The sequence below is a fragment of the Nycticebus coucang genome, chromosome 3, assembly GCF_027406575.1.
Source record: "Nycticebus coucang isolate mNycCou1 chromosome 3, mNycCou1.pri, whole genome shotgun sequence".
Taxonomy (NCBI): domain Eukaryota; kingdom Metazoa; phylum Chordata; class Mammalia; order Primates; family Lorisidae; genus Nycticebus; species Nycticebus coucang.
In genome coordinates this window covers 87,648,443-87,792,621 of record NC_069782.1, presented here as the reverse complement: position 1 = coordinate 87,792,621, position 144,179 = coordinate 87,648,443, and the positions used below count along the sequence as shown (strand labels likewise).

Below are 144,179 nucleotides of genomic sequence, written 5' to 3'. Positions count from 1 at the left end.
TGGGTATAAACCTAGTAAAGGAATTATAGGATCGAATGGAAGGTTCTTATTTTTTAGTTTGTTTATGTGTTGATTTACATTCATAAATTTACGTATACCTAATCAGCCTTGAGAGCCTGGGATAAATCCCACTTTGTCACGGAGTATAATTTTTTTGATGTGTTGTTGGATTCTGTTTGTTAGGATCTTATTGAGTATTTTAGCATCAATATTCATTAGTGGTATTGGTCTATAATTTTCTTTTCTTGTTGGGTCTTTCCCTGGTTTGGGGATCAAGGTGATGTTTGCTTCATAGAATGTGTTGGGTAATATTCCTTCTTTTTCTATATTTAGGATGAGGTTTTGTAATACAGGTAGTAGTTGTTCTTTAAAGGTTTGGTAGAATTCTGATGTAAAGCCGTCTGGTCCTGGGCTTTTCTTTTTTAGGGAGATTTTGTATAGTTGATGCTATTTCAGAACTTGATATAGGCCTGTGCAACATTTCCACTTCATTCTGGCTAAGTCTTGGTAGGTGGCGTACTTCCAGGTATTGGTCAATTTCTTTCAAATTTTCATATTTCTGAGAGTCAAGTTTCTTGTAGTATTCGTTAAGGATTTTTTGAATTTCTGAGGGGTCTGTTGTTATTTCATTGTTATCATTTCTGATTGATGAAATGAGAGATTTTACTCTTTTTTTCCTGGTTAGATTGGCCAAAGGTTTATCTATTTTATTGATCTTTTCAAAAAACCAACTTTTGTATTTATTGATCTGTTGTATAATTCTTTTGTTATCAATTTCGTTTACTTCTGCTCTGATTTTGGTTATTTGTTTTCTTCTGCTGGGTTTGGGGTTGGTGTGTTCTTTCTTCTCCAGTTGCTTGATGTGTCACATTAAGTTATCAACTTCCTCTCTTTCTCTTTTCTTGAGGAAGGCTTGCAGTGCTATAAATTTCCCTCTTAGGACTGCCTTTGCAGTATCCCAGAGGTTCTGGTAATTTGCGTCTTGATTGTTGTTTTGTTTCAAGAATTTGGTGATTTCCTTCTTAATGTCATCTATAATCTGTTGCGTGACCGGAGACGTGAACAAACAGCAGCTTTGCTGTGGGTGTAAACTTGCTCCTTAATTATGAAGTCAAGAAATGGACTACACAAAATGAGATGGCGTGTAGCAAAGATCTTTATTTATGGGTTTGATTTTATACCTTTCTAGTCACGTAAACACTCAATCTATTATCTATTAGTTTTACGATTACCTCGATTTACCTATCTGAAATCAACTAAAAAGGAAATATCCTGTTACCACATCAACACAATCACTATTGTAGTAAACATTTTCTTTTAAACACTGACTAATCTCCAGGCAGGTGTGTAAACAAAATCATAAAGAAGAAAGTACTGACAGGGGAACTGAGTTAATGGAAAAATATCTTCAAGCATTCACTCAGTTTACTCAGTATGAAGTAATGACTGTGTCTTCTCCTCAGGGCAGAGCACCTATATACCTCTGACAATATGTTAACATAAGTCAATCCTCTGGCCCGTATCTCTGAGGAAGGGTGGCATGCCCTTTGACCTCCAGCTTCATGGGGTGTACAGCTTCAGACAAATGGCTTATGGAATAACTCCAGGGAAGCCAACTCTGCGTGTAGCCCAGGGGGGTCCAGGTCCCTTAAGCCTCTGGAAGAAAAGCAAGTCATTTTAAACTCACACTGAATTTACTTTGTGTTCTTGATGTAGGTTATGTTTATTTCTAAATATTATCCTACAATAACCCGTCTATCTTTCAGCATAAGGTTGTTTAGTTTCCATGTTTTTGTATGGGTATGCAGGTTCCTGTTATTGAGTTCAACTTTTATTCCATAATGGTCTGAGAAGATGCAAGGAATAATTTCTATTTTTAAAAATTTGCTGAGGTTAGATTTGTGGCCTAGGATGTGGCCAATTTTGGAGTATGTTATGTGGGATGATGAGAAGAATGTGTATTCAGTTTTGTTGGGATGAAATGTTCTGTAGATGTCTGTTAAGTTCAGATGTTCAATGGTTAAGTTTAAATCTAAAATTTCTTTGCTTAGCTTCTTTTTGGAGGATCTATCCAGCACTGCTAAAGGGGTGTTAAAATCTCCAACTACTATGCAACTGGAGCAAATCAAGTTGCTCAAGTCTGTTACAGTTTCTCTTATAAATTGAGGGGCGTTCTGGTTGCTTGCATAAATATTAATAATTGAGATCTCATCACACTGAGTATGACCTTTAACAAATATGAAGTGTCCGTCCTTATCCTTCCTTATATCGGTTGGTTTAAAGCTTATTGCATCTGCGAATAGGATAGCAATGCCTGCTTTTTTCTGCTTTCCATTTGCCTGGAGTATAGATGACCATCCCTTCACCTTGAGTCTATATTTGTCTTTTAATGTAAGATGCGATTCTTGTATGCAGCAGATATCTGGCTTGAGTTTTTGTATCCGGTCAGCCAACCTGTGCCTCTTTAGAGGACAGTTTAAACCATTCACATTAATTGAGAATATTGATAAGCCTTTCAAGAGTCTGGTGGACATTTTAATCCTTTTGGAACTGTGGAAGTTGGAATTTGATCAAAATTTTCTGGGTGGGTTTACTTTTGTGATAGAGGATTATGCTGGTCTTTACGGAGGATAGGTCTGAGAATATCCTGGAGAGCTGGTTTAGTTATGGCAAATTTCTTCAGCATGTGAATGTCATTGAAGTATTTAATTTCTCTGTCATAAATGAAAGTCAGTTTAGCTGGGTACAGGATCCTGGGTTGAAAGTTATTTTGTTTTCAGAGATTAAAAGTTGATGACCATTCTCTTCTAACGTGAAAGGTTTCAGCAGAGAGATCTGCAGTTATTCTAAAATTCTTGCCCTTGTAGGTGATGGTTTTCTTCTGTCTGGTTGCTTTCAGAATTTTCTCCTTCATATTAACTTTAGTGAAATTGATTATGATGTGTCTGGGGGATGTCTTATTTTGGTTGAGTCGTGCTGGAGTTCTTAAACTGTCTGCTATCTGAGTTTCAGAATCTCTTGGCATGTCTGGAAAGTTCCCCTTCATAATCTCATGGGAAAGAGACTCTGTGCCTTGTGAAGCCACTTTGTCTCTTTCAGGGATCCCTATAAGACAAATATCGATTTTCTTTGAATTATCCCAGAGTTCTCTGAGAGAGTGATCTGTTTTTAACCTCCATTTCACTTCCTCTTTGAGAGTTTGGGAGCATTCAAAAGCTTTGTCTTCAATGTCAGAAATCCTTTCTTCTACTTGTTCCATTCTGTTACTGAGAGAATCGACTGTGTTTCTCTGATCTTTGAGGCAGCAACTTCTTGTCTCAATGTGTGAAAATCTTTGATTATTTGGTCTTTGAATTCATTGCATTTTTGTGATATCTTCTGCGTTTCAGTTTGGAATTCTAGTTCAATCTTATTTGCTATCCAGATTCTGAATTCAATTTCTGACATCTCAAGTATTTGTTTGTGCATGGGGTCTTGTGTTGTGTCTGCCCCATTGATGCTGGGGGGAGTTGATCTACTCTGATTATTCATATCGCCAGATTTTTTCCATTGATTTTGCCTCATGATTTTTTTTTTTACCATTGCCTCTGGCTGTCCTCAAAGTTGGGGAAGTGCCTCTCCAAGATTAGACCCCAGTGAGATCACTCTATTGTTGCTACTCTTTGTAGGAAGTGACCCTGTGTAGCTCCTGTGGGGCTGGCCCAGCCAGGGAGTTCTTGTTGTGGGAGCAGTTCCAGAGTGTGACACACCTGGTGCCAGCAACAGGGTGGGGGATGGTGCACACAATCCTGGGAGTGCCTTGCACCCAGTTACTTTGGCACAGAGAGCCCAAGGCTCGAGTAGTCTCTGGCCAGGTGTAGGGTTCTGTGCAGAGGCAAGGAGGGCTCCAGAGGACATGCATCTACCAGAGTCCCTGGCCAGATGAGCAGGCTTGTGTGGAGGCAGGGAAGGTACAGAAGGAAGGACACAGGATTGTTTAGCTCCTGTAGTTCCTGGTCAGGGCATGCAGAGGCTCAGCGGGCGCAGCTCTTACTGGGTCCAGGCGGGCATGGATTGCTGATCATGGCACAGCTTTTATGGAGGTGGGGTGGCGCTGATCACTGATCTCGGTGCAGTTCTGACACAGGACCAGGGGCTGATCACTGATCGCAGCACAGCTCTTACGTCCACTGTCATACTTTAAAGATTTTGAAAAATAATACTTTGTTTCATATGGAATCAGAAAAAAACCTCAAATAGCCAAGACATTACTCAGAAATAAAAATGAAGTAGGAGGAATCACGCTACCAGACCTCAGACTATATTATAAATTGATAGTGATCAAAACAGCATGGTACTGGCACAAAAACAGAGAGGTAGATGTCTGGAACAGAATAGAGAACCAAGAGATGAACCCAGCTATTTACCATTATTTGATCTTTGGCAAGCCAATTAAAAACTTTCAGTTGGAAAAATATTCCCTATTTAAAAAATAGTGCTGGGTGAACTGGCTGGCAACCTGTAGAAGACTGAAACTGGACCCACACCTTTCACCATTAACTAAGATGGACTCTCACTGGATTAAAGATTTAAAGTTAAGACATGAAACTATAAAAATACTAGAAGAGAGTACAGGGAAAACCCTTGAAGAAATCAGTCTGGGTGAGTATTTTATGAGGAGGACCCCCCGGGCAAGTGAAGCAGCTTCAAAAATACACTACTGGGACCTGATCAAACTAAAAAGCTTCTGCACAGCCAAGAACACAGTAAGTAAAGCAAGGAAACAGCCCTCAGAATGGGAGAAGATATTTGCAGGTTATGTCTCTGACAAAGGTTTAATAACCAGAATCCACAGAGAACTCAAACATGTAAGCAAGAAACGAACACGTGATTCCATTGTAGGCTGGGTAAGGGACTTGAAGTGAACCTTCTCTGAAGAAGACAGGTGCACAACCTACAGACATATGAAAAAATGCTCATCATCCTTAATCATCAGAGAAATGCAAATCAAAACTACTTTGAGATATCATCTAACTCCAGTAAGATTAATCCATATCACAAAATCCAAGACCAGAGATGTTGGCATGGATATGGAGGAAAGGGAACACTTGTACACTGCTGGTGGCAATGCGGATTAATACATTCCTTGTGGAAAGATGTTTGGAGAACACTTAGAGATCTAAAAATAGATCTGCCATTCAATCCTATAATCCCTCTACTAGGTATATATCCAGAAGACCAAAAATCACATTCTAACATAGATATTTGTACCAGAATATTTATTGTAACCCATTTCATAATGCTAAGTCATGAAAAAAGCCCAAGTGCCCATCGATCCACGAATGGATTAAGTTGTGGTATATGTACACCATGGAATATTATGCAGCCTTAAAGAAAGACGGAGACTACCTCTTTCATGTTTACATGGATGGAGTTGGAACATATTCTTCTTAGCAAAGTATCTCAAGAATGGAAGAAGAAGTATCCAATGTACACAGCAGGACTCTGAAACTAATTTATTGCTTTCCCATGAAAGCTATATCCCAGTTATAACCTAAGAATAGGGGGAGGTGGGTGGAGGGAGGGTGATTTGTGGGATTACACCTGTGGTGCATCTTACAAGGGTAAAATGTGAAACTTAGTAAATGTAGAATTTAAATGTCTGAACACAATAACTAAGAAAATGCCAGGAAGGCTACGTTAACCAGTGTGATGAAAATGTGTCAAACAGTCTATAAAACCAGTGTATGGTGCCCCGTGATCACATTAATGTACACAGCTATGATTTAATAATAAATAAATAAATAAATAAAATTAAAAACAAAGAAAGATGGAGACTTTACCTCTTTCATGTTTACATGGATGGAACTGGAATATATTCATCTTAGTAAAGTATCTGAAGAATGGAAGAAAAAGTATCCAATGTACTCAGCCCTACTATGAAACTAATTTATGGCTTTCATATGAAAGCTATAACCCAGTTATAACCTAAGAATATGGGGAAAGGGGAGAGAGAGGGTATGAATGGGGGAGGATGGGCAGAGGGTGGGTGATTGGTGGGATTACACCTGGGGTGCATCTAACAAGGGTATATGTGAAACTTAGTAAATTATAATATAAATATCTTAACACAGTAACTAGGAAAATTCAGGAAGGCTATGTTAACCAGTGTGATGACAATGTGTCAAATGGTCTATAATACCAGTGTATGGTGCCCCATGATTGCATTAATGTACACAGCTATGATATAATTAAAAAAAGAGAGAGCGAGAGACACAGATTGGCTGACTGGATACAACAACTCAGGCCAGACATCTGCTGCATTCAAGAATCTCACCTTACCTTAAAAGATAAACATAGACTCAGGGTGAAGGGATGGTCATCTATAATTCAGGCAAATGGAAATCAGAAAAAAGCAGGTGTTGCAATTTTATTCGCAGTTACAATAGGCTTTAAACCAATCAAAGTAAGAAAAGACAATGATGGTCACTTCTTATTTGTTAAGGCCAACACTCAACATGATGAAATTTCAATTATCAACATTTATGCACCCAACCAGAATGTACCTCAATTTATAAGAGAAACTGTAACTTACATAAGCAACTTGATTTCCCCCAGCACGATAATTGTTGGAGACTTTAACACTCCTCTGGCAGTGTTGGATAGATCCTCAAAATAAGCTAAGCAAAGAAATTTTAGAATTAAAATTAACCTTTCAACATTTGTATCTAATAGACATCTATAGAACATTTCATCCTAACAAAATCGAATATACATTATTCTCATCAGCCCATGGATCATCCTCCAAAATTGATCACATCTTAGGTCACAAGTCCAACTTCAGCAAATTTAAAAGAATAGAAACCGTTCCTTATATTTTCTCGGAACACCACAGAATAAAAGTTGAACTCAGTAACAACAGGAATCTCCAACTCATACAAAAACAACGAAACTGAATAATCTCAAGGTGAACAATAGCTGGGTCATAGATGTGATTAAGAAGGAAATTACCAATTTTTTGGAACAAAACAATAATGAGGAATTGAACTATCAGAACCTCTGAGATACAGCAAAGGCAGTCCTAAGAGGACAATTATAGCATTACAAGCCTTCCTCAAGAGAATGGAAAGAGAGGAAGTCAATGACTTAATGGGACATCTCAAGCAACTGGAAAAGGAAGAACTTTCCAACCCTAAACCTAGCAGAAGAAAAGAAATAACTAACATTAGAGCAGAACTAAATGAAATTGAAAACAAAAGAATCATACAACAGATCAACCAATCTAAGAGTTGGTTTTTTGAAAAGGTCAATAAAATAGATAAACCGTTGACTAACCTAACCAGAAGTAGAAGAGTAAAATCCCTAATTTCATCAATCAGAAATGATAAAGGCCAAATAACAACAGACTCCTCAGAAATTCAAAAAATCCTTAATGAATACTACACAAAACTCTACTCTCAGAAGTATGAAAATCTAAAGGAAATAGATCAATACTTGGAAACATGCCACCCTCCTAGACTTAGCCAGAAAGAAGTGGAAATGTTGAACATTTCTGAAATAGCATCAACTATAAGAAATCTCCAAAAAAAGAAAAGCCCGGGACCAGATGGCTTCACATCAGAATTCTACCAAACCTGTAAAGAGGAACTAGTACCTGTATTACTTAATCTTTTCCAAAACATAGAAAAAGAAGGAATACTTCTCAACTCATTCTATGAAGCAAATATCACCCTGATATCCAAACCAGGAAAAGACCCAACAAGAAAAGAAAATTATAGACCAATATCTCTAATGAATATTGATGCAAAAATATTCAATAAGATCCTAGCAAACAGAATCCAACAACACATCAAACAAATTATACAACACGACCAGGTGGGTTTCATCTCAGGGTCCCAAGGATGGTTCAATCTACGTAAATCCATAAATATAATGCATCACATAAACGAATTAAAAAACAAAGACCATATGATTCTCTCAATTGATGCAGAAGAAGCTTTTGACAATATCCAGCATCCTTTTGATCAGAACACTTAAGAAAATAGGTACAGAAGGATCATTTCTTAAACTGATAGAGGCCATCTACAGCAAACCCACAGGCAATATCATAGTGAATGGAGTAAAATTGAAATCATTTCCACTTAGATCAGGAACCAGCAAGGATGCCTACTGTCTTCCCTGCTTTTTAACATGGTAATGGAAGTCTTAGCCACCGCAATCAGGCAAGAGAAGGCAATCAAGGGGATCCAAGAAGGACCTGAGGGGATCAAACTGTCACTCTTCGCAGATGATATGATTATATATCTGGAAAACCCCTGGAAATCAACTACAAAACTTCTAGAAGTGATCAAGGAATACAGTAACTTCTCAGGATACAAAATTAACATTCATAAATCTGTAGCCTTTATACACACCAACAATAGTCAAGAGGAAAAGACAATCAAGGATTCTATTCCCTTTACAATAGTGCCAAAGAAGATGAAATATCTGGGAGCACATCTAACTAAGGACATGAAAGATCTCTATAAAGAGAACTATAAAACTCTGAGAAAAGAAATAGCTGAAGATGTTAACAAATGGAAAAATATACCATGCTCATGGCTGGGAAGAACCAACATTGTTAAAATGTCTATACTACCTTAAGCAATTTATAGATTTAATGCGATCACTATTAAAGCAACTCTCTCATATTTTAAAGACCTGGAAAAATTAGTACTTAGTTTTAATGGAAACAGAAAAAACCTCGAATAGGCTAGACATTACTTAGAAATAAATTGGGAGGAATCACGCTTCCAGACTTCAGACTATATCATAGATCGATAGTGATCAAAACAGTATAGTACTGGCACAAAAATAGAGAGGTAGATGTATGGAACAGAATTGAAGACCAGGAAGTGAGCCCAGACACTTATCATCATTCAATTTTCAATAAGCCTATTAAAAATATAAATTTGGGAAAGATTTCCTATTCAATAAATGGTGTTGGATGAATTGGCTGGCAACTTGTAGAAGACTGAAACTAGACCCACACCTTTCTCCTCTAACAAAAATTGACTCTCACTGGTTAAAGGACTTAAACTTAAGACATAAAACTATAAATATTCTTAGAGAGAGTGCAGGGGAAACGCTTGAAAAAATTGGCCTGGGAGAATACTTCTTGAGGAAAATACCCCAGGCAATTGAACGAACATCAAAAATACATTACTGTGATTTGATCAAATTAAAAAGCTTCTGCACTGCCAAGAACACACTAAGTAAAACAAATAGACAGCCCTCAGAATGGGAGAGGATTTTTGCCAGTTATACTACCAACAAAGGTCTAATAACCAGAATCCACAAAGAACTCAAACTTATTACTAAGTAAAAAACAAGTGATCCCATTTCATTGTGGGCAAGAGACCTGAACAGAAGCTTCTCTGAAGAAGACAGGAGCATGGCCTACAGACACATGAAAAAATGCTCATCATCTTTAATCATCAGAGAAATGCAAACCAAAACTACTCTGAGATACCCTGTAACTCCAGTAAGAGTAGCCCACATCACAAAATCCCAAAACAACAGATGTTGGCATGAATGTTGAGAAAAGGGAACACTTCTGCACTGCTAGTGGGAATGCAAACTAGTACGTTCCTTTTGGAAGGTAGTTTGGAGAACTGTCAGGGATCTAAATGTAGACCTGCCATTTGATCCTGCAATTTCTTTTCTAGGTGTATATCCAAAGGACCAAAAATCATTTGGCAATAAAGATATCTGCACCAGATTGTTCACTGCAGCTCAATTCATAATTGCCAAGTCATGGAAGAAGTCCAAGTGCCCATCGACCCATGAATGGATTAATAAATTGTGGTATATGTATACCAGGGAATACTATGCAGCAGCATAAAAAAAATGGAGACTTTACCTTTTTTATGTTTACATGGATAGAGCTGGAAAATATTCTTCTTAGTGAAGTATCTCAGGAATGGAAAAAACAATCCAATATAGCCAGTACTACTGTGAAACCAATTTATAATCACTCACACTTGAATATGAAAAATGAAACACAATTTTAGCCTACGATGAATGAGGGAAGAGGAGGAAGAGGGATGGGGAGGGTGTGGAAGAGGTAGTAGGTGGACCACAACTATGGAGCACATTGCAAGTACAAGCTGGATCTATCATGTGTAGAGCACAAATGTCCTAATGTTATAATTGGGTAAAAGAGGTGAAAGCTATATTGATTAGTATGATGTAAACACTCCAATTTGTACAAATAATCAACACACTGAAATTGGCATAATTATGCAAAAGACTTAAAAAAAATTACCATGCATGTATCTTATATAAAGGTGAAGACCTTTCCAAAAAAAAAAAGAAAAGAAAAGAAATACAAACTTCAAACTTACAGAAAAGTATCAAGGATAGTTCTAGAAACTCTCGTGTACCTTTAACCCAGATTTACCAATTTAAACCAAGATTTACTTGTATTATAAACTTTTTTTTTTTGAAGTTTTTGGTTGGGGCTGGGTCTGAGCCCACCACCTTTGGCATATGGGGTTGGCACCCTACTCCTTTAAGCCACAGGCACTGCCCTGTAGGATAAACTTTTAAGTTTATCTTAATGGACTTTTTTCCCAGGATGTTTACATTATCTCATTCAGTTAAATACTCTAGAAATTTTGTATTTTATAGTATCTATTTATTTCTAGTTGAGTTTTAAAGAGTTAGAATTGGCATGGTTTTACTTATAAGGTGTCCCATAAGTTAACATACATAGGGAAAATTGGAGATTGTAGTTAAATGTACCTTTATTTACAAAATATTCTCTATGCATTGTTACCTCTTTCTATACATGTGAAGTCTTCTCTCCTGCTCATGGAGAAACCATTCCAAGGCATCTGTTGGTTTGCAGTTTTCCCTGTAGTTAAAAAATTTCAAATGTTCTCTTCCCCACCATTCTCCCAGAACATGAATTTTACAGAGGGAGTAGTGAAACTGAATTTGTATCAACTCAACTCAAAATTTATTTGAAAAGTCTACTTCTTGTTGTTGTTACTTTTGGTACATACTGACTTCAGATGTAGCAGTATTTTTTTTTCTTTTTAAATAACAGACTATGGGAGGGTGTCTAATTTTAGGTTTATGGAAAAACTGAGCAAAAAGTACAGAATTCCCAGATATTCCTCCATTCCCAGTTCCCTTATTATTAACATCCTGTGTTAATGTGGCACATTAGTTATACTTTATGAGCCAATATTGACAGTTATTATCAACAAACCCTGTGGTCTGCATCAGAGCTCACCCTTGGTGAAGCACATGCCATGGGTCTTGACAATGTGCAGGAAAAGTGACCTGCATCCAGCACTGAAGTCACTCAGAGTGTTTACACACAGCCATTGATATGCCCCGCCTTGCTGCCCTGAGCGTCAGCCCTCCTGCACAGTCCAGTCCTAGGGGAGCTCCTGTTGAGTGGGGAGGGAAGGACTAGCCCCAGGGACAGCCAGGAAATGTTCTTGATACTTACTGTGTGTTGACTCCCTGATCCCCCCCTAGCCTTTTTGGGTGGGCACAGGTTGAGAGGCCATGCTTCCTGGGGTGAGAGGAGCTTTCTTCAGAGGGAAAAAGGTTAATCAAGAATTGACTTTATTAAGAAAAAAATCAAGGTTTGATATAAGATCATCTACATTTGGGCGGCGCCTGTGGCTCAGTCCGTAAGGCACCGGCCCCATATACTGAGGGTGACGGGTTCAAACCCAGCCCCGGCCAAACTGCAACCAAAAAATAGCTGGGCGTTGTGGTGGGCGCCTGTAGTCCCAGCTACTCGGGAGGCTGAGGCAAGAGAATCGCTTAAGCCCAGGAGTTGGAGGTTGCTGTGAGCTGTGTGAGGCCACGGCACTCTACCGAGGGCCATAAAGTGAGACTCTGTCTCTACAAAAAAAAAAAAAAACAGATCATCTACATTTACCAAAAATTGTGTTTTTACAAAAGTATGAGCAGGTATTATTTTTTATAATGAAAAAATTGTCATGTTAAGAAAAGAAAACCACAACAATGGGAAAGATTTAGAAGATGAATTTGAGTTGGACACTTAGAAAAGTTACTTACCCTGCAGATAACAGAGTTTTGTGAGCATACATGAGTGTATGTGTATACCACCTCTGACTTATCCGTTCATCCATTGCTGATTACTGAGGTTCTCTATCCTGACTACCATGAACAGTGCTGCAGTAAACATGGTGTGCAGCTGTCTCTTTGATATGCTTTCTTTTCTTTTGGATATATACCCAGGGGTTTGAAGAACTCTCTAGTGGCTTCCATAGTGGCTGCACTAATTTACATTCTCACCAGAAGTTGTACTAGCTTTCATTTCCTCTGTATCCTTGCCAGCATCTGTTTTTGTTTTTTTTGTTTGTTTTGTGGGAGTTTTTATTTTTGAGGGGATTCTTTTTGATAAGAAACATTCTAACTATGAGATCTCACCATGGTTTTGATTCAAATTTCTCTGATGGTTAGTGATGTTGAGCATTTTTTTCATATGCTTTTTGGCCACATGTATGTATTCTTTTCAGAAATGCCTATTGAGATCCTTCGCCTGTTTAAATCTGGAGTATTTGTTAATTTGCTACTGAGTTGTTTTAACTTCCTATATATTTTATTAATCCTTTGTCAGGAGGATAGTTTGCATGTATTTTCTCCTATTTTGTATGTTGTTTCTTCACTCTGTGATTGTTTCCTTTTCTGTATAGAAGTTTTTTCTTGATGTAAAGCCATTTATCTATTTCTGTTTTTGTTGCCTGTATTTTTGATACCTTACCCCCTAACAAACTTTGCCCAGATCAATGCCTGGAAGCATTTCCCTGATGTTTTCTTCTAATAGTTTCATTGTTTCAGGGTTCCATTTGGAGTTGATCCTTGTATAGGGAAAGATGTGGGAATTTAGTTTATTTCCTACCATATCCAGTTTTCCCAGCACTGGACTTTATTGAGAAGTTTATTCATTTGCAAAGGATGTTCTTGGCTCTTTTGTCAAAAATCAGTTGCCTATAAATACCTGGATTTATTTCTGGGTTTTCTATTCTGTTCCCTTGGTGTATGTGTCTGTTTTTATGCCAGTACCGTGTTGTCTTAAGTACTACAGGCTTATATCATATTTTGAATTCAGGTAATGAGATGTTTCCAGCTTGGTTCATTTTGCTTGGAATTGCTTTGGCTATTTGAGGTCTTCGGTGGTTTCACATGAATTTTAGAGTTGTTTTTCCAATTTCTGTGAAGTGTGTCATTAGTATTCTCACAGGGATTGCACGGCATCTGAGGGTTGCTTTTGACAGCATGGTCGCTTTCATAGTATCAATTCTTCCCATCCATGTACATGGGATGCATTTCCATTTTTGTGACTATTCATTAATGTTCTATGATTTTTCTTGTAGAGATCCTTTACCTCCCTGATTAATTTATTTTGAGGATTTTTTTCCTTGTAACTACAGTATAAGGGATTACTTTCTCAATTTGTTTTTCTGCCAGTTTGTTGCTGGTATATAGAAAAACTACTGAGTTTTATACATTACTTTTGTATTCTAAAACATTACTAAATTTGTTCACTTCGAAGATTTTCTTGGTGGAGCTTGTAGGATTTTCTGTATGTAAGATCATGTCATCTGCAAACAGGGAGAATTTAACTTCCTAAAGAATGAAATGTGTTATTCAAAGCAGCATGGATGGAGCTGGAGGTCACTATGTTAAGTGAAATAAGCCAGCCGGGAAGACAAACATCACATGTTCTCTGTCTCACTGGTATGTGGGAGCTCATAAAGATGATCTCAGGGTGGTAGAGAGAAGGATGATAGTTTCCAGAGGCTGAAAGAGGTAGAGGGAGTCAGGAATAAACAGAGGTTGGATAATGGGCACAAATATACAGTTAACATAGAAGGATTAAGTTCTAGTGTTCAAGATCACAGTAAGATGACTACAGTTAACACTAATTTATTAAATATTTCAAAATAGCAAGGAGAGAAGATTTGAAATATTCCCAACACAACTAAAGAAATGATAGATGTTTGAGGTGATGAATACCCTAATTACCCTGATTTGATCATGGCACATTACATGGATGTATCAAAGTATCCTATGTGCCCTATAAGTATATATAGGTTTTAATGTATTAGTAAAAATTACTTTATATCTCTACCTCATTTTCTTCATCTGCAAAATGGTCATACTATTAGCATCCAACCCACAGAGCTGCCTTCAGAATTAAGGGAAGGGCTGTGCAAAGGCAATGTCTGGTATATTGAGAGTTTCCAAAATGTATTTCCTTAAAAAATGCAGGTCTTACTTTTAGAAAAGTTTTACATGTACAGAAAAATTGAGAAGACAGTGTGGACAGTTCTCATATACCTGTACACAATTTCCTCTATAAAAAACTTTACATTAGTATGGTACAGTTGTGAAAATTATTATTTTTTCTTTTTTAGCAGGCCATTTTTTCACACATTTGTTAAATGCTATTCATATATTGTTATGAACTATGTTCCAAACTTTATTCAGATTTCCATAGTTTTTAACTGACTTCCCCTATCTTGTTCTACAATTGTGTCTTCACTTTGATTCTTTTTATTATTTATCCTCTCACTTCTACCCAAACAGACATTCAGCCAATGCCTCTCCCCACCCCACCCTGCCTTTTCTAGGCAGGTGCCAGCCAGACAGTGAGATGTGAACTCTCAGCCCTTTATTAGGGAGCAGAGGGTGAAGCTAAACCTGGAGCTTCACCAGCTAAACCTGGAGTCAGGACCCTGGATCAGGGCTGAGAAATGTGCAGGCCACTAAAGTGTGTGTGTGTGTGTGTGTGTGTGTGTGTGCACGTGTCTGAGTGAATACATGTGTGCACATACATGTATGTGTGTGCACGTGTAAGCGTGTGGGCGTGTGTACACACAGACGCACACGTGTGTATATGTATGTGCATGTGCGTGCATGTGTGTGTGGCATGTCAGGGGCTTTTGCTTCAGTTTGAACAGGAAGGTGTGTGGGTGAGGCCAAGGCTTTTGTTTTCAGGAGATCAGGAAGGTGAGACTAGGGGTGGGTGCAACCTCAACTGCTCCTATTATCATCAAGGCCACAGGTTTGAAGCTTCTCTTGAGCAACAGGCCATTCACTGTCTAACAATTGCCTCATGATGATTCAGAGATTTCTTCACCCAGTATCAACTGTGGAGCCTGCACTGACTTATAAAACCTCCTAGGCTGGGCGGCGCCTGTGGTTCAGTGATAGGGTGCCGGCCCCATATGCCGAGGGTGGTGGGTTCAAACCCAGCCCCTGCCAAACTGCAACAACAAAAAAAATAGCCGGGCATTGTGGCGGGCGCCTGTAGTCCCAGCTGCTCAGGAGGCTGAGGCAAGAGAATCGCGTAAGCCTAAGAGTTAGAGGTTGCTGTGAGCCGTGTGACGCCACGCACTCTACCTGAGGGCGGTACAGTGAGACTCTGTCACTACCAAAAAAAAAAAAAAACCTCCTAGGCTTGGTGCACTTCACTGGCGCCGGCTCCTTGCTGTAGCTCCACATTCCTCTGCACTGAGAGGTAAGTGTCCTTTCCTTGGCTGGACCTCAGTGCTCTACAGGGTGGTGTTTGCAAGTGGTCTCATTGTAACCCCAGTCCTCCCCTGCCTGGGCACCTCAGGGCTGATATTGCATTTTGGACCCAGGTAGACCAGTCCTTGCTGTGCTTGGTAGACGCAGCCCTAGGACTTGGGGATGGCTAAGCAGAGGTGAGGTGGGGACCACTTGTAAGGGATGTGTGGCCAAAGTACTGTTGTCTGACAGAGCTAACAGCTTGGCCTATCACAGAACCCTCCAGGTGAGCTTGAATGAGTGTGGATGAGGTGGTGTGGGCAAATGAGGATGACTCTTTCAGACTTCAGTTGGTACTGTATGTTTTTCTCTTTCCCCTCTTATCCACAAATTAAAAATGCATCATAGATCAAACCCAGCAGAGACCACCACACAGATGTGGAAGATGTTGTGCTTTCTCTAAACCAGGGATGCAGGTTGCCGGGGGTTGGAGTGGGGCGGCGTGGTGGTGTGAAGAACCACTGCCAGGCCTCCTTGTCTCTTTGAAGGTTGACATGAGGCTGGGACAATGTCTATGCTTGAAGAGCACCTGGAAGGGATTGTCGACATCTTCCACCAGTACTCAGTGCAGATGGGGCACCCTGGCACCCTCTCCAAGGGTGAGATGAAGCAGCTGCTGATGAAGGAACTCCCAAACACCATCCAGGTAGAGAATGCCCCCTGCCCCAGTGCTGCACTGAGGGGAGTAGCAGACTCTGCACTAAGGGCAGTAGCAGGATGTTGAGACAATGCTTGGTGGGGCAGCCCATCTGAGCTCCGGGGATGTTCTGCCCCTGCTGTTTGGGAAATCCTATGCCCCCCTCTTTCAGTAACTTGCTCTGTTACTCAAGGCTCTGTTCAGTCCCTCTGTCCAGAGCCTACTTCCTCACTCTTCCTAGAGTGGAGAGAGGTGCAGGGTGGGAGGCTAGGGTAGGTGAGATGAAGGGCACTTTCCAGGTCAGCCCTTGCTGGTTCCAGGATGGTTCATGACAGGTGCATCTCTGTGTTTTCACGCAGGATTATCCAACAGTGTTGGCTAATGAGTGAATATTCTGTCCCTGCCACCAAGCTCGGATCTGATGGATGAAGGGCCTGAGAAAGATTCTTGTTGGAGGCTCTGAGCTCATGGTCTCTGCCATTTCTTTCTTTTAGAATTACAGAGACGAAGGTGGTATTGACAAGATATTGGAAGATATGGATGAAAACAGAAATGTATTGTTCTACTTGGATGAATTTTTGAAACAGATGGTCATTGTGCTACAGCGTAGGTACAGAGATAGCCTGTCTCCCAGCAGTGCCCTTAATTCCCTCCCCCAAGCTCAGACATAACGGGAGGGAGTCAATAAAACATGCTCAGGAAAAGCTCTCATGGTGTCATGTCCTTTTTCCATGTGGCGACCCCCAACTCCATCACACCTCTCCTGCTATCTGCCAGCCTCATTTATACCATTTATACCCCACCCCATGCTCATGGTTGGAAAGAATCAACATTGCTAAAATGTCTATACTACCCAAAGCAATATATAATTTTATTTATTTTTCTTTTTTTTTATTAAATCATAACTGTATACATTGATATGATCATGGGGCATCATACATTCGCTTCATAAACCATTTGACACATTTTTATCACAGTGGTTAACATAGCCTTTCTGGCGTTATCTCAGTTACTGTGCCAAAACATTTACATTCTACATTTACCAAGTTTCGCAAATACCCCTGTAATATACACCACAGGTGTGATCCCACCGATTCCCCTCCCTCTACCCACCCCTCCCCCTTTTCCACTTCCCCCTATTGTTAAGTTGTAGCTGGGTTATAGCTTTCATGTGAGAGTCCCAAATTAGTTTCATAGTAGGGCTGTGTACATTGGGTACTTTTTCTTCCATTCTTGGGATACTTTACTAAGAAGAATATGTTCCAGCTCCATCCATGTAAACATGAAAGAGGTAAAGTCTCCATCTTTCTTTAAGGCTGCATAGTATTCCATGGTATACATATACCACAATTTATTAATCCATTCGTGGATCGATGGACACTTGGGCTTTTTCCGTGACTTAGCTATTATGAATTGGGCTGCAATAAACATTCTGGTACAAATATCTTTGTTATGTTGTGATTTTTGGTCTTCTGGGTATATGCCCAGCAGAGGAATTACAGGATTGAATGGCAGATCTATTTTTAGATCTCTGAGTGTTCTCCATATATCTTTCCAAAAGGAGTGTATTAATTTGCATTCCCACCAGCAGTGCAGAAGTGTTCCCTTTTCTCCGCATCCACGCCAACATCTCTGGTCTTGAGATTTTGTGATATAGGCTAGTCTCATTGGAGTTAGATGATATCTCAAGGTAGTTTTGATTTGCATTTCTCTGATGATTAAAGATGATGAGCATTTTTTCATATGTCTGAAGGCTGTGCACCTGTCTTCTTCAGAGAAGTTTCTCTTCAAATCCCTTGCCCAGCCTGTGATGGGATCCCTTGTTTTTTTCTTGCTGATGCGTTTGAGTTCTCTGTGGATTCTGGTTATTAAACCTTTGTCAGAGATATACCCTGCAAATATCTTCGCCCATTCTGAGGGCTGTCTGCTTGCTCTGCTTACTGTGTTCTTAGCTGTGCAGAAGCTTTTTAGTTTGATCAAGTCCCAGTAGTGTATTTTTGAAGCTGCTTCAATTGCCCGGGGGGTTCTCCTCATGAAATACTCACCCAGACCAATTTCTTCGAGGGTTTTCCCTGCATTCTCCTCTAGTATTTTTATAGTTTCATGTCTTAAGTTTAAATCTTTAATCCAATGAGAGTCTATCTTAGTTAATGGTGAAAGGTGTGGGTCCAATTTAAGTCTTCTGCAGGTTGCCAGCCAGTTCACCCAGCACCATTTGTTAAATAGGGAATCTTTTCCCCCACTGAATGTTTTTAATTGGCTTATCAAAAATAAAATAGCGGTAAGTAGCTGGATTCATCTCTTGGTTCTCTATTCTGTTCCAGACATCTACTTCTCTGTTTTTGTGCCAATACCATGCTGTTTTGATCACTATCGATTTGTAGTAAAGTCTGAGGTCTGGTAGTGTGATTCCTCCTGTTTTGTTTTTATTTCTGAGTAATGTCTTGGCTATTCGAGGTTTTTTCTGATTCCATATAAAACGAAGAAAAGTTTTTTCAAGATCTTTAAAATATGACAGTGGAGCTTTAATAGGGAGTGCGTTGAAATTATATATTGCTTTGGGTAGTATGGACATTTTGATAATGTTGATTCTTCCCAGCCATGAGCATGGTATGTTTTTCCATTTGTTAACATTTTCAGCTATTTCTTTTCTTAGAGTTTCATAGTTCTCTTTATAGAGATCTTTCACGTCTTTTGTTAGGTAAATTCCCAAATATTTCATCTTCTTTGGCACTACTGTGAATGGGATAGAGTCCTTAACTGCTTTTTCAATTTGACTGTTGTTTGTGTATATAAAGGCTACCGATTTATGAATGTTGATTTTGTAACCTGAGACGCTCCTGTATTCCTTGATCACTTCTAGGAGTTTTGTAGTAGAGTCCCTGGTGTTTTCCAGATACACAATCATATCATCTGCGAAGAGCGAGAGTTTGATCTCTTTTGACCCTATATGGATACCCTTGATCGCCTTTTCTTCCCTAATTGCGGTGGCTAAAACTTCCATTACAATGTTGAAAAGCAATGGAGACAATGGGCAGCCTTGTCTGGTTCCTGATCTGAGTGGAAATGATTCCAATTTAACTCCATTCAATATGATATTGGCTGTGGGTTTGCTGTAGATAGCCTCTATCAGTTTAAGAAAAGTCCCTTCTAGACCAATTTTCTTGAGTGTTCTGATCATGAAGGGATGCTGGATATTATCAAAAACTTTTTCTGCATCAATTGAGAGAATCATATGGTCTTTGTTTTTTAATTTGTTTATGTGCTGAATTACATTTATAGATTTACGTATATTGAACCAGCCTTGAGACCCTGGGATAAAACCAACTTGGTCATGATGTATAATTTGTTTGATGTGTTGCTGGATTCTGTTTGTTAGGATCTTGTTGAATATTTTTGCATCTATATTCATTAGTGATATTGGTCTATAATTTTCTTTTCTTGTTGGGTCTTTTCCTTGTTTGGGGATCAGGGTGATGTTTGCTTCATAGAACGTGTTGGGTAGTCTTCCTTCTTTTTCTACATTTTGGAACAGGTTGAGTAATATAGGTACTAATTCCTCTTTAAAGTTTTGGTAGAATTCTGACGTGAAACCATCTGGTCCTGGGCTTTTCTTTTTAGGGAGGTTTTGTATAGTTGATGCTATTTCTGAACTTGATATGGGTCTGTTCAACATTTCCACTTGATTCTGGTTAAGTCTTGGAAGGTGGCGTGCTTCCAAATATCGGTCTATTTCCTTCAGATTTTCATATTTCTGAGAATAAAGTTTCTTGTAATATTCATTAAGGATTTTTTTGATTTCTGATGAGTCTGTGGTTATTTCATCTTTGTTGTTTCTGATTGATGATATTAGAGATTTTACTCTTTTTTTCCTGATTAGGTTGGCCAGAGGTTTATCTATTTTATTGACCTTTTCAAAAAACCAGCTTTTTGATTTATTGATCTGTTGTATTATTCTTTTGTTTTCAATTTCATTTAATTCTTCTCTAATTTTGGTTATTTCTTTTCTTCTACTGAGTTTGGGGTTGGAATGTTCTTCCTTTTCCAGTTGCGTGAGATGTCCCATTAAGTTGTTAACTTCCTCTCTTTCCGTTCTCTTGAGGAAGGCTTGCAGTGCTATAAATTTCCCTCTTAGAACTGCCTTTGCAGTGTCCCAGAGGTTCTGATAGTTTGTGTCTTCATTGTCGTTTTGTTCCAAAAAATTGGCGATTTCTTTCTTAATCTCATCTCTGACCCAGCTATCATTCAGCATAAGGTTATTTAACTTCCATGTTTTTGTATGGGTATGCAGATTCCTGTTGTTACTCAATTCAAGTTTTATTCCATGATGGTCTGAAAAGATGAATGGAATAATTTCTATTCCTTTAAATTTACTGAGGTTAGACTTGTGACCTAAAATGTGGTCAATTTTGGAGTAAGTTCCATGGGCTGATGAGAAGTATGTGTATTCAGTTTTGTTGGGATGAAATGTTCCGTAGATGTCTGCTAAATCTAAATATTGGATGGTTAGGTTTAAATCTAAGATTTCTTTGCTCAGCTTTTTTCTGGAGGATCGATCCAACACTGCCAAGGGAGTGTTGAAATCTCCGACGATTATGGAGCTGGAGGAAATCAAGTTACTCATGTCTGTTAGAGTTTCTCTTATAAATTGAGGTGCATTCTAGTTGGGTGCATAGATATTAATAATTGAGATCTCATCCTATTGAGTATTACCCTTAACAAATATGAAGTGACCATTCTTGTCCTTCCTTACTTTTGATGGTTTAAAACCTACTGTATCTGCAAAAAAAAATTGCAACACCTGCTTTTTTCTGATTACCATTTGCCTGAAATATGGATGACCATCCTTTCACCCTGAGTCTGTATTTGTCTTTTAAGTTGAGATGTGACTCTTGTATGCAACAGATATCTGGCTTGAGTTTTTGTATCCAGTCAGCTAACCTATGCCTCTTTAGAGGACAGTTTAAGCCATTCACATTGATGGAGAGTATTGATAAGTCTGGTGGAATTGGGTATCGAGTTTTTCAAAGGTCCAGTGGACATTTTTAATCCTTTCGCCAGTGTGGAAGTTGGAGTTTGATCCGAAGTTTCTGAGTGAGTTTACATTTGTTGTATAGGATTGGGTTGGTCATTGTGGAGGATAGGTCTGAGAACATCCTGAAGAGCTGGTTTACTTATGGCAAATTTTTTCAACATATGAATGTCATTGAAGTATTTAATTTCTCCATCATAGATGAAACTCAGTTTAGCTGGATACAAGATCCTGGGTTGAAAGTTTTTTTGCTTTAGGAGATTAAAAGTTGATGACCAGCCTCTTCTTGCTTGAAAAGTTTCAGCAGAGAGATCTGCAGTTATTCTAATATTCTTACCTTTGTACATTATAGTTTTCTTTCGCCGGACTGCTTTGAGAATCTTCTCTTTCATGTTAACTTTAGTGAAGCTAATTATGATATGTCTGGGGGATGACTTATTGGGGTTGAATCGTGCTGGGGTTCTGAAGCTGTCTGCTATCTGAATTTCAGATTCTCTAGGCATGTCTGGAAGATTTTATTTCATAATTTCATGCAGAAGGGCCTCTGTGCCCTTGGAGGCCACTTCATCGTTCTCAGAAATTCCTATAATCCTTATGTTGCTTTTTTTCGAATTATCTGAGAGTTCTCTGAGTGAGTGATCCGTTTTTGCTCTCCATTTCTCTTCCTCTTTGAGAGATTGGGAGCGTTCGAAGACTTTATCTTCAATGTCAGAAATCCTTTCTTCTGCTTGCTCCATTCTGTTACTGAGGGATTCTACTGTATTTTTCTTATCTTTGAGGGCTATAAGTTCTTGTTTCAGTGTGTCTAAGTCTTTGGTGGTTTTGTCTTTAAATTCGTTAAATTCTTGAGACAATTTTTGAATTTCTCCTCGAATTCCTAATTCCATTTTATTAATCTTGTCTACAATCCAAATTCTGAATTCGATTTCTGACATCTCAGCCAGTTGTTTATGAATGGGATCTTCAATCATATCTGCCGTATCTTTTCTTGGGGGTTTGATCTATTCTGGTTATTCATGTTACCAGAGTTTTTCCGCTGATTCCGCCCCATGTTTATTTTACTCCCTTTGGTTTTTCCCCTGGGGTTTTATTGAGGGCCCGTACAGTGTTGTGGCCTGAGAAATTGGGGCCCTGTCTGGTGTGGTGGAGCAAAGTGGTTCTGTCTTGTTTTCAGCTGGTTTCTGTTCGATCCTATTGCAACTTCTACTCTGGCTTGAAGTCTCAGCTTTTGTTTGCGTCCTTGTGATCACAACTTGCCTCAGCGGTGTTGATGTGCGTTCTTCAACCTTCTCTCTTGGTGAGGTTCAAGTCCACCAGGATACTTACTAAATTCCTGTCCCTTAACTCTCCTTCTGGATGGGAGCCTCAGTTGAAAGCTGGCTTCAGTCCGCCATCTTGTCTCCCTCTGTTGCAATATATAATTTTAATGCAATTTCTATTAAAGCACCATTGTCATATTTTAAAGATCTTAAAAAAATAATACTTCATTTTATATGGAATCGGAAAAAAACCTCAAATCGCCAAACATTACTTAGAAATAAAAACAAAGCAGGAGGAATCATGCTACCAGACCTGAGACTGTCCTATAAATCGATAGTGATCAAAACAGCATGGTACTGGCACAAAAACAGAGAAGTAGATGTCTGGAACAGAATAGAGAATCAAGAGATGAATCCAGTCACTTATTGTTATTTGATCTTTGACAAGCCAATTAAAAACATTCAGAAGGGAAAAAACTTCCTATTTAATAATTGGCGCTGGGTAAACTGGCTGGAGATCTGTAAAAGACTAAAACTGGACCCACACCTTTCACCATTAACCAAGATAGACTCTCACTGGATAAAAGATTTGAACTTAAGACATGAAACTATAAAAATACTTGAAGAAAATGCAGGGAAAACTCTTGAAGGAATTGGCCTGGGTGAATATTTTATGAGGAGGACTCCCCAGGCAATTGAAGCAGTAGCAAAAATACATTACTGGGACCTGATCAAACTAAAAAGCTTCTAAAAAACTATAGCCAAGAACATAGTAGGTAAAGCAAGTAGACATCCCTCAGAATGGGAGAAAATATTTGCAGGTTATACCTCCGATAAAGGTTTAATAACCAGAATCCACAGAGAACTCAAACATATTAGCAAGAAAAGAACAAGTGATCCCATCTCAGGGTGGGCAAAGGACTTGGAGAGAAACTTCTCTAAAGGAGACAGACACATGATCTATAAACACATGAAAAAAGATCATCATCCTTAATCATCTGAGAAATGCAAATCAAAACTACTTTGAGATATCACCTAACCCCAGTAAGAGTAGCCCACATAACAAAATCCCAAAACAATAGATGTTGGCGTGGATGTGGAGAAAAGGGCACACTTCTACACTGCTGGTGGGAATGGACACTAATAGATTCCTTTTGGAAGGATGTTTGGAGAATACTTAGAGATCTAAAAATAGACCTGTCATTCGATCCTATAATTCCTTTACTAGGTATATACCCAGAAGACCCAAAAGTCACAATATAACAAAGACATCTGTACCAGAATGTTTATTGCAGCCCAATTCATAATTGCTAAGTCATGAAAGAAGCCCAAGTGCCCATCGACCTATGAATAGACTAGCAAATTGTGGTACATGTATACCATGGAATATTATGCAGCCTTAAAAAAAGATGGAGACTTTACCTCCTTCATGTTTACATGGATAGAGCTGGAACATATTCTTCTTAGCAAAGTATCTCAAGGATGGAAGAAAAAGTATCCAATGCACTCAGCCCTACTATGAAGCTAATTTATAGCTTCCATATGAGGGCTATAACCCTCTATAGCACAAGAACATGGGGAAAGGGCCAATGGAGGGGAAGGGAGGGGAGAGTTTAGGATGAAGGGAGGATAATTTATGGGGCCACAGCTACAGTGCATCTTAGAATGGGTAAAGGCGAAACTTACTAAATGCTAAAGGCTAAAGATATTGATGAGAATATCTCAGACTGTATATGAAACCAGCACATTGTACCCCTTGATTGCACTAATGTACACAGCTATGATTTAACAATACAAATATAAATAAATAAATACCCCACCCCACTCCATTTGTTCACCCAATATTTTTTGAATGCTCACTATTTATTCATTCATGCCTTCACTCAACAAATGTTCCCTGACTATGAAATACAAACATTCCAAGTCCTTGTTCTATCAGAGCTCATTTACTATTGGGGAGGGAATAGGACATAGAAGAATAAACAAACAAATAAAAATATCATGCAGCTGGGGCAGTGATGAACTCCTGTAGTCCCAGTTACTGGGGAGGCTGAAGTGGGACGATCACTTGAGATGAGGAGTTTGAGTCTGCTGTGCACTGTGTTTACACCTGTGAATAGCTGCTGAGCTCCAGCCGGGGAATACAGTGATATATATCATGACAGGCTGATAGGTGAGATAAATGTTATACAGAAAACTGAAGTCGAGAAGTAGAGTTGGACTAAAAGGGAAAGAAGGGGAACATTGTTTAGATGAAATGGTCAGGGCATATATTTGAGCAGAATTCTGAAAGAAATGAAGGAGAGTGGCTTGCAGATATCTGAAAAACCAGAGTTCCCATCACAGAGAAACCATGCCTCTGACATGAGCACATTCCCGACCTGCCCCAAACTGCACAGAAGCCATGTCCCTCTGGCACAGTACCTGAGATGGGATGGGAGGGGAGGAGTTGGGCCTACAGGTAACAGGAAGCAGATAAGGGGGCTTATGGACCATTGGGAGGACTTTGGACTTTGTCCTGAAGGTGCAACGGCGACATGGGGGAGTTATACCAGCAGGAAAGAATGACTCCATTTACACCTTGAAGGATCACTGTGGCAGCTTTGTGGAGAACAAACTGCAGGTTCATCAAGAGTGGATGCTGGGAAACTTGCTCAAGAGAGATCCCTAGGACAGTGCTGTCCAGCACAGATGTGATATGGGCCATATGTGTCATTTAAAAATGTAAACATGAGGAGAAATTAATTTTAACAATATATTTTATTAACCCGATAGTCCAAAACTGTTACCATATCAACGATATAAAAATTATTGTTGAGGTAGTTTATGTTCTTTTCTTTTGCTTTAAGCTTTTGAAATCAAATGTGTATTTTACCCTCCAGTGGCCACATTTCAAGGGCTCAAGGCTCACTTGTAGCTCATTCTCGGCCTCACAGCCCTAGATCATTTGAGAGATGACTAGGACTGGGTAGGTGATGGTGGTAAGGGGTGGTCAAATTCTGTGCACATTTTGAAGGTGGAAATTGAAAAATCAAGGATTGTGGGGGGGAAAGCAGAAAGAGGGACGGAGGGAGGGGGGTGGGGCCTTGGTGTGTGTCACACTTTATGGGGGCAAGACATGATTGCAAGAGGGACTTTACCTCACAATTGCAATCAGTGTAACCTGGCTTATTGTACCCTCAATGAATCCCCAACAATAAAAAAAAAAAATGGGAAAAAAAAAAATCAAGGATTGCTCCTAGCTTTTTCTCTAAGACACAGGGCATGATGCTGGGCACCCTGGACATAAGTAGCCAAGTCCTTCCCTTAAGACACTCAACTTTGGTGGGTGGGAACCTGACTGAGCAGAAATCCCCACACTGTCATCTGAGTTTCGGCTGGAGGAAGCACAGGGTGTGGTCCTGGGGAGGGTGGTGTCGTGTATTGGAAAGAATGATAGATAGGAGGGCATAGGAATTAGGGACTACAAGGTGAATAGGCTCAACAAGTTCATTGATGGCCTGTAAGTCTTGCACTAATTGATATGAACCATCACCTTTTTTTTGCAGGAAGGATGGAAGTATTCTAGGGGAAGTGAGTAGGTTTGAGAATACCTGCCACCTGGAGTTTGAGCATGAGTGGTTTAACACCCCTGAGGGCCATTATGGAGACTGGGTGTTATTTAAGGCAAGGATGTGAATGTTGGGGTTGGTGGGCAATGAGAATTGGTGAATGATGGGAGGCTATAAAAGGAAGAGACATATCCCACACGATGGAGTCTACAGGGAGGTCAGATTGAAAGAATGAAAGGGTTGTAGGGAAGGGGTTATAGAGCACTAGGATGAGTAGTGAGAGGTGGGAGCTGGCAGGAATCATCAGGGTTGCTTTTAACTTTGTGAGGCTATCTCTGCCTAGTAGGAGATTGCTGCATGAAGGAATGATAAGGAATGAATGTGAAAAAGAGTGTTCAGAAAGTGAGCACCACAAGGGTAGGGCAGCTTGAGGGTGTAGCAAATTGCTGTCAATACCCACCACTCAGGTCTGTTTGTTGTAAAGGACCTTTGTAGGAGAATAGGGTGGAGTAAGTGGCCCCAGTATCAATGTACTTTGCACAATTAGATTTACCCAGAGCTCAGCCTTGGTGATTGTCCAAGGGGCCTCCTGCACCTCTGAAAACTGTCAATCTTCAGTGGCCAAGCCCAAGAGGTGGAGGAATTCAGCCAAGTCCTGGGAGTGACTATGAACCATATCCTCAGAAGGACCTGAGCAGTCAGATTCGACTGAGGACCTCTGTGGGCTGGATGTGATTTGGGAGGAGTTTGGATTTGTTCAATCCCTGACCCAGTGGCCAGTTTTGTCACACATAAAGCATGGTCCTGGGGGAGGTTTTCCCTTCCTTGACTGCCCAGAGGAGTTTCGAGAAATAGCTTGGGGTTTGTCTAATAGCAGAAGCAAATAACTGGAGCTCTAAGAGGCCTCTTCTAGGTTATTGAAGACCTTGAGGAACATGTTGCCAAGATCTCCGTGGAAGCTCTGAGGGCTCTGGAAGTATATTTGGAGACTTTCTGTATATTGGGTGCAGACTGGGGGATAAAATGCATGTTGTTACTGAGCCTGCCCTCCGTGTTCTCTGGTAATAGGGCAGTATAGTGATGGAGGGCTTCGTTAAGACAATCTAAAAACTGGGCAGGATTTTCATCCTGTTTCTGAGTTATTTCTTTTAGTTTTTCATACTTGATGGCCTTATGGGCTAATTTTTTAAGTCCCTCTGAGTGACACTGGACCATATGGTTATGGAGGTGTACTCCAGGAGTGCCAATTTGGTAATTCCAATTGGTGTCTTTGCATGGGGGCCCTAGTTGTGGTGGTCTGCAAGTGGAAAGTCCAAAGGTGGCCAGATCTAGTATGAGGTGGGGAAGTTGGGTCCACCATCTTTACTTTCCAACCCATAGGTGGAGGAAGGCAAGTGGGGGGTGGTGGAGAGAGGGAGGATGGGGTGGAATTCTGTAAGTAGTGAGGAAGCCGAGGTGGGGAGACTATGGGAGGGCAGAAAGGGGACAGTTGTCTGCTGGGTTAAAGGAACATAATGGAGAGTTGGAGGGCTCAGAGGGTTTGGGAAGGGCTGCTTTGGCTTGTGCAAGGAAAATTTGAGAAGGTTCAGAAGATGAGCACAAAGAAGAAATGTTTCAGAGGAGGAGGAAGGCCTAGATGTAAGGGACTTCTGACTATTTGCCCAATATCGAACAGGGGCAGGTCTGTGGTCTGTGAGGATTGAAAGCTCAAAGGGGTATTTTCAGGCCATGTGAGCCATGGTCTGGTAGGTACATGAGCCAAGAGGAATTACAGAAAAAGATGACATGTTTAGCTTTAAGATCTGGATAAAGCTGCAGAGGCTTGAAGTGATTTAAGAGGCAGCTGAGGCAGGGCAAAGTTGCTCATGCCTGCAATCCTAGCACCCTGGGAGGCTGAGGCAGGTAGATTTCTTGAGCTCATGAGTTTGAGGCCAGCCTGAGCAAAAGTGAGACCCCATATCTACTAAAAATAGAAAAACTGAGGCAAGAGGATCTCTTGAGCATGAGTTGGAGGTTGCTGTGAGCTATTACATCATAGCACACTACCCACGGTGAGCTTGAGATTCTGCCTCAAAAAAAGAACAAAACAAAACAAAATAAACAAAACAAACAAAGAAGAGGCACCTTAAAGACGAGGAAGGGCGAATCCATGCCTGAGAGATTCCCATACCCAAAACTGGAAGTAGAAACAAATGAAGTTAAAACAAGGATGAAAAGAGAAGTTACGAGGAGGAGGTGGCCGAGGCTGGGGTCAGGGAGGTTAACAGGCATTCCTGAGGACATTTTGCCAGCCCCAAAACAGAGGTCCAGGCCTGGAGTGGGGCATCCTCATGCACTAAGCACTGGATGGGTGAGTCTCACCAGCCGGGGTTAGTCCATGACTGGAACCAGATTTAGGAAGCACAGACTACTGGAGTTTTCAAACCAGAAATGGAGGAAAAGAGAGCAAGGACTTGGAGTGGAGAAAGGAAAGAGAAGTTGAAAGGCTCAGAGAGGGGCTCTAAGAATTGGAGAAGAAAATAAGGGGAGGAGATTATAAGGCTCGGAGAGGGGCTTTAGACCAATGCTCCCCTCACTAATAACTGGATGGATTCTGCGCAGGAGTCAGAGGGGTCCTCTTGTTTCCCTTTCACTCATCAGAACTAGAGTGTACCTACTTGAGAATGGTCCTACCGGGTGCATCCTGGCCCCTGAGGGTGCAAGTGGGCTGAGTTTGAAAAGGAAGTCATTTCGTGAGTTAGGGCCCGGTGAGAATATAAAGATGGGGGGGGCTTGCGCACTCCTTTCCGTGTCCTTGTGCTCAGTTCTTTTTGAGGCAAGTTCCAGTGATGGACCCTAACAGTAGAGGGCCATAGCATCATAGCTCACAGCAACCTCAAACTCTTGGGCTCAAGCAATCCTCTTGACTCAATTACTCATTTTTTTTAAGTAGAGACAGGGTCTCACTCTTGTTCAGGCTGGTCTGGACCTCGTGAGCTCAAGAGACTCACCTGCCTTGGCTTCTCAGTATTCTAGGACTACAGACATGAACCATCTTGCCCAGCCACTCAGAGCTCTTTGACCGTTGGTTGGAAGATTATCTTTCCTTTGCTGGGAGACTCAGGCTCTTCGCTGGGAAGCAGAAGCAATGGGCAGGCTGAAGCAGCCTAAGACTTTGGTGTTGGATAAAAGCAAATGCCCTTGCTTACAAATCCACTAGTGGGAACCACCTCCACAGCAGACATCCACCACAACCCCTCCAGCCACCAAACTGGTACCCGCCATGACCAGATCCTAAGCTGTCCTGTACTCAATTTTGTGGTTCTTTTTATAGAGATCTTTCACATGCTTTGTTAGATAAACTCCCACATATTTCAGCTTCTTTGGCACTATTGTAAAGGGAATACAGTCCTTGATTGTTTTTTCACCTTGACTGTTCATATATATAGAGGCTACAGATTTGTGGGTATTGATTTTATATCCTGAGACATGGCTATATTCCTTGATCATTTCTAGAGTTTTGCAGTTGAGTCCTTGGGGTTTTCAGATATACAATCATATCATCTGCTAAGAGTGACAGTTTGATCTCCTCTGATCCTATTTGGATAACCTGGATTGCCTTCTCATGCCTGATTGTGATGGCTGAGACTTCCATTACAAGTCTTATTAAAAAGTAGTGGAGACAATGGGCAACCTTGCCTGGTTCCTGATTTGAGTGGAAATGATTTCAATTTTACTCCATTCAACATGATATTGGCTGTGGGTTTGCTGTAGATGACCTCTATAAGTTTAAGAAATGTTCCTTCCATACCTATTTTCTTAGTGTTCTTATCAAGAAAGGATGCTGGAGGGCAGTGCTTATGGCTCAAAGCAGTAGGGTGCTGGCCCCATATGTCGGAGGTGGTGGGTTCAAACCCAGCCCCAGCAAAAAAACAAAACAAAATAAAAACTGCAAAACAAACAAAAAAGATGCTGGATATTATTAAAAGCTTTTTCCACATCAATTGAGAGAATCATATGGTCTTTATTTTTTATTTTGTTTATGTGATGTATTATATCTATAGTTTTGTGTATGTTAAACCATCCTTGGGACCCTGGGATGAAACCCACCTGGTCATGATGTATAATTTGTTTGATGTGTTGCTGGATTTTGTTTGCTAGGACCTTATTGAATATTTTTGCATCAATATTCATTAGAGATATTTGTCTATAATTGTATTTTCTTGTTGGGTCTTTTCCTGGTTTGGGGATCACAGTGATATTTGCTTTGTAGAATGTGTTGGGAGTAGTCCTTCTTTTTTGGTGTTTTGGAAAAGTTTAAGTAATATAGGTACTAGTTCCTCTTTAAAGGTTTAGTAGAGTTCTGATGTGAAGCCTGGTCCTGGACTTTTCTTTTGGGGGAGATTTCTTTTCTTTTTCTTTCTTTCTTGTTTTTTTACACTTTTTCTGTTTTTAGTCAGGGATGTGTTTGAACCCACCACATCCAGCATATGGGGCTGGCGCCCTACTCCTTTGAGCCACAGGCACCACCGTGGGAAAGATTTCTTATAATTGATGCTATTTCAGAACCTGATATAGGCTTGTTCAACATTTCCACTTCTTTTTGACTGAGTCTAGGAAGGTGGCGTGTTTCCAAGTATTGGTCTATTTCCTTCAGATTTTCATACTTCTGAGAATAGTGTTTTTTATAATATTCATTAAGGATTTTTTGAATTTCTGAGCAGTCTGCCATTATTTGGCCTTTATCATTTCTGATTGATGAAATTGGGAATTTTACTCTTTTATTTCTGGTTAGGTTGGCCAAAGGTTTATCTATTTTAATGGTCTTTTGAAAAAACCAACCTTTTGGTTTATTGATCTGTTGTATAATCCTTTTGTTTTCAATTTCATTTAATTCTGATCTAATTTTAGTTATTGCTTTTCTTCTGTGAGTTTGGAATTGAAATGTTCTTCCTTTTCCAGTTATTCAAGATAAGTTGTTAACTTCCTCTCTTTCTGTTCTTTTGAGGTAGGCTTGCAACACTATAAATTTCCTCTTAAGACTGCCTTTGCAGTATCCCAGAGGTTCTGGTAATTCGTGTCTTCATTGTTGTTTTGGTCCAAAAATTCAGTAATTTCCTTCCTAATCTCATCTATGACCCAGCTATCATTCAGCATGACGTTATTTATTTTCCATGATTTCGTATGAGTATGCAGATTCCTCTTGTTACTGAGTTCAACTGTTATTCCATGATGGTCCAAAAAAATACAAGGAATTATTTCTATTCTTTTAAATTTCCTGAGGTTAGACTTGTGACCTAAGATGTGATTAATTTTGGAGGATGTTCCATGGGCTGATGAGAAGAGTGTGTTTTCAGTTTTGTTGGGATGAAATGTTCTATAGACGTCTGTTAAATCTAAATGTTGAATGGTTACGTTTAAGTCTAAAATTTCTTTGCTTAGTTTCTTATTGGATGATCTATCCAACACTGCCAAAGGGGTGTTAAAATCTCTAACTATTATGGAGCTGGAGGAAATCAAGTTGCTCATGTCCCTTAGAGTCTCTCTTATATGTTGAGGGGCATTCTGGTTGGGTGCATAAATGTTAATAATTGAAATCTCATCATGCTTAGTGTTGCCCTTAACAAATATGAAGTGACCATCCTTATTTTTTCTTACTTTTGTTGATTTAAAGCCTATTGTATCTGTGAATAAAATTACAATACCTGCTTTTTTCTGATTGCCATTTGCCTGAATTATAGATGACCATCCCTTCACCCTTAGTCTATATTTATATTTTAAGGTAAGAAAATATTCTTGAATACAGCAGATATCTGGCCTGAGTTTTTGTATCAAGCCAGCCAACCTGTGCCTCTTCAGAGGACAATTTAAGCCATTCACATTAACAGAGAATATTGATAAGCCTGGTAGACTTTTGGGTATCGAGTTTTTCAAAAGTCCAGTGGACATTTTTAATCCCTTTGCCACTGTGGAAGTTGGAGTTTGATCAAAAGTTTCTGAGTGAGTTTACTTTGGTGGTAGAGGATTGTGCTGGTCCTTATGGAGGATAGGTCTGAGAATATCCTGGAGAGCTGGTTTAGTTATGGCAAATTTCTTCAACATGTGAATTTCATTAAAGTATTTAATTTCTCTATCATAAATGAAACTCAGTTTCGCTGGATACAGGATCCTAGGTTGAAAGTTATTCTGTTTTAGAAGATTAAAGGTTGATAACCATCCTCTTTTAGCTTGAAAGGTTTCATCAGAGAGATCTGCAGTCATTCTAATATTCTTCCCCTTGTGGGTTATGGTTTTCTTATGTCTGGCTGCTTGCAGAATGTTTTCCTTCATATTAACTTTGGCGAAGTTAATTATAATGTGTATAGGAGATGTTTTATTTGTGTTGAGTCATGCTGGGGTTCTGAAACTGTCTGCTATCTGAATTTCAGAATCGCTTACCATGTTTGGGAAGTTTTGGTCAATTATTTCTTGCAGTAGAGCATCTGTGCCTTTTGAAGCAACCTGATCATCTTCAGGAATTCCTGTAATGCAAATATTAGTTTTCTTTGAATTATCCCAGAGCTCTCTGAGAGAATGATCCATTTTTGCTTTTCACTTCTCTTCCTCTTTGAGCATTTTGGAGGATTCAAAAGCTTTGTCTTCAATGTCAGAGACCCTTTCTTCTGCCTACTCTGCTCTGTTACTGAAGGATTCTACTGTATTTTTCAGATCTCTGAGGGATGCAAGTTCTTGCCTCAATGTGTCTAAATCTTTGGTGATTTTGTCTTTGAATTTGTTGAATTCTTGAGACAACTTTTGAATTACTTCTTGAAATTCTAATTACATCTTTACCTCCATTCTGTTGATCTTATTTGCCATCCAAATTCTGAACTCGATTTCTGACATCTCAGCCATTTGTTTATGAATGGGATCAACTGGTGTGTCTGTTTTATCATTTCTTGGGGGAGTTGATCTACTCTGATTAGTCAGAGTTTTTCTGCTGATATTGCAGAGTTTTTCTGCTGATTCTGCCCCATGATTATTTTTCACTGTTTGGCTAGATGGCCAGGTAAGTTGAAATTGGATTGGGGGATCCTACAATTGTGGTTAACCAGTTTTTTGCAAAGGATCTGGGACTGGTGACTGTAGTTTTTCACCTATAGCTTTGCAAAGGACTTGTACAGTATAACAGTCTGAGGCTCTGAGGACCTACTTTGTTTGGTGGGGGTAGGAGGCTCTGTCTTGTATTCAGCTGGTCTTTTTCTGATCTTAGTGGATCGGTGACTCTGGGTTGAAATCTCAGCTGCAGAGAAATACAAGCAACTAAGACACCCCACCCCCATGGACAACAACTGGGAGAGGAATATCAACCCTTCTCATTGCCACACAACCGGGGTACCACCCGAGAGGGTCCTTGGGTGATTGGCCCAGGTTAGGATTTCCAAACCAATTGACCCAGTCAGTACCAACTCTCAAGTGGGAGAATTCAAAAGGTCTCTAGTAATTAGATAGCAGAGGACTACGGGCTGCTCAAATGTGGCTCACTCCGGTGCTCTGTGGAGTCAGAAAGGCCCACCCAGTAGCGGAGTTAGACCAGGGGGCTGGTATCTCTTTCCCCACCTCACTCCTCTTTCACACCCAGTCACTCGTAACCCCAGGGGCTGTGGTCCTGCTCCCTCCAATGAGCAGATGTGCCAGGGTTTTGCATCTTCCAAAGTCAAAGGAAAGTCAATGCCCCCTTGGCCCGGCCACCACCCTCTGTCACCTGCCAGCTAAGGGAGGTGAGGCCTGCCTGCCTCGGCTACTCAATGGCAACTGGAGAGTGTTCCACCTGAGCTCAGTCCAAACCTGACGAAAACAAGTCAGCAAATTATTTTGTTCTTCAGCCACTGTGCCTTTGCCCCAGCCACTCTGCAGCACTGGTATCTGTATAGGGTGAGGTCTGGCTTCCTCTGGCAATCCTCAGAGTTGGGGAGGTGTCTCTCCAAGATTAGACCCTGGTGGGATTGCTCTACCATTGCTGGATCTTCATGGGATGGGTCCCTGCACAGCTCGGCAGCTCCCACAGTGAGGAAAGTGGCTGTAGCAGCAGCTCCGGGAGTGTGGGGGCACATGGCTCCAGCAGCAGGGCAGGGCATGCTGTGTGCAGTTCTGGAAGGGTGGATGCCCAGCAGCTCTGGCAGGGCAAAACAAGCAGTTCTAGCAGGGTGGCTTTTGCTAGGTGGGGTGCAGTGGGTGCCTGGCTCTGGCAGGGCAGGGTGCAGGGCTCACAGCTCTGGAAGGGCAGCTCTGGCTGGGTGGGATGCGTAGCTCTGGCAGGGTAGGGCACTGTGCACTTGGTTCTGGCAAGACAGGCACATGGCTCCAAGCCTCCTTCCACAACTGGTTTGCACTTTCACAGAGCCAAGCTCGACAGCCTCCCTGCTTTGTCTGCATTACTGCTGGGCTCACTGTTAAACAGTGTAGCTTTTCTACCACAGGCTTGCAGTGCCTGGATCAGGCAATAGACTGCAAATATTCTGGTCTCTGCAGGGGTTAGGCTTCTGGACCATCAGGTGAGGAGGGGAGGGTGGACTGGAAGTTCAAAGTGGCAGGGAAAACGTTAGTTCAACTTTCATACCTGGCAAGAGAGCGCTCAGTGTCACAGCAAGGTCCCTCTGGATAAGTAGTCCCCACTTTCTGCAACTCTCTCCCATGGGGTGAGACAAGAGGTCTTCAGTTCACTGTTTGCCTGTAGAAAACCTACAGCGAGCCAAATAGAAAAACAAACAAACAAAAAAAAAACAACTCTCTGGGAGCAGGGGATAGATACTTTTCCTTTGGGATGAGTTTTGTACCTGAAATTTGCTTTCTTGGAGTCGCAGCTTGCCTCAGCAGAGGTGACGTGCAATTATCACTCTTCTCTCTCAGCTCGGCTCCCAGTGTTCAGTATTGTTGGGTACTTCTTGGTCATAGTCCTTTCCTCTGGATGGGAGCTTCTGTTGAAGGCTGGCTCCAGTCAGCCATCTTGCCCCTCCTCCCCCTGGCTGTTTTTATATACTCTCAAATATTCTTCAAATCAGTTTCTTTAACACATTTCCTTGCTGATCAGTCCATTTATGAATTAAAACAAAGTTGCTTTCTAAGGTAGCATGCAGGGTAGCGTGGGGGTCAGCGTGGTCTTTGTGAGATTCCCTGATGGTGTATTGTGGCCAGGGCCAGAAAGTGGCCTGTCAACCTCATCTTCAAATACTTAAAAAATAGAATTGGATTCCGGGGTGGCTCTGTGAGCAAGTGGATATGTGGACAGAAGGCTGTATCATTGGTTTTGATGAGTATATGAACCTTGTATTAGATGATGCTAAAGAGCTTCATTCTAAAACAAAGTCAAGAAGACAACTGGGTCAGATCATACTAAAAGGAGATAATATTGTTCTGCTACAAAGTTTCTCCAACTAGAAATGATCAATGAAGTAAGAAATTGTTGAGAAGGCAATACAGGATTTGGGGGCCTACTTTGTTGGGAGTATCTTTCTAAAACATTTGTTCACATGGTTATGATTACTCTTATGCTATTTCAAAGTGATAATAAATGCCATGGGATTTTATTATTATTATTATTAAATCATAGCTGTGTACATTAATGCAATCATGGGGCACCATACACTGGTTTTATAGACCGTTTGACATATTTCCATCACACTGGTTAACATAGCCTTCCTGGCATTTTCTTAGTTATTGTGTTAAGACATTTATATTCTACATTTACTAAGTTTCACATGTACCCTTGTAAGATGCACTGTAGGTGTAATCCCACAAATCACCCTCCCTCCATCTATCCTCCCCCCTCCCTCCCCTCCCTCTCCCTCTTCCCCATATTCTTAGGTTATAACTGGGTTACAGCTTTGATATGAAAGCCACAAATTAGTTTCATAGTAGGGCTGAGTACATTGGATACTTTTTCTTCCATTCTTGAGATACTTTACTAAGAAGAATATGTTCCAGCTCCATCCATGTATACATGAAAGAGGTAAAGTCTCCATCTTTCTTTACGTGGGATTGTTTTTATTAAAGAAATTAATTAAACCAATTCTGGTCTCACTATGTTTGTTGACGATTTTGCTGTTGAGCTTTAGACATTGTATAACTGATCTAATATGTTTCTCATAACAACCCTATGACAGATATGATTACTATTTCCATTTTGCATATGAAGAGACTCAGAGAGATTAAGAAGCTTGACAAGTTTTACTGACCCGGCAAGTGGCAAAGCTAGGATTATATGCCTCAGTGCCTGACAGTGAGAGACTGAGTTAGACCAACGTACTTTCTTCTAGGTGGTTTTCTACCTGGGTGTGGACTGTCCAGCCCCTCTTCTGCCTGTCTACCTGGCCTCTCTCTCCCCAAATGCAGGGCACTTCCCTCTCAGACCCTTCCCTCTGCCCCACCTCACCAGACATGCCTCAGGGCCTGCAGTGCTGGAGGTATCTTCCTGGTGTGAGCAAACCTTCAGGAAAGGATCATTGCCCACAAGCTAAGTAAGAGTAACATTCCCCTAAGCCTTCCTTCCAGTCTTAGGAGCTTTGACCTTCTCATGTGATCTGAAGCATTGCTGAATCTGCCAGCTGGGTATTCTGGGAATTTCCAGAACTGAATAGTTCACCTGTGGCCCATTGCCAATCTGAGGGGGTGACAATAATTACCAATGGTACTGACTGAGAGTGAAACTGTCAGTGCAGGTTACCTAGAACATAGACATAAAAGACTTTGCACTTTACCAGCGGTGCAGGAAAGAATGTCCACCATGCGACCTTACCCTGCCCCTAACTCCTGTCTGAATCAGACCTGGGCTCATACTGTTGGACTGGAGACACTATAATGACTGCTTCCTGACAGAATTCACACACGCTTTCCTGACTTGTGTGTCTTTCATGGGCATACTACACTAAAGAACACTGGCATCCTGAGATGAGCTGTGCTCTGGGGGAATTTTGGATTATCAAGTGCTTGTGCATAATGACTCTAAATGGACAGGGCTTCCACCTCTGTCTGACACTGCAGCTGCCTAAGATTCTGCCAGGAAGATAAGCCAACTCTACAGTGCAGCTCGGAGTTTGTGTCAGTCAATTGTCCCATGAATCTAAGGGACATACCTTTGCAGCCACATGCAGGTCTGTAGGTGTGTGAAGTCAACCAGCTCTGTTAAGTGGGTATCTGGGTTGGAAGGGTAGACTGAAGGACAGGTTCATCCATGGCCTTGGCTGGCCTAGCAGTCCCAGTGAGTTCTGGGGCATAAAACCAAGGGCAGGGTGCTTTTTGGGGTCTCAGCTTCAGTACGACAGGAGGTGTGTACCAGGAGACTCTCCTCCTTGTGCAGCTTTCCTGAACCTGGAGGGACCAGCCTGCCACGAATGCCAACCATCTTCTGTCCCCTGTTGCCTCTCTGTGAGCAGCAAAGTAGCTTTTCTTAAGTCTGTACATTGTCTCACTGGGCTCACAAGACCGGTAGAGGGACAAGGGGCATGGTGGGCCAGTTTCACATGTGCATTTACCCCCCAGCCTACCTTCTCAGCTCTTCACGTCTTCCCAGTTCAGGAAACATGCTGGGGACAAAGAGAGGGAACGACACAGCAATGAGGAACTCTCCCTTCCGAAAAACCCTGGGATCTCTCTTGAAAATCAATTCTCTGTTCCAGTGATGAGGTTTTCATCCCAAAACAAGTTAGGAAGAGGTCTGCCTTTCTGCCCCCTTGGCCTGGTTCCCTCCAGGACATAGAAGATCCAGCAGTTGGCACTCTATTTGCTGAAACTGAAGAGATGGGAACAAACAACTCCACTGCCTCCCCAGCACTGCCGTCTCCACACCCTCCTTACCAGGAGCAAGTCCCCTCCCAGACTGGATGCTCAGGGAAGGCAGAGGCTGCCTCCCTTCACCTGCCCACACTTAGCAGATAACAAAGGGCCAGTAAATGTTTGCTAGTGAAGGAACCTGGGCCCCCTGTGTCCTGACGGCTTGGAGGCTAGAGCGAGCAGAGGCTTCAGCAACGAGCTCTTTCTATATCTCCAGGCTGGAATCCTCTAAACTCTAAAGTGACTTCACACTCTTTTTCTCTCTCCTCAAACACCTTGGACCTCATTTCCTCACTGCTGCTTAAGTGACGGTGTCTCAGTGAGGGAAGGACACTCACATTAACTAAGTCTGTCCCCAAAGCCAGGTTCTGGGCTAACCCGGAGGGTATAGTCCTGCATGGAGGGCTGCCACCCTCCCCCGTCTGGTCACTCTTCCCAGCATATGCCGGTGAGCTCCTCCCCACTTGGATGTGACTAAGAGAGTTGTTTTGAGTACCATGAATACTTTTTTGGTGGGCAACTTTATGAATTTTGTTGCAATTTCAGTTTGTTGTAAATAGTTTGATAGAAATACAAACTTACAGAAAAGTTGCAAGGATAGTTCTAGAAACTCCCATGTGCCTTAACCCAGATTTACCAATTTAAACCAAGATTTATTTGTATTATGAAATTTTAAGTTTATCTTAATAGGCTTTTTTTCAGGATGTTTACATTATCGCTTTCAGTTGAAATTTTGCATTTTGTAGTACATATTTATTTCTAGTTGAGTTTTAAAGAGTTGGAATTAGTGTGTTTTTACTTATAAAGTGTCCCTAAAGTTGCCATACATAGGGAAACAGGGAGATTGTAGCTAAATGTACCTTTATTTGCAAGATGTTCTCTGTGCATTGCCAAATCATTCTACACACATGAAGTCTTCTCTCCTGCTCATGAAGAACCCATTCCAAGACATCTATTGGTATGCAGAGTTCCCTGTAGTTAAAAATTTTCAAATGTTCTCTTCCCCACTATTGTCCCAGAACATGAATTTTACAGAGGGAGTAGTAAACTGAATTTGTATCAACTCAACTCAAAATTTATTTGAAAAAATCTGCTTTTTGTTGTGCTTATTTTGGTACTTTCTGACTTCAGATGCATCAGTAATTTTTTCTTTTTAATTAACAGACTATGTTGGGGGTGTACTTTTAGGTTTATGAAAAAACTGAGCAAAAAGTACAGAATTCTCAGATATTCCTTCCTTCCCAGTTCCCTTATTATTAACATCCTGTGTTAATGTGGCACATTTGTTATGCTTTATGAACCAATATTGACAATTATTATCAATAAACCCTGTGGTCTGCATCAGAGCTCACTCTTGGTGAAGCACATGCCATGGGTCTTGACAATGTGCAGGAACAGTGATTTGCATCCATCACACAGGGTGGTTTCATAGTCTTTGACATTCCCCTCGCACCCCCGCTCAGCCCCGGCTGCCCTGAGCATCAGCCATCTGCACAGTCCAGAGGGAGTTCCTGTTGAGTGGTGAGGGAAGGACTAGCCCCAGGGATGACCAGGAACTGTTCTTGACATTTTCTGTGTATTGACTCGTTCCCCCGGCAGCCATGTTGGGTGGGCACAGGTTGAGAGGCTGAGCTTGCTGGTGTGAGAGGAGCTTCCATCAGAGGGAAAAGGTTAATCAAGAATTGATTTTATTAGAAAAAAAAAATCAAGATTTGATATAAGATCATCTACATTTATCAAAAATTTTGTTTTTACAAAAGTGTGAGCAGGTATTTTTTATAAGAAAAAAATTCTCGTGTTAAGAAAAGAAAATCATAAAAATGGCAAAAGTTTAGAAGACAAATTTGAGTTGGACACTTAGAAAAGTTACTTACCCTGCAGATATCAGAATTTTGTGTCTATACATGAGTGTATATGCCACTTCTGACTTATCCGTCCATGCATTGCTGATTACTGAGGTTGATTCTATATCCTGACTACAGTGAACAGTGCTGCAATAAACATGGTGTGCAGCTGTCTCTTTGATATGCTTTCTTTTCTTTTGGATATATACCCAGAGGTTTGAAGAACTCTCTATTGGCTTCCATAGTGGCTGCACTAATTTACATTCTCACCAGCAGTTGTAGTGCCTCTCCTTTTCTCCATATCCTTGATAGCATCTGTTTTTTGTTTTCTTTTGGGGGAGGTGGTTTTTTTTTGTTTGTTTGTTTTTGGTCTTTTTGATAACAATCATTCTAACTATGGTGAGATGGGATCTCACTATGGTTTTGATTTGTATTTCCCTGATAGTGATGTTGAGAATTTTTTTCATATGCTCTTTGGCCACATGTATGTCTTCTTTTCAGAAATGCCTATTGAGATCCTTTGCCTGTTTAAATCTGGAGTACTTGTTTATTTGCTACTGAGCTGTTTTAACTCCTATGTATTTTGTTAATCCTTTGTCAGATGGTTTGCAAGTATTTTCTCCTATTTTGTGTGTTGTTTCTTCACTCCATCAGTGTTTCCTTTTTTGTATAGTTTTTTATTGATGTAATCCCATTTTTCTGTTTTTGTTGCCTGTGTTTTTGATACCTTACCCTCCAAAAATCTTTGCCCGGATCAAGGCCTGGAAGGCATTGATGTTTTCTTCTAGTAGTTTCATTGTTTCAGGGTTCCATTTGGAGTTGATAGTTGTATGGGGAAAGATGTGGGGATCTAATTTATTTTCTTACATATGGATATCCAGTTTTCGCAGCATCCTTTATTCGAACATCTATCCCTTTGCAAAGAATATTCTTCACTCCTTTGCCAAAGATCAACTGGCTATAAATACCTGGATTTATTTCTGGGTTTTCTATTCTGTTCCCTTGGTGTATGTGTCTATTTTTATGCCAGTACCATGTTGTTTTGATTACTACAGGTTTATAATATATTTTGAAGTCAGGTAATAAGATGCTTCCAGCTTTGCATCTTTTGCTTGGAATTGCTTTGACTATTTGAGGTCTTCAGTGGTTCCATGTGAATTTTAGAGTGGATCTTTCAATTTCTGTGAAGTGTGTCATTAGTATTCTCATAGGGATTGCACTGCATCTGAGGGTTGCTTTTGACAGCATGGTAATTTTCACAATATCAGTTCTTCCCATCCATGTACATGGGATGCATTTCCTTTTCTGTGACTACTCCTTAGTGTTTTATAATTTTTCTTGTAGAGCTCCTTTACCTCCTGATTAAATTTATTTTTAGGATTTTTTTCCCTTATAGCTATGGTAAAAGGGATTGCTTTCTTAATTTGTTTTTCTGCCCGTTTGTTGCTGGTGTATAGAAACACTACTGGTTTTTGTATGTTACCTTTGTATTCTAAAACTTTACTGGATTTGTCCATCACTTCTAAGATTTTCTTGGTGGAGCTTTTAGTATTTTCTGTAAGATCATGTCATCTGCAAACAGGGAGAATTTGACTTCCTAAAGAATGAAATGTGTTATTCGAAGCAGCATGGAGGGAGCTGGAGGTCCCTATGTTAAGTGAAATAAGCCAGAAAGACAAACATCACATGTTCACGCTCTCACTGGTATGTGGGAGCTAAAAAAGATGGTCTCAAGGTGGTAGAGAGTAGGATGATAGTTTCCAGAGGGTGAAAGAGGTAGAAGGAGGCAACAATAAACAGAGGTTGGTTAATGGGCACAAAAATACAGTTACATAGAAGGATTAAGTTCTAGTGTTCAAGAGCAGAGTAAGGTGACTACAGTTAACACTAATTTAGTAAATATTTCAAAATAGCAAAGAGAGAAAGTTTGAAATATTCCCAACACAAAGAAATGATAGATGTTTGAGGTGATGAATACTCTAGTTACCCTGATTTGATCATTGCACATTACATGGATGTATCAAAGTATCACGTGTGCCCTAAGTATATATAGGTTTAATGTCTTAATAAAAAATTACTTAACCCCTCTACCTCATTTTCTTCATCTGAAAAAATGGTCACACTGTTAGCATTGAAGCCACAGAGCTGCCTTCAGAATTCAGGGAAGGGCTGTGAAAAAGCAACGTCTGCCATGTTGAGAGTTCCCAACATGTATTTCCTTAAAAAATGCTGACTTTACTTTTAGAACAGTTTTAGATGTACAGAAAAATTGAGAAGATAGTGTGGACAGTTCTCATATACCTGTACACAATTCCCTCTATTATCAACACTTTACATTACTGTGGTACAGTTGTGAAAATTATTTCTTTTCTTTGTAGCAGGCCATGTTTTCCACACATTGTTAAATGCTATTTATATATTGTTATGAACTACATTCCAAATTTTATTCAGATTTCTATAGGTTTTAACTGATTTCTTTTATCCTGTTTTACAATATGTCTTCATTTCGATTCTCTTTATTATCTATCCTTATCACTTCTGCCCAAACAGACATTCAGCGAATGCCTCCTCCTCTTGCCATTTCTAGGCAGGTGCCACCCAGGCAGTGAGATGTGAACTCTCAGCCCTTTATTAGGGAGCAGAGGGTGAAGCTAAACCTGGAGTTTCACCAGCTAAACCTGAAGTCAGGACCCTGGATCAGGGCTGAGAAATGTGCAGGCCACTTGAGTGTGTGTGTGTGTGTGTGTATACATGTGTCTCAGTGTGTACGTGTATGCAAGTGGGCGTGTTTACACACGAGCGCACACGTGTACATGTATGTGCATGTGCGTGCATGTGTGTGTGGCATGTCTGGGGCTTTTGCTTCAGGTTGAACAGAAAAATGTGTGAGTCGGGCAGGGGCTTTTGTTTTCAGGAGATCAGGAAAGTGAGACCAGGGGTGGGTGCAACTCCTACTGCTCCTATTCCAGTCAAGGCCACAGGTTTGAAGCTTCTCTTGAGCAACAGACCATTCACTGTCTAGCAATTCCCTCACGATGAATCAGAGAGATGTCTTAACCCAGGATCAAGTGTGGAGCCTGGACTGGCTTATAAACCCTCCTTGGTTTTGTCCACTTCACTGGCACCAGCTCCTTGCTGTAGCTCCACTTTCCTCTGCGCTGAGAGGTAAGTGCCCTTTCCTTGGCTGGACCTTAGTGGTCTACAGGGTGGTGTTTGCAAGTGGTCTCCTTGGCAGCCACAGTCCTCCCCTGCCTGAGCACCTCAGGTCTGACATTGCATTTGGACCCAAGTAGACCAGTCCTTGCTGTGCTTGGTAGATGCAGCCCTAGGACTTGGGGATGGCTAAGCAGAAGTGAGGTGGGGACCACTGGTAAGGGACGTGTGGCTAAAGTACTGTTGTCTGAGGAGAACATTTAGCTTGGCCCACCATAGAACCCTCCCAGGTAAGGGTGGATGAGGTGGTGTGGGCAAATGAGGAGTACTCTTTCAGACTTCGGGTGGTATGGGATGTTTTTTTCTTCCTCCTCCTATCCACAAATTAAAAATGCACCATATATCAAACACAGCAGAGGCCACCACACAGATTTAGAAGATGTTGTGCTTTCTCTAGGCCGGTGATGTGGAAAGGCCAGAGAGAGGAGGTTGGTGGGGGCTATGAAGAACTGCTGCCAGCCTTCCTTGTCTTTTTGAAGGCTGACGTGAGGCTGGGACAATGTCTAAGCTTGAAGAGCACCTAGAAGGGATCGTCAACATTTTCCACCAGTACTCAGTCCTGAAGGGGCACTACGACACCCTCACCAAGGGTGAGATGAAGCAGCTGCTGACGAAGGAACTTGCAAACATCACCCAGGTAGAGGATGCCCCCCATGCCCAGAGCTGCACTGAGGGGAGTAGCAGGGCCTGAAGCAGGATGCTGGGACAACGCTGGGGTGGGGGCAGCCTGACTGAGCTCTGAGGATGCTCTGCCCCTGCTGTTCGGGAAGTCCTGTGCCCCCCTCTTTCAGTAACTCGCTCTGTTACTCAAGGCTCTATTCATGCCCTCTGTCCAGAGCCTGCTTCCTCACATGTAGACTGGAGACAGGTGCAGGGTGGGAGGCTAGGCTAGGTGAGCTGCAGGGTACCTTCCAGGTCAGCCCTTGCTGCTTCCAGGATGATTCATGACAAGTGCATCTCTGCATTGTCACGCAGGATTATCCAACAGTGTTGGCTAGTGAGTTAATATTCTGTCCCTGCCGTCAAGCTCAGCTCTGATGGATGAGGGGCTTGAGAAAGATTCTTGTTGGAGGCTCTGAGCTCACAGTCTCTGCCATTTCTTTCTTTTAGAATGCCAGAGACAGAGGTGGTATTGACAAGATATTTGAAGGTCTGGATGCCAATAGAGACCAGGTGGTGGACTTCGTTGAATTTATGACCCTGGTGGCCATTCTGCTGCGGCTTACCCACGAAGAGATCCACAAACCTTAGGAAACTCTCTGCCTGCCTTTCTCCCAGCAGTGCCTTTAATTCCCTCCCCCAAGCCTAATGACTTGCCTGAGGGGAGGGAGTCAATAAAACAGGCTCAGGAAAAGCTTTCATGGTGTCATGTCCTCTTTTCGTGTGGTGACCCCCAACTCCATCACACCTCCCCTGCTATCTGCCAGCCTCATTTATACCATTTGTACCCCAACCCCACTCCATTTGTTCACCCAATATTTATTGAATGCCCACTATTTATTCATTCATGCCTTCACTCAACAAATGTTCCCTGAGTACCAGATACAAACATTCCAAGTCCTTGTTCTATCAGAGCTCATTTACTGTTGGGGAGGGAATAGGACATAGAAGAATAAACAAACAAATAAAAATATCATGTGGCAGGAGGGAGTGGTGAAAACCTATAGTCCCAGATATTGAGGAGACTGAGGTGGGAGGATCACTTGACATTAGGAGTTCGAGTCTGCTCTGCACTGTGTTTGCACCTGTGAATAGCTGCTGAGCTCCAGCTTGGGCAACACAGTGATATATATCATGATATGCTGATAGGTGAGATAAATGATATGCAGAAAACAGAAGTCAAGAAGTAGAGTTGGACTAAAAGGGAAAGAAGGGGAACATTGTTTAGATGGGATGTTCAGGGCATACATTTGAGCAGAAATCTGAAAGAAATGAAGGAGAGTGGCTTGCAGATATCTAAAGAACCAGAGTTCCCATCACAGAGCAACCATGGCTCTGACATGGGCACATTCCCGACCTGCCCCAAACTGCACAGAAGCCATGTCCCTCTGGCACAGTACCTGAGATGGGGTGGAGGGGAGGAGTTGGGCCTACAGGTAACAGGAAGCAGGTAAGGGGCTTACAGACCGTAGGGAGGACTTTGGACTTTATCCCGAAGGTGCAACAGTGACATGGGGGAGTTTGATGAGCAGGACAGGATGACTCCATTTATACCCTGAAGGATCACTGTGGCAGGTTTGTGGAGAACAGACTGCAGGTTCATCAAGAGTGGAAGCTTGGAGACCAGCTCAGGAGAGATCCCCAGGACAGTGCTGTTCAGCACAGACGTGATATGGGCCATATGTGTCATTCAAAAATGTGAACACGAAGTAGAAATTAATTTTAACAGTGTATTTTATTAACCCTTTAGACCAAAACTGTTACCATGTCAACAATATAAAAATTAGGGTTGAGATAGTTTACGTTCTTTTCTTTTGCTTTAAGCTTTTGAAATCAAATGTGTACTTTACCCTCTAGTGGCCACATTTCAAGTGCTCAAGGCTCACTTATAGTTAATGGCAGCCAAGCTTGGCCCCACAGCCCTAGATCATTTGAGAGATGACTAGGGGCTGGGTAGCTGGTGGTGGTAAGGGGTGTTGAGATCCTTGGCACATTTTGAAGGTGGAAATTGAAAAATCAAAGATTGGTCCGAGTTTTTTCTCTAAGACACAGGGAGCAATGCTGGCCACCCTGGAGATGAGAGCCACATCCTTGTCTTAAGATGCTCAACTTTGGTGGGGGAGACCTGATTAAGCAGAAATCTCCACACCCTGTTATCTGAGTTTTGGCAGAAGGAAGCACAGGACATGCAGAGGGTAGGAGAGTGGCCCGGGGAAGATGGTGTAGGATATTGGAAGGAATGGTATATAGGAGGCTATAAGGAGCAGGGACTACTGGGTGAATAGGCGGAACAATTTCATTGATGGCCTGTTAGTCTTGCATTAACTGATACGAACCATTGTGTTTTTTACAGGAAGAATGGGAGTATTGTAGGGGGAGTTAGTAGGTTTAAGAATACCTGCCACCAGGAGTATGAGCATGAGTGGTTTAACACCCCTGAGGGCCACCATTGGGGCTGGGTATTGTTTAGGGAAGGATATGAATGCTGGGGTTGGTGGGCAATGAGAATGGGTGAAGGATGGGAGGCTATAGGAGGAAGAGTGATATCCCACATGATGGGGTCTATAGGGAGGTCAGATTGAGAGAATGGAAGGGTTGTAGGGGAGGGATTAGAGAGGACTAAGATGGGTAGTGAGAAGTGGGAGCTGGCAGGAATCATCAGGGTTCCTTGTAATTTTGTGAGGCTATCCGTACCTAGTGGAATGCTGCAGGAAGGAATGATAAGGAATGAATGCAAAAAAGGTTCTTCAGAAAGTGAGCACCACAAGGGCGGGGTAGCGTGAGGGCATAGCAAATTGCTATCAATACCAACCACCTGGTCTGTTTGTTATAAAGGACCTTTGTAGGAGGATAGGGTGGAGTAAGTGGCCCCAGTATCAATGAGAAAAGAGATTGCCCTACCTTACACTATTAGATTTACCCAGAGCTCAGTCTTGGTGATTGTCCAAGGGGCCTCCTGCACATCGGGAACTGTCAATCTTCATTGGCCAAGCCCAAGAGGTTGAAGAATTCAGCCAGGTCTTGGGAGTGACTGGGAACCAGACCCTCAGAAGAACTTGGGCAGTCAGACTCCAGTGAGGTCCTCTGTGGGCTGGACGTGGCTTGGGAATGGTTTAGATTTGTGCAATCCCTGACACTGTGGGCAGTTCTCTTTTTCCTGATTGTTCAGAGGAGTTTCAAGAAGTAGCTTGGGGGTTGTCTAATAGCAGAAGCAAATACCTAGAGCTCTGAAAGGTGCTGCCACTTAAAGGCCTCTTCTTGGTTATTGAAGACACTGAAGGCCATGTTGACAAGATCTCCTTGGAGGCTCTGACGACTCCGGAGGTATTTTTGGAGATTTTCTGGATATCGAGTGCAGACTGGGGGATAAATTTCATGTTGTTAAAGACACTGCCCTTGGTGTTCTCTGGTAATAGGGCAGTATAGTGATGGAGGGCTTGGTTAAGATAGGCTAAAAACTAGGCAGGATTTTCGTCCGGTTTCTGAGTTATTTCTTTTCATTTTCATAATTGACCGCCTTAAGGGCTAATTTTTTAAGTCACTCTGAGTGACATTGGACCATGTGGTTATGGAAGTGCACTCCAAGAGTGGTAATTGGAATTTGGTAATCCCAATTGGGGTCTTTCCGGCTGATGGCCCTAGCCCCCTCTGGCAGGGTTTGGTTCGTTCTCTGTACATCTTCAGCCTGAATCTGGACCTGGGTCCACACCTGCTCCCTTTCCTCTCAAGTTTAGGTGGTCAGGATGACATATAAATCGTGCCAGGTCAGATCATATGATTGGGTTAGATATCTGAATTCTTGAGAGTATTTTGTGGGATCTGTGGAGAATGAACCCAGTTTCTCACTTAAGTGGCACAGGTATGAGAGAGAAAAAGGGACATAAACCCTGATGACATCTTCTGATCCTGCAACTTAGTGGAGGGGGTACAGAAGTTGTGGTATCTGCAAGTGGAAGTCCAAAAGTGTGGCCAGATCTAGTATGAGGTGGGGAAGTTGGGTTCACCATCTTTCCTTTCAACCCGTTGGTGGAGGAAGGCAGGTGTGGGGTGGCGAAGAGAGGGGGGATGGGGTGGAATTCTGTGAACAGCGAGGAAGCTGAGGTGGGGAGACTATGAGAGGGCAGGAAGGGGAGGGTTGTCTTCTGGGTGAAAGGAACATAATGGAGAGTTGGAGGGCTCAGGGGGTTTGGGAAGGGCTGCTTTGTCCTGTGCAAGGAAAATTTGAGAAGGTTACAAGATGAACACCAAGAGGAAATGTTTCGGAGGAGGAGGAAGGCCTGGATGTAAGGGACTTCTGACTATTTGCCCAACATCCAACAGTAATTGTCCAGGTCTGAGGTCTATGAGGATTGAAAGGTCAAAGGGGTATTCTCAGGCCATGTGGGCCATGGTCTGGTAGATTCATAAGCCAAGAGGTATTACAGAAAAGGATGAGATGTTTAGCTTTAAGGTCTGGATAAAGCTGTAGAGGCTTGAGGTGAGTTAAGAGGCAGCTGAGGCAGGGCAAAGCGGCTCATGCCTGCAATCCTAGCATTCTGGAAGGCTGAGGTGGGTAGATTTATTAGGCTCATGAGTTTGAGACCAGCCTAAGCAAAAGTGAGACCCATGTCTACTAAAAATAGAAAAACCGAGGCAAAAGGATCTCTTGAACACGAGTTGGAGGTGGCTGTGAGCTATTGCACCATGGCACACTACCCAGGGTGAGCTTGAGATATTGTCTCAAAAAAAAAGGAAGAGGCACCTTAAAGGTGAGGAAGGGGGAGTCCATGCCTGAGAGGTCCCCATATCTGAAACTGGAAGTAGAAAATAGATGAAGTTAAAGCGAGGATGAAAAGAGAACTTACGAGGAGGAGGTGGCCAGGGCTGGGGGAGGGAGGTTACCAGGCATCCCTAGAAACCTTTAACCAGCCCTCAAAATAGTGGTCCAGGCCTGGAGGGGGGCATCCTCATGCACTAGGCGCTGGATGGGTGAGTCTCACCCACTGGGGTTAGTCCATGACTGGAACCAGATTTAGGAAGCACAGACTATCAGAGTTTTCAGCCCAGAAATGGAGGAAAAGAGAGCGAGGACTTGGAGTGGAGAAAGGAAAGAGAAGTTGAAAGGCTCAGAGAGGGGCTCTAAGAATTGGAAAAGAAAATAAGGGGAGGAGATTATGAGGCTCAGAGAGGGGCTATAGACCAATGCTCCCCTTACCAATAATTGGAGGGATTCTGCACAGGAGTCAGAGGGGTCCTCCCATTTCCCTTCCATTCATCAGAACTAGAGTGTGCCTAGTTGGGAATGGGTCCTACCGGGTGCATCCTGGCCCCTGAGGGTGCAAGTGGGCTGAGATTGAAAAAGAAGTCATCACATGAGTTAAGGTGTGGTGAGAATATAAAGGTTGGGGGAGGGTGGGGATCGGTGTGCGCATTCCTTTCTGGGCCGGACTTGTGCACTCCTTTCTGTGTCCTTGTTCTCAGTTCTATTTGAGTTGAGTCCAGGCGATGGACCCTATCAATAGAGGCCCATAGTATCATAGCTCACAGCAACCTCAAACTCTTGTTCAAGCAATCCTCTTGCCTCAGTTACCTATTTTTTTAGTAGAGACGGGGTCTCACTCTTGCTCAGGCTGGTCTGGACCTCGTGAGATCAAGAGATCCACCTGCCTGAGCCTCCCAGAGTCCTAGGAATACAGGCATGAGCCGCCCCACCCAGCTGCTCAGAGCTCTTTGATTTTTTGTTGGAAGAGCATCTTTTCTTCACGCTCTTCACTAGGAAGCAAAAGAAATGGGGCAATCTGAAGCAGCCTAAGACTTTGTTGTTGGGTAAAAGCAAATGCCCTCGCTTGCAAATCCACTAGTGGGAACCATCCCACAGCAGACAGCCACCGAAGGGGCCAGGATGAGCACCCCCTCTTCCAATGAGGTAAAGAAACCTCATGGCTACAGACCCAACACAATGGCTCGCTTGGAGATTTCTCATTACCAGAAATGGACTGTGCTTCTCAACCCCAGCTGCCTTTCCAGAGATTACTGAGGGAGATCACCCAGGATTTCAAAACTAACTTGAGGTTTCAGGATGGGCCATTGGTGAAGTGGGCCAGGTGAGTTTGTTTGAAGATACTCATCTGTGTGCCACCCACGCTGAGGGTCACCATCATGCCCAAAGACACACAGTTGCCTCGCTGCCTATGTGGAGGGAGAGCTTAAGTGTAGGTAGTTTGTGTGGCATTTTATAGTAAATTCTGCAAAATCCTTTGTCTTAATTTGTGACATTTATGGAAGAAATTCTTTATACAATGCTGCATTTGTACTTAAGTCATTCCACCTTTCACTCAGGATGAAAGTGAAAGTGACTGTTGACAGACCTCAGTGACGTGAGTGATATCACTTGCCCTCGGGAGTGACAAGGTGCCGCTATGCAGAAGGGCTGAGTGATATTCCTTGCTCCTCCTGATGCGTGTTTCTGCACCTTGATGACTTGTTAGGTAGCTATCATGGTGCAAGAATTAACAAATGTGTACAGGGTCATTTTGCAATAAAGCTGGTTATGACTTTAGCAAAGTGCCTTAACGATTGGGGCTTTTAAGTCTGACCACACACCAGTGTGATAGAACGTGGGCTTTTTCAAGTGTGAAGATACAAGTCATAACCAGTGTAACTTACAGTTTAAAAACAAATTGTAGCCTTTACACCTGGCAGGTATAGAACACACTATATGCATTTCTAATAGTTATTTTATATATTGTAATGTCAACATCTTAAAATTAAATGTTTTACATTTACAAGTAGTCAGGAGTCTGTTGTGAAGGTGTGTGTAATTTAGAGTCCAGTTGGTTTTCTTCTAAGTAGGCTGCACTTGTTTTCATAGTTGTAAAGTGCTATGTACACTGTACCTTTCACTTGATCTTAGCCAAAAGGCCAAGCAAGTCTTCCTTACCATGCTATTAAGAAAACACCCAGAGTCACAGCACCACAATCTCCTGGTGAAACAGAACAAGTAATATGAAATCTACATAAAGAAAACTCCCCTCTACCCTTACCTGTCTCGTCCAGTCCTTCCAGGACCAGTGGGCACCAACACGGGACCTGCAGGAGGTCTCATCACTGGGAGCCCAGGCATCAATCAGCATGTGACCTCCCATGGTGGGCTTCATTCCAGGAGCAGGTCCCATTGACATCATCCCAGGAGGAGGAGGACCCATAATTGGCATCATGGGAGGGCCCCACATATGGGGTGCTGGCATCATACCAGGATAAGGAGGACCTGGAAGACTGGGGGGAGGTGGAATCATTGCCCCTGCAGGAGGAGCAGAGAATGGAGCAGGAGGTATTGTTCCTTGTTGAAAAGCAGCTGTTGTTTTGTCAATCAGGCTCTGGGCCTGCTCTTCCATCCACTTCTGATAGTTCCCTCACATTCTCTTTGTGCTTCCTCCCCCTGCAGTGTGTCTTTCTCACAGATGGAGAGTCATGGGTGAGATACGTATCACAGTAGTCACAATAAAACTTGGACGTATTCCCTGCTGGCCATTGGCAATTAATTTCTAGTGTGAGTTTTTAATAACAAGCCTCCATACCAGTGTGGGAGGAAAGAACTGTAGGGTGGGTGAAGGAAGTCTGTTCTGTTGGTAATAAAGCTCCAACTTCATCCCATCCTGGATTTCATAGTCCCGAGAGACACGTGGTCCTTAAAAATCATGTAGCACTTCTTCAGGACAATCTTTTTCCAACGGGTGCCAGTTTGGGCAGCAATCAGCTTCTTAAGGTACCCAATGATGTCAGTGTTGCATTTAACCTGACCTTCTTCCCCAGAGGGTTGTTGCAAAAAACCTCGATCATCCAGGCTGGAGCTCCAAACTCAAACTTCTAACCTGCAGAGGCCAGTCTCAAGAGCTCCGATGGATGAGATTTTAAAAACCGTGAGAGATTCTTTTGCAATCTCCATGCATTTGAAAACGTAGAGGAAAGGAAAATAATTTTGTAGGTGAGTACAGTTACCAAAAATAACCAGGACATAGAAAGCATAAAAAGATTCATTTCTGTAGAACAGAAGTTTATCAAGTAATTGCCTCACATAAGAACACTAGACCTAGGTGGTTTCTGTTTGTTTGAATGTGTCCTCCTAAAATTCAACTGTTGCAAACTTAATTCCCAAATTCATATGTTGATGGCATTTGGAGGTGGGGCCTTTGGGAGAGAATTAGGGTCAGATGAGATCATGATGTTGGGACTCCTGTGATGGGATTCAAGGCTTTATAAGGAAAGGATGAGAAACCTATGCTGATAGACCAGTAGTTCTCAACCTTCCTAATGCTGTGAACCTTTAATACATTTCCTTGTGTTGTGGTGAGCCCTAACCATAAAATTATTTTCATTGCTACTTCATAACTGTAATTTTGCTACTGTTATGAATTGTAATGTAAATATCTGATATGCAGGATGTATTTAGGCAACCCATGTGAAAGGGTCATTTAACCCCCAAAGGGATCATGACCCACAGAATAAGAACAGGTGTGATAGACTGTAAGAACACTACACACTTAATTATTGAGTGTTCCAGACACCCCTAACCCAAAGCCCAAAGATGGCAGCTAACTAGGTCTAAGAGAGAGGGGCTGACCACAGTGAAGCTTGGTCAGGCTATTTTCTGGCCCTTCTGGGTCCCTATCACATCAGCTCAGGACCAGGGAGAAATGCCCAGACATACGTCACCTGGTCAAAATAGCTCCTAATCAACCAACATGGATGAAGGAGAAACACAGAAAAATACATAAAATAAATAATTAGTCACCATCCCACCCAGTCTTAGGAGTTAAATTTAAATAAAAAATACCCACCCCTCACATCAAATCTCCTGGAAACACAGGCACACTGAATTCTGCCTTATGGCCCAAAGGACAATTTCTTTTATTGAAAAATGAGCATTTAGTTCACCACCACAATGAGCTCTAGAGGATATATTTGTGTTTTATCCTTGTCCAGAAGAAGCTGGTGAGAGGAGTTTTCTAGCACTCTGGGATGCGGAGGCCAGTGGAACACTCGAGCTTAGGAGTTAAGACTAGTCTGAGCAAGAGCAACACCCCACCTCTACTAAAAAAAACCCAATATTTTCACTAGGCTTTGTGGCACATCCCTGGAGTCCCAAGCACTCAGAGGCTGAGGCAAGTGGATCCCTTGAGCCTAGAGTTTGAGGTTATTGTAAACTAGGACAACAGGGCACCCTAGCCTGGGGCAACAAGTGAGACTGTCTCAAAAAAAAAAAAAGAAGAAGGAAAGAATGTTTAAAAAAATTTTTTTTTTTTTTTTTCAGTTTTTGGCTGTGGCTGGATTTGAACCCACCACTTTCAGTATATGGGGCTGGCATCCTACTAACTGAGCCACAGGTGCTGGCCCTAAATATATATATATATTTTTTGAGGAAGTCTCACTCTGGCACCCTATGAGCCATGGCATCATAGCTCAGAGCAACCTCAAAAGGGTAGGCTTGTGGGGGTGCTGTGGCTCAAAGAAGTTGGGCACTCACTCCATATGCCAGAGGTGGCAAGTTCAAACCCAACCCAGTCAAAAACTTAAAAAAAAAAGGTAGGTTTGAGCAATCCGTGGCCAATCTTCACTCCTGAACAACCCACCTTCATTATTTTAAGATGAATTGCAGATATTTCACCTGAAAATACTCCCATACGTATCTCTAAATAAGAAACATCCCTTCATGCAACTACACGTTAGTATTTAAAGACCGGAGCTTCTACTATTCCCAAGTTCCAAAGTAAAGCAACCATAGACAATTCTTTTGGTTACATGAACTGGCCCTGGCCTGTAAATTTGCATTTCTATTTTATTACTTTTATTTTATGCTTGCACTTTAAAAAAATGAAAGCTCCAAAAGCCAGCACAATGGAGGACACCCTTGATCTCAATTATAGGGTAAATCTGCAGGGGGAGGATCACTAAAGCCCAGGAGTTGGGAGACCAGACCAGGCTTCATAGAAAGCCTTATCTCAGGGAGAGAGAGACAGAGATGAACGCTCAAACCGCTTCAAACACTAGAACATCAGGCAGACAGCCTCCCGCAAAAGAAATGTTCGTCACCACAAAATGTGCTTACTCACCACTGGAAGGCACGTCCAATCTCTACTTTAGCCTTTCAGAGCCTTTCAGAGCCTCTGAGCAGCATTACTTCAATCCAACCCTGAGAAGCCCACCCTGCATATGCCCTACTCAGCCCGCCCTAGCCACACCTCTTTGTGACTTTACTCAACCCGCCTTTTCAAATCTGATTTGGTTAATTCTTTTTGTTTGTTTGTTTTAGCAGGCCTGAGTAGTGTTCTATCCCATCAGCTCCCATACATGTGGCTGGAGCCCTAACAGCTGAGCTATGGGCACCCAGACGTGACTTGGTATTCATTGAGCACTACTGCGAGCAAGTTTCTTATTTCACCCCTATGATGAAGTAGGTACTGTTTTATTGCCAAGTAAACTTGAAGACACTGGAGGCAGAGATGTTTGACCATGGAGTGAGCCTCTCACCCTGACAGTCTGACTTTGAACCTCATGTTTGTCATCATTTTCTTAAGTTGGAGACTACTGACTCTATGAGGCCAGAAGCTTTGTGAGGCTCTCAGATCATCTGCATGACTTGATAAATTATTATTATTATTTTTTTTTTGAAGAGACAGAGTCTCACTGTACCGCCCTCGGGTAGAGTGCCGGGGCGTCACACGGCTCACAGCAACCTCTAACTCTTGGGCTTACGCGATTCTCTTGCCTCAGCCTCCCGAGCAGCTGGGACTACAGGCGCCCGCCACAATGCCCGGCTATTTTTTTTTGTTGTTGCAGTTTGGCCAGGGCTGGATTTGAATCTGCCACCCTCAGCATATGGGGCCGGCTCCCCACTCACTGAGCCACAGGCGCTGCCCGACTTGATAAAATTATTGAGGAATTTTGAGATGGGAGGTAGGAGGGACCAGAGATCAAGATGAAATAAAGACAAAAGACTAATAATGTTTTGTGGACATTAGATCATTTGCTAATTCATTTGATTCTTAAAACAGTGCTCTGGGATGGCCAAAACCTCGATTTCATAAATGAGGAAACTGCAGGTCCTTTCGCTTTCTTTGCAACCCTAGGACTTGGTACTTTCCCAAATCTATGTGATAAGGCACTAAGACGTGAAAGGATTTTTGTATTCCAGGTGTGGGAAACAGCACACCTGCTTAAGAGTTGTTTTACATTAATCCACCTGCATTCAGAGGAATTCACATGTTCCTCAATTTAAACAATGGCTTTTGGCTTGACTCCCGTACCTCAGTGAGTACAGCACCAGCCACATACACTGAAGTTGGCAGGTTCGAGCCCGGCCCAGGCCTACTAAAACAGCAATGATGTTTTAGTTTGCAACCAAAAAATAGCCAGGCCTTATGGTAGGTGCCTGTAGTCCCAGCTACTTGGGAGGCTAAGGCAAGAGAATTGCTTAAGCCCAAAGTCTGAGGTTGCTGTGAGCTGTGACACCATGGCTCTACTAAGGGTGATGTAGTGAGACTCTGTCTCAAAATAAATAAATAAATAAATAAATGAATAAAGACATAAAAAACAAATAAATAAAGAATGGCTTTTCCCATACATTATTTTACTCAAATCTCCTAGAGGCCTCAGGGGCTACGTATTATTCTATTATACAGATGAGTACTGAAGCACAGAGAAATTAGCTCATTTACCTAAGGTTAAACTCTTAAGAAGAGGAAAAAAAGACAAGAGGGACTCAAGGCAGGTGAAAATAAATTTATTGTTTAAATTTTTAAAATTAAATCATAACTGTGCACATTAATGCATTTATGGGGTACAATGTGGTGATTTTATTTATAATTTGGAATGCTTACATCAAACTGGTTAACATAACCTTCACCTCACGTACTTAATTGTTGTGTTACGACATTTATACCCTACTCTTTTTGTTTGTTTGTTTTTTTGTTTTCTTTTACATTTTTTTAATTTTTTAAAATTTATTTTTTTTTATTGTTAAATCATAACTGTGTATATTCGTGTGATCAAAGGGTACAGTGTGCTGGCCTCATATACAATCTGAAATATTCTCATCAAAACTATTCAACACAGCCTTCATGGCTTATTGTATGTAGACATTTGTATTCTGCATTTAGTAGGTTTTGCCTGTACCCATTCTAAGATGCACCATAGGTGTGGCCCCACCCATTACCCTCCCTCCACCATAACCTCCCCCCTCCCCTCCCTTGGCCCTTTCCCCATATTCTTGTGCTATACTTGGGTTACAGCCTTTATATAGAAGCTATAAATTAGTTTCATAGTAGGGATGAGTACATTTGATACTTTTCTTCCATTCTTGAGATACTTTGCTAAGAAGAATATGTTCCAGCTCTATCCATGTAAACATGAAAGAAATAAAGTCTCCATCTTTATTTAAGGCTGCATAATATTCCATGGTATACATGCACCACAATTTGCTAGTCCATTCGTGGGTCGATGGGCACTTGGGCTTCTTCCATGACTTAGCAATTATGAATTGGGCTGCAATAAACATTCTGGTACAGATGTCTTTGTTATATTGTGATTTTGGGTCTTCTGGGTATATACCTAGTAAAGGAATTATAGGATCGAATGACAGGTCTATTTTTAGAACTCTAAGTATTCTCCAAACGTCTTTCCAAAAGGAACCTATTAGTGCGCATTCCCACCAGCAGTGTAGAAGTGTGCCCTTTTTTCCACATCCACGCCAACATCTTTGGTTTTGGGATTTTGTTATGTGGGCTACTCTTACTAGGGTTAGGTGATATCTCAAAGTAGTTTTGATTTGCATTTCTCTGATGATTAAGGATGATGAGCTTTTTCTCATGTGTTTGTAGATTGTGCGTCTGTCTTCTTTAGAGAAGTTTCTCTTCAAGTCCCTGGCCCACCCTGAGATGGGATCGCTTGTTCTTTTCTTGCTAATATGTTTGAGTTCTCTGGTTATTAAACCTTTATTGAAGGTATAACATGCAAATATTTTCTCCCATTCTGAGGGTTGTCTGCTTGCTTTACTTACTATGTTCTTGGCTGTGCAGAAGCTTTTTCGTTTGATCAGGTCCCAGTAGTGTATTTTTGATACTGCTTCAATTGCCTGGGGAGTCTTCCTCATAAAATATTCACCCAGGCCGATTCCTTCAAGAGTTGTCCCTGCACTTTCTTCAAGTATTTTTATAGTTTCATGTCTTAAGTGTAAATCTTTTGTCCGGTGAGAGTCTATCTTAGTTAATGGTGAAAGGTGTGGGTCCAGTTCAAGTCTTTTACAGATTGCCAGCCAGTTCACCCAGCACCATTTGTTAAATTGGGAATCTTTTCCCCACTGAATGTTTTTCATTGGCTTGTCAAAGATCAAATAATGGTAAGTAGCTGGATTCATCTCTTGGTTCTCTATTCTGTTCCAGACATCTACTTCTCTGTTTTTGTGCCAGTACCATGCTGTTTTGATCACTATCGATTTATAGTACAGTCTCAGGTCTGGTAGCGTGATTTCTCCTGCTTTGTTTTTATTTCTGAGTAATGTTTTGGCTATTTAAGTTTTTTTCTGATTCCATATAAAACGAAGTATTATTTTTTCAAGATCTTTAAAATATGCCAATGGAGCTTTGATAGGAATTGCATCAAAATTATATGTTGCTTTGGGTAGTATAGACATTTTAATGATGTTGATTCTTCCCAGCCATGAGCATGGTATGTTTTTTCCATATGTTAACATCTTCAGCTATTTCTTTTCTTGAACGTTTCATAGTTCGCTTTATAGAGATCTTTCATGTCCTTTGTTAGATAAACTTCCAAATATTTCATCTTTTTTGGCACTACTGTGAAAGGAATAGAGCCCTTGACTGTTTTTTTGGCTTGGCTATTGTTGGTATATATAAAGGCTACAGATTGATGAGTGTTGATTTTGTAGCCTGAGACATTGCTGTATTCCTTGATCACTTCTAAAAGTTTTGTAGTAGAGTCCCTAGTGTTTTCCAGATATACGATCATGTCATCTGTGAAAAGTGAAAGTTTGATCTCTTCTGACCCTATGTGGATACCCTTGGTCGCCTTTTCTTCCCTAATTGCAATGGCTAAAACTTCCATTACAATGTTAAAGAGCAAGGGAGACAATGAGCAACCTTGCCTGGTTCCTGATCTAAGTGGAAATGATTTCAATTTAACTCCATTCAATACGATATTGGCTGTGGGTTTGCTGTAGATGGCCTCTATTAGTTTAAGAAATGTCCCTTCTATACCAATTTTCTTAAGTGTTGTGATCATGAAGGGATGCTGGACATTATCAAAAGCTTTTTTGCATCAATTGAGAGAATCATATGGTCTTTATTTTTGAGTTTTTTTATGTGCTGAATTATATTTATAGATTTACATATATTGAACCAGCCTTGAGATCCTGGGATAAATCCCACTTTGTCATGGAGTATAATTTTTTTGATGTGTTGTTGGATTCTGTTTATTAGGATCTTATTGAGTATTTTTGCATCAACGTTCATTAGTAATATTGATTCATAGTTTTCTTTTCTTGTTGGATCAGGGTGATGTTTGCTTCATAGAATGCGTGGGTAGTATTCCTTCTTTTTCTATATTTTGGAAGAGGTTTAGTAATATAGGTACAAGTTCTTTAAAGGTTTGGTAGAATTCTCACATAAAGCCATCTAGTCCTGGGCTTTTCTTTTTAGGGAGATTTTGTATGGTTGATGCTATTTCTTTTCTTTTTTTTTTTTTTTTTGATTTTTGGCCAGGGGTAGGTTTGAACCTGCCACCGCTGGCATATGGGACTGGCGCCCTACTCCTTGAGCCACAGGCGCTGCCCATGGTTGATGCTATTTCAGAACTTGATATAGGCCTGTTCAACATTTCCACTTCGTTCTGGCTAAGTCTTGGTAGGTGGCATACTTTCAAGTATTGGTCAATTTCTTTCAGATTTTCATATTCCTGAGAGTAAAGTTTCTTGTAATATTTGTTAAAGATTTTTTGAATTTCTGAGGGGCCTGTTGTTATTTGATCTTTACCATTTCTGATTGATTAAATTAGAGATTTTACTCTTTTTTTCCTGGTTAGGTTGGCCAAGGTTTATCTATTTTATTGACCTTTTCAAAAAACCAACTTTTGGATTTATTGATCTGTTGTATAATTCTTTTCAATTTCATTAATTCTGCTCTGATTTTGGTTATTTCTTTTCTTCTGCTGGGTTTGGGGTTGGAGTGTTCTTTCTTCTCCAGTTGCTCGAGATGTCCCATTAAGTTATTAACTTCCTCTCTTTCTATTTTCTAGAGGAAGGCTTGCAGTGCTATAAATTTCTGTCTTAGGACCGCCTTTGCAGTATCCCAGAGGTTCTGATAAATCATGTATTCATTGTTATTCTGTTCCAAAAATTTGGTTATTTCCTTCATAATCTCGTCTATAACCCATCTATCCTTCAGCATAAGATTATTTAGCTTCCATGTTCTTGTATGGGTATGCAGATTTCTGTTGTTATTGAGTTCAACTTTTATTCCATGATGGTCCGAGAAGATGCAAGGAATAATTTCTATTTTTTAAAATTTGCTGAGGTTAGATTTGTGGCCCAGATGTGGTCAATTTTGGAGTATGTTCCATGGGCTGATGAGAAGAATGTGTATTCAGTTTTGTTGGGATGAAATGTTCTATAGATGTCCATTAAGTCCAGATGTTGAATGGTTAAGTTTAAATTTAAGATTTCTTTGCTTAGCTTCTTTTTGGAGGATCTATCCAGCACTGCTAAAGTGGTGTTAAAATCTCCAACTACTATGGAACTGGAGGAAATCAAGTTGCTCGTGTCTGTTAGAGTTTCTCTTATAAATTGAGGTGCATTCTGGTTGGGTGCATAAATATTAATAACTGAAATCTCATCATATTGAGTATTACCTTTAACAAATATGAAGTGTCTATTCTTATCCTTTCTTATTTTGGTTGGTTTAAAGCCTGTTGCATCTGTGAATAGGATTGCAACACCTGCTTTTTCTGCTTTCCATTTGCCTGGAGTATAGATGACCATCCCTTCACCTTGAGTCTATATTGTCTTTAAATGTAAGATGCAATTCTTGTATGCAGCAGATATCTGGCTTAAGTTTTTGTATCCAGTCAGCCAACCTGTGCCTCTTTAGAGGACAGTTTAAACCATTCACATTAATTGAGAATATTGATAAGCCTTTCGAGAGTCCGGTGGACATTTTTAATCCTTTTGTGACTGTGGAAGTTGGAATTTGATCAAAATTTTCTGGGTGGGTTTACTTTTGTGGTGGAGGATTACGCTGGTCTTTATGGTCTGAGAATATCCTGGAGAGCTGGTTTAGTTATGGCAAATTTCTTCAACATTTGAATGTCATTGAAGTATTTAATTTCTCTGTCATAAATGAAACTCAGTTTAGCTGGGTAGTGGATCCTGGGTTGAAAGTTATTTTGTTTTAGGAAATTAAAAGTTGATGACCATCCTCTTCTAGCTTGAAAGGTTTCAGCAAAGAGATCTGCAGTTATTCTAATATTTTTCCCCTTGTAGGTAATGATTTTCTTTTGTCTGGCTGCTTTCAGAATTTTCTCCTTCATATTAACTTTAGTGAAGTTGATTATGATGTGTCTGGGGGATGTCTTATTTGGGTTGAGTCATGCTGGAGTTCTGAAACTGTCTGCTATCTGAGATTCAGAATCTCTTGGCATATCTGGAATGTTTTCTTTCATAATCTCATGGAGAAGAGACTCTGTGCCTTATGAAGCCACTTCATCATTTTCAGGGATCCCTATAAGATGAATATTGGTTTTCTACGAATTATCCCACAGCTCTCTGGGATAATCTATCACTCTGAAAGAGTGATCTGTTTTTGCCCTCCATTTCTCTTCCTCTTTGAGAGTTTGGGAGCGTTCGAAAGCTTTGTCTTTGATGTCAGAAATCCTTTCTTCTGCTTGCTCCATTCTGTCACTGAGGGATTCTACTATGTTTCTCAGATCTTTGAGGGCTGCAACTTGTTGTCTCAAGGTGTCAAAATCGTTCATCATTTGGTCTTTGAATTCGTTGAATTCTTGAGACATCTTTTGGGTTACTGCTTGGAATTCTAATTTGATCTTATTTGCTATCCAGATTCTGAATTCAATTTCTGACATCTCAGCTATTTGTTTGTGCATGGGACCTTGTGCTGTTTCTGCACCATTGTTCCATGGGGGAGTTGATCTAGTCTGATTATTCATATTGCCAGAGTTTTTCCCTTGATTTCATCTTATGATTGTTTTTCACCATTGTGTCTGGCCGTCCTCAGAGTTAGGGTTGTGTCTCTGGGAGATTAGACCCTGGGGGGATCACTCTATTGTTGCTGGATGTTTGTAGAGAGTGGCCCTGTGTAGCTATTCTTGGGCTGCCCCATCCAGGGAGTTCTGGTTGTTGGAGCAGCTCTGGAGTGTGACACACCTGGATCCAGCAACAGGGTGTGGGATGCTGCACATGATTCTGGGAGTGCCTGGCACAGAGGGCCCAAGTCTTGAGCAGTCTCTGGCCAGGAGAAGGGCTCTGTGCAGAGTCAGTGAGGTCTCCGGAGTGCACGCAGCTACCAGAGTCCCTGGCCAGATGAGTGGGCAGTGTGGAGGCAGGGTGGGTACAGGAGGAAGGACACTGGGTTGCGCAGCTCCTGGAGTTCCTGGTCAGGGCGTGAGGAGGCCCGAAGGTGGGGTAGCAGGTCCCGCACAGCTCTTACCGGGTCGGGCGGGTGCAGCTCTTATGGAGGTCTGGGTGGGTGCCAATCACAGTTTGGTGAAGCTCTTCTGGAGTTCCCAGAGGGACCCTCAGAGCAGCTCTTACAGACGTCCTGGCGCAGCTCTTCAGGAGATCTGGGAGGGTGTCAATCGTGGGTTGTGGGGCAGCTCTTCCAGAGATGCAAGCAAGTGCCGATTGTGGGTCCCATGGCAGCTCTTACACAGGTCTGGGAGGGTGCAGATCGCAGGTGCAGCATAGCTCTTCTGGGTGCCGATAGTGTGTCCCAGCGTAACTCTTCCAGAGGTTCGGGAGGGTGCCAATCACGGGTCGTGAGGCAGCTCTTTGGAGGTCCGGGAGGGTGCCGATCAAAGGTCGCAGGGCAGCTCTATACACAACTCTTAATAGATTTGACATGTATCTTTGATATGCACCATAGGTGAGGTCCCACCAATTACCCTCCCTCCACCTCACCTATCCCCTTTTATCCCTTCCCCTTCCTCTTTTTGTTTTTTGAAATAAGGATCTTGACTTTTATTACTGATATGAGATATAACATTTTTAAAAATCTTAATATGGTATAATACTTTTTTCTTTTTTATTTTTGGGGATTCATTGAGGGTATAAGAAACCAGGTTACACTGATTGCATTTGTTAGGTAAAGTCCCTCTTACAATTGTGTCTTGCCCCTAAAAGGTGTATCACACACCGACACCCCACCCCCTTTCCTCCTTCCCTCTCTCTGCTCTCCCTTTCCCTACCCCTTCCTCCTTTTTTCTCTCTCTGCTCTCCCCTTCCCTTACCCCCACCATGTCCTTAATTGTCATTAACTGTCCTTATATCAAAATTGAGTACCTAGGATTCATGCTTCTCCATTCTTCTGATGCTTTACTAAGAACAATGTCTTCGACTTCCATTGAGGTTAATACAAAGGCTGTAAAGTCTCCATCTTTTTTAATGGCTGAATGGTATTCCATGGTGTACATGTACCACAGCTTTTTAATCCATTTATGGATTGGTGGGCATTTAGGCTGTTTCCACATTTTGGCGATTGTAAATTGAGCTGCAATAAACAGTCTAGTGCAAGTGTCCTTATGATAAAAGGATTTTTTTTTTCCTTCTGGGTAGATGTCCAGTAATGGGATTGCAGGATCAAATGGGAGGTCTAGCTTGAGTTCTTTGAGAGTTCTCCATATTTCCTGCCAAAAAGGTTGTACTAGTTTTCAGTTCCACCAGCAGTGTAAAAATGTTCCCTTCTCTCCACATCCACGCCAGCATCTGCAGTTTTGAGATTTTGTGATGTGCACCATTCTCACTGGGGTTAGATGGTATCTCAGGGTGGTTTTGATTTGCATTTCTCTAATAAATAGGGATGATGAGCATTTTTTCATATGCTTGTTAGCCATTCGTCTGTCTTCTGTAGAGAAGGTTCTATTCATGTCTCCTGCCCATAAATATATGGTATTGTTGGCTTTTTTCATGTAGATTAATTTGAGTTCTCTATAGATGCTAGTTATCAAGCTTTTGTCTGATTCAAAATATGCAAATATCCTTTTCCATTATGTAGGTTGTCTATTTGCTTTGATTATTGTCTCCTTAGCTGTACAGAAGCTTTTCAGTTTAATTAAGTCACATTTGTTTACTTTCATTGTTGTTGCAATTGCCATGGCAGTCTTCTTCATGAAGTCTTTCCCCAAGCCCATATCTTCCAGTGATTTTCCTATGCTTTCTTTGAGGATTTTTATTGTTTTGTGCCTTAAATTTAAGTCCTTTATCCATCTTGAATCAATTTTTGTGAGTGAGCATCCCCCAAGGTATGTCCTTGTTTGGTTTATTGAAGATTGGGTGGTTGTAAGTTGTTGGTTTCATTTCCTGGTTTTCTATTTGATTCAAGTGTCTATGTCTTTATTTTTGTGCCAGTACCATGCTGTCTTGAACATTATGGCTTTGTATTACAGCCTAAAATTTGGTATGGTGATGCCCCCAGCTTTATTTATTTATTTATTTATTTTTTTACTAAGAAATGCCTTAGCTATACAGGGTTTTTTTCTGGTTCCATAAAAAACGCAGAATCATTTTTTCCAAATCTTGAAAGTATGATGTTGGTATTTTAATAGGGATGGCATTGAATAAGTAGATTGCTTTGGGAAGTATAGACATTTTAACAATGTTGATTCATCTCAGCCATGAGCAAGGTATGTTTTTCCATTTGTTAATATACTCTGCTATTTCCTTTCTTAGGAGTTAATAATTTTCTTTATAGAGGTCCTTCACCTTCTTCATTAGGTATATTCCTAGGTATTTCATTTTCTTTAAAACTATGGTGAATGGAGTTGTGTTCTTCAATAGCCTCTCATCTTGACTGTTATTGGCATATACAAAAGCAACTGACTCTTTGACATTGATTTTATATCTTATAATTACTGTATTTTCTGATGACTTATAGGAGTCTTGTGGTTGAGTCTTTGGGATTCTCTATATGAGATCCTGTCGTCAGCAAAGAGGGAGAGTTTGACCTCCTCTGCTCCCATTTGGATTCCCTTTATTTCCTTGTCTTGCCTAATTGTATTGGTTAGAACTTCTGGCACTATGTTGAATAGTAATAGTAGAGCACAACTTTGTCTGGTTCCAGTTTTAAGAGTAAAAGCTTTCAGTTTTACTCCATTCAGTAACATATTAGCTGTGGGTTTTTCATAGATAGCTTCAATCAGTTTTAGAAATGTGCCACCTATGCCTATACTCTTCAGTGTTCTAATTAAAAAAGGATGCTGGATTTTATCAAATGCTTTTTCTGTATCTATTGAGAAGATCATGTGATCTTTATTTTTGCCTCTGTTAATATGGTGGATAATGTTTATGGACTTGTGTATAGTAAACCAGCCTTCCATCCCAGGGATGAAAACTACTTAATCGTAATGTATGACTTTTTTGATGATAAGCTTTAATCTATTGGCTAGGATTTTGTTGAGAATTTTTGCATCTTTATTCATGAGTGAAATTGGTCTGAAATTCTCTTTTTTGTTTGGATCTTTTCCTGGTTTTGGTATCAGGGTGATGTTTGCTTCATAGAATGTATCGGGGGAAGATTCCTTCCTCCTCAACTTTTTGGAATAATTTCTTCAATACAGGATCTTCCTTGAAGGTTTGATAGAATTCTGGTGTGAAGCCATCTGGATCAGGGCATTTTTTGGTTGGAATCTTTTTTTATTGTTTCATTAATCTCAGTGCTTGAAATTGTTCTGTTTAGGAGCTCTAGTTCTTCCTGGCTAAGTCTAGGGAGAGGGTTTGATTCCAAATATTGATCCATTTCCTTCACATTGTCAAATTTCTTGGGCATAGATTTTCTGGTAGTATTCAGAGATGATCTCTTGTACCTCTGTAAATCAGTTGTTATTTCCCCTTTATCATTTCTGATTATCGTTACTAGAGATTTTACTTTTCTATTTCTTTTTTTTTTTTTAAAGTTGGGGATTCATTGAGGGTACAATAAGCCAGGTTACACTGATTGCAATTGTTAGGTAAAGTCCCTCTTGCAATCATGTCTTGCCCCCATAAAGTGTGACACACACCGAGGCCCCACCCCCCTCCCTCCTTCCCTCTTTCTGCTTCCCCCCCATAACCATAATTGTCATTAATTGTCCTCATATCAAAATTGAGTACATAGGATTCATGCTTCTCCATTCTTGTGATGCTTTACTAAGAATAATGTCTTCCACGTCCATCCAGGTTAATACGAAGGATGTAAAGTCTCCATTTTTTTTAATGGCTGAATAGTATTCCATGGTATACATATACCACAGCTTGTTAATCCATTCCTGGGTTGGTGGGCATTTAGGCTGTTTCCACATTTTGGCGATTGTAAATTGAGCTGCAATAAACAGTCTAGTACAAGTGTCCTTATGATAAAAGGATTTCTTTCCTTCTGGGTAGATGCCCAGTAATGGGATTGCAGGATCAAATGGGAGGTCTAGCTTGAGTGCTTTGAGGTTTCTCCATACTTCCTTCCAGAAAGGTTGTACTAGTTTGCAGTCCCACCAGCAGTGTAAAAGTGTTCCCTTCTGTCCACATCCACGCCAGCATCTGCACTTTTGAGATTTTGTGATGTGGGCCATTCTCACTGGGGTTAGAGGATATCTCAGGGTTGTTTTGATTTGCATTTCTCTAATATATAGAGATGATGAACATTTTTTCATGTGTTTGTTAGCCATTCGTCTATCGTCTTTAGAGAAAGTTCTATTCATGTCTCTTGCCCATTGAAATATGGGATTGTTGGCTTTTTTCATGTGGATTAATTTGAGTTCTCTATAGATCCTAGTTATCAAGCATTGTCTGATTGAAAATATGCAAATATCCTTTCCCATTGTGTAGGTTGTCTCTTTGCTTTGGTTATTGTCTCCTTAGCTGTACAGAAGCTTTTCAGTTTAATGAAGTCCCATTTGTTTATTTTTGTTGTTGTTGCAATTGCCATGGCAGTCTTCTTCATGAAGTCTTTCCCCAGGCCAATATCTTCCAGTGTTTTTCCTATGCTTTCTTGGAAGATTTTTATTGTTTCATGCCTTAAATTTAAGTCCTTTGTCCATCTTGAATCAATTTTTGTGAGTGGGGAAAGGTGTGGGTCCAGTTTCAGCCTTTTACAAGTAGACATCCAGTTCTCCCAACACCATTTATTGAATAGGGAGTCTTTCCCCCAAGGTATGTTCTTGTTTGGTTTATTGAAGATTAGGTGCTTGTAAGATGTTAGTTTCATTTCTTTGTTTTCGATTCCAAGTGTCTATGTCTCTGTTTTTGTGCCAGTACCATGCTGTCTTCAGCACTATGGCTTTGTAGTACAGACTAAAATCTGGTATGCTGATGCCCCCAGCTTTATTTTTGTTACAGAGAACTGCCTTAGCTATACGGGTTTTTTTCTGGTTCCATACAAAACGCAGAATCATTTTTTCCAAATCTGGAAAGTACGATGTTGGTATTTTGATAGGAATGGCATTGAATAGGTAGATTGCTTTGGGAAGTATAGACATTTTAACAATGTTGATTCTTCCCATCCATGAGCATAGTATGTTCTTCCATTTGTTAATATCCTCTGCTATTTCCTTTCTGAGGATTTCATAGTTTTCTTTCTAGAGGTCCTTCACCTCCTTCGTTAGGTATATTCCTAGGTATTTCATTTTCTTTGAGACTATGGTGAAGGGAGTTGTGTCCTTACTTAGCTTCTCATCTTGACTGTTATTGGTGTACACAAAGGCTACTGACTTGTGGACATTGATTTTATATCCTGAAACATTACTGTATTTTTTGATGACTTGTAGGAGTCTTGTGGTTGAGTCTTTGGAGTTCTCCAAGTATAAGATCATGTCATCAGCAAAGAGGGAGAGTTTGACCTCCTCTGCTCCCATTTGGATTCCCTTTATTTCCTTGTCTTGCCTAATTGTATTGGCTAGAACTTCCAGCACTACGTTGAATAGTAAAGGTGACAGAGGACAACCTTGTCTGGTTCCAGTTCTAAGAGGAAAAGCTTTCAGTTTTACTCCATTCAGTAAAATATTGGCTGTGGGTTTGTCATAGATAGCTTCAATCAATTTAAGAAATGTGCCACCTATGCCTATACTCTTCAGTGTTCTAATTAGAAAAGGATGCTGGATTTTATCAAATGCTTTTTCTGCATCTATTGAGAGGATCATGTGATCTTTATTTTTGCCTCTGTTAATATGGTGGATAACGTTTATGGACTTGCGAATGTTAAACAAGCCTTGCATCCCAGGGATGAAGCCTACTTGATCATCATGAATGACTTCTTTGATGATAAGCTGTAATCTATTGGCTAGGATTTTGTTGAGAATTTTTGCGTCTATGTTCATGAGTGAGATTGGTCTGAAATTCTCCTTTTTGTTTGGGTCTTTTCCTGGTTTTGGTATCAGGGTGATGTTTGCTTCATAGAATGTGTTGGGGAAGATTCCTTCTTCCTCAATTTTTTGGAATAATTTCTGCAGTACAGGAATAAGCTCTTCCTTGAAGGTTTGATAGAATTCTGGAGTGAAGCCATCTGGACCAGGGCATTTTTTGGTTGGAAGATTTTTTATTGTTTCTTTGATCTCAGTGCTTGAAATTGGTCTGTTCAGGAGCTCTATTTCTTCCTGGCTGAGTCTAGGGAGAGGGTGTGATTCCAAATATTGATCCATTTCCTTCACATTGTCAAATTTCTGGGCATAGAGTTTCTGGTAGTATTCAGAGATGATCTCTTGTATCTCTGTGGGATCAGTTGTTATTTCACCTTTATCATTTCTGATTGAGGATACTAGAGATTTTACTTGTCTATTCCTCGTTAGTCTGGCCAATGGTTTATCTATTTTATTTATTTTTTCAAAAACCAACTCCTTGTTTCATTAATTTTCTGAATGATTCTTTTGTTTTCAATTTCATTGATCTCTGATTTGATTTTGGAGATTTCTTTTCTTCTACTGAGTTTAGGCTTAGATTGTTCTTCTTTTTCCAATTCCATAAGATCTCTTGTGAGATTGTTGATGTGCTCTCTTTCTGTTTTGCGAATGTAGGTATCTAAAGTGATGAATTTTCCTCTCAAAACTGCTTTTGCAGTATCCCACAGGTTTTGGTAGCTTGTGTCTTCATTGTTGTTATGCTCAAGGAAGTTAATGATTTCCTGTTTTATTTCTTCCTGCACCCATGTGTTATTCAACATAAGATTGTTTAATTTCCATGCCTTTGGGTGGGGTTGAGCATTTTTGTTAGAGTTGAGTTCCACCTTTAGTGCCTTATGGTCCGAGAAGATACAAGGTAAAATTTCAATTTTTTTTATTCTGTTGATATTTGTTTTGTGTCCCAGGATATGATCAATTTTGGAGAATGTTCCATGGGGTGATGAGAAGAATGTATACTCTTTATCTTTGGGATGGAGTGTTCTATATGCATCTATCAAGAACAGTTGTTCTAGGGTCTCATTTAAATCTCTTATATTCTTGTTTAATTTCTGTTTAGAGGATCTGTCCAGCTCTGTAAGAGGAGTGTTAAGTTCCCCTGTTATTATGGTATTATCAGATATCATATTGCTCAGACTGAGTAAGGTCTGTTTCAAGAATCTGGGAGCATTTAAATTGGGTGCATAAATATTTAGAATTGAAATGTCTTCTTGTTGTATTTTTCCCTTGAGCAATATAAAGTGACCATCTTTGTCTTTTTTGACTTTAGTTGCTTTAAATCCACATGTATCTGAAAATAAGATTGCAACTCCTCTTTTCTTCTGAAATCCATTTGCCTGAAAAATTGTCTTCCAACCCTTGACTCGGAGCTTTAATTTGTCTTTTGAAGCCAGGTGTGTTTCTTGCAGACAGCATATGGATGGCTTGTGTTTTTTAATCCAGTCAACCAATCTGTGTCTCTTCAGTGGGGAATTCAAGCCATTAACATTTATTGAGATAATTGATAAGTGTGGTAGTATTCTATTTGTCTTATTTGGTGAGAGTCCATTGCTTAGTTTTATCTTTTGCATCAGTGTGGAGGTTTGGTTCTGTCCTTTAATTTCTGAGTTCTTACTTTGGTGCTGATCCATTGTGGTGGTCAGTGTGCAGAACAGGTTGAAGTATTTCCTGTAGGGCTGGTCTTGTTGTGGCGAATTTCCTCAATGTTTGTATATCCATAAATGATTTGATATCTCCATCAATTTTGAAGCTTAGCTTAGCAGGGTACAGAATTCTGGGCTGAAAATTGTTCTGTTTAAGTAGATTAAAGGTAGGTGACCATTGTCTTCTTGCTTGGACAGTTTCATTAGAGAAATCTGCGGTCACTCTGATGGATTTGCCCCTGTAGGTCAACTGGCGCTTACTCCTGGCAGCTTGCAGAATCTTTTCCTTTGTCTTGACTTTGGACAGGTTTATCACGATGTGTCTTGGAGAAGCTCGGTTAGAGTTGAGGCGACCTGGGGTCTGATAGCCCTCTGAAAGCAGTGTGTCAGTATCTTTGGTGATATTTGGGAAATTTTCTTTTATAATATTCTCTAGTATGGCTTCCATTCCTCTGGGGCATTCTTCTTCCCCTTCTGGAATTCCTATAACTCGTATGTTGGAACGCTTAATAAACTCCCATAATTCTGACAGTGAACGTTCTGCTTTCTCCCTTCTTTTCTGCCTCTTTTACTATCTGAGTTATCTCAAAAACTTTGTCTTCTACCTCTGAAATTCTTTCTTCTGCATGGTCTAACCTGTTGCTGATACTTTCCATTGCAGCTTTAAGTTCCCTAATTGACTGTTTCAGTTCCTTCAGGTCTGCTATATCCTTTTTATATTCTTCATATCATTCATCTCCGATTTGATTCTGTTTTTGAATTTCCTTTTGGTTATTTTCCACTTTATTAGCAGTTTCCTTCATTGTTTCCATCATTTCTTTCATTGTTTGCAACATGTATATTCTAAATTCCCTTTCTGTCATTCCTAACATTTCTGTATAGGTGGAATCCTCTGCAGTAACTACCTCATGATCCCTTGGCGGGGTTGTTCTGGACTGGTTCTTCATGTTGCCTGGAGTTTTCTGCTGATTCTTCCTCATGGCTGATTTCTTTTATCTGTTTCCTTGCCCTAATTTTCCTTTCACTTCCTCTTGCTCTTTAAGTTCTCGTGCCTGTAGACTAAGGGTTACAGGACCAGAATGGTGAGAAGGTTGAAGAGCAAAAAAGGGATGAAAGAAAGGAGGACCGAGTGATAAGAAAAAAAAAAGAAAAATAGAGAAAGGAGAGGGGGTGAGTAAAAGGAATATTGACAAAAAGAAGAGAGGCACAGAAAGAGGGAAACGGAGCAATATAGGTGTACAGTAGGGTACTTTGATACAACCTTAAAAAAAATCCACCTCCTGGGGGTGCCCAGCTGGGTGGTTCCCTTGAGGTCAGCAGCTCTTTGCTAACCTGATCAGACACAGTACCCCACCTCCACCAAGTAGAGAGGAAAGACAAAAATGCTATAAATCAAACCAAAACAGGAAAACAGAAAACTTTACGGGATAAAATTGGGTGGAAAACCAAATAATAGCGGTAGAAACACTAACAAAAATGAAGTTCTAATTATTGAAATAGGCAGCAATGGGAAATTATAATTAAACTAGAAAAATTGAGAAAGAAAAAGGATCTGTATGGAAAAGGTTGAACTTAAAAAACAAAAGAACAATCTACAACATCAAAATAAACAAAGAAAACAACCAAACCAATAAAGAAAAAAAAAAAACACAGCGAAAAACAAAGCAGTATGTGTATGTTATTGAATATTGTCTGGGCAACACGTTGTCTTCTGGGGTATGAGATGTTAATCACAGCTCTGATATGACTGGAGGCTGCTAGTTTCTCAAACCCCAGCAGGTAGACACCCTAGATCTCTCTTCAGCCCACTTAATAGGCTCTTTGAACTTGTTCACTTGCTGAGCAGAAGCTTTCCCAGGGAAGTGCTTGTCGCTGGAATCACTGCTGAAGTGGCTATCCACTTACCCTCTGTGCCAAAACTGGTCTCCCTCTGCCCCTGAGGTTTAGGGCCACAAGGCGGCTCAGACCCCGCCCTTAGGCTACTTGGTCGCTGGGTTACCAGCTCCCACCCAATTCTAGCTCTACGACCCTGAGGGCGGAGGTTGCTGGGGCAGATCGCTCACAATGGCTGCCTGTGACCCAGAACCAAACACTATTAGCTCCGTCTGGCTCAGCGGCTCAGACTGGGGCCCTAGACAAAGGCCAAAGTTCTCTGCACTCCCACTCACGCTCTCCCCAAGGCAGTTCAGCTGAGTGCCAAGTCGAAAGACACCAAAACAGTTCACAGGTAAGGCCTTTCTGGTTTGCAGTCTCGCTGCTACAGAACTTACTGTTGCGGGCGGGTTTAGACGGATTGAACACATGCGACCACTTGCCGGTTTTCCACTGTTTTAGTCCTCCTCTTGGGGTCCAGAAGTCTCTCGCTGACTCCCTGTATCCTCTCAGGGGTGATGATAGGCAGATCCCAGCAGCCAGAGATGCCCGGAGTCCTGTCTCCCCATACTCACGGTGCCCAGATGCAAGGAAGCTGTTACTCGGCTGCCATCTTGCTCCGCCCCCTCCTATACTGATAGTTTACTTTTCTATTTCTATTTAGTCTGGCCAATTGTTTATCTATTTCATTCATTTTTTCCAAAAACCAACTCCTTGTTTCATTAATTTTCTGAATGATTCTTTTGTTTTCAATTTCATTGATCTCTGATTTGATTTTGGAGATTTCTTTTTTTCTACTGGGTTTAGGGTTAGATTGTTCTTCTTTTTCCAATTCCTTAGGATGGCTTGTATGTTTGTTGATGCACTCTCTTTGTGTTTTTCGAATGTAGGCATCTAAAGTGGTAAATTTTCCTCTCAAAACTGTTTTTGCAGTAGCCCACCGAATTTGGTAGCTTGTGTTTTCATTGTTGTTATGCTCAAGGAAGTTAATGATTTCCTGTTTTATTTCTTCCTGCACCCATCTGTCATTCAACAGACGGTTGTTTAATTTCCTTTGTGTGGGGTCAAACAGTTTTCTTAGAGTTGAGTTCCACCTTCAGTAATTTCCTTTGTGTGGGGTCGAACCCTTTTCTTAGAGTTGAGTTCCACCTTTAGTGTCTTATGGTCTGAGAAGATACAAGGTGAAATTTCAATTATTTTTATTCTGTTGATATTTGTTTTGTGTCCCAGGATATGATCAATTCTGGAGAATGTTCCTTGGGGTGATCAGTAGAATGTATATTCTTTATCTTTGGGATGGAGTGTTCTATATGTGTTTAGCAAGCACAGTTGTTCTATGGTCTCATTTAAATCTCTTATGTGTTTCTTTAATTTCTGTTTAGAGGATCTGTCCAGCTCTCTAAGAGGAGTGTTAAAGTCCCCTGTTATTATGGTATTATTGGATATCATATTGCTCAGACTGAATAAGGTCTGTTTCAAGAATCTGGGAGCATTTAAATTGGGTGCATAAATATTTAGAATTGAAATGTCTTCTTATTGTATTTTTCCCTTGACCAATATAAAGTGACTTTAGTTGCTTTAAATCCACATGTATCTGAAAATAAGATTGCAACTCTTCTTTTCTTCTGAATTCCATTGGCCTGAAAATTTGTCTTCCAACCCTTGACTCAGAGTTTTAATTTGTTTTTTGAAGCCAGGTGTGTTTCTTGCAGACTGCAAATGGATGGCTTGTGTTTTTTAATCCAGTCAGCCAATCTATGTCTCTTCAGTGGGGAATTCAAGCCATTAACATTTATTGAGATAATTGATAAGTGTGGTAGTATTCTATTCATCTTATTTTGTGAGAGTCCATTGCTTAGTTTTATCTTTTGCATCAGTATGGAGGTTAGGTTCTTTCCTTTAATTTCTGAGTTCTTACTTTGCTGCTGATCCATTGTGATGGTGAGTGTGTAGAACAGGTTGAAGTATTTCCTGTAGAGCTGGGCTTGTTATGGCAAATTTCCTCAGTGTTTGTATGTTCATAAATGATTTGATTTCTCTGTCAATTTTGAAGCTTAGCTTAGTATGATCTATTCTGGGCTGGAAATTGTTCTGTATAAGTAGATTAAAGGTAGATGACCATTGTCTTCTTGCTTGGAAAGTTTCATTAGAGAAGTCTGCAGTCAGTCTGATGGAGGTCAACTGGCACTTACTCCTGGCAGCTTGAAGAATCGTTTCTTTCTTTTTTTTTTTTTGTTTTGTTTTTTTGTCTGTGGCTGGGTTTGAACCCACCACCTCTGGCATATGAGGTCAGTGCCCTACACCTTTGAGCCACAGGTACTGCCTGAACAATCTTTTCTTTTGTCTTGACTTTGGACAGTTTCATCACAATGTGTCTTGGAGAAGCTTGGTTAGAGTTGAGGCAACCTGGGGTCCGATATCCATCTAAAAGCAGTGTTTCAGAATCATTGGTGGTACTTGGGAAATTTTCATTTATAATATTCTCTAGTATGGCTTCCATTCCTCTGGGGCATTCTTCTTCCCCTTCTGGGATTCCTATAACTCATATGTTGGAATGCTTCATAAAGTCCCATAATTATGACAGTGAATGTTCTGCTTTCTCTCTCTTCTTTTCTGCATCTTTAACTATCTGAGTTATCTCAAGAACTTTGTCCTCTACCTCCGAAATTCTTTCTTCTGCATGGTCTAATCTGTTGCTGATACTTTCTATTGCATCTTTAAGTTCTACAATTGACTGCTTCAGTTCCTTCAGCTCCGCTATATCCTTTCTATAGTCTTCATATTATTCATCTCTTATTTGATTCTGTTTTTGGATTTCCTTTTGGTTATTTTCCACTTTATTATCAGTTTCCTTCATTGTTTCCATAGTTTCCTTCATTGTTTTCATCATGTATATTCTAAATTCCCTTTCGGTCATTCCTAACATTTCTTTATAGGTGAAATCCTCTGCAGTAGCTACCTCATGTTCCCTTGGAGGGGTTGCTCTGGACTGATTCTTCATGTTGCCAGGAGTTTTCTGCTGATTCTTCCTCATGAGTGATTTCTTTTATCTGTTTCCTTGCCCTGATTTTCCTTTCACTTCCTCTTGCTCTTTATGTTCCCGTGCCTGTGGACTAAGGTTTTGATGAGTCCTTTGGTACAGGACCAAAAGGATGAGAAGGTTGAAGAGCAATAAAGGATTAAAGAAAGAAAAAGAAAGAAAGAAAAGAAAATAGAGAAAGGAGTGGGGATGGGTAAAAGGGAATATTGACAAAAAGAAGAGAGGCACAGAAAGAGGGAGACAGAGCAATATAGGTATACAGTAGCATACTTTGACAGAACCTTAAAAGAAAATCAACCTCTGGGGGTGCCAGTTTTGGTGGTTCCCTTGAGGTCACAGCTCTTTGCTAACCTGATCAGACACAGTACCCCACTTCTACCAAGTAGAGAGGAAAGATAAAACTGCTATAAATCAAACGAAAACAAGCAAACAGAAAACTTTATGGGATAAAATTAGGTGAAAAACCAAATAATAAGCATAGAAACACTAGCAAAAAATGATGTTCTAATTATTGAAAAAGGCAACAATGGGAAATTGTATTTAAACTAGAAAATGGAGACAGAAAAGAAAGAAAAAAAGGAAAAGAAAAAATCTGTATGGAAAAGATTGAAATTAAAAAACAAAACAACAACAAAATAAACAAAAAACAAACAAACAACAACAACAACAAAAAAAACAACCAAAAACAAAGCAGGATATATATCTTGTTGAATATTGTCTGGGCAACAGGTGGTCTTCTGGGGTGTGATGTTAATCACAATGCTGATACAACTGGAGTTCTCCACTGATTTCTCAAACCCCACAGGGTGGAGGCCCTAAATCTCTATTCAGCCCTCTTTAAGGGCACTTTAAACTTCTAAAGTTGGCTAAGCAGAAGCTTTCCCATGAAAGTGCTTGCCACTGGGATCACTGGGATGAAGTGGCTATACACTTTCCCAGTGTGCCAAAACCAGTCTCACTCTGCCCCTGAAGGTTAAGGCTGTAAGGCAGCTCAGTCCCACCTTTAGGCTGCTCAGTCACTATGTTACTATCTCCCGCCTATTCCTTGCTATGCAACCCTGAGGGCAGAGTTTTCAGGGGCAGTTCTCTCACAGTGGCTCCCTGCCGTCCACAGCCGAGCACTATTAGCTCCATCTGGCTCAGCAGCTCAGTCTGGGATCCCAGACAACATCCAAAGTTCTTTGCACTCCTGCTCAAGCTCTCTCCAAGGCAGTTCAACTGAGTGCCAAGTCCAAAAACACCAAAACAGATTACAGGTAAGGCCTTTCCAGTTTGCAGTCTCACTGCTGCTGTACTTATAGCTGCCGGCAGGATTAGACAGATCAAACACACTTGCCAGTTTTCCACTGTTTTTATCCTCCTCTTGGGGTTCAGAAGTCTCTTGCTGACTTCCTGTATCCTCAAAGGGATGATTATAGGCAGATCCCACCAGCCGGAGATGCCTGGAGACTTATCTCCCCAGACTCACGGTGCCCAGTTGAAGGGAAGCTGTTAGTTGGCCGTCATATTTTCTCCAAATCCTTCTTCTAGTATCTTTATAGTTTCATGTCTTAAGTTTAAATCTTTAATCCAGTGAGAATCTATCTTAGTTAAAGGTGAAAGGCATGGGTCCAGTGTCAGTCTTCTACAGGTCACCAGCCAGTTCACCCAGCACCATTTGTTAAATAGGGAATCTTTTCCCCACTGAATGCTTTTAATTGGCTTGTCAAAGATCAAGTAATGGTAAGTAGCTGGGTTCATTTCTTGGTTCTCTATTCTGTTCCATACATCTACCTCTGTGTTTTTTGTGCCAGTACCATGCTGTTTTGATCACTATTGATTTGTAGTATAGTACAAATCTGAAGTCTGGTAGCGTAATTCCTCCTGCTTTGTTTTTATTTCTGAGTATCATCTTGGCTATTCCACGTTTTTTCTGACTCCATAAAAAATGATGCATTATTTTTTTGAGATCTTTAAAGTATGAAAATGGAGCTTTAATAGGGATTGCATTAAAATTGTATATTGCTTTGTGTAGTATAGACATTTTGACAATGTTGATTTTTCCCAGCAATGAGCATGGTATGTTTTTCCATTTGTTAACATCTTCAACTGTTTCTTTACTTAGAGTTTCATATGTCTCTTTATAGAGATCTTTCATGTCCTTTGTCAGGTAAACTCCCAAATATTTCATCTTCTTTGGCACTATTTTAAATGGAATAGAGTCCTTGATTGTTTTTTCAGCTTGGCTATTGTTGGTATATATAAAGGCTACAGATTTATGGGAGTTGATTTTGTATTCTGAGACATTGCTGTATTCCTTCATCTCTTCTAGGAGTTTTGTAGTAGAATCCCTGGTGTTTTCCAGATATACAATCATATCATCTGTGAAGAGTGGAAGTTTGATCTCTTCTGTCCCTATGTGGATACCCTTGATCACCTTTTCTTCCCTAATTGCATGGCTAAAACTTCCATTACAATGTTAAAGAGTAATGGAGACAATGGGCAACCTTGCCTGGTTCCTGATCTGAGTGGAAATGGTTTTGATTTAACTTCATTCAACATGATATTGGCTATAGGTTTGTTGTAAATAGTCTCTATTAGTTTAAGAAATTTCCCTTCTATACACATTTTCTTAAGTGTTGTGATCATGAAGGGATGCTGGATATTATCGAAAGCTTTTTCTGCATCAATTGAGAGAATCATATAGTCTTTGTTTTTTAATTTGTTTATGTGCTGAATTATATTTATAGATTTACGTGTATTGAACCAGCCTTGAGACCCTGGGATAAAACCCACTTGGTCATGGTGTATAATTTGTTTGATGTATTGCTGGATTCTGTTTGTTAGGATCTTGTTGAATATTTTTGCATCAATATTCATTAGTGATATTGGTCTATAATTTTCTTTTCTTGTTCGGTCTTTTCCTGGTTTGGGGATCAATGTGATGTTTGCTTCACAGAATGTGTTGGGTAGTATTCCTTCTTTTTCTATGTTTTGGAAAAGTTTGAGTAATACAGGTATTAGTTCCTCTTTAAAAGTTTGGTAGAATTTTGACGTGAAGCCATCTGGCCCTGGGCTCTTCTTTAAGGGGATTTTGTATAGTTCATGCTATTTCAGAACTTGATATATGCCTGTTTAATATTTCCACCTCATTCTGGCTAAGTTTGGGAGGTGGCATGCTTCCAAGTATTCATTGAGTTTCTTTAGATTTTTATATTTCTGAGAATAAAGTTTCTTATATTGTTCATTAAGGATTTTTTGAATTTCTGAGGAATCTATCATTATTTCATCTTTACCATTTCTGATTGATGAAATTAGAGATTTTACTCTTTTTTCCTTGTTAGGTTGGCCAAAGTTTTATCTATTTTATTGTTCTTTTCAAAAAACCAACTTTTTTGATTTACTGATCTGTTGTATAATTATTTTGTTTTCAATTTCATTTAATTCTGCTCTAATTTTGGTTATTTCTTTTCTTCTGCTGGGTTTGGGGTTGGCATGTTCTTCCTTTTTCAATTGCTTGAGATGTCCCATTAAGTTGTTAACTTCCTCTCTTTCCATTCTCTTGAGGAAGGCTTGCAGTGCTATAAATTTCCTTTTTAGGACTGCCTTTGCAGTATTCCAGAGATTCTGATAATTCATGTCTTCATGGTTGTTTTCCCCCCCCCAAATTTGGTTATTTCCTTCTTAATCTCATCTATAACCCAGCTATCATTCAGCTTGAGGTTATTTAGTTTCCATGTTTTTGTGTAAGTATGCAGGTTCTTATTGTTACTGAGTTCCACGTTTATTCCATGATGGTCTGAGAAGATTCAAGGAATAATTTCTATTCTTTATAATTTGCTGAGGTGAGATTTGTGACCTAAGATGTGATTGATTTTGGAGTATGTTCCATGAGCTGATGGGAAGAATGTGTATTCAGTTTTGTTAGGATGAAATGTTTTGTAAATGTCTGTTAAATTCAATTGTTGGATGCTTAAGTTTAAATCCAAAATTTCTTTGCTTTGCTTCTTATTGGAGGATCTATCCAACACCACTAAAGGGGTGTTAAAATCTCCAACTACTATGGAGCTGGAAGAAATCAAGTTGCTCATGTCCATTAGAGTTTCTTTTATAAACTGTGGTGCATTTTGGTTGGGTGCATAAATATTAATAATTGAAATCACATCATATTGAGTCTTGCCCTTAACAAATATGTAGTGACCCTCCTTATATTTCCTTACTTTTGTTGGTTTAAAGCCTATTGTATCTGTGAATAGGATTGCAACACCTGTTTTTTCTGCTTTCCATTTGCCTGGAATATAGATGACCATTTCTTCACCCTGAGTCTATATTTATCTTTTAGTGTAAGATGAGATTCTTGTATGCAGCAGATATCTGGCCTGAGTTTTTGTATCCAGTCAGCCAGCCTGTGCCTCTTTAGAGGACAATTTAGTCCATTCACATTAATGGAGAATATTGAGAGGCCTGGTATAATTTTGGGTACAGAGTTTTTCAAAAGACCAGTGGACATTTTTAACCCTTTTGCCACTGTGGAAGTTGGAATTTGATCAAAGTTTCTGAGTGAGTTTACTTTTGTGGTGGAGTTTTTTGCTGGTCATTATGGAGGATAGGTCTGTGCATATCCTGGAGAGCTGGCAAATTGCTTCAACACGTGAATGTCATTAAAGTATTTAATTTCTCCATTTTAAATGAAACTCACTTTAGCTGGATACAGGATCCTGGGTTGAAAGTTATTTTGTTTTAGGAGATTAAAAGTAAATGACTATCCTTTTCTAGCTTGAAAGGTTTCAGCAGAGAGATCTGCAGTCATTCTAATATTCTTCCCCTTGTCGGTTATAAGTTTTTTTATATCTGGCTGCTTTCAGAATTTTCTCCTTCATATTAACTTTAATGAAGTTAATTATGATGTGCCTGGAGGATGTCTTATTCAGGTTGAGTTGTGCTGGGGTTCTGAAACTGTCTGCTATCTGGATTTCAGGATCTCTTGGCATGTCTGGAAAGTTCTCTTTCATAATCTCATAAAGAAGAGCCTCTGTGCCTTGTGAATCTACTTCATTGCCTTCAGTCATCCCTATAAGGCAAATATTGGTTTTCTTTGAATTATCTCAGAGCTCTCTGAGAGAATGATCTGCTTTTGCTCTCCATTTCACTTCTTCTTTGAGCATTTAGGATCGTTCAAAAGCTTTGTCTTCAATGTTGGAAATCTTTTCTTCTGCCTGTTCCATTCTGTTACTGAGGGATTCTACTGTATTTCTCATATCATCTAAGGCTGCAACTTTTTTCTCAATGTGTCTACATCTTTGGTGATTTTGTCTTTTGAATTCTTTGAATTCTTGAGACATCTTCTGAATTAATCCTATAATTTCTAACTCCATCTTTACTTCCATTCTGTTGATCTTATTTGCAATCCAAAATCTAAATTTGATTTCTGACATCTCAGCCATCTGTTTGTGAATGGGATGCTCTGGTTTGGCTGGTTTGTCATTCCTTCAGGGTGTTGAATTGTTCTGGTTATTTGTATTGCCAGAGTTTTTCTGCTGATTCTGCCCATGATTGTTTTTCTGTGTTTAGCTAGATGAGCAGGTAAGGTGAAATTGAACTGGAGACTTCTGCAGTTGTGGTTGACCAGCCCTTCACGTAGGCACTGGGACTGGGACCTCAGCTTTTCCTCTACAATTTTGCAAAGACCTATATAGTACTACAGTCTGTGACTCTAGAGGCCTTGTTGGTATAGTGGGGATAGGTGTCTCTGTTTTGATTCAGCTGATCTCTGTCTAATCCTAGTGAATCAGTGACTCTGGGTTGCAGTCTCAGCTTTGGAGAAATACAAGCAACTAGGACATCTCTCTCCCCCATCAGTAATATATGGAAGAGGACAATCAAACCTTCCCACTACAGCAAAACCTGGATACCACCTTGGAGGGTCCTTGGGTAATTTGTCCAGTTTAAGAGTTCCAGACCAATTGTCCCAGACAGCCCCCACTCTCTAGCTAGAGAGTTCAAAAGGACTCCAGCTGCTAGATATTAGGGATCTACTGGTAGCTCAAGTGTGATTTGAGTGCCTCTGGTGCTCCGAGGGTCAGAAAGGCCCATCAAGTAGAAGGTTTAGAGCCAGGGGTTTGATGCCTCTTACCCCACCTTGCTCACCCTTCGTCACTGGATCTGGTCACCCTAGTCTCTGGTAGCCCCACCGGCAGTCTCTGTTAACCCAGTCTCTTTGGCCCAGTTCTGTCCAATAAGCAAATGTGCCAGGGCTATGTGCCTTCCAGGGTCAAAGTAAGGTCATTGCCTCCTCATTGTTACCACAGTCTGACACCATCCAGCAGGGGAAGCTGAGGTCTGCCTGCCTCAGGCACTCAATGACAGCTGAAGAAAGTTCCACCTGAGCTCAGTCCAAACCTGAGGATATCCAGACAGGAAAAGAATTTCTCCCTCAGCCACTTCACCTTTGTTGCCACTGTTCTGCATCTCTGGTATCCCTATATGGCGAGGCCTGATTCCCTCTGGAAGGCCGCAGAGTTGGGGAGATGACTCTCCAGAATTAGACCACAGTAGGATCACTTTACTAATGCTGAAGTTGGGTGGGAGGTGTCTCCTCTTGGGTTTGTGCACCTCAGCAGTTTCTGAGCCTCCACTCGCAGTGCAGAAACCCAAGCCTCTGTCTGCTGCTGAGATACACTTTTTTGGGGTCAGGTCAGTCACTTTCCCTCTATGTCTTTCTGTACAGTTACTGGATTCACAGATACAACACAGCTGTACTGCCTCCGTCTATGCAATTCTTGGTCCTAGCCAAGAAGTGCAGACATTCTGGTTTCTGCAAGAGGCAGACTTCTAGATGGCCAGGCCAGTGGGGGGAGGGGTAGACTGGAGGTTCAAGGTGGGAAGGAAATTATTTGTTCAAACTTTCTGCCAGACAAGGGAATTCCTGGGCTCACAGCAGGGTCTCTCTGGAGAAGGAGTCCCAGCTTCCAGCAATTCTGTCTGGTGGGGTTAGCAAGGAGAGCCTCAGTTTATTGCTCACCAGTAGAGATCACACCATAAGCAAGCAACTCTCTTAGGAGAGGGGATAGCCACACAACCTCTTTGGGATAAAATCTGTACCTTAAAATAGTTTCTTTGGAGTTGAAGCTTGCCTCAGCAGGGATGATGAGCAATTATCTATCTCATCTCTCAGCTCGGCTCCCCTCCTTCAGCTTTGTTGGGTTCTTTCTGGCCATTATCTCTCCCTCTGGACTGAAGCTTCTGTTGAGAGCTGGCCCCAATCAGCTGTCATCCCCCAGTCCCCTTTGTTCTTGTTGAATGCGAAAATTGGAGTTAGGAAAAATAGTCAACCCGATCATTTAGCAAACACAAAACACATTGAAACCAAATGAGCAAATAAACAGATAAAAAGGCTACAGACACACAATCCCACAGATACAGGAACAATCAGAAACACAGACATGCAAACAAAAAAAAGACTACAATAAAAATAATGATAATCATAAAATAATTGAAAAAAGTTTTTTAAAAACCTCTAAAAATCTGATGTAAGCACTGTCAGAAACCATAAGAAGGGAAGAAGATGAAGAGAGAATGAAAAAAAGTAGTATTAATAAAAAAGTTAAAAAAGAAGAAAGAAAAAAATTTAAAAAATAAAAATAAAAAAATTAACAATAACTCCTCCACTAAAAGGATGAAAAAAGAGAGGGTAAAAAAAGGCCCCAACCACAAAAATATTATTCTTGTATATATATGAAAATATACAACTATACGTATGACATAGTGGTCAACTTTAGTAGGAATATATTTATGTTGCATATAGTTTATGGACACCAGGTGGCGCTGTGAGTGGTTCCCAGGCTTATACCTGATTTAAAATTTACATTCTTACCATAGTAACCTCCCTACCTGGCCCGTCACCATTTCTGGAGTTTCAGTACAAGTCTGTTTCCTAACTGTTGCCTAACCTTGGCTGTTCTGTTCCAGATGGCACCCCATCTGACCTCCAAACTTGGTGCAGGAGTCCAGGCTTCACAAATGTTTCCACTCAGCTCCCAGATTCTCCCCTGAACTGGTAACTGCAATTGGTTGTGGGGGAGGGGCTGGTTGCCGCTGGTTCGCACCGCTGTGGCACATGGAGACCTTTTCCTCAGTTTCCGTGGCTCAGAATCTCACTTTTGAGTCCAGCAACCTGCCAGTTCACCACACACCCCAAACTGCCAGTCCACACCAATATTCCCCATGAGGAATGGTCTGGTCTATTTAGTCACACCTGTTGTTCTGGGAAAAGATGTCCATCATTTTGGATAATTCAAAATGTCTCTGTTTCCCAGGAGGGATCCTTTCCCTTAATTTTCTATCGGGCTGCCTAGCCCCCTGTGGCTCTGAGTGGCACCCCTTTCTGGTCACCATATTCCGCTCAGAAATCCACACTTCACTGAAATTTTCATCAATTACCTAGGTTTCCCATGAACTAGATACTGCAGTCCTCCGTGGGGAAGGGGCTGGCCGTGCAGGGGAAATTTCTACAGCAGCCTGTGGCTATGGATTACACCTCAAATACAGCAATCCATCAATTTGCTGCTTGTCTCCAGCTGTCTATCCACATCAATACTCCACACAGGGAAAAGATCTAGAGCCCCCTCCCTTTCATCTGATGATTTGGGAGAGGTGGGCTAAACATCTGTCCTATCCGCCATCCAGATTATTTTTAAGTGTATGACTGGCTAGGAACAGTGACTTGCACCTGTGATCCTCCCACTCTGGGAGGCTAAGCGGGGTGGATTGCTTGATCTATGGAGTTTGAGAGTAGCCTGAGCAAGAGCCAGACCCCATCTCTACTGAAAGCAGAAACAGGCCCACATGTGCAGTTTTGGGATTTTGTAATATGGGCTACTCTTACTGGGGTTAGGTGATATCTCAATGTGGCTTTGATTTGTATTTCTCTGATGATTAAAGATGATGAGCATTTTTTCATGCATTTGCAGGCCATGTTCCTGTCATCTTCAGAGAAATTTCTGTTCAGGTCTCTTGCCAACAAAGGAATGGGGTTCTTTGTTGTTGATGAGTTTGAGTTCTCTGTGGATTTTAGTTATCAGAGCTTTGTTGGAAAAATAACCTGCAAAAATCTTCTCCCATTCCGAAGGCTGTCTGTTTGCTTTACTTACAGTGGCCATAGCTGTGCAGAAGTTTTTAGCTTGATGAGATCCCAGTAATATATTTTTGGTGTTGCTTCATTTGCCAGGTGGGTCCGCCTCATAAAATATTTTCCCACCCCACTATCTTCAAGCTTTTTCCAGCACTCTGTTATAGAATTCTTTTTATTTTTGAGATAGAGTCTCAAGCTGCTGCACTGGGTAGAGTGATATGGCATCATACCTCACAGCATCTTCCAACGCTGGCTGAAGCGTTGCCTTGGTTTATTTATTTATTTAATTTAATTTTTTTTTTTTTTGTAGTTTTTGCCCAGGGCTGGGTTTGAACCCACCACCTCTGGTATATGGGGCCCGCACCCTAGTCCTTGAGCCACAGGCACTGTCCCTATTTATTTATTTTTTAGTAAAATGGAGTCTCAGTTTTATTCATGCTGGTGTTGAACTGGTGATCTCAAGCAATCCACCTGCCTTGCCCTCCCACAGTGCTAGAATTACAGATATGAGCCACCAAACTCAACCTCTTTTATAGTTTCATGTCTTAAGTTTGAATCTCTTATCCAGTGAGAATCAATTTTTGTTAGTGATGAAAGGTGCAGGTCCAGGTTCAGTCTTCTACAGGTTGCTAGCCAGTTCACCCAGCACCATTTGTTAAATAGGGAATCTTTCCTTATGCATGTTTTGGTTAGGCTTATCAAAGATCAAATAATGATATGTGCTTGAAGAAAGAAATAGGAGGGAGAGATGAAGGGCAGGGAGGGCAAGTGAAGGGAGGGTATTTGGCGCGATCTTAATGCACACAATGAGAGGGTGCATTTCAGAACAACTAAGTATATTATAAATATTTTATCCCCCAAATAAGTGAGGTGATGGTTATGTTAATTAGTTGATTTAAACATTCCACATTGTGTATCAAATCATCACATTGTAGCCCCAAAATGTATACAGCTATGATTTAATAAAAATTAAGTTTAAACAAAATAAAAGTAGAAACAAATTATCCAGGCAAGGCATGGTGATCCTGTAGTTTCAGTTACAGGAAACGCTGATAGAGGAGGAGCAATTGAACTCAGGACTTTGAGGATGCTGTGAGCTAGGCTGATCCCCTGGAATTCTAGCCTGGGTCAGCAGAGTGAGACTTTGTCTTTTAAAAACATTAACAACAAAATCTGTGACCTGACTCAATCATTTTAATCTAAGCCAAGCAATTTAAACACATTAAGTGGTCACTTTCAGTCCCTGTGAAATATTTAGTAATCTTTGATTGGAAGATAAAACATCAGTAACCTCTGGGTTACTGCTGAGGAAGGACACAAGAGTAGCATTTTCTCGATATATATTGAAACATGTTTTGATTCTTCATGAACAAGTTTGTTCAATAGAATCTTTAGGTCTTTAGGTCACATTTTTTACTTACTTTTTTTTTCTTTGAGACAGAGTCTCACTGTGTCACCCTCGGCAGAGTGCAGTGGCATCACAGCTCACAGCAACTTCCAGCTCTTGGGCTTAGGCAATTCTCTTGCCTCAGCCTCCCAAGTAGCTGGGACAATAGGTGCCTACCACAACGCCTGGCTATTTTTTGTTGCAGTTTGGCTGGAGCCAACTTTGAACCTGCCACCCTGAGTGTATGGGATGGTGCCCTACCCACTGAGCCACAGGTGCTGCCCTGTTTTCTTACGTTTTTTAAATGTCCTAGCATTGCCTTTTTGATCTCCAATCAAATTCCCTTCCCATTATAAATCTTCACCTTGTGCCTATGGGCTCTGAGGAATTTCCCCTTTAGTTTATAATAACTTGTGTTTTATTTTAGAACCTTTATAAATAAAATCTCCCAGGATGGCGAACCCACAAAGGTGAATCCTTTAACTAAGGTGAAGCTGATCAATGAGCTGAATGAGTGAGAGGTCCAGATTGGGTGGCATATAAGGTGTCCTGGCATTCTGAGTATAAGGACAGGCCTGGATCTTCTTGGAAGGGCTTCCTATGAACTGACTGAAAGGGAAATCATCCATATGTTGTCACAATACGGGAGACTGTTAACATTAATCTTGTGCAGGACAAGAAAACTGGGAAATCAAAAGGATCCTGTTTCCTCTGGTATGAAAACCTGCACAGCACAATTCTGGAGGTTGACAATTTCAATGGAAGCAAGATCAAAGGTCAGACTATCCGAGTGGATCACATGTCTCACTATAGGGCTCCTAAGGATTCAGAGGATGTGGATGAGGTGACCAGAGAGCTCCGGGAGAAGGGTTGTGGGGCTCAGAGCCCCTCATCAAGTTCTTCTGAGGACTCTGAGGATGATAAACCCACAGACAAGCACAGAAAAGAAAAAAAGGGAAAGAAGAGAAAGAAAACGAGAACAGACTGGGAGGGATGGAAACGCTGCTCAGGATCCCCTGAGGTCAGGACCACCAGCTCTGTGGAGCAGAGGACCTAGAGGAGGAGCTGCAGGAGAAGCCCAAGCACAAGCACAAGTCCTCAGTAGGAGGGAGGCCAGAGAAGAACAGAACACGGATAGGGACGAGGTGATGCTCAGATGCACATTGCAGCCAGAAGAATTGGTGTTCTGAAGGAAGGAGTCATGGAAGCAGAAGAGGAAGCCAAGACAGATCCCATAGGCATGAAAGGGCCTGGCACTCCTGGGAGTGGGACTTCTGAAATCCCAGTGGCCACAGGTGTCATTGAGGCCTTTTCAGGTGCTTGGTAAATTTGGCAATGAACTGTGTTTTTTATATGTGGTGAAATTCAGTTATGTGTGACTATTTTTTGTATATAAACCCCTGGGATGAATGATTTGAATCCTTTGAATATTAAAAGTCCTTGAGAATCAATGTACTTGGTACTTACCATGGTCTATGTCCTAAATTTTGGTTCATTGATGTGGGTCTTGGACCCATACACTCCAGGTCAAGATGTATTTGCCAGGAAAGGGAAAATACTAGACAATTCTAGAATTCTAGTCTTCATGCCAGATTTTGAAAAAACAGCATCATAGAACCTTTCCAATTGGCAGGTAGAACTACACAGTGGGAAATGTGGTGTACTGGGTTTGGTTAGCTTGATGAAAATGTGAAGACATTCTTAAAATCAGCCAGCTCCCTCCCTCACTCCCCTATGAAAATTTTTTAATTTTTTTTTCATTTCTTAAAATTGTTTTTGGTTGATATGCCTCTTTTCACATATTTTCCTTGAAATGTATTTATTTCTATTGAAGTGAAATTCACATAATATAAAATTAACCATTTTAAAGGGAACAATTTAGTGGCATTTGGTATATTCACAGTGTTGTATAGCCATCATCTCCAGTTCCAAAACATTTTCTTCATTCCAAAATGAAACCCTGTCCCCCTTAAGCAATAATTCCCCACCCCATCCCACTGCCCACACTCCACCTCCTCCCTGGTCTCTGGCAATCACCAGTCTCTTTTATGTTTGTGAATTAGCCTATTTTGAGTGTTTTAATTAGTGAAATCAAGCAAAAAGTAAAATGCCCAGGGTAGTGTTTGTGTTAACAGCTAGAAGGTTAGTTAATGTAGTAAAATGACTTATGAAAGGTACAGTGTATCGCTTTTTGGGCTTTTGGCTAAGATGCAGTGAAAAGTACAGTGTACATAGCACTTTACAACTATGAAAACGAGTGTGGTCTACTTAGACAAAAACCAACTTGACTCTAAATTACACACACCTTCATGGCAGACTCCCCACCACTTGTGAATGTAAAACATTTAATTTTAAGATGTTGACATTACAATATATAAAATAGCTATTAGAAATGCATATAGTGTGTTCAATACTTGCCAGGTGTAAAGGCTACAAATTTGTTCTTAAACTGTAAGTTACACTGTGGTTATGACTTGTATCTTCACCCTTGAAAAAGCCCACATTCTATCACACTGATGTGTGGTCAGACTTAAAAGCCCCAATCGTTAGACACTTTGCTAAAGTCATAATCAGTTTTATTGCACAATGACCCTTACATATTTATTAATTCTTGTACCATGAGCTACCCAACAAGTCATCAAGGCGCAGAAACACGCATCAGGAGGAGCAAGGAATATCACCCAGCCCTTCTGCATAGCGGCACCTTGTCACTCCCGAGGGCAAGTGATGTCACTCACATCACTGAGGTCTGTCAACAGTCACTTTCACTTTCATCCTGAGTGAAAGGTGGAATGACTTAAGTACAAATGCAGCATTGTATAAAGAATTTCTTCCATAAATGTCACAAATTAAGACAAAGGATTTTGCAGAATTTACTATAAAATGCCACACAAACTACCTACACTTAAGCTCTCCCTCCCCATAGGCAGCGAGGCAACTGTGTGTCTTTGGGAATGATGGTGACCCTCAGTGTGGGTGGCACACAGATGAGTATCTTCAAACAAACTCACCTGGCCCACTTCACCAATGGCCCATCCTGAAACCTCAAGTTAGTTTTGAAATCCTGGGTGATCTCCCTCAGTAATCTCTGGAAAGGCAGCTGGGGTTGAGAAGCACAGTCCATTTCTGGTAATGAGAAATCTCCAAGCGAGCCATTGTGTTGGGTCTGTAGCCATGAGGTTTCTTTACCTCATTGGAAGAAGAGGTGCTCATCCTGGCCCCTTCGGTGGCTGTCTGCTGTGGGATGGTTCCCACTAGTGGATTTGCAAGCAAGGGCATTTGCTTTTACCCAACAACAAAGTCTTAGGCTGCTTCAGACTGCCCCATTTCTTTTGCTTCCTAGTGAAGAGCGTGAAGAAAAGATGCTCTTCCAACAAAAAATCAAAGAGCTCTGAGCAGCTGGGTGGAGCGGCTCATGCCTGTATTCCTAGGACTCTGGGAGGCTCAGGCAGGTGGATCTCTTGATCTCACGAGGTCCAGACCAGCCTGAGCAAGAGTGAGACCCCGTCTCTACTAAAAAAATAGGTAACTGAGGCAAGAGGATTGCTTGAACCCAAGAGTTTGAGGTTGCTGTGAGCTATGATACTACGGGCCTCTATTGATAGGGTCCATCGCCTGGACTCAACTCAAATAGAACTGAGAACAAGGACACAGAAAGGAGTGCACAAGTCCGGCCCAGAAAGGAATGAGCACACCAATCCCCACCCTCCCCCAACCTTTATATTCTCACCACACCTTAACTCATGTGATGACTTCTTTTTCAATCTCAGCCCACTTGCACCCTCAGGGGCCAGGATGCACCCGGTAGGACCCATTCCCAACTAGGCACACTCTAGTTCTGATGAATGGAAGGGAAATGGGAGGACCCCTCTGACTCCTGTGCAGAATCCCTCCAATTATTGGTAAGGGGAGCTTTGGTCTATAGCCCCTCTCTGAGCCTCATAATCTCCTCCCCTTATTTTCTTTTCCAATTCTTAGAGCCCCTCTCTGAGCCTTTCAACTTCTCTTTCCTTTCTCCACTCCAAGTCCTCGCTCTCTTTTCCTCCATTTCTGGGCTGAAAACTCTGATAGTCTGTGCTTCCTAAATCTGGTTCCAGTCATGGACTAACCCCAGTGGGTGAGACTCACCCATCCAGCGCCTAGTGCATGAGGATGCCCCACTCCAGGCCTGGACCACTATTTTGAGGGCTGGTTAAAGGTTTCTAGGGATGCCTGGTAACCTCCCTCCCCCAGCCCTGGCCACCTCCTCCTCGTAAGTTCTCTTTTCATCCTCGCTTTAACTTCATCTATTTTCTACTTCCAATTTCAGATATGGGGACCTCTCAGGCATGGACTCCCCCTTCCTCACCTTTAAGGTGCCTCTTCCTTTTTTTTTGAGACAATATCTCAAGCTCACCCTGGGTAGTGTGCCATGGTGCAATAGCTCACAGCCACCTCCAACTCGTGTTCAAGAGATCCTTTTGCCTCGGTTTTTCTATTTTCAGTAGACATGGGTCTCACTTTTGCTTAGGCTGGTCTCAAACTCATGAGCCTAATAAATCTACCCACCTCAGCCTTCCAGAATGCTAGGATTGCAGGCATGAGCCACTTTGCCCTGCCTCAGCTGCCTCTTAACTCACCTCAAGCCTCTACAGCTTTATCCAGACCTTAAAGCTAAACATCTCGTCCTTTTCTGTAATACCTCTTGGCTTATGAATCTACCAGAGCGTGGCCCACATGGCCTGAGAATACCCCTTTGACCTTTCAATCCTCATAGACCTCAGACCTGGACAATTACTGTTGGATGTTGGGCAAATAGTCAGAAGTCCCTTACATCCAGGCCTTCCTCCTCCTCCGAAACATTTCCTCTTGGTGTTCATCTTGTAACCTTCTCAAATTTTCCTTGCACAGGACAAAGCAGCCCTTCCCAAACCCCCTGAGCCCTCCAACTCTCCATTATGTTCCTTTCACCCAGAAGACAACCCTCCCCTTCCTGCCCTCTCATAGTCTCCCCACCTCAGCTTCCTCGCTGTTCACAGAATTCCACCCCATCCCCCCTCTCTTCACCACCCCACACCTGCCTTCCTCCACCAACGGGTTGAAAGGAAAGATGGTGAACCCAACTTCCCCACCTCATACTAGATCTGGCCACACTTTTGGACTTCCACTTGCAGATACCACAACTTCTGTACCCCCTCCACTAAGTTGCAGGATCAGAAGATGTCACCAGGGTTCATGTCCCTTTTTCTCTCTCATACCTGTGCCACTTAAGTGAGAAACTGGGTTCATTCTCCACAGATCCCACAAAATACTCTCAAGAATTCAGATATCTAACCCAATCATATGATCTGACCTGGCATGATTTATATGTCATCCTGACCACCTAAACTTGAGAGGAAAGGGAGCAGGTGTGGACCCAGGTCCAGATTCAGGCTGAAGATGTACAGAGAACGAACCAAACCCTGCCAGAGGGGGCTAGGGCCATCAGCCGGGAAGACCCCAATTGGGATTACCAAATTCCAATTACCACTCTTGGAGTGCACTTCCATAACCACATGGTCCAATGTCACTCAGAGTGACTTAAAAAATTAGCCCATAAGGCGGTCAATTATGAAAATGAAAAGAAATAACTCAGAAACCGGACGAAAATCCTGCCTAGTTTTTAGCCTATCTTAACCAAGCCCTCCATCACTATACTGCCCTATTACCAGAGAACACCAAGGGCAGTGTCTTTAACAACATGAAATTTATCCCCCAGTCTGCACTCGAGATCCAGAAAATCTCCAAAAATACCTCCGGAGTCGTCAGAGCCTCCAAGGAGATCTTGTCAACATGGCCTTCAGTGTCTTCAATAACCAAGAAGAGGCCTTTAAGTGGCAGCACCTTTCAGAGCTCTAGGTATTTGCTTCTGCTATTAGACAACCCCCAAGCTACTTCTTGAAACTCCTCTGAACAATCAGGAAAAAGAGAACTGCCCACAGTGTCAGGGATTGCACAAATCTAAACCCTTCCCAAGCCACGTCCAGCCCACAGAGGACCTCACTGGAGTCTGACTGCCCAAGTTCTTCTGAGGGTCTGGTTCCCAGTCACTCCCAAGACCTGGCTGAATTCTTCAACCTCTTGGGCTTGGCCAATGAAGATTGACAGTTCCCGGATGTGCAGGAGGCCCCTTGGACAATCACCAAGACTGAGCTCTGGGTAAATCTAATAGTGTAAGGTAGGGCAATCTCTTTTCTCATTGATACTGGGGCCACTTACTCCACCCTATCCTCCTACAAAGGTCCTTTATAACAAACAGACCAGGTGGTTGGTATTGATAGCAATTTGCTATGCCCTCACGCTACCCCGCCCTTGTGGTGCTCACTTTCTGAAGAACCTTTTTCGCATTCATTCCTTCTCATTCCTTCCTGCAGCATTCCACTAGGTACGGATAGCCTCACAAAATTACAAGGAACCCTGATGATTCCTGCCAGCTCCCACTTCTCACTACCCATCTTAGTCCTCTCTAATCCCTCCTCTACAACCCTTCCATTCTCTCAATCTGACCTCCCTATACACCCCATCGTGTGGGATATCACTCTTCCTTCTATAGCCTCCCATCCTTCACCCATTCTCATTGCCCACCAACCCCAGCATTCATATCCTTCCCTAAACAATACCCAGCCCCAATGGTGGCCCTCAGGGGTGTTAAACCACTCATGCTCATAGTTCTGGTGGCAGGTATTCTTAAACCTACTAACTCCCCCTACAATACTCCCATTCTTCCTGTAAAAAACACAATGGTTCGTATCAGTTAGTGCAAGACTAACAGGCCGTCAATGAAATTGTTCAGCCTATTCACCCAGCAGTCCCTACTCCCTATAGCCTCCTATATACCATTCCTTCCAATATCCTACACCATCTTCCCCGGGCCCCTCTCCTATCCTCTGCATGTCCTGTGCTTCCTTCTGCCAAAACTCAGATAACAGGGTGTGGAGATTTCGCTTAATCAGGTCTCCCCCACCAAAGTTGAGCATCTTAAGACAAGGACGTGGCTCTCATCTCCAGGGTGGCCAGCATTGCTCCCTGTGTCTTAGAGAAAAAACTCGGACCAATCTTTGATTTTTCAATTTCCACCTTCAAAATGTGCCAAGGATCTCAACACCCCTTACCACCACCAGCTACCCAGCCCCTAGTCATCTCTCAAATGATCTAGGGCTGTGGGGCCAAGCTTAGCTGCCATTAACTATAAGTGAGCCTTGAGCACTTGAAATGTGGCCACTAGAGGGTAAAGTACACATTTGATTTCAAAAGCTTAAAGCAAAAGAAAAGAACGTAAACTATCTCTAATTTTTATATTGTTGACATGGTAACAGTTTTGGTCTAAAGGGTTAATAAAATACACTGTTAAAATTAATTTCTACTTCGTGTTCACATTTTTAAATGACACATATGGCCCATATCACATCTGTGCTGGACAGCACTGTCCTGGGGATCTCTCCTGAGCTGGTCTCCAAGCTTCCACTCTTGATGAACCTGCAGTCTGTTCTCCACAAACCTGCCACAGTGATCCTTCAGGGTATAAATGGAGTCATCCTGTCCTGCTCATCAAACTCCCCCATGTCACTGTTGCACCTTCGGGATAAAGTCCAAAGTCCTCCCTACGGTCTGTAAGCCCCTTACCTGCTTCCTGTTACCTGTAGGCCCAACTCCTCCCCTCCACCCCATCTCAGGTACTGTGCCAGAGGGACATGGCTTCTGTGCAGTTTGGGGCAGGTCGGGAATGTGCCCATGTCAGAGCCATGGTTGCTCTGTGATGGGAACTCTGGTTCTTTAGATATCTGCAAGCCACTCTCCTTCATTTCTTTCAGATTTCTGCTCAAATGTATGCCCTGAACATCCCATCTAAACAATGTTCCCCTTCTTTCCCTTTTAGTCCAACTCTACTTCTTGACTTCTGTTTTCTGCATATCATTTATCTCACCTATCAGCATATCATGATATATATCACTGTGTTGCCCAAGCTGGAGCTCAGCAGCAATTCACAGGTGCAAACACAGTGCAGAGCAGACTCGAACTCCTAATGTCAAGTGATCCTCCCACCTCAGTCTCCTCGGTATCTGGGACTATAGGTTTTCACCATCCCCTCCTGCCACATGATATTTTTATTTGTTTGCTTATTCTTCTACGTCCTATTCCCTCCCCAATAGTAAATGAGCTCTGATAGAACAAGGACTTGGAATGTTTGTATCTGGTACTCAGGGAATATTTGTTGAGTGAAGGCATGAATGAATAAATAGTGGGCATTCAATAAATATTGGGTGAACAAATGGAGTGGGGTTGGGGTACAAATGGTATAAATGAGGCTGGCAGATAGCAGGGGAGGTGTGATGGAGTTGGGGGTCACCACACGAAAAGAGGACACGACACCATGAGAGCTTTTCCTGAGCATGTTTTATTGACTCCCTCCCCTCAGGCAAGTCATTAGGCTTGGGGGAGGGAATTAAAGGCACTGCTGGGAGAAAGGCAGGCAGAGAGTTTCCTAAGGTTTGTGGATCTCTTCGTGGGTAAGCCGCAGCAGAATGGCCACCAGGGTCATAAATTCAACGAAGTCAACCACCTGGTCTCTATTGGCATCCAGACCTTCAAATATCTTGTCAATACCACCTCTGTCTCTGGCATTCTAAAAGAAAGAAATGGCAGAGACTGTGAGCTCAGAGCCTCCAATAAGAATCTTTCTCAAGCCCCTCATCCACCAGAGCTGAGCTTGACGGCAGGGACAGAATATTAACTCACTAGCCAACACTGTTGGATAATCCTGCGTGACAATGCAGAGATGCACTTGTCATGAATCATCCTGGAAGCAGCAAGGGCTGACCTGGAAGGTACCCTGCAGCTCACCTAGCCTAGCCTCCCACCCTGCACCTGTCTCCAGTCTACATGTGAGGAAGCAGGCTCTGGACAGAGGGCATGAATAGAGCCTTGAGTAACAGAGCGAGTTACTGAAAGAGGGGGCACAGGACTTCCCGAACAGCAGGGGCAGAGCATCCTCAGCGCTCAGTCAGGCTGCCCCCACCCCAGCGTTGTCCCAGCATCCTGCTTCAGGCCCTGCTACTCCCCTCAGTGCAGCTCTGGGCATGGGGGGGCATCCTCTACCTGGGTGATGTTTGCAAGTTCCTTCGTCAGCAGCTGCTTCATCTCACCCTTGGTGAGGGTGTCGTAGTGCCCCTTCAGGACTGAGTACTGGTGGAAAATGTTGACGATCCCTTCTAGGTGCTCTTCAAGCTTAGACATTGTCCCAGCCTCACGTCAGCCTTCAAAAAGACAAGGAAGGCTGGCAGCAGTTCTTCATAGCCCCCACCAACCTCCTCTCTCTGGCCTTTCCACATCACAGGCCTAGAGAAAGCACAACATCTTCCACATCTGTGTGGTGGCCTCTGCTGTGTTTGATATATGCTGCATTTTTAATTTGTGGATAGGAGGAGGAAGAAAAAAACATCCCATACCACCTGAAGTCTGAAAGAGTACTCCTCATTTGCCCATACCACCTCATCCACCCTTACCTGAGAGGGTTCTATGGTGAGCCAAGCTAAATGTTCTCCTCAGACAACAGTACTTTGGCCACACGTCCCTTACCAGTGGTCCCCACCTCACTTCTGCTTAGCCATCCCCAAGTCCTAGGGCTGCATCTACCAAGCACAGCAAGGACTGGTCTACTTGGGTCCAAATGCAATGTCAGACCTGAGGTGCTCAGGCCCGAGGACTGTGGCTGCCAAGGAGACCACTTGCAAACACCACCCTGTAGACCACTAAGGTCCAGCCAAGTAAAGGGCACTTACCTCTCAGCGCAGAGGAAAGTGGAGCTACAGCAAGGAGCTGGTGCCAGTGAAGTGGAAAAACCAAGGAGGGTTTATAAGCCAGTCCAGGCTCCACACTTGATCCTGGGTTAAGACATCTCTCTGATTCATCATGAGGGAATTGCTAGACAGTGAATGGTCTGTTGCTCAAGAGAAGCTTCAAACCTGTGACCTTGACTGGAATAGGAGCAGTAGGAGTTGCACACACCCCTGGTCTCACTTTCCTGATCTCCTGAAAACAAAAGCCCCTGCCCGACTCACACATCTTTCTGTTCAACCTGAAGCAAAAGCCCCAGACATGCCACACACACATGCACACACATGCACATACATGTACACGTGTGCGCTCGTGTGTAAACACGCCCACTTGCATACACGTACACACTCAGACACATGTATACACACACACACACTCAAGTGGCCTGCACATTTCTCAGCCCTGATCCAGGGTCCTGACTTCAGGTTTAGCTGGTGAAACTCCAGGTTTAGCTTCACCCTCTGCTCCCTAATAAAGGGCTGAGAGTTCACATCTCACTGTCTGGCTGGCACCTGCCTAGAAATGGCAGGAGGAGGAGGCATTCGCTGAATGTCTGTTTGGGCAGAAGTGATAAGGATAGATAATAAAGAGAATCAAAATGAAGACATATTGTAAAACAGGATAAAAGAAATCAGTTAAAACCTATAGAAATCTGAATAAAGTTTGGAATGTAGTTCATAACAATATATAAATAGCATTTAACAATGTGTGGAAAACATGGCCTGCTACAAAGAAAAGAAATAATTTTCACAACTCTACCACAGTAATGTAAAGTGTTGATAATAGAGGGAATTGTGTACAGGTATATGAGAACAGTCCACACTATCTTCTCAATTTTTCTGTACATCTAAAACTGTTCTAAAAGTAAAGTCAGCATTTTTTAAGGAAATACATGTTGGGAACTCTCAACATGGCAGAGGTTGCTTTTTCACAGCCTTCCCTGAATTCTGAAGGCAGCTCTGTGGCTTCAATGCTAACAGTGTGACCATTTTTTCAGATGAAGAAAATGAGGTAGAGGGGTTAAGTAATTTTTTATTAAGACATTAAACCTATATATACTTAGGGCACACGTGATACTTTGATACATCCATGTAATGTGCAATGATCAAATCAGGGTAACTAGAGTATTCATCACCTCAAACATCTATCATTTCTTTGTGTTGGGAATATTTCAAACTTTCTCTCTTTGCTATTTTGAAATATTTACTAAATTAGTGTTAACTGTAGTCACCTTACTCTGCTCTTGAACACTAGAACTTAATCCTTCTATGTAACTGTATTTTTGTGCCCATTAACCAACCTCTGTTTATTGTTGCCTCCTTCTACCTCTTTCACCCTCTGGAAACTATCATCCTACTCTCTACCACCTTGAGACCATCTTTTTTAGCTCCCACATACCAGTGAGAGCGCGAACATGTGATGTTTGTCTTTCTGGCTTATTTCACTTAACGTAGTGACCTCCAGCTCCCTCCATGCTGCTTCGAATAACACATTTCATTCTTTAGGAAGTCAAGTTCTCCCTGTTTGCAGATGACATGATCTTACAGAAAATCCTAAAAGCTCCACCAAGAAAATCTTAGAAGTGATGAACAAATCCAGTAAAGTTTTAGAATACAAAGGTAACATACAAAAACCAGTAGTGTTTCTATACACCAGCAACAAACGGGCAGAAAAACAAATTAAGAAAGCAATCCCTTTTACCATAGCTATAAGGGAAAAAAATCCTAAAAATAAATTTAATCAGGAGGTAAAGGATCTCTACAAGAAAAATTATAAAACACTAAGGAGTAGTCACAAAAAAGGAAATGCATCCCATGTACATGGATGGGAAGAATTGATATTGTGAAAATTACCATGTTGTCAAAAGCAACCCTCAGATGCAGTGCTATCCCTATGAGAATACTAATGACACACTTCACAGAAATTGAAAAATCCACTCTAAAATTCACATGGAACCACTGAAGACCTCAAATAGTCAAAGCAATTCCAAGCAAAAGATGCAAAGCTGGAAGCATCTTATTACCTGACTTCAAAATATATTATAAACCTGTAGTAATCAAAACAACATGGTACTGGCATAAAAATAGACACATACACCAAGGGAACAGAATAGAAAACCCAGAAATAAATCCAGGTATTTATAGCCAATTGATCTTTGGCAAAGGAGTCAAGAATATTCTTTGCAAAGGGATAGATGTTCCAATAAAGGATGCTGCGAAAACTGGATATCCATATGTAAGAAAATAAACTAGATCCCCACATGTTTCCCCATACAAGTATCAACTCCAAATGGAACCCTGAAACAATGAAACTACTAGAAGAAAACATCAATGCCTTCCAGGCCTTGATCTGGGCAAAGATTTTTGGAGGGTAAGGTATCAAAAACACAGGCAACAAAAACAGAAAAATGGGATTACATCAATAAAAAACTATACAAAAAAGGAAACACTGATGGAGTGAAGAAACAACATACAAAATAGGATAAAATACTTGCAAACCATCTGACAAAGGATTAACAAAATACATAGGAGTTAAAACAGCTCAGTAGCAAATAAACAAGTACTCCAGATTTAAACAGGCAAAGGATCTCAATAGGCATTTCTGAAAAGAAGACATACATGTGGCCAAAGAGCATATGAAAAAAATTCTCAACATCACTATCAGGGAAATACAAATCAAAACCATAGTGAGATCCCATCTCACCATAGTTAGAATGATTGTTATCAAAAAGACCAAAAACAAAAAAAAACCACCTCCCCCAAAAGAAAACAAAAAACAGATGCTGTCAAGGATATAGAGAAAAGGAGAGACACTACAACTGCTGGTGAGAATGTAAATTAGTGCAGCCACTATGGAAGCCACTAGAGAGTTCTTCAAACCTCTGGGTATATATCCAAAAGAAAAGAAAGCATATCAAAGAGACAGCTGCACACCATGTTTATTGCAGCACTGTTCACTGTAGTCAGGATACAGAATCAACCTCAGTAATCAGCAATGCATGGACGGATAAGTCAGAGGTGGCATATACACTCATGTATAGACACAAAATTCTGATATCTGCAGGGTAAGTAACTTTTCTAAGTGTCCAACTCAAATTTGTCTTCTAAACTTTTGCCATTTTTATGATTTTCTTTTCTTAACACGAGAATTTTTTTGTTATAAAAAATACCTGCTCACACTTTTGTAAAAACAAAATTTTTGATAAATGTAGATGATCTTATATCAAATCTTGATTTTTTTTTCTAATAAAATCAATTCTTGATTAACCTTTTCCCTCTGAAGGAGGCTCCTCTCACTCCAGCAAGCTCAGCCTCTCAACCTGTGCCCACCCAACACAGCTGCCGGGGGAACGAGTCAATACACAGAAAATGTCAAGAACAGTTCCTGGTCATCCCTGGGACTAGTCCTTCCCTCACCACTCAGCAGGAACTCCCCCTGGACTGTGCAGATGGCTGATGCTCAGGGCAGCCGGGGCTGAGCGGGGCTGCGAGGGGAATGTCAAAGACTATGAAACCACCCTGTGTGATGGATGCAAATCACTGTTCCTGCACATTGTCAAGACCCATGGCATGTGCTTCACCAAGAGTGAGCTCTGATGCAGACCACAGGGTTTATTGATAATAATTGTCAATATTGGCTCATCAAGCATAACAAATGTGCCACATTAACACAGGATGTTAATAATAAGGGAACTGGGAATGAAGGAATATCTGAGAATTCTGTACTTTTTGCTCAGTTTTTTCATAAACCTAAAAGTACACCCCCAACATAGTCTGTTAATTAAAAAGAAAAAATTACTGCTGCATCTGAAGTCAGAAAGTACCAAAATAAGCACAACAAAAAGCAGATTTTTTCAAATAAATTTTGAGTTGAGTTGATACAAATTCAGTTTTACTACTCCCTCTGTAAAATTCATGTTCTGGGACAATAGTGGGGAAGAGAACATTTGAAAATTTTTAACTACAGGGAACTCTGCATACCAATAGATGTCTTGGAATGGGTTCTTCATGAGCAGGAGAGAAGACTTCATGTGTGTAGAATGATTTGGCAATGCACAGAGAACATCTTGCAAATAAAGGTACATTTAGCTACAATCTCCCTGTTTCCCTATGTATGGCAACTTTGGGGACACTTTATAAGTAAAAACACACTAATTCCAACTCTTTAAAACTCAACTAGAAATAAATATGTACTATAAAATGCAAAATTTCAACTGAAAGCGATAATGTAAACATCCTGAAAAAAAGCCTATTAAGATAAACTTAAAATTTCATAATACAAATAAATCTTGGTTTAAATTGGTAAATCTGGGTTAAGGCACATGGGAGTTTCTAGAACTATCCTTGCAACTTTTCTGTAAGTTTGTATTTCTATCAAACTATTTACAACAAACTGAAATTGTAACAAAATTCATAAAGTTGCCCACCAAAAAAGTATTCATGGTACTCAAAACAACTCTCTTAGTCACATCCAAGTGGGGAGGAGCTCACCGGCATATGCTGGGAAGAGTGACCAGACGGGGGAGGGTGGCAGCCCTCCATGCAGGACTATACCCTCGGGTTAGCCCAGAACCTGGCTTTGGGGACAGACTTAGTTAATGTGAGTGTCCTTCCCTCACTGAGACACCGTCACTTAAGCAGCAATGAGGAAATGAGGTCCAAGGTGTTTGAGGAGAGAGAAAAAGACTGTGAAGTCACTTTAGAGTTTAGAGGATTCCAGCCTGGAGATATAGAAAGAGCTCGTTGCTGAAGCCTCTGCTCGCTGTAGCCCCTGAGCCGTCAGGACACAGGGGGCCCAGGTTCCTTCAGTAGCACACATTTACTGGCCCTTTGTTATCTGCTAAGTGTGGGCAGGTGAAGGGAGGCAGCCTCTGCCTTCCCTGAGCATCCAGTCTGGGAGGGGACTTGCTCCTGGTAAGGAGGGTGTGGAGACGGCAGTGCTGGGGAGGCAGTGGAGTTGTTTGTTCCCATCTCTTCAGTTTCAGCAAATAGAGTGCCAACCGCTGGATCTTCTATGTCCTGGAGGGAACCAGGCCAAGGGGGCAGAAAGGCAGACCTATTCCTAACTTGTTTTGGGATGAAAACCTCATCACTGGAACAGAGAATTGATTTTCAAGAGAGATCCCAGGGTTTTTCGGAAGGGAGAGTTCCTCATTGCTGTGTCGTTCCTTCTCTTTGTCCCCAGCATGTTTCCTGAACTGGGAAGCCGTGAAGAGCTGAGAAGGTAGGCTGTGGGGGTAAATGCACATGTGAAGCTGGCCCACCATGCCCCTTGTCCCTCAACCGGTCTTGTGAGCCCAGTGAGACAATATACAGACTTAAGAAAAGCTACTTTGCTGCTCACAGAGAGGCAACAGGGGACAGAAGATGGTTGGCCTTCGTGGCAGGCTGGTCCCTCCAGGTTCAGGAAAGCTGCACAAGGAGGAGAGTCTCCTGGTACACACCTCCTGTCGTACTGAAGCTGAGACCCCAAAAAGCACCCTGCCCTTGGTTTTATGCCCCAGAACTCACTGGGACTGCTAGGCCAGCCAAGGCCATGGATGAACCTGTCCTTCAGTCTACCCTTCCAACCCAGATACCCACTTAACAGAGCTGGTTGACTTCACACACCTACAGACCTGCATGTGGCTGCAAAGGTATGTCCCTTAGATTCATGGGACAATTGACTGACACAAACTCCGAGCTGCACTGTAGAGTTGGCTTATCTTCCCGGCAGAATCTTAGGCAGCTGCAGTGTCATAGGTGGAAGCCCTGTCCATTTAGAGTCATTATGCACAAGCACTTGATAATCCAAAATTGCCCCAGAGCACAGCTCATCTCAGGATGCCAGTGTTCTTTAGTGTAGTATGCCCATGAAAGACACACAAGTCAGGAAAGCGTGTGTGACTTCTGTCGGAAAGCAGTCATTATAGTGTCTCCAGTCCAACAGTATGAGCCCAGGTCTGATTCAGACAGGAGTTAGGGGCAGGGTAAGGTCGCATGGTGGACATTCTTTCCTGCACCGCTGGTAAAGTGCAAAGTCTTTTATGTCTATGTTCTAGGTAACCTGCACTGACAGTTTCACTCTCAGTCAGTACCATTGGTAATTGTTGTCACCCCCTCAGATTGGCAATGGGCCACAGGTGAACTATTCAGTTCTGGAAATTCCCAGAATACCCAGCTGGCAGATTCAGCAATGCTTCAGATCACATGAGAAGGTCAAAGCTCCTAAGACTGGAAGGAAGGCTTAGGGGAATGTTACTCTTACTTAGCTTGTGGGCAATGATCCTTTCCTGAAGGTTTGCTCACACCAGGAAGATACCTCCAGCACTGCAGGCCCTGAGGCATGTCTGGTGAGGTGGGGCAGAGGGAAGGGTCTGAGAGGGAAGTGCCCTGCATTTGGGGAGAGAGAGTCCAGGTAGACAGGCAGAAGAGGGGCTGGACAGTCCACACCCAAGGTAGAAAACCACCTAGAAGAAAGTACGTCGGTCTAACTCAGTCTCTCACTGTCAGGCACTGAGGCATATAATCCTAGCTTTGCCACTTGCCGGGTCAGTAAAACTTGTCAAGCTTCTTAATCTCTCTGAGTCTCTTCATATGCAAAATGGAAATAGTAATCATGTCTGTCATAGGGTTGTTATGAGAAACAAATTAGATCAGTTATAGAATGTCTAGAGCTCAACAGCAAAATCGTCAACAAACATAGTGAGACCAGAATTGGTTTAATTAATTTCTTTAATAAAAACAATCCCACGTAAAGAAAGATGGAGACTTTACCTCTTTCATGTATACATGGATGGAGCTGGAACATATTCTTCTTAGTAAAGTATCTCAAGAATGGAAGAAAAAGTATCCAATGTACTCAGCCCTACTATGAAACTAATTTGTGGCTTTCATATCAAAGCTGTAACCCAGTTATAACCTAAGAATATGAGGAAGAGGGAGAGGGAGGGGAGGGAGGGGGGAAGATGAATGGAGGGAGGGTGATTTGTGGGATTACACTTACAGTGCATCTTACAAGGGTACATGTGAAACTTAGTAAATGTAGAATATAAATGTCTTAACACAATAACTAAGAAAATGCCAGGAAGGATATGTTAACCAGTGTGATGGAAATATGTCAAACGGTCTATAAAACCAGTGTATGGTGCTCCATGATTGCATTAATGTACACAGCTATGATTTAATAATAAAAAAAATCCCATGGCATTTATTATCACTTTGAAATAGCATAAGAGTAATCATAACCATATGAACAAATGTTTTAGAAAGATACTCCCAACAATGTAGGCCCCCAAATCCTGTATTGCCTTCTCAACAATTTCTCACTTCATTGATCATTTCTAGTTGGAGAAACTTTGTAGCAGAACGATATTATCTCCTTTTAGTATGATCTGACCCAGTTGTCTTCTTGACTTTGTTTTACCATGAAGCTCTTTAGCATCATCTAATACAAGGTTCATATACTCATCAAAACCAATGATACAGCCCTCTGTCCACATATCCACTTGCTCACAGAGCCACCCCTGAATCCAGGTCTGTTTTTTAAGTGTTTGAAGATGAGGTTGACAGGCCACTTTCTGACTCTGGCCACAGTACGCCATCGGGGAATCTCACAAAGACCACGCTGATCCCCACGCTACCCTGCATGCTACCTTAGAAAGCAACTTTGTTTTAATTCATAAATGGACTGATCAGCAAGGAAATGTGTTAAAGAAACTGATTTGAAGAATATTTGAGAGTATATAAAAACAGCCAGGGGGAGGAGGGGCAAGATGGCTGACTGGAGCCAGCCTTCAACAGAAGCTCCCATCCAGAGGAAAGGACTATGACCAAGAAGTACCCAACAATACTGAAGACTGGGAGCCGAGCTGAGAGAGAAGAGTGATAATTGCACGTCACCTCTGCTGAGGCAAGCTGCGACTCCAAGAAAGCGAATTTCAGGTACAAAACTCATCCCAAAGGAAAAGTATCTATCCCCTCCCCCCCAGAGAGTTGTTTTTTTTTTGTTTGTTTGTTTGTTTTTCTATTTGGCTCGCTGTAGGTTTTCTACAGGCAAACAGTGAACTGAAGACCTCTTGTCTCACCCCATGGGAGAGAGTTGCAGAAAGTGGGGACTACTTATCCAGAGGTACCTTGCTGTGACACTGAGCACTCTCTTGCCAGGTATGAAAGTTGAACTAACGTTTTCCCTGCCACTTTGAACTTCCAGTCCACCCTCCCCTCCTCACCTGATGGTCCAGAAGCCTAACCCCTGCAGAGACCAGAATATTTGCAGTCTATTGCCTGATCCAGGCACTGCAAGGCTGTGGTAGAAAAGCTACACTGTTTAACAGTGAGCCCAGCAGTAATGCAGACAAAGCATGTCGAGCTTCGCTCTGTGAAAGTGCAAACCAGTTGCGGAAGGAGGCTTGGAGCCATTTGCCCGTCTTGCCAGAACCAAGTGCACAGTGCCCTACCCTGCCAGAGCTGCGCATCCCACCCAGCCAGAGCTGCCCTTCCAGAGCTGTGAGCCCTGCACCCTGCCCTGCCAGAGCCAGGCACCCACTGCACCCCACCTAGCCAAAGCCACCCTGCTAGAACTGCTTGTTGTGCCCTGCCAGAGCTGCCGGGCATCCACCCTTCCAGAACTGCACACAGCATGCCCTGCCCTGCTGCTGGAGCCATGTGCCCCCACACTCCCGGAGCTGCTGCTACAGCCACTTTCCTCACTGTGGGAGCTGCCTGGGAGCTGTGCACAGACCCATCCCATGAAGATCCAGCAACAGTAGAGCAATCCCACCAGGGTCTAATCTTGGAGAGATGCCTCCCCAACTCTGAGGATTGCCAGAGGAAGCCAGACCTCACCCTATACAGATACCAGTGCTGCAGAGTGGCTGGGGCAAAGGCACAGTGGCTGAGGAACAAAATAATTTGCTGACTTGTTTTCCTGAGGTTTGGACTGAGCTCAGGTGGAACACTCTCCAGTTGCCATTGAGTATCCGAGGCAGGCAGGCCTCACTTCCCTTAGCTGGCAGGTGACAGAGGGTGGTGGCCGGGCCAAGGGGGCATTGACTTTCCTTTGACTGTGGAAGATGCAAAACCCTGGCACATCTGCTCATTGGAGGGAGCAGGACCACAGCCCCTGGGGTTACGAGTGACTGGGTGTGAAAGAGGTGTGAGGTGGGGAAAGAGATACCAGCCCCCTGGTCCAACTCTGCTACTGGGTGGGCCTTTCTGACTCCACAGAGCACCGGAGTGAGCCACATTTGAGCAGCCCGTAGTCCTCTGCTATCTAATTACTAGAGACCTTTTGAATTCTCCCACTTGAGAGTTGGTACTGACTGGGTCAATTGGTTTGGAAATCCTAACCTGGGCCAATCACCCAAGGACCCTCTCGGGTGGTACCCTGGTTGTGTGGCAATGAGAAGGGTTGATATTCCTCTCCCAGTTGTTGTCCATGGGGGTGGGGTGTCTTAGTTGCTTGTATTTCTCTGCAGCTGAGATTTCAACCCAGAGTCACCGATCCACTAAGATCAGAAAAAGACCAGCTGAAAGACAGAGCCTCCTACCCCCACCAAACAAAGTAGGTCCTCAGAGCCTCAGACTGTAATACTGTACAAGTCCTTTGCAAAGCTATAGGTGAAAAACTACAGTCACCAGTCCCAGATCCTTGGCAAAAAACTGGTTAACCACAATTTTAGGATCCCCCAATCCAATTTCACCTTACCTGGCCATCTAGCCAAACAGTGAAAAATAATCATGGGGCAGAATCAGCAGAAAAACTCTGCAATATCAGCAGAAAAACTCTGAATAATCAGAGTAGATCAACGCCCCCAAGAAATGATAAAACAAACACACCAGTTGATCCCATTCATAAACAAATGGCTGAGATATCAGAAATTGAGTTCAGAATTTGGATGGCAAATAAGATCAACAGAATGGGGGGAGAGACAAGATGGCAGACTGAAGCCAGCTTTCAACAGAGGCTTTTGTCCAGAAGGAGAGTTAAGGGACAGGAATTTAGTAAGTATCCTGGTGGATTTGAGACGCACCAAGAGAGAAGGTTGAAGAGCGCACATCAACACCGCTGAGGCAAGCTGTGATCACAAGGACGCAAACAAAAGGTACAAAATCCACCACCAAGCGGATGGGAGTCCCCCTCCCCCATGAGACTGGCTCAAGAGCCCCACAATTAAACAAACGGGCAGAACACGTTCTCTCCACGGGAGAGAACTTCTAAAAACCGGACCTACTTCCCCTACTTCCCCACGGTGCCATGGCATTCTCCTGCCAGGCATAAAACTGTATAAAACTTTAAAAATCCTTTGCCAGCAACCCTGAATCCCCAACACTCCCCTCCCACTCACTGAGGTCTGGAGGCCTGTCCCCCAAGAGTTCGGATTCTTGGGTGATTTCTCAAGGGGAGGGGACAGTCCCGAAGCTGCAACTGGTCAGCGCTGACTCTGAGGCACGCAAGTATGGAGAGGGCACCCGGCTAAGGGGGAGTCATGCCTCAGCGGCACTTCCCTGCGGTGCGGTGCAGCAGCCCTCCCCGTGCATCATATGGCCAGGCATAAAACTGAATGAAACTCTAGCTTCCCCCCACTCTCACTTGGGCTCTGGGGGCCTGTCCCTCAGGAGTTTGGATCCTTGGGTGATTTCTCGAGGGGAGTGCACAGTGCCTGAGCTGCAACTGGTCAGTGCTGACTCTGAGACACGCAAGTGAGGAGAGGGCACTCAGCTGAGGGAGTCACGCCTTGGTGGCACTTCCCTGCGGTGCGGTGCAGCAGCCCTCCCCGGGCAACAATACGGCCAGGCATAAAACTGAATGAAACTCTAGCTTCCCCCCACTGTCACTCGGGGGTCTGGGAGCCTGCCCCTCAGGAGTCCAGATTCTTGGAAGATCTCTCGAGGGGTGTGGACAGAGTATAAACTGCGGCCGCTCAGTGCTGACTCTGGGGCACGAGACAGAGGAGAAAAGGGTCGGCTGGGTGCCTACACCAGAGCGGCAGTTCCTGGAGGCAAGTCAACAGCCGTTTTTTCTTTAACAGCAAAACGGCTCACTTCCGGATATTCTGCCCCCTGTCTCCCTGGGCAACCAGAGGAGGCCACCAGTGAGCAAAGGATTTGCCTGACACTGCTCACAAACCTGGGTAGCTTCCAGGACAGGGCCGACTCAGGTAATCAGACACAAACCTCCAGCACCAAAGACATTTGAACTCAGAACAGCCCGTCTTCGGTAGGCGATTTTAGCAGAAACAGAGACAGAACCCTGCAAAGTTGTCTGTTCTGTTCTGTTCTGTTAGCAACATCAATCAGGGATGGGTCTAAGCCTGAGTGAACACCTCCCTCCCACCACCTGCATCAAGCACTCAAAGATGTCAGGCCCCATCTCCTCCTGCTAGATAGTGGCAGACTGCAGGGGCCTGGCAGACTTCCTTGCAATTCAGGCAGATGCAAACCCCTGGAGTATCTGTTCACTACAGGCAACTGGGTTAGCCATCTGCAGAGATACCAGTGACTGGGTCTGATGGAGGGGCAAAGTGGGGAAGGAGACATCAACCTTCCCATACTGATCTATTTGCTAGGTGGCTCCTCCTGACTCCACGCAACACTGGAGTAAGCCATATCAGAGAAGTCACCAGAACCCTGTGATCCAGTTCCCAGAGACCTCTTGAACTCTCCCACCCGAGACAGGTGCCAATTGAGACAATTGATTTGGACCTTTTGAACTGAACTAATAGACTGAGGACTTTTCAGGCAGTGCCCTGGGTATGCGGTTGTAGGGAGGTTTGATTTACCTTTTCCAAATGGTGCCAGAGGTGGGCAGGCAGGGTGACTTAATTGCTGGTTTTTCCACAAAGCTGAGACTTCAAGCCAGAGTAAATGTTACAAAGGACCAAACAGAAACCAGCTGAAAACAAGACAGAACCACTTAGCCCCACCACACAAGACAGGGCCCCAGTTTCTCAGGCCACAACACTGTACGGGCCCTCGATAAAGCCCCAGGGGAAAATCAAAGGGAGTAAAATAACCATGGGGCAGAATCAGGGGAAAAACTCTGGTAACATGAATAACCAGAATAGATCAACCCCCCCAAGAAAAGCTACGGCAGATGTGATTGAAGATCCCATTCATAAACAACTGGCTGAGATGTCAGAAATCTAATTCAGAATTTGGATTGCAGACAAGATTAATAAAATGGAATTAGGAATTCGAGGAGAAATTCAAAATTTGTATCAAGAACTTAACGAATTTAAAGACAAAACCACCAAAGACTTAGACACACTGAAGCAAGAATTTACAGCCCTCAAAGATAATGAAAAATACAGTAGAATCTCTCAGCAACAGAATGGAGCAAGCAGAAGAAAGGATTTCTGACATTGAAGATAAAGTCTTCGAACACTCCCAATCTCTCAAAGAGGAAGAGAAATGGAGAGCAAAAATGGATCACTCACTCAGAGAACGCTCAGATAATTTGAAGAAAAGCAATATACGAATAATTGGGATTTCAGAGAATGACGAAGTGGCCTCGAAGGGCACAGAGGCCGTACTGCATTAAATTATGAAAGAAAATTTTCCAGATATGCCTGGAGAATCTGAAATTCAGATAGGAGACAGCTTCAGAACCTGAGCACGATTCAACCCCAATAAGTCATCCCCCAGGCATATCATAATTAGCTTCACTAAAGTTAACATGAAAGAGAAGATTCTCAATGCAGCCTGGCGAAAGAAAGCCATTACGTACAAAGGAAAGAATATTAGAATAACTGCAGATCTCTCTGCTGAAACTTTTCAAGCCAGAAGAGGGTGGTCATCGATTTTTAATCTCGTAAAGCAAAATAACTTTCAACCCAGGATCTTGTATCCAGCTAAACTGAGTTTCATTTATGATGGAGAAATTAAATACTTCAATGACATTCATATGTTGAAAAAATTTGCCATAAGTAAACCAGCTCTTCAGGATATTCTCAGACCTATCCTCCACAATGACCAACCCAATCCTATACCACAAAAGTAAACTCACTCAGAAACTATGGATCAAACTCCAACTTCCACACTTGCGAAAGGATTAAAAATGTTCACTGGACCTTTGAAAAACTCGATACCCAAAATTCCACCAGACTTATCAATACTCTCCATTAATGTGAATGGCTTAAACTGTCCTCTAAAGAGGCATAGGTTAGCTGACTGGATACAGAAACTCAAGCGAGATATTTGTTGCATACAAGAGTCTTAACTTAAAAGACAAATACAGACTCAGGGTGAAAGGATGGTGATCCATATTTCAGGGAAATGGTAATCAGAAAAAAGCAGGTGCTGCAATTTTATTTGCAGATACGGTAGGCTTTAAACCAACAAAAGTAAGGAAGCACAAGAATGGTCACTTCATATTTGCTAAGGGTAATACTCAATATGATGAGATCTCAATTATTAATATCTATGCACCCAACCAGAATGCACCTCAATTTATGAGAGAAACTCTAACACACATGAGTAACTTGATTTCCTCCACCTCCATAATCGTCAGAAATTTCAACACTCCTTTGGCAGTGTTGGAGCGATCCTCCAGCAAGAAGCTGAGCAAAGAAATCTTAGATTTAAACCTAACCAACCAATATTTAGATTTAGCAGACATCTATGGAACATTTCATCCCAAGAAAACTGAATACACATTCTTCTCATCAGCCCATGGAACTTACTCCAAAATTGACCACATTTTAGGTCACAAGTGTAACCTCAGTAAATTTAAAGGAATAGAAATTATTCCTTGCATCTTCTCAGAGCATCATGGAATAAAACATGAATTGAATAACAACAGGAATCTGCATACTCATACAAAAACATGGAAGTTAAATAACTTTATGCTGAATGATAGCGGGGTCAGAGATGAGATTAAGAAAGAAATCGCCAATTTTTTGGAACAAAACGACAATGAAGACATGAACTATCAGAACCTCTGGGACACAGCAAAGGCAGTTCTAAGAGGGAAATTTATAGCACTGCAAGCCTTCCTCAAGAGAATGGAAAGAGAGGAAGTTAACAACTTAATGGGACATCTCAAGCAACTGGAAAAGGAAGAACATTCCAACCCAAACCCAGTAGAAGAAAAGAAATAACCAAAATTAGAGCAGAATTAAAGGAAATTGAAAACAAAAGAATAATACAACAGATCAATAAATCAAAAAGCTGGTTTTTTGAAAAGGTCAATAAAATAGATGAACCTCTGGCCAACCTAATCAGAAAAAAAAGAGTAAAATCTCTAATCTCATCAATCAGAAACAAAAAAGACAAAATAACAACAGACTCATCAGAAATCCAAAAAATCCTTAATGAATATTACAAGAAACTTTATTCTCAGAAATATGAAAACCTAAGGGAAATTGACCGATACTTGGAAGCACGCCACCTTCCAAGACTTAGCCAGAATCAAGTGGAAATGTTGAACAGACCCATATCAAGTTCAGAAATAGCATCAACTATACAAAACCTCCCTAAAAAGAAAAGCCCGGGACCAGATGGTTTCACATCAGAATTCTACCAAACCTTTAAAGAGGAATTAGTACCTATATTACTCAACCTGTTCCCAAAGGTAGAAAAAGAAGGAAGACTACCCAACACGTTCTATGGAGCAAACATCACCCTGATCCCCAAACCAGGAAAAGACCCAACAAGAAAAGAAAATTATAGACCAATATCACTAATGAATATAGATGCAAAAATATTCAACAAGATCCTAACAAACAGAATCCAGCAACACATCAAACAAATTATACATCATGACCAAGTTGGTTTTATCCCAGGGTCTCAAGGCTGTTCAATATACGTAAATCTATAAATGTAATCCAGCACATAAACGAATTAAAAAACAAAGACCATATGAGTCTCTCAATTGATGCAGAAAAAGTTTTTGATAATATCCAGCATCCCTTCATGATCAGAACACTCAAGAAAATTCGTCTAGAAGGGACTTTCCTTTAACTGATAGAGGCCATCTACAGCAAACCCACAGCCAATATCATATTGAATGGAGTTAAATTGGAATCATTTCCACTCAGATCAGGAACCAGACAAGGCTGCCCATTGTCTCCATTGCTTTTCAACATTGTAATGGAAGTTTTAGCCACCGCAATTAGGGAAGAAAAGGCGATTAAGGGTATCCATATAGGGTCAGAAGAGATCAAACTCTCGCTCTTCGCAGATGATATGATTGTGTATCTGGAAAACACTAGGGATTCTACTACAAAACTCCTAGAAGTGATCAAGGAATACAGCAGCATCTCAGGTTACAAAATCAACATCCATAAATCGGTAGCCTTTAATACACCAACAACAGTCAAGTTGAAAAAGCAGTTAAGGACTCTATTCCATTCACAGTAGTGCCAAAGAAGATGAAATATTTGGGAATTTACCTAACAAAAGACGTGAAAGATCTCTATAAAGAGAACTATGAAACTCTAAGAAAAGAAATAGCTGAATATGTTAACAAATTGAAAAACATACCATGTTCGTGGCTGGGAAGAATCAACATTATCAAAATGTCCATACTACCCAAAGCAATATTTCAACGCACTCCCTATTAAAGCTCCACTGTCATATTTTAAAGATCTTGAAAAAACAATACTTCGTTTTATATGGAATCAGAAAAAACCTCGAATAGCCAAGACATTACTCAGAAATAAAACAAAGCAGCAGGAATCACACTACCAGATCTCAGACTTTACTACAAATTGATAGTGATCAAAACAGCATGTACTGGCACAAAAACAGAGACGTAGAGATCTGGAACAGAATAGAGAACCAAGAGATGAATCCAGCTACCTACCGCTATTTGATCTTTGACAAGCCAATTAAAAACATTCAGTGGGGAAAAGATTCCCTATTTAACAAATGGTGCTGGGTGAACTGGCTGGCAACCTGCAGAAGACTGAAATTGGACCCACACCTTTCACCATTAACTAAGATAGACTCTCATTGAATTAAAGATTTAAACTTAAGACATGAAACTATACAAATACTAGAGGAGAATGCAGGGAAAACCCTTGAAGAAAATGGTCTGGGAGAGTATTTCATGAGGAGAACCCCCCAGGCAATTGAAGCAGCTTGAAAAAGGCACTACTGGGACTGGATCAAACTAAAAAGCTTCTGCACAGCCAAGAACACAGTAAGTAAAGCAAACAAACAGCCCTCAGAATGGGAGAAGGTATTTGCAGGGTATTTCTCTGACAAAGGTTTAATAACCAGAGTCCACAGAGAACTCAAACACATCAGCAAGAAAAAAACAAGGGATCCCATCGCAGGCTGGGCAAGGGATTTGAAGAGAAACTTCTCTGAAGAAGACAGGCGCACGGCCTTCAGACATATGAAAAAATGCTCATCATCTTTAATCATCAGAGAAATGCAAATCAACACTACTTTCAGATATCATCTAACTCCAGTGAGACTAGCCTATATCACAAAATCTCAAGACCAGAGATGTTGGCGTAGATGTGGAGAAAAGGGAACACTTCTGCACTGCTGGTGGGAATGCAAATTAATACATTCCTTTTGGAAAGATATATGGAGAACACTCAGAGATCTAAAAATAGATCTGCCATTCAATCCTGTAATTCTTCTGCTGGGCATATACCCTGAAGACCAAAAATCACAACATAACAAAGATATTTGTATCAGAATGTTTATTGCAGCCCAATTCATAATTGCTAAGTCATGGAAAAAGCACAAGTGCCCATCGATCCATGAATTGATTAATAAATTGTGGTATATATACACCATGGAATATTATGCAGCCTTAAAGAAAGATGGAGACTTTACGTCTTTCATGTTTACATGGATGGAGCTGGAACATATTCTTCTTAGTAAAGTATCTCAAGAATGCAAGAAAAAGTACCCAATGTACTCAGCCATACTATGAAACTAATTTGGGGCTCTTACATGAAAGCTATAACCCAGTTACAAGCTAACAATAGGGTGAAGTGGGAAAGGGAGGGGAGGGAGGGGGTGGTGGGTAGAAGGAGGGTGATTGGTGGGATCATACCTGTGGTGCATCTTACAGGGGTATTTGCAAAACTTGGTAAATGTAGAATGTAAATGTTTTGGCACAGTAACTGAGATATTGCCAGGAAGGCTATGTTAACCATTGTGATGAAAATATGTCAAATGGTCTATGAAGCGAGTGTATGATGCCCCATGATCATATCAATGTATACAGTTATGATTTAATAATAAAATAAAAGATCAACAGAATGGAGGTAAAGATGTAATTAGAATTTCAAGGAGTAATTCAAAAGTTGTCTCAAGAATTAACAAATTCAAAGACAAAATCTCCAAAGATTTTTGACACATTGAGGCAAGAACTTGCATCCCTCAGAGATCTGAAAAATACAGTAGAATCCTTCAGTAACAGAACAGAGTAGGCAGAAGAAAGGGTCTCTGACATTGAAGACAAAGCTTTTGAATCCTCCAAAATGCTCAAAGAGGAAGCGAATGGATCATTCTCTCAGAGAGCTCTGGGATAATTCAAAGAAAACTAATATTCGCATTATAGGAATTCCTGAAGATGATCAGGTTGCTTCAAAAGGCACAGATGCTCTAGTGCAAGAAATAATTGACCAAAACTTCCCAAACATGGTAAGAGATTCTGAAATTCAGATAGCAGACAGTTTCAGAACCCCAGCATGACTCAACACAAATAAAACATCTCCTATACACATTATAATTAACTTTGCCAAAGTTAATATGAAGGAAAACATTCTGCAAGCAGCCAGACATAAGAAAACCATAACCCACAAGGGGGAGAATATTAGAATGACTGCAGATCTCTCTGATGAAACCTTGCAAGCTAAAAGAGGATGGTCATCAACCTTTAATCTTCTAAAACAGAATAACTTTCAACCTAGGATCCTGTATCCAGCGAAACTGAGTTTTATTTATGATAGAGAAATTAAATACTTTAATGAAATTCACATGTTGAAGAAATTTGCCATAACTAAACCAGCTCTCCAGGATATTCTCAGACCTATCCTCCATAAGGACCAGCACAATCCTCTACCACCAAAGTAAACTCACTCAGAAACTTTTGATCAAACTCCAACTTCCACAGTGGCAAAGGGATTAAAAATGTCCACTGGACTTTTGAAAAACTCGATACCCAAAAGTCTACCAGGCTTATCAATATTCTCTATTAATGTGAATGGCTTAAATTGTCCTCTGAAGAGGCACAGGTTGGCTGGCTGGATACAAAAACTCAGGCCAGATATCTTCTGCATTCAAGAATATTTTCTTACCTTAAAATATAAATATAGACTAAGGGTGAAGGGATGGTCATCTATAATTCAGGCAAATGGCAATCAGAAAAAAGCAGGTATTGTAATTTTATTCACAGATACAATAGGCTTTAAATCAACAAAAGTAAGAAAAAATAAGGATGGTCACTTCATATTTGTTAAGGGCAACACTAAGCATGATGAGATTTCAATTATTAACATTTATGCACCCAACCAGAATGCCCCTCAACATATAAGAGAGACTCTAAGGGACATGAGCAACTTGATTTCCTCCAGCTCCATAATAGTTAGAGATTTTAACACCTCTTTGGCAATGTTGGATAGATCATCCAATAAGAAACTAAGCAAAGAAATTTTAGACTTAAACATAACCATTCAACATTTAGATTTAACAGACGTCTATAGAACATTTCATCCCAACAAAACTGAAAACACACTCTTCTCATCAACCCATGGAACATCCTCCAAAATTAATCACATCTTAGGTCACAAGTCTAACCTCAGCAAATTTAAAAGAATAGAAATAATTCCTTGTATTTTTTCGGACCATCATGGAATAACAGTTGAACTCAGTAACAAGAGGAATCTGCATACTCATACAAAATCATGGAAAATAAATAACGTCGCAAGACATGATTGTAAGAGGGACTTTACCTAACAATTGTAATCAGTGTAACCTGGTTTATTTACCCTCAATGAATCCCCAACAATGAAAAAAAAAAAAAAGAAACATGAAAAAAAAGAAAAGAAAAGAAATAACATCATGCTGAATGATAGCTGGGTCATAGATGAGAGTAGGAAGGAACTTACCAAATTTTTGGAACAAAACAATAATGAAGACATGAATTACCAGACCTCTGGGATACTGCAAAGGCTGTCTTAAGAGGAAATTTATAGTGTTGCAAGCCTACCTGAAAAGAACAGAAAGAGAGGAAGTTAACAACTTATCTCGAGTAACTGGAAAAGGAAGAACATTTTGATCCCAAACTCACAGAAGAAAAACAATAACTAAAATTAGATCAGAATTAAATGAAATTGAAAGCAAAAGGATTATACAACAGATCAATAAACCAAAAGGTTGGTTTTTGAAAAGATCAATAAAATAGATAAACCTTTGGCCAACCTAACCAGAAATAAAAGAGTAAAATTCCCAATTTCATCAATCAGAAATGATAAAGGCCAAATAATGGCAGACTGCTCAGAAATTCAAAAAATCCTTAATGAATATTATAAAAAACCTCTATTCTCAGAAGTATGAAAATCTGAAGGAAATAGACCAATACTTGGAAACACGCCACCTTCCTAGACTCAGTCAGAAAGAAGTAGAAATGTTGAACAAGCCTATATCAAGTTCTCAAATAGCATCAATTATAAGAAATCTTCCCCACGGTGGTGCCTGTGGCTCAAAGGAGTAGGGCGCCAGCCCCATATGCTGGAGGTGGTGGGTTCAAACCCATCCCTGACCGAAAACAGAAAAAGTGTAAAAAAAGAAAAAAAAAAAAAAGGAAAGAAATCTCCCCCAAAAGAAAAGCTCAGGACCATGCTTCACATCAGAACTCTACCAAACCTTTAAAGAGGAACTAGTACCTATATTACTTAACCTTTTCCAAAACACTGAAAAAGAAGGAATACTCCCAACACATTCTATGAAGCAAATATCACTGTGATCCCCAACCCAGGAAAAGACCCAACAAGAAAATACAATTATAGACATATATCTCTAATGAATAGTGATGCAAAAATATTCAATTTTTGCAAACAAAATCCAGCAACACATCAAACAAATTATACATCATGACCAGGTGGGTTTCATCCCAGGGTCCCAAGGATGGTTTAACATACACAAAACTATAGATATAATACATCACATAAACAAAATAAAAAATAAAGACCATATGATTCTCTCAATTGATGTGGAAAAAGCTTTAAATAATATCCAGCATCTTTTTTGTTTGTTTTGCAGTTTTTATTTGTTTTATTTTTTTGCTGGGGCTGGGTTTGAACCCACCACCTCCGACATATGGGGCCAGCACCCTACTGCTTTGAGCCATAAGCACTGCCCTCCAGCATCCTTTCTTGATAAGAACACTAAGAAAATAGGTATGGAAGGAACATTTCTTAAACTGATAGAGGTCCTCTACAGCAAACCCACAGCCAATATCATGTTGAATGGAGTAAAATTGAAATCATTTCCACTCAAATCAGGAACCAGGCAAGGTTGCCCATTGTCTCCACTACTTTTTAATAAGACTTGTAATGGAAGTCTTAGCCATCACAATCAGGCATGAGAAGGCAATCCAGGGTATCCAAATAGGATCAGAGGAGATCAAACTGTCACTCTTAGCAGATGATATGATTGTATATCTGGAAACCCCAAGGACTCAACTGCAAAACTCTAGAAATGATCAAGGAATATAGCCATGTCTCAGGATATAAAATCAATACCCACAAATCTGTAGCCTCTGTATATATGAACAATAGTCAAGGTGGAAAAACAATCAAGGACTGTATTCCCTTTACAATAGTGCCAAAGAAGATGAAATATCTGGGAGTGTATCTAACAAAGCATGTGAAAGAGCTCTATAAAGAGAACCACGAAAATGAGTGCAGGACAGCCTAGGATCCGGTAATGGCCGGTACCAGTTTGGTGGCTGGAAGGGTTGTGGTGGATGCACTGCCATATTTTGATCAAGGTTATGAAGTGCCTGGTGTGTGGGAAGCGGCTGTGGCACTGGTGAAAGAGGAAACCTGTAGATACTGACCAACTAAGAACTACCTGAGCTACCTGACAGCCCTGGATTATTCTGTTTTTGAAACTGACATAATGAGAAATGAATTTGAAAAACTGGCTGCTCAGCAACCAATTGAATTGCTCAGTATGAAATGATATGAACTTCTAGCTCTTCCTCAGGCCAGAAAAATGACATTACTGCGTGGCAAGAATGTGTAATCAATTCTATGGCCCAGTTAGAGAGTCAGGCAGTTCAAATTGAGAATTTGGAACTGATGTTACAGCACGGATATAATGCCTGGAAAGTATGTAATGAAAATCTAGTTCATATGAATGAACATGCACAGAAAGAGCCTCAGAAGTTAAGAAAATATATTCAAGGTTTAAACTGGCAGCAAAAGAACATGCAACTCACAGCTGGATCTAAATTGAGGTAAATGGAGTCAAATTGGGTGTCCTTGGTCAGTAAGAATTATGAGATTGAATGGACTATTGTGCAACTAGAAAATGAAATTTATCAACTCAAGCAGCATCATGGAGAGGCAAACAAAGAAAACATCTGGCAAGACTTCTGAAAGCACAGATTAACATTGTGTGTAGAAAGGAAGAAAATTTGGGTTTTCACAGAATGCATCTGAACTCTGAGGAAGGACAGCAACATCTCACAGTGACAGTTGATAGTTAAATGCTTAGAAACCATAGAGTATGTGGACTGTTGTGTTAATTCTGTTTGTATATCTTAGCAAAAATAAAATTTTCTAACATGGTTAAAAAAAAGAACTATGAAATTCTGAAAAAAGAAATAGCTGAAGATGTTAACAAATGGAAAAATATACCATGCTCATGGCTGGGAAGAATCAACATTGTTAAAATGTCTATACTTCCCAAAGCAATCTACAGATTTAATGCAATCCCTATTAAAGCACCACTGTCATACTTTAAAGAGCTGAAAAAATTAGTACTTCATTTTATATGGAAACAGAAAAAACTTCGAATAGCCAAGACATTACTCAGAAATAAAAAAAAAAAAAATCAGGTGGTATCATGCTGCCAGATTTCAGATTTTACTATAAATCTATAGTGATCAAAACAGCATGGTACTTGCACAAAAATAGAGAGGGTAGACTTATAGAACAGAATTGAAAACCAAGATATGAACCCAGACATTTATCATCATTTGATCTTTGATAAGCCTATCCAAAATATAAACTGAGGGGAAGATTCTCTATTTAAAATGGTGCTGGGTGAATTGGCTGGTGACTTGTAGAAGAATGAAACTGGACCCATACCTTTCTCCTCTAACAAAAATTGACTCTCACTGCTTAAAGGACTTAAACTTAAGACATGAAACTATAAAAATTCTTGGAAAGAGTAGAGGGGAAACACTTGAAAAAATTGGCCTGGGAGAATACTTTATGAGGAGGACCCCCTAAGCAACTGAAACAACATCAAAACTACATTGCTGGGATCTGATCAAACTGAAAAGCTTCTGCACTGCCAAGAACACAGTAAGTAAAGCAAGTAGACAGCCCTCAGAATGGGAGAGGATTTTTTCAGGTTATATTTCCAACAAAGGTCTAATAACCAGAATTTACAGAGAACTCAAACTTATTAATAAGAAAATAACAAATGATCCCATTTCATGTGGGCAGGAAACATGAACAGAAGCTTCTCTGAAGAAGACAGGTGCACAGTCTACAGACACATGAAAAAATGCTCATCATCTTTAATCATCAGAGAAATGCAAACTATAACTACTTTGAGATATCATCTAACTCCAGTAAGAGTAGCCCACATCACAAAATCCCAAAACTACAGATTTTGGTGTGGAAGTGGAGAAAAGGGAACACTTCTGCACTGCTGGTGGGAATGCAAGCTAGTGTGTTCCTTTTGGAAAAAAGTTTGGAGATCTAAATGTAGACCTGCCATTTGATCCTGCAATTAATCTACTAGGTGTATATCCAAAAGACCATAAATCAATTGGCAACAAAGATACATGCACTAGATTGTTCATTGCAGCTCAATTCATAATTGCCAAGTTTGGAAGAAGCCCAAATGCCCATCAACCCATGAATGGATCAATAAATTGTGGAATATGTATACCATGGAATACTACGCAGCATTAAAAAAAGATGGAAACTTTACCTCTTTTATGTTTACATGGATGGAACTGAAAAATATTCTTCTTAGAGAAGTATCTCAGGAAGGGTAAAAAATATCCAATGTACTCAGTACTACTATAAAACCAATTTATAATCACTCACACTTTTCATATGGGAGATGAATCACAAGCATAGCACAGGATGAAGGAGGGTAGAGAAGGGCAAGGGGAAGTGAGAGAGGTGGTTAGATAGAGGGAGGGTTAATGGTGGGACCACACCCATGGAGCATATTGCAAGGGTACAAGTCAAATCTGTCAAGTATTGAACACAAATGGCTTAACACTGTGATTAAGTAAATGAGATGAAAGCTATGTCAATCAGTAGGATGTAAACACTCCAATTTGTGCAAATAATCAACACACTGAATTCCACAAAGGCATAAATGTATTAATGATCTATGTATACATGACTTAATAAAAATAAACAAAATTTTAAAAAGCAGTCAGGAAAAGAATGCCTCCATAATATCCTTGAGGCTCTCTCCTTTTCTTTTTAAGACAGTGTCACTTGGTTGTCCTTAGTCCAGTGCAGTGGTGTCACAGCAACCTCAAACTCTTATAGCTCAAGTGATCCTCTTGCCTCCCGAGTACCTGGGACACAGGTGCCCACCCACAACACCTGGCTTTTTTTTTTAGAGATGGGGTCTTGCTCTTGCTCAGGCTCATCTAAAACTAAAGTCAGACAATCCACCCACCTCAGTCTCCCAGAGTTCTGAGATTATAGGTGTAAGTTACCACGCCTGCATCCCTTAAGACTTTTGACTTTTAATAGGGAGAGACAAATTGAAACCGTTTGGGTTTTAATGCATTGACTGGGCTATTAAACCTCAGTGCCTGATCCAGCAAGTATAAGTTGTCCATTTCTTTATTTGTTGTGAATTGTTACGCCTAGATACTTTACCAACCACTTTTTCTCAAAAATGTCAGATGAAGACAAATAGCAAGAACCAGCTTTTTATCCAGACAGATAGTAGCATGAAATCAAAAATATGAGCAATCTCCATTTTATCTTTTTCTGGTTTTACATGATTTCCTTTACACTGACTTGCAGCTGGAGCCCAGTAAGTGTTGTAGCTTTCCCTCCCCTCTTCAGCCTCTTTGAATTCAGACAGAATTCCCCCAGCCATGAGGCTAGAGATGGGCTGGGATTTGGACCCAGCCAAAGGGCTCTGGGTCCCAGGCTGGACGATGTTCAGGGAAGTCTTTTCCACTGTAATAAACTCTTTTGCTCTGCTGCAAGAGGACAATTGCCTAACTCCAGACCCTCTTCATGTCCTTTAGGACCTTTGTTGAAACTACTAGGAACACAGTGGAAGTCTGGAGCCTTGAGTGGAGAAGCTGGAAGGAGAAGAAGATTTCACACAGGTCATCCTTACAGGGCCCAGAAATCAGAGTGGCCAGATCTGCCTCAGTTGGTGAACCAAGGTCTCCTTTGTAGGCTCAGATGTTGCATGAGATTTCCTGATAAACCATTCATTTCTCAACTTCCCACTGTATTGTTCTTCTTTTGTAGTTGGGGAACCAAGAAACCAGATCACCTTGTTCTGGGCCACATGTTCTGTCTGACTCTGCCTAGTGGTTCCCTTAGTGGGCACAGTTTTATATACAAATCATAATCTCCATGTTTGCCTTCTCCATGAAGCTTGCAAGGATAGCCCCCCTCACCTGCTCCTCTTCTCCAGACTGCCAGTGCCAGCTGGGCCACCTCCCTGAGCCATTGCCCCTCTGTGTGGGCTCAGAAAAAGCAGACTTGAACTTTCAATGACAAGCAAACAGAATTAATAATAGTGGTTCTCCCCCAAAGAATCTGTTAGCAGAAAATAAACAGTGCATTTTGAAGGGGAACCAAAGGCACTGGGGTGTGCTGTCTCCCACCCTACTCTGACACTCACACCCCCACATACACCACTGTCACCACCACTGCCAGTGTGGGTAACTAGGAGGCAGAGTTGGGGGGCTCTCCTATTGCGCGTGCCTTTATTATCTTTTCTCCCATTACATCCCTTAAATGTTGAGTGAGGCCTGTGATGTGGTGTGGTGAACCCTGATGCTTTTGTCATCTTTCTTTGCCTCAGCCACCATGTGTGGGCCAGGGGCTCACCTCTGGAACATGTGCCTGAGGAAATCATAGCAAGATCACTGTGGTGCCCCCAGAAGTGCATAATCCTCACTGCTACACCGCAGAGAGGGTGTTCCCTGCTCCTGACTGGAGTGGAGGCTTTGAGGGATGGATGGAGATACCCCTTCAGCAGAACCGAGAGGGCTGTAGCTCAGTCCCTGAGCCTTCCTACTTGTCCCAGCAGAAGCCAATCTCCATATTCTAATGATAAGATCACCTGCATCCTATTTCATGTCCAAATCTTAACTTTTAGCTGGCTGCCAGCCATTTTCACCAGTATGTGAGTCACTATGAAAGTTTTGAAACAGACTTGTTATGATCCATTATGTTATGTCCAAGAAACACAGTTGACAGTGTCCTTTCTGATTCACCTGTGCAAGTTTCAACTTGCTGGGCTTATTGGTGTTGCTGGGAGGGCTTCCTTTGTTTCTGTCCACAGGGATTTTATGTTTCTTGATTTTTGCATATCTCAAAACTTTTGACCCACATATGTCAGTTGATAATACAACTGGCTGGTAATTAAAGTATTGGTGAATGAGGATTTGAACCGCTAGCTTTTCCTGATCATTTGCATTTTTATATGACAAAAGCGTACCACATTCAAAAAAGCCAGTAATCTGAAGTATGTAGTCCTCAGGGTGGGAAGGCAGCTAATCTAAGGGACATTTTGTTAATGGTGGGAGAGGGATTTGCTTCTCCTAAAATCCTGAAATATTGTCCACCTCTTCTTATCCTCTTGGTTATGAACACCCCTTACCCTGAGTTGTGTTCTTCTCTTCAGCCTGTGCTCCTGGGGTCTCAGAGACAATAATTATTACAGAGAGAGTCGAAGGGTCCCTGCCCTGTGTATGAGGTCACTCTGGGCCTTTATGCATGCAAGAGACCCTGAGCAGCCTTTGTCTCCCAGGGCGCAGTGCACTCTAGCTTCCCAGAGCATGGAGCTACTATGGAGGGATGTGGGTTGCAGGATAGGAACTGATTTAGCCCTTGGTGACCATGTCCCCACAAAGAGTCCACCCACCCACGCAAAACAACAATAACAACAACAACAGAAATTCTCCACATTAACATTAGTAAAATCCAGAGCCTTTCTGAGGTCTTTGGACATTTTGAGACTGGTGGAAGCCATGGGGGAATGTTTCTATATGTACACACTCAAATGATACATTCGACTTCAGTTCCATTTCAGAGATACAGAGACTGAGTACGATCAGCAGATCAGCAACAGCATCGGTGGAGAGGGCTCAGGAGTGGGGTCTGGCTGGAAGGGAGTGGATGCCAGTGGCCAAGAAAATGAGTGCTGCCTTGTCTTCTCCTGTCTCTCCTACTGGGCGCTGTTGGACAGCACACGTCTTCCTCTTTTCCCTGCCCACCTGTCTCCCCACCCAGCAGAAAGTTTCACATTTACCTGATTGGGAAACCAGAGGCTGTAGCAACTCTGGAAGGGACGATTCGCTGTCTCTGAATGGCGTCTGCCCTGCCATGTTAACATTTGTCTGTTTATGACCTGTCTTTTCTTTGGTATGTGGAGCCCCTTTAAAAAAGAAATCATATGGACTTTCACACTTCACGTGACCAGAAACTTACCAAGTGGCAAATTGATACTTATTGAGGGGATAAAGAAATGCAAAATGGAACTTGGGGCCTTTCCCTTATCCAATGCAGAAATTCTTTTTATCACACCCAGCCACCTTAAATCCTTCTTAGAAGAAGGCAGAGTAACCACATTAACCAAATGCAGTCTCACTTCCTTGATATGAGGTGAATCAACCTCTAACAGGAAATAGGCCTCTTCTGACATATTAGCCCAATGTGACACGCTGTCAACCAGTCAGCTCATATCTCTTATTCACCATGCACTGTCCTGTGTGACCCGACAGGGCAGAGCCTTACCCCACAGCAGAGTCAGACTTAGTGTGTTTATACCCACAGACCCTGTTGATATAAAGCGGGTATTACAGTAATCTTGATTTGACAGATGGGCAAACTGAGGTATGGGGCGTTGTTCAAGGTTCTCCCCCAGGCCCCTGAAGGGGACTAAAAGCAGTGGTGAGTGATGACTTCACCCTGCACTGTGTCAGGCTGACTGGTGAGGGCCCCCAGAAGCACTCCCCCCTAGCCAGGAAGCCTGGGGAGCTCTGGGGGGAGCAGGAGCTGGGCTACTGGCCTCCAGATGATGGATGTCAGGAATTGGGTAAGTCTGATGGGGGAACAGCAGAGTCTGTGGGACGTGGGGCAAGCTACAGGGAGCAGAACCGGGTCATGTTTACAGGAAAGGGTTCAGTCCCCAGGTGTGTGTCTCAACGGCCCTGGCCAGGCCCAGCCCTGTGACTGAGGAAATAAGGACAGAGCAGGCAAAACTAGTGGAGAAGCACACAGAAAGGGGCAGGAGAGAGGTAAGGAGGGCCCAGGTTTGAAGACCCTTTTTTAGTTTTCTGAGCTTGTGCAATCCAACACTCCCGAGTGAGTCAGGCAGGGAGGTTTCTGCCCTTGGCCTCAGGAAGAGTGGCCTAGTAACCCCGGTGGCTGTCTCCATGCCTCTGGACACACCAGGGCCCCACAGGATGGAGCACAGGTCCCCAACTCTGCATTCCTTTCTCAACACTTTCTGAATGTGTCCCTTGTGGTGACAGGTGCAGGGACACTGAGATCCTGCCCTGGTGGAGGCTACAGCAAAAGCTGGACTACAGTGCAGCAGAACGTGCCCCTCTGCAGGGGGGGGTCAGAGGGAAACAGGGATAGAAGTCTTGGGGTGGGGGTTGTGGCTGAATCCACAAAGCCAGCGTGGGGACAGGTTGGTGTGGCAGGGTCAGCAGGGATCAGCAGGGGCTGACCCCTGGGGTCTAGCTCCATGTCCTGCACACATACCCCACCAGGGAGAGAACCAGACCAGGTTTCTAAATGGTCCTCCAGTCACAGCACAGGTGAGCAAAGCGATGATCTCCCAGCATTGGTTTAAAATCCATCATTCTGTGGCAATAAGCTGAGAACACAGGTCCCAGACCGAGCCTCAGAAAAGTCTGCCCACCAAGATGGGCTCTGGCAGTGCCTAAAGGCAGAGGAGCTCCCGCCAAGGGATTTTTGTCAGATTCTTGGGCTCCCAGGGGAAAACACTACCAAGACAGGCAGGGGCCAGATAGAGGGCTCAGGGATCAGAAGACTTGGATCCTTAGGTCACGAACAGCTCTGAGTGAGTAACTCCCATCCCTATCCACAATGTGTCAGTGAACACCAGACTGTGCTCCTTTCCTGCAGGAAGCCATCCTTCCGGGGTCACCTGTCACCCAGGCTCCTCATTGCTCTTCCCATGACCAGTGCCTGCGGCTCTGCCAGGCTGGAGTGCTGGCTTTGCCCTGTCTCACTCTCTGACTCAGCTGGCACAAAGCCAGTACACACCCTCCCTGACAGACTGCCCACCTGCCCTGACTCCACCATGCCAGACACAGGTGTCATGTTGTCCCTCAGTTACCAACCCCTAAAGCCCCAACACCATTCTGGACTGTCCCTTCCCCCAGACTGCCACCTTTCTGTGGTGCTTGTCCTCTTTTCTGTCCCTGTATGAACCATTCCCCTGTCCTCATGGCCCCTGACTTGCTGTTAAGAAGCCTCCTGGTGGCTTTGGCGTGTCCTCTGTGGCCCAGGCGGTCTCTGAAAGTCCAGCCCTGACCCCATGGCACAATGTGTTTGGCACAGAGACCCAGGGAACTGTCTGTCCTCCAGCACCCTGATCCAGCTTTCAAGTACTTCCCAGTCTGGTCCTGACCCATCCATTCAAACTCACACTATTCTTCCCAGGAACACTGAGTTCCATGAAAAATTCCTGTTGCTCCTGGATGGACTGCATGAATTTCCACTGTTGTTCCTTCTGCTCCAATGTGCCTCTTCCCAGGCCCAGGCCCACCTCTGTACACCCATTCCGTAGGGCTCTCCTTCAGAGTGGGGACACTGGGCATGTCAGGTGCTCCCTGCCCTTGGGGCTCATACCCATCAGGTGCGTGGAGTGAGGGAGTGATCAGTAGCATCACTTGCCTGGCTTCTTGTCTCACCAGGAGAAACCCTTCCCTCTCAGAGTAAAAGCTGAGGGCAGGGGCTGTCTCCTCCCCCAGCCAGGATCTCCCTGGAGGCAGGGGCTGTGTCTCCCCCATAGGACAGAGTGACCCCTGGAAGCAGGGGATATATCTCCCACCTAAAGTGGATGTTCCCCAGGCTAGGGACCAAGCCTCCTGTTTCTGAACCTGTAGGGGATGCCCAGAACCACGAACTAAGACATGGAAATATTTATGAAATTGCCTTATTCTCTCCCATATAGCTATTCTTTCCAAAATGGACACACACAGCAGAGTTCTCCATTTGGCTGCCCACAGCCAGGTCACGCCTCCTCCTGGGTCAGGCCCCCATAGGCAGGAGGCCACCCACTCTCTAGTAGAGTCTGTGCCAGGCACAGTGGCGGGCGCACAGATGCAGGTGGTACCGCAGATGGTAGTCCTTGACCAGCTTGCCCAGGATGTAGAGGAACTCATCAAAGCAGATCTGGTTGTCCTTGTTCTTGTCTGCTGCCCAGAACAACTCTGGGATGTAGTATGGCTCCTTCCAGCCCTGGGGAGTGAGCAGAGGTCATCCACCCTCCAGGCACACAGACCACCTGCCATGCCCCCCACTATCTGCTGGCCCTGCCCACCAGGGCCTGCAGAAAGCACCTTATTTCAGCGGTCAGTGCCTGGGACACAGCACACTGCCTAGTCCCAGGAGGCAGAGGAGTGGCAGGTGCCTTAGAGTGCTGGAACTGGACAGTGTAGGTGCAGAGGTAGCCTGGGCACCATTTCCTGCCCATTCCACAAAGTAGTGCCCACTAGCCTCGCATCCCAGACATGCTTCACACCCGTCTGTGGCTGTTCCCTCCTGTCTTTCTAGTCAAGTAGAGCTCCCAAGAACAGCCCAGCAGGGGCTGAAGACAGGGCCAGAGTTGCCCAGAGCAGAGTCTGCCTGTCCTCATCTCTGCAGGGCCAGCACCACTCGAGTGGGACTGGCGTCTGTGGCACTTTGCCTGTCACCTACTCGGAATGCAGAGTAAGGGAAGAGATAAGACCAGGACCTTGGAGCTATCTCCTGCACAGCCCTGGCATTAGCGGAGGATTGGCAGTGGTGGAGAGAGGTGTGGGATGTGGGGACACTGTGTGAAGGAAGCCAGCGCCGAGTGGGCGGTCAGGGGGCCTCTGGATGTGGGGCCACCAGGGTGGAGGCCTGGAGGGGTCTGGGGGAGGCAGCCGTGCTCTGAGAGCAGCTGCAGGCCAGGAGGACGGCCCTTGTCCCTGTGGGCAGGTTTACAGCCTCTCTTCCCTGCCCATGGCCACCACCATCCCTGGGACCTCCTCTCTTCCACAAAGCTGTTGACCCAGATGGGAGCTGGAGGCTGGCTGCCTGGGCAGGCTCCCCTGCTCCCTGCATTTAGCCCACCCTCCCTAGGCCCTCTATCCACACCCATGTGTTTGTCCTCAGGGCCCTGAACACAGTTGGCCCTGAAAGAACAAGGTTTCCTGGAAACAGAACTACCAGTAGTCACCACTGCCCTGCTCCCTCCCTCGTGCCCCACTCCAGTAAGCAGAGGCAGGACTGTATCCTGTGAACTTCCCACAGTTAGGAGGGGGATGGGAAGTGGCCAAAGGAGATCCTTTCTCTAGAATGGAGTGGTCTTGAATCAGGGGATGGACCCAAACACCTCTGGAGTGACAGTCCAGAGACTCCATAGCATGGGGCAGAGGGCAGAGCCCCAGACATACCTGTGGGTCTTGCAGTCTCCAAGGAACCAGTAACCCTGGGTTTGGGCTAATGACAGAGGAGATGGGCAGGGGCTGAAGCTACATTTCCTTTTCCCCCCAGGGTCAGGGCAGCCACAGCAGCCTACACTATCCCCCCTGAGGGCCAGCCCTGTGCTAACCAGGAGAAGAGGCTGAGCTCGAAGGGCTGGTTGGTGGCATAGGGGTGGGACAAAGGCAACCAGAGGGGTCTGTGGGCAGGGAGAGGTTTAGTGCCTGCACTCAAGGGGCAGGATGGTTAGAAGAAGGAACAGATTTGGGGTTAGGACCAAGTTCCATGGATTAGCTATGTTTGGTGGTGGGGTGGGGTTCCAGGAGAGGAAGAGAAGAGAAATAAAGTTGGGGCCCCCCCCCCGGCCAAAAATCCTGCCCTTGAGCACTTCCTCACCCCTCCCGTGCCCTAAATGGAAGACAGGAGACAGCTCTCTCTGCTGAGTACCCTCCCTGCCCACTTCCAAGCACAGAACCCCAAGTGAAACAGGGCACGTTGTCCATGAGCAGGGCCTTCAACCCCTCCAGGGACAGGATCTTCATGTCCCCTTCCCGGGCTGCATACTGATGGCAGCAGTGGATGATTTGGAAGAGGGATTCCTCCACCTTCGTGTCCATCATGACCGCTGAGCCCCAGCCCAGGGGTGAGAAATGGAGTGGCTGGGGGCAGTGGTCATGATGGACACGAAGGTGGAGGAATCCCTCCTGGGAGGAGAGAGCAGTACCTCATCTGGACTGGCCACCAGCAGATGGGTGCCTCCCCCAGAACTTTCTGCCCCCTTGCTCCAGCCCATGCTCCTGCCCTTGTCTCAGTCCCTTCTGTGCACTCTGTATGACCCCTTGACACTTGGCTCAGAGTCTCTCCCCTGCCAGTAGCTTTCCTACAAAATCTTAAGGCAGGGTTCTGTTCCTTTGCTGAGACCAAGGGCCTCCTGGGCACCAAAGCTATGTCCTCCTCCCCTCCAACCTCTCTCACTTAGGAGACACCTAAGGCCAGGAATGAGGAGCAACTGAAGATAGTGTTTATGTTGTTTCCAACCAAAGTATTTTTAAACCCCTTAAAAAGGCAGAAACCCCATGATTGTAAACTCTTCAGTGCAGCAAACAGAATATTGACATAGTTATGCCACCCAGAACACCCAGCCCTGTTTGTGTTGGCATCGTTTTATTTCCCAGATGAATATACAGACACGAGGTGCCACCTGTGCTCACTGTGTGGCCCTTTCTTTGGAGGTGACATGCCATTGGCACCATCCCTGCAGCCCTAAGACCCTGTGGCTCTCCCAGAGCCCCTGTCGCCTCCTATCTGGGCCTGCGGCCCCCACTGTCCACTTCCTATGGAGACCAGAGCCCTGTTTTTGGGAGTCAGGTCAGCTGTCCTCCCTGGATTCTGTTCAGGGAGGAACCACAACACCCAGCCAGACACCTGGCAAAGCACCTCATACACTATATTCCCGTTTCATCCTCAGAATGGCTTTAGTAGGTAGACATCACTACCCCCATTTATTTTATTTTATTTTATTTTTATATTTATTTATTTTTTATTAAACCATAGCTGTGTATATTAGTATGATCGTGGGGCACCATACACTTGATTCATAGATCATTTGACACATTTTCATCACATTAGTTAACATAGCTTTTGTAGCATTTTCTTAGTTATTTTGCTAAGACCTTTACATTCCACATTTAGTAGGATTCACATATACCCTTGTAAGATGCACCGCAGGTGTACTCCCATTAATCCCCCTCCTTCCTCCTCCCTCCCCCCTCTAAGACTACCCCCATTTTTGAGGACAGAATAAATCCCAGAGAGGCTAAGTACCTTCCCAAGATCATTCAACTGATCCACCTAGAGTCCTAATCAGACCCATGTCTTTGGGAAAAGGCCCAAAGATGTGCTTTTAGCTCACGGCCCAAACCCCTCTGGGGCCACAGGTGTGCTTTTGGGACACCATCCACACTGTATACATTCTCCAAAACAGCTAAACTGTCCCTCTCTATCTTCTAGAACCTGTGCAGCCCAGCACAGCCTGTCCTACTCCCACAATTCCCTTGGAAGAGACACTGACCTGCTGGGGCAGGACCCTGTCTGTTAGCGGACAACCTTGTGGTTGATCACGGAGACTCCCTGATGCCAGGGGAGGGGCAGCTGTGTGAGTCAGGAACTCTCCACCAAACTTTACATCCCACCCAGCCTCGGTACCTCTGATTATGGCACTGGGTTGTGACCGTCGCAAGTTATCCAGCAGCAGAACTGAGGCTTAATTGCACCCTGAGATGACATCATGACACTTACTGAGATTAAGTTGACCAGTTTCAACCCAGCTCCTCTAGCAGGAGCTGAAGCATCTAAGAGTCACAAAAGATGACATTATCCATCTCCCAGCCTCAGAGCTCATCCTCCAGCTCCAGGGCTTGCGGGGTCAGGCATCCACTTAAATACATCTTCCTGGGGTGTCTCGCCTGAGTAGTGAACCCTCTAACTTCATGGTCAAGAAGCATATTCGCTCACTCACTCAACAAACATTCCAGAGTACCTGCAGTGCGCCAGGCCTTCTGCAGGCAATATGAGTGAGACACAGGCCAGCTCACAGGCTGGGGAGAAGTGAGGGGATGAGCACACATTGTCACACTGCACTTTGGACACTAATTGAGTTGCACCAAGTAACATGCTCCAGGCACACAGGATGGAGCTTCTCTTGTCTGGGATGTTGAGGAAGACCTTCTTAGGGAGGCCATATGAGCTGTGACTTGAAGATTTCTTCTTTTTTTTTAATTTTTTTATTAAATCATAACTGTATACAATGATATGATTATGGGGCATCATACACTCACTTCATAAACCATTTGACACATTTTTATCACAGTGGTTAACATAGCCTTTCCGGCGTTATCTTAGTCACTGTGCCAAAACATTTACACTCTACATTTACCAAGTTTCGCAAATACCCCTATAATATGCACCACAGGTGTGATCCCACCGATTCCCCTCCCTCTACCCACCCCCCCCCTTTCCCACTTCCCCCTATTGTTAAGTTGTAGCTGGGTTATAGCTTTCATGTGAGAGTCCCAAATTAGTTTCATAGTAGGGCTGTGTACATTGGGTATTTTTTCTTCCATTCTTGGGATACTTTACTAAGAAGAATATGTTCCAGCTCCATCCATGTAAACATGAAAGAGGTAAAGTCTCCATCTTTCTTTAAGGCTGCATAGTATTCCATGGTATACATATACCACAATTTATTAATCCATTCGTGGATCGATGGACACTTGGGCTTTTTCCATGACTTAGCTATTATGAATTGGGCTGCAATAAACATTCTGGTACAAATATCTTTGTTATGTTGTGATTTTTGGTCTTCTGGGTATATGCCCAGCAGAGGAATTACAGGATTGAATGGCAGATCTATTTTTAGATCTCTGAGTGTTCTCCATATGTCTTTCCAAAAGGAATGTATTAATTTGCATTCCCACCAGCAGTGCAGAAGTGTTCCCTTTTCTCCGCATCCACGCCAACATCTCTGGTCTTGAGATTTTGTGATATAGGCTAGTCTCATTGGAGTTAGATGATATCTCAAAGTAGTTTTGATTTGCATTTCTCTGATGATTAAAGATGATGAGCATTTTTTCATATGTCTGAAGGCCATGCGCCTGTCTTCTTCAGAGAAGTTTCTCTTCAAATCCCTTGCCCAGCCTGCGATGGGATCCCTTGTTTTTTTCTTGCTGATGTGTTTGAGTTCTCTGTGGATTCTGGTTATTAAACCTTTGTCAGAGTTATACCCTGCAAATATCTTCTCCCATTCTGAGGGCTGTCTGCTTGCTCTGCTTACTGTGTTCTTAGCTGTGCAGAAGCTTTTTAGTTTGATCAAGTCCCAGTAGTGTATTTTTGAAGCTGCTTCAATTGCCCGGGGGGTTCTCCTCATGAAATACTCACCCAGACCAATTTCTTCAAGGGTTTTCCCTGCATTCTCCTCTAGTATTTTTATAGTTTCATGTCTTAAGTTTAAATCTTTAATCCAATGAGAGTCTATCTTAGTTAATGGTGAAAGGTGTGGGCACAATTTCAGTCTTCTGCAGGTTGCCAGCCAGTTCACCCAGCACCATTTGTTAAATAGGGAATCTTTTCCCCACTGAATGTTTTTAATTGGCTTGTCAAAAATCAAATAGCGGTAAGTAGCTGGATTCATCTCTTGGTTCTCTATTCTGTTCCAGATATCTACTTCTCTGTTTTTGTGCCAATACCATGCTGTTTTGATCACTATCGATTTGTAGTAAAGTCTGAGGTCTGGTAGTGTGATTCCTCCTGTTTTGTTTTTATTTCTGAGTAATGTCTTGGCTATTCGAGGTTTTTTCTGATTCCATATAAAACGAAGTAATGTTTTTTCAAGATCTTTAAAATATGACAGTGGAGCTTTAATAGGGAGTGCGTTGAAATTATATATTGCTTTGGGTAGTATGGACATTTTGATAATGTTGATTCTTCCTAGCCATGAGCATGGTATGTTTTTCCATTTGTTAACATTTTCCGCTATTTCTTTTCTTAGAGTTTCATAGTTCTCTTTATAGAGATCTTTCACGTCTTTTGTTAGGTAAATTCCCAAATATTTCATCTTCTTTGGCACTACTGTGAATGGGATAGAGTCCTTAACTGCTTTTTCAATTTGACTGTTGTTGGTGTATATAAAGGCTACCGATTTATGAATGTTGATTTTGTAACCTGAGACGCTGCTGTACTCCTTGATCACTTCTAGGAGTTTTGTAGTAGAGTCCCTAGTGTTTTCCAGATACACAATCATATCATCTGCGAAGAGCGAGAGTTTGATCTCTTCTGACCCTATATGGATACCCTTGATCGCCTTTTCTTCCCTAATTGCGGTGGCTAAAACTTCCATTACAATGTTGAAAAGCAATGGAGACAATGGGCAGCCTTGTCTGGTTCCTGATCTGAGTGGAAATGATTCCAATTTAACTCCATTCAATATGATGTTGGCTGTGGGTTTGCTGTAGATAGCCTCTATCAGTTTAAGAAAAGTCCCTTCTAGACCAATTTTCTTGAGTGTTCTGATCATGAAGGGATGCTGGATATTATCAAAAGCTTTTTCTGCATCAATTGAGAGAATCATATGGTCTTTGTTTTTTAATTTGTTTATGTGCTGAATTACATTTATAGATTTACGTATATTGAACCAGCCTTGAGACCCTGGGATAAAACCAACTTGGTCATGATGTATAATTTGTTTGATGTGTTGTTGGATTCTGTTTGTTAGGATCTTGTTGAATATTTTTGCATCTATATTCATTAGTGATATTGGTCTATAATTTTCTTTTCTTGTTGGATCTTTTCCTGGTTTGGGGATCAGGGTGATGTTTGCTTCATAGAACGTGTTGGGTAGTCTTCCTTCTTTTTCTACCTTTTGGAACAGGTTGAGTAATATAGGTACTAATTCCTCTTTAAAGGTTTGGTAGAATTCCGACGTGAAACCATCTGGTCCCGGGCTTTTCTTTTTAGGGAGGTTTTGTATAGTTGATGCTATTTCTGAACTTGATATGGGTCTGTTCAACATTTCCACTTGATTCTGGTTAAGTCTTGGAAGGTGGCGTGCTTCCAAGTATCGGTCTATTTCCTTCAGATTTTCATATTTCTGAGAATAAAGTTTCTTGTAATATTCATTAAGGATTTTTTGGATTTCTGATGAGTCTGTGGTTATTTCGTCTTTGTTGTTTCTGATTGATGATATTAGAGATTTTACTCTTTTTTTCCTGATTAAGTTGGCCAGAGGTTTATCTATTTTATTGACCTTTTCAAAAAACCAGCTTTTTGATTTATTGATCTGTTGTATTATTCTTTTGTTTTCAATTTCATTTAATTCTGCTCTAATTTTGGTTATTTCTTTTCTTCTACTGGGTTTGGGGTTGGAATGTTCTTCCTTTTCCAGTTGCGTGAGATGTCCCATTAAGTTGTTAACTTCCTCTCTTTCCGTTCTCTTGAGGAAGGCTTGCAGTGCTATAAATTTCCCTCTTAGAACTGCCTTTGCAGTGTCCCAGAGGTTCTGATAGCTTGTGTCTTCATTGTCATTTTGTTCCAAAAAATTGGTGATTTCTTTCTTAATCTCATCTCTGACCCAGCTATCATTCAGCATAAGGTTATTTAACTTCCATGTTTTTGTATGGGTATGCAGATTCCTGTTGTTACTCAATTCAAGTTTTATTCCATGATGGTCCGAGAAGATGCATGGAATAATTTCTATTCCTTTAAATTTACTGAGGTTAGACTTGTGACCTAAAATGTGATCAATTTTGGAGTAAGTTCCGTGGGCTGATGAGAAGTATGTGTATTCAGTTTTGTTGGGATGAAATGTTCTGTAGATGTCTGCTAAATCTAAATATTGGATGGTTAGGTTTAAATCTAAGGTTTCTTTGCTCAGCTTCTTTCTGGAGGATCGATCCAACACTGCCAAGGGAGTGTTGAAATCTCCAACGATTATGGAGCTGGAGGAAATCAAGTTACTCATGTCTGTTAGAGTTTCTCTTATAAATTGAGGTGCATTCTGGTTGGGTGCATAGATATTAATAATTGAGATCTCGTCATATTGAGTATTACCCTTCACAAATATGAAGTGACCATTCTTGTCCTTCCTTACTTTTGATGGTTTAAAGCCTACTGTATCTGCAAATAAAATTGCAACACCTGCTTTTTTCTGATTACCATTTGCCTGAAATATGGATGACCATCCTTTCACCCTGAGTCTGTATTTGTCTTTTAAGTTGAGATGTGACTCTTGTATGCAACAAATATCTGGCTTGAGTTTTTGTATCCAGTCAGCTAACCTATGCCTCTTTAGAGGACAGTTTAAGCCATTCACATTGATGGAGAGTATTGATAAGTCTGGTGGAATTTTGGGTATCGAGTTTTTCAAAGGTCCAGTGGACATTTTTAATCCTTTCGCCAGTGTGGAAGTTGGAGTTTGATCCGAAGATTCTGAGTGAGTTTACTTTTGTGGTATAGGATTGGGTTGGTCATTGTGGAAGATAGGTCTGAGAACATCCTGAAGAGCTGGTTTACTTATGGCAAATTTTTTCAACATATGAATGTCATTGAAGTATTTAATTTCTCCATCATAGATGAAACTCAGTTTAGCTGGATACAAGATCCTGGGTTGAAAGTTTTTTTGCTTTAGGAGATTAAAAGTTGATGACCAGCCTCTTCTTGCTTGAAAAGTTTCAGCAGAGAGATCTGCAGTTATTCTAATATTCTTACCTTTGTACGTTATAGTTTTCTTTCGCCGGGCTGCTTTGAGAATCTTCTCTTTCATGTTAACTTTAGTGAAGCTAATTATGATATGTCTGGGAGATGGCTTATTGGGGTTGAATCGTGCTGGGGTTCTGAAGCTGTCTGCTATCTGAATTTCAGATTCTCTAGGCATGTCTGGAAAATTTTCTTTCATAATTTCATGTAGAAGGGCCTCTGTGTCCTTGGCAGCTACTTCATCAGTCTCCGAAATTCCTATAACACTTATGTTGTTTTTTTTCGAATTATCTGAGAGTTCTCTGAGTGAGTGATCCGTTTTTGCTCTCCATTTCTCTTCCTCTTTGAGAGATTGGGAGCGTTCGAAGACTTTATCTTCAATGTCAGAAATCCTTTCTTCTGCTTGCTCCATTCTGTTACTGAGGGATTCTACTGTATTTTTCATATCTTTGAGGGCTGTAAGTTCTTGTTTCAGTGTGTCTAAGTCTTTGGTGGTTTTGTCTTTAAATTCGTTAAATTCTTGAGACAATTTTTGAATTTCTCCTCGAATTCCTAATTCCATTTTATTAATCTTGTCTGCAAACCAAATTCTGAATTCGACTTCTGACATCTCAGCCAGTTGTTTATGAATGGGATCTTCAATCACATCTGCCGTATCTTTTCTTGGGGGGGGTTGATCTATTCTGGTTATTCATGTTACCAGAGTTTTTCCTCTGATTCCGCCCCATGGTTTACTCCCTTTGGTTTTTCCCCTGGGGTTTTATCAAGGGCCCGTACAGTGTTGTGGCCTGAGAAACTGGGGCCCTGTCTGGTGTGGTGGAGCAAAGTGGTTCTGTCTTGTTTTCAGCTGGTTTCTGTTCGATCCTATTGCAACTTCTACTCTGGCTTGAAGTCTCAGCTGTGTGGAAAAATCAGCAATTAAGTCACCCCGCCTGCCCACCTCTGGCCCCAGTTGGAAAAGGAGAATCAAACCTTCCTACAATCGCACACCCAGGGCACCGCCTGAAGAGTCCTCAGTCTATTAGCCCAGTTCAAAAGGTCCGAATCAACTGTCTGAATCGGCACTTGTCTCGGGTGGAAGGGTTCAAGAGGTCTCTGGGAACTGGATCACAGGGGCCTGGTGACTCCTCTGACACAGCTCACCCCAGTGCAGCGTGGAGTCAGGAGGAGCCACCCAGCAAACAGAGCAGTCTGGGAAGGTTGACGTCTCCTTCCCCACTTTGCCCCTCCGTCGGTCCCAGTCACTGGTATCTCTGCAGATGGCTAACCCAGTTGCCTGCAGTGAACAGACACTCCAGGGGTTTGCACCTGCCTGAATCGCAAGGAAGTCTGCCAGGCCCCCGCAGACTGCCGCTATCTAGCAGGAGGAGATGGGGCCTGACATCTTTGAGTGTTTGATGCAGGTGATGGGAAGGAGGTGTTCACTCAGGCTTAGCCCCGTCCCTGATGCATGCTGCTAACAGAACAGAACAGAACAGACAACTTTGTGAGGTTCTGTCTCTGTTCCTGTCGTCGCCTACAGGAGACGGGCTGTTTTGAGTTCAAACGTCTTTGCTGCTGGAGAATTGCGTCTGAACACCTCTCTGGGTCGGCCCCGCCCTGGAGGCTTCCGGGTTTGTGAGCCGTGTCACCGGTGGCCTCCTCTGGTTGCCCAGGGAGACAGGGGGTGTGGCCTCAGAATATCCAGAAGTGAGCATTCTGCCGTTAAAGAAAAAACGGCTGTTGATCTACCTCCAGGGAACTGCTGCTCTGGTGTGGGCACTCAGGCGACCCTTTTCTCCTCTGTCCCACGCCCCAGAGTCAGCACTGAGCGGCCGCAGTTTGTGCTGGGTCCACACCCCTTAAGAGATCCCCCAAGAATCAGAACTCTTGGGGGATGGGCCCCCAGACCCCGATTGGGAGTGGGGCGGGGGGAAGCTAGAGTTTCATTCAGTTTCATGCAATACTACGGTCCGGGGAGGGCTCCTGCACTGCACCGCAGGGAAGTGCCGCCAAGGCTTGATTTCCCCTCAGCAGAGTGCCCTCTCCTCGCTCACGTGTCCCAGAGTCAGCGCTGACCTGACGCAGCTCAGGCACTGTGCACTCCCCTCGAGAAATCACCCAAGGAGCCGAACTCCTGGGGGATAGGCCCTCAGACCCCGAGTGAGAGTAGGGGTTCTCAGCTCTCAGCGGGAAGGCCAGAGTCTGATTCAGTCTTGGGCCCCGTATGCCTGGGGAGGGTTGCTGCACTGCACCGCAGGGAAGTGCCGCGAGGCGTGACTCCCCCTCAGCCCAGTGCCCTCTCCTCACTCGGCGAACCTCAGAGTCAATGCTGACCAGTCGCACTCAAGGGGACTGTCCACTCCCCTTGAGAAATCACCCAAGGATCCGAAGTCCTGGGGGACAGGCCTCCAGACCTCAGTGGGCGGGAGGGGAGCGCCAGGGATTCAGGGTTGCCGGCAAAGGATTCCCAAAGTTTTATTCAGCCCTATGTCCGGCAGGAGAACGCCACGGCACCCCAGTAGGGGAGGTAGGTCCAGTTTTTAGAAGGTCTCTCCCGTGGAGTGTAGTGGGAGGGCCTTTAATTTCTGCCCGCTTGTTCAATTGTGGGGCTCCAGAGCCGGTCTCATGGGGGAGGGGGACTCCCGTCCGCTTGGTGGTGGATTTTGTACCTTTTGTTTGCGTCCTTGTGATCACAACTTGCCTCAGCGGTGTTGATGTGCGTTCTTCAGCCTTCTCTCTTGGTGAGGCTCAAGTCCACCAGGATACTTACTAAATTCCTGTCCCTTAACTCTCCTTCTGGACGGGAGCCTTTGTTGAAAGCTGGCTTCAGTCCGCCATCTTGTCTCCCCCCCTGACTTGAAGATTTTTGAGTCACAAAGAGGAATGGAAGAGCAGACACCCAACTCGGGCAAAAGCTGGGGTGTGAAGGAGCACAGCCCATACGCCAAGCGGGGGACAGAGCCCACAGGTAAATCGTGAGCAGTCAGAAGGAGCAGGGCGGTAGGTACAGAATGAGACAAAACAAAAAGATGCTGTTTGCCAAATACAGCTGCAACTTGGTCCTTGCATGGAAGGGAGAGGGGTGTTTTATCAGTTGGGTGAGGGGAGAGAAATGAAAGAGCAAAGGTAGGGCCAGCTTTGTTCACAACAACCAGCTGCAACATGGACATGATCGTGCTCTAAGCCTGGACCCCTACAGATGTCACCTGGGCCCTTGAGTGACAGAGACTCAACACCCTGTCTCAGTCTAGCAGAGTCTGCTCTCAGCAGCCCTCTCCGCCTGCCTGATGTATGAGTCTCCAGCAGGCAGCGCCAAAGGACAGGTCATTGAACCAGAGACCATGCCCGGGCTTCCCTGAGGGTTTTCGAGAAGAGCCAGCACCTTTTCCACTTTGCTGGCTGAGGCTGCATCCACCCAACATGATTTCCTCAACAAAGAAGTGCCTCATCAATAACTTTTATGTTTCTAATCCAACAACATGGCTTAAATTTCTTTTTTTCTTTTTTTTTTTCACTTTTTTTTTTTTTATTGTTGGGGATTCATTGAGGGTACAATAAGCCAGGTTACACTGATTGCAATTGTTAGGTAAAGTCCCTCTTGCAATCATGTCTTGCCCCCATAAAGTGTGACACACACCGAGGCCCCACCCACCTCCCTCCTTCCCTCTTTCTGTTTCCCCCCCCATAACCATAATTGTCATTAACTGTCCTCATATCAAAATTGAGTACATAGGATTCATGCTTCTCCATTCTTGTGATGCTTTACTAAGAATAATGTCTTCCACGTCCATCCGGGTTAATACGAAGGATGTAAAGTCTCCATTTTTTTTAATGGCTGAATAGTATTCCATGGTATACATATACCACAGCTTGTTAATCCATTCCTGGGTTGGTGGGCATTTAGGCTGTTTCCACATTTTGGCGATTGTAAATTGAGCTGCAATAAACAGTCTAGTGCAAGTGTCCTTATGATAAAAGGATTTCTTTCCTTCTGGGTAGATGCCCAGTAATGGGATTGCAGGATCAAATGGGAGGTCTAGCTTGAGTGCTTTGAGGTTTCTCCATACTTCCTTCCAGAAAGGTTGTACTAGTTTGCAGTCCCACCAGCAGTGTAAAAGTGTTCCCTTCTCTCCACATCCACGCCAGCATCTGCAGTTTTGAGATTTTGTGATGTGGGCCATTCTCACTGGGGTTAGATGATATCTCAGGGTTGTTTTGATTTGCATTTCTCTAATATATAGAGATGATGAACATTTTTTTCATGTGTTTGTTAGCCATTTGTCTGTCGTCTTTAGAGAAAGTTCTATTCATGTCTCTTGCCCATTGATATAAGGGATTATTGGCTTTTTTCATGTGGATTAATTTGAGTTCTCTATAGATCCTAGTTATCAAGCTTTTGTCTGATTGAAAATATGCAAATATCCTTTCCCATTGTGTAGGTTGTCTCTTTGCTTTGGTTATTGTCTCCTTAGCTGTACAGAAGCTTTTCAGTTTAACATGGCTTAAATTTCTAAAAAGTAAAACCACTTAGCATTGCCCAGGTAACTACTGAGAATTTCATTGATTGTCTTTGATCCAGCCATCATTCCTCTAACCATTTATCCCCCAAAATTTAATTAAGCAGATGTTAAAAGCAATAATCAAGAAAATGCTCACCAATGCAATATCTATAACCAAGGAGCAAAAGTAAAACTAAAACTTTGAAAACATTTAGTTAACAAATGTGGTGTACCAGTATGACTCAGCCTTGGACAATTGCTGGATGATAATTTTTCACTCAATAAATTCCCTTTCTGACTGGTGGCTGGTGAGGGAGACGGTCAGATGGCTCTCCTCTTCCCCCTACCTCTGTCCACTCTGGGACAAAACAGCCCTCACCCCATGGCAGTACCCAAGGACAGAGCCTTCTGCAACTGATCCTTTCACTTAATGTCACGCTGTAGGCATCTCATGTGCTGAATCAATGCTAGCCTGTTCTTTAATGAGTGCCCGGTGATCATCTGTCTGCATGTACCAACATTTGTCTTATCCATCACTGGTAGATGTTTTAACTACCTTTAATTTGGGCAGCGCCTGTGGCTCAGTGAGTAGGGTGCCAGCCCCATATACCAAGGGTGGTGGGTTCAAACCTGGCCCCGGCCAAACTGCAACAAAAAAATAGCTGGGCATTGTAGTGGGTGCCTATAGTCCCAGCTACTTGGGAGGCTGAGGCAAGAGAATCGCCTAAACCCAGGAGTTAGAGGTTGCTGTGAGCTGTGAGGCCACAGCACTCTACCCAGGGTGACAAAGTGAAACACTGTCTCTAAAAAAAACCAACAACTACTTTTAATTTGCCAACCATGGTGGCTAACACGTGTAATCCCAGCACTTGGGATGCTGAGATGGGTGGATTGTCTGAACTCACAGGTTCGAGACCCGCCTGAGCAAGAGGAAGACCCCAGGTATTGTGGCAGGCACCTGTAGTCCCAGCTACTCAGGAGGCTGAGGACTACTCAAGAGAATTGCTTGAGCCCAAGAGTTTGAGGTTGCGGTGAGCTATGATACCACAGCACTCTGTCAAAAGTGAGACGCTGTCTCAAAAAAAAAAAAAAAAAATGACCTTCAGTTTGTACATTTTAATGTCAGCTCTTTTTTAAGGTAGATATGTCTTCAGAATTTTGTCATGTGTTAGGTGCACCTGCGCTGGGCTTTGGGGACAAAGGGTACAGAAATGAACTAAATAACATTCTTCCAGCTGGAGCAAGAGTATCCGAGAACCGGTGTGAAAAGTAAACAAACCAGAATGGGAATGGTGGGGAACGGCGAAATAAAACACGAGAGATGGAGAAAGACATGAAAGACAGAGATGGGGTTGGATCACAAAGGTGGGATCGGAAGGTCTGAGATATTTTTCTTTATCACCAGCATCCAAGTGTTAGAGCAGCTTTATTTTTAAGGAGGCAGTACAAAGTTGTTTTTCCAAGGAAGTAAGACACATTTTTAACTTAATTATAAGAGAAACAGGCACAAAGTTCCAGGTAAACATAATCTATTATTACTGTGTGACCTCTAAAATATGGGCAATACTACATATCAACAAGATTAGCTGGAAAATGTATGTGACCGCTTTGAAGTACAGCTGTGAAGTTAAAATCCAAAGTTTTAAGGAAAACATGTTTTTCTTCTGCTGGGTTAAAAGTTGAAGCTTAGAGAAAATATGTTTTCTGCTGAGGAGGGTCAGTAGAGGTGGGGGGTTCGTCCCCTGGATGTTCTCCCAAGCCATGGGGGCCGTGCCACGTCACAGCTCCCATTCTACAAGAGTGAGACCCTGTCTCTACTAAAAATAGAAAAACTAGCCAGGCATAGTGGTAGGTGCCTATAGTGGCTGAGGCAGGGGGATTACTTGAGCACAGGAGTTTGAGGTTGCTGTAAGCTAAGACCCTATGGCACTGCAGAAGCTCAAGGTAGACACAGATGTCTAGACAAAACTTCAAGGTTATGTACTTAGGAAAGAACCACAAACATGCTAAACATGCATTCCTCACGTCACTCCCCCCCACCCCCATCTCACAACCCCACAAACATTCCAATCTTTGTCTTTCCAGTGGGGGAGACCAGTCACCAAAAGCAATGACTTGTGATATCCAGGAGCATCTGACATTGACCAAGGATAGCTTTTTCTGGTTACGAGAAAGAGAGGTTCACCCCCATTGGCCCTGAAGCCCCCTAGGTTTTTAGACAACTCAAGAGTAGGTAGAGACCTCAAGAAGATAATAATTGATTTCTGGCTAAGAGGGCACTGGGGTGGAGGTGGAAAGAATCAAGCAAATACTATTTTATTTTATTTTACTATTCTCTTTTAGACAGCATCTTACTTTGCCACCCTTGGTAGAGTGGCGTGGCGTCATAGCCCACAGCAACCTCAAACTCTTGGGCTCCAGCGATTCTCTTGCCTCGGTCTCCCAAGTAGTTGGGACTACAGGTGCCTGCCACAACACCCAGCTATTTTTAGAGATGGAGGATCTCATTCTTGCTTAGGCTGGTCTCAAACCCTTGAGCTCAGGCAATCCACCTGCCTCAGCCTCCCGAGTGCTGGGATTACTTGCATGAGCCACTGTGCTCAGCCCCCAAGCAGGTACATTAAAAATTAAAGAAATATAGCCACGTTGGTGTCCAAGATGATGAATCAGCTTATACTGGCTAAATATATAGACTTCTTTGGGGGATTATTGCCAGTTCTCACCAGTGCATATCCACTTTTTACTTTACAGACCCATTTTGTCTTTAGTTTTAGAATGAACTCATAGCTTACTCAGTGACCCAAGAGTATCTGAGATGTGTGAAGGGTGGGCTATGGGTGGGGTCTGAGGAATGAGGTCTCCCTTCATTCTTTTGCATATTGCTATCTAGTAGTCCCCACAGTAGCATTTGTTGAAAAGACTATTTTTTCTCTGTTGAATTGACTTGTCCCTCTTTTTGAAAATTAATTGACTATAAATGTTCAAGTTAAGGAAACTTTTCATCATAAACTTTTTTTTTTATTTTTATTTTTTTGCAGCTTTTGATGGGGGCTGGGTTTGAACCTGCCACCTCAGGCACATGGGGCTGGAGCCCTACGCCTTTGAGCCACAGGTGCCGCCCATTCATCATAAACTCTTAGTTTCCCCTTAGTTTCCTCTCTGCTATGCCACCATTCAAAGCCTGACATGACTCAGCTCAAACAAGCCCTGTGTCCTGAATGCTGTGGCCTTGTGTGCAGGCCTTGTCAGTCTGAACCCTTAAGTCACTCTCCCATAAGCCCATTACCCCCCATCACATGTCAACTCTGTGGACCGCATCCATGGTCTTCTCCAGCTGTTTCGTAACTGTTCTTCTAAAGAAAACGTCTCAGGAGCAGCCAGGGAGAGATGTGGCAGGGCAAGGGGCAGGGCAGCCTGGAGCTTCCACCCCCCTAGGTGCACCACCCCACCACCTCATGTGCTCACCAACCTGGGGGTGCTCCAGGCTCTGTCCTTTAGGGTTTTTATGGAGAACCCATTATTGAGGCATGGCTGACTAAATCCCTGGCCTTTAGTGATTGGACTTCATCTCCAGCCTCTGTCTGGAGGCTTGAGGATGGGGCGAAACTTCCAACCTTCTCATCACATGTTTGATTCTTCTGGCCTTTAGGCCCCAATCCTGAAGCTATATAGGGGCCCTCCAAGAGCTCCCTCATTAGCGTAGATTCAGTATGGTGGGACTGGAATTGTTATGAGTAGCAAAGATGTTCTGATCAACCCGGGATCCAGGAAACCCCAAGGATTTTAGCAATTTTGTGTCAGGAACCAAGACCAACTACATATTTTGTATTATCACAGGGAGTTTATGCATATATGTAGCAAAAATCTACTTAACCAATCCACTATTGTTAAAACTTAATTATTGTAACTTTTTCCAGTTTCTGCCAACTCTTGATTAACAGCTGCATCTCCAAGATACGGTTTTGTGCAAAGCTCCATGGTAGGCATTGGGGAGAGAGCAGAATATAAATAAGTGAGAAAAATCCCTCTGCCCTTCAGAAGCTTTTGGTGAAGACCAGAAGACACATGCCCCTGAAGTCACAGGGGCAAGACTGGGAGGTCTCGGAACAGCAGCACAGCCTGGAGGCAGGAGCCCAGGGCAGCCCCAAGGAGAAACCCAATGAGCGGGTGAAGCAGGAGGGTGCTCCATGGGGACTTAAGGATAACACCCTCATCTCTGCCCCCAAGGACTGCTCCCTGGGGCCACTGACCCTGATGGGGTACCCTTCCCTGGGGTCATCCACCGCTGACCCCAGCCTGGCCGCAAGTGAGAATCCCAGTGATAGAACCGAACGCAGGGACGCAGAAATGAGGGCACAAGTCCTGCCCAGGAAAAAAAAGTGCACTAATACCCCCTACAATCCTTATATTCCCACCCTGCGGACTTCTTTTTTGAAGTCAGCCTGCTTGCACCCAAGTGAATAAAGGCCATGTTGCCCACACAGAACCTGGACTCCATTTCCTTTCATTCACATCTCCCAATAACCTCTTGTTTTTGGTGCTGGTGCTGAGAACCAGGAAAGGAAGAAGCTTCCCCCCCACCCCCCGGTGTGGGGGGGGGGGCGAGATACACCTGGTTGGACTCATTCCCAACTAGATGGACTCTTGTTTAGATGAGCTGAAGGGCAATGGGAAGTCCCCTCCGACCCCTGCCCAGAATCCATCCATTTATTAATGAGGTGTGCATTCCTCTGTAGCCTCTCTCTGAGCCTTTCAACTTCTCTTCCCTTTCTCTGGACCAAAAGCTCTGATAACCCTGGTGAGTCAGACTCGTCTCTCCAGCACCTAGTGCATGGGGACGCCCCACCCTGGGCCTGGACCACTATACCATTTATACCAAAGTGGTATGAATTTATCATCTTAACATTTTTAAACGTGTAGGACAGTGGTATGAAGTACATTTACATTGTTTTGGGAACATCACCACCATCTCTCCACAGAACTCATTGTGCAAATCTGAAACTTTGTACCCATTAATCAATAACTCCCCATTCTTATCTCTCCTCAGCCCTGTCAACCACCATTTTACTGTCTCTATGAATTTGACCCAGCTAGGCGTCTCATATAAATGGAATCACGTAGTGTTTGCTTTTTGTAATTGGCTTCTTTCAGTTGGCATAATATCCTCCAAGGATAATCATGATATAGCATATGCCAGAATTTCCTTCTTTTGAGGGCTGAATAATAGGACATGGTGTCTATGTTTATACCACACTTTGTTTATCCATTCATCTGTCAATGGATGCTGGGTATTTCTATCTATTGGCTACTGTGAATAATGCTGCTAGGAATATAGGCGTACAAATTTCTGTTCTAGTCTCTGCTTTTAATTCTTTGGGTATCTACTTGAAAGTGGAATTTCTGGATTATATAGTAATTGTGAATGTTTTGAGAAACCTCCATACATTTTTTTCATAGTGTCCACACAATTTTACACTCCTCCCAACAGTGCACAAGTGTTTCAATTTTTCTGTGTCTTAGGCAACAAGCGTTTTCTTTCTTTTTTTTTTTTAACAGACAGAGTCTCACTTTGTCACCCTTGGTGGAGTGCCATGCATCACAGCTTACAGCAATCGCCAGCTCTTGGGCTTAGGCGATTCTCTTGCCTCAGCCTCCCAAGTAGCTGGGACCACAGGCTCCCGCCACAATGCCCGGCTATTTTTTTGTTGCAGTTTGGCTGAGGCCAGGTTTGAACCCACCATCCTTGGTATATAGGGCTGGCGCCCTACTCACTGAGTCACAGGTGCGCCCATTTTCTATTTTTTGGATAGTAGCCATCCGCCTGGGTGTGACGTAGTATGTCATTGTGGATTTTGTTGTTTTTTTCCCAAAGGCTCAGTGATGTTCAATGTCTTTATATGTGCTTCATGGCCATTTGCATATCTTCTTTGGAGACATGTCTGTTCAATTCCTTTGTCCATATTGAAATTAGTTCGTGTGTTTTTGTTGTTGTAGAGTTGTAGTTTTATACATATTGATATTAACCCTTTATCAAATATGATTTTCAAATATTTAGTCTCATTCCATAGGTTGCCTTTTCACACTTCGCTGTGAAATACACAAAGTTTTAAATTTTTATAGAGTCCTACATTTTCTTTTTTACTTTGAGCACCACACCCAAGAAATCACTGGCAAGTCCAGTGCTGTGCAGCTTTTCCCTCATGCTTTCTTTTTAGAAGTTTTATATTTTTAGCTTTTACATTTGAGTCTTTGAACCATCTTGAGTTAACTTTTGTGGATGGTGCAGGTTGGGGTCCAACCTGACACTTTGGCACATGGATATAGAGTTTTCCCAGCATCATTTGTTGTCTTTCCCTCCATTGAGTGGCTTTGGCATCCTTGTGAAAAAAAAATCATTTGCCCATGTATGTGAGAATTTATTTCCAAGCTCTCTATCCTGCTGATCTACATATGTCTTTATGCTAGTACTACACTGTTTTACGGTAGCTATGCAGTAAGTTTTGAAATTAGAAATATGAGACTTTCAACTCTGTTACATTTTTAAGATTGTTTTGGCTAATCAGGGTACCTTGAGATTCCATGAAAATTTTAGGATAAAGTTTTCTATTGCTGCTAAATATAACAGTGAGATTTTTTTATATAGGGATTATGTTGGAGCTATAGATCATTTTTGAATACTATGAACATCTTAATAGTCTTCCCATACATGAACACAGGCTATCATTCAATTGTATCTTCAATTTCTTTCAGCAATGTTTTTACAGTTTTTGGTGCACCAATTTTTCACCTCTGTGGTTAGATTTATACCTAAATATTTTATTCTTTTTGGTGCTATCATAACTGGGATTATCTTCAATTTCTTAGATTGTTCATCATGACTCTAGAGAAACACAACTGATTTATACACTGAATTTTTTGAATCCTGCAGTTTTGCTGAATTTATTAGTTCTGTATATGTATGTATTCATGAATTTTATCTGTTGAGAGAAATAATTTTGCATGTTCCTTTCTGGTTGGATGCCTTTTATTTTTTCCTGACTAATTGCTCTGACTAGAACTTCCACTAGTGTGTTGCTTAGATGTGGCAAGAGTGAGCATAATTGTTCCTGATCTTAGAAAAAGATTCCTTCCTATCACTGAGTGTGATATTAACTGTGGCCTTTATATGGCCTTCATCATAGGATAGTTCTGGTCACTTAAAATGAGTTTGGGAGGGAGGAGACAAGATGGCTGACTGAAGCCAACTTTCCACAGAGGCTCCTGTCCAGAAGGAGAGTTA

At 42.4% G+C, this 144,179-nt stretch overlaps 3 protein-coding genes and 4 pseudogenes across 4 annotated transcripts; 4 read left to right on the top strand and 3 right to left on the bottom strand.

The window, feature by feature from the left end:
* The first annotated feature begins 35,199 nt into the window (after positions 1-35,199).
* Positions 35,200-35,460, top strand: LOC128582168 (small nuclear ribonucleoprotein E-like; annotated as a pseudogene).
* A 7,264-nt stretch (positions 35,461-42,724) lies between these two features.
* LOC128582094 (protein S100-A12-like) lies at positions 42,725-44,265 on the top strand. Its single transcript, XM_053585643.1, has 3 exons — positions 42,725-42,860; positions 43,388-43,545; positions 44,019-44,265. Exons 2-3 carry the CDS (start codon positions 43,408-43,410, stop codon positions 44,157-44,159), a joined length of 279 nt encoding a protein of 92 aa, XP_053441618.1. The 5' UTR covers positions 42,725-42,860; positions 43,388-43,407; the 3' UTR covers positions 44,160-44,265.
* Positions 44,266-50,586: 6,321 nt separating this feature from the next.
* LOC128581057 (U1 small nuclear ribonucleoprotein C-like) lies at positions 50,587-51,386 on the bottom strand (annotated as a pseudogene).
* A 27,928-nt stretch (positions 51,387-79,314) lies between these two features.
* On the top strand, positions 79,315-85,446 carry LOC128581056 (RNA-binding motif protein, X-linked 2-like; annotated as a pseudogene).
* A 7,204-nt stretch (positions 85,447-92,650) lies between these two features.
* Positions 92,651-94,109, bottom strand: LOC128582162 (protein S100-A12-like). 2 transcript variants are annotated; one of them, XM_053585798.1, is made up of 3 exons: positions 94,054-94,109; positions 93,371-93,528; positions 92,651-92,897 (listed from the first exon to the last, which is right to left on the bottom strand). In XM_053585798.1, exons 2-3 carry the CDS (start codon positions 93,506-93,508, stop codon positions 92,757-92,759), a joined length of 279 nt encoding a protein of 92 aa, XP_053441773.1. In that variant the 5' UTR covers positions 93,509-93,528; positions 94,054-94,109; the 3' UTR covers positions 92,651-92,756. The 2 variants fall into 2 exon arrangements, with proteins under 2 accessions (XP_053441773.1, XP_053441774.1); XM_053585799.1 differs by lacking the exon at positions 94,054-94,109 and having other exon boundaries at positions 93,371-93,547.
* A 20,875-nt stretch (positions 94,110-114,984) lies between these two features.
* LOC128581766 (pre-mRNA-splicing factor SPF27-like) lies at positions 114,985-115,661 on the top strand (annotated as a pseudogene).
* An 8,124-nt stretch (positions 115,662-123,785) lies between these two features.
* LOC128580537 (protein S100-A15A-like) lies at positions 123,786-125,791 on the bottom strand. Its single transcript, XM_053582473.1, has 2 exons — positions 125,642-125,791; positions 123,786-123,962 (listed from the first exon to the last, which is right to left on the bottom strand). Exons 1-2 carry the CDS (start codon positions 125,789-125,791, stop codon positions 123,786-123,788), a joined length of 327 nt encoding a protein of 108 aa, XP_053438448.1.
* Positions 125,792-144,179: the final 18,388 nt, after the last annotated feature.

Excerpts from the sequence above, each read along its gene's own strand:
- LOC128582094 (XM_053585643.1), top strand. The coding sequence starts at position 43,408 with ATGTCTAAGCTTGAAGAGCACCTAGAAGGGATCGTCAACATTTTCCAC. Across the intron at positions 43,546-44,018 it reads AACTTGCAAACATCACCCAG|AATGCCAGAGACAGAGGTGG; the intron begins GTAGAGGATGCC and ends TCTTTCTTTTAG.
- LOC128582162 (XM_053585798.1), bottom strand. The coding sequence starts at position 93,508 with ATGTCTAAGCTTGAAGAGCACCTAGAAGGGATCGTCAACATTTTCCAC. Across the intron at positions 92,898-93,370 it reads AACTTGCAAACATCACCCAG|AATGCCAGAGACAGAGGTGG; the intron begins GTAGAGGATGCC and ends TCTTTCTTTTAG.
- LOC128580537 (XM_053582473.1), bottom strand. The coding sequence starts at position 125,791 with ATGATGGACACGAAGGTGGAGGAATCCCTCTTCCAAATCATCCACTGC. Across the intron at positions 123,963-125,641 it reads CCTGTTTCACTTGGGGTTCT|GGCTGGAAGGAGCCATACTA; the intron begins GTGCTTGGAAGT and ends CTCACTCCCCAG.